Below are 121,896 nucleotides of genomic sequence, written 5' to 3'. Positions count from 1 at the left end.
GATTTGATTCTTAGCATTATTTCTCTTTTTCCCCACTAGCACTCCTATGTTAACGCTAAAAAGTGTTGGCTATCAGATGCATCTCAGCTCCAAAGTAGGAGGCACATTTATTGCACCATTTGCATATGTAGCTGATGATTACTTTCACTACCTGAACAGCAATGGCCAAGCAAACAGCTGCTGATTCTAAGACTTAAAAATCTGATCAAAAACATGAAAACAACATAAGTTTATTTCAATGAAAAACTCAAGTTTACAATCATTTAGTAAACAAGAAGTGAACACTTCATTCCTATCCCATGACATTTATGAAAACACCTTGTCAGTAAATAAATATCTGTGAACAGATTAAGGGTAAGGCAGACTGGATGATAAAATCACCTCTGCTGTTCACATCCCTGCATGAGACTCACACAAAATGAGTGAAAAACTGCACTGGGAAACAGACTAAACAGCTACTGAATATCATCCTAATCATTCAATGAGCCCAATGGCAATTACTTATTTTGTGCTCACTCAACAATGGGCAGCAAACCTACTAACAGACATCAACTGTAACTCCACCTTTTGCCGAAGAGGTTTTGATAGAAGCACTTATGAAATTTGTATTGTGCATCACAACTATAAAAAATGGCTTTAAGAATTCCATGGAACCACCATTTATAAAGTGCTACTATCAACATCGTGTTACTGCATTTTGTCCGGGCTGTGGCCACTGTCTATGGTGAAGGGACACGAGTACCCCCTCCTACTGCCAATCCCACCATTTCTAAATGTGAGAAAACTGTCCAGCATACAAAGAACCAATTTCACAAACCTACTGGTAAACAAATACATTTATATAAGTGGAACCTCAGGATGTCAGATTGATACCTTTGGTCTTTTTTTAAAAAGTCCACACTGCAACCTCCTAAACACTGGTGTGTGCATTTCACAATGAAGGACAGTGGCATCGCAGTGCTGAAGAATGAGGGCAGCATCACTGGTGAGAGAGGAGCATGCTAGCATTGGTTGAATGGGCTGCCTCCATCACAGCATTGGACTCTGTCCCTCAGGATCCATCTCATTGCTGCCAGGAGGAGGAGGAATAGGTAGAATATCCAGCTCATCCACTTGAGGCGTCGGGTGCATGACCACCAGCTGATCCTGGGGAATGTCTGCAGCAGCCGCTGCTAGGTTTGTGATGGACTTACTTTTCACACACTGAAAGTCCACATGCCGACTTTTTCCTTCCTCCTTCTCCCAGGACATACGAATAAATGGTCTTTGGACATAGTTGTAGATTACTTCTGGGCGCCCACCAGGCCTTTTCTTGACTTTCTCTTTGTAAGTGGGATACCCTGAAGGAAAGATTTTGCAAAAAATAATGACATCTTTGAATCTCAAGTTTTCTTCACCTCTAAAATCTCTTCTTGCTTTTATGTTTTATTATCTATACTTTTAACACAGGTCAGAATAGTAAATGCTTGACACACAAAGGCAGCTAGACGAATTCAGGAGACAAAAGTTCAAATACAGCCTCACACTCTAAGATTGTGGGAAAGCCTCAGTTTAATCACCTGTAAAATGAGGATGACAATACTTGCAATAGCTATGGTTGAGGAGAGGAAACGCATAGCAAACCTTAAAAACTGTAAACTAGTTGCTATTAACAGAAAATAGGAAGCATTTGTTTTGTAAACTAGCTAGTGTATAGTTTTCCTAGGGTTTTACTTAAAGGAGAAAAAAGAAAAACATGGAAGTTTACATTATAAATAGATGGCCACCTCTTCAATCAAAATCCTGACTTTTTAATGTAAAAGCATCTCCCTTGTCCCTAGGTTCACTGGCCTATTTATGCAGTAAACCAAGGCAAGAGGTGTCCTGGGGCTATTTATGTGATAAATGCCAAAGAAGTGGAAAAGAGTAATAAATAGAACCAGAGTTCAGAAGAGGTAACATTGAAAAAAATTTAAAGAGATGGGTGAGGATTCAGAAAGGTGGAATCTGTATTGTAGGCAGAGAAAGGTATGTACATAAGATTAAAGATCTAGAATGAGAAAGCATCTAGCCCAAACTTTTTTACCACAAATGAAGAGTCTCTAAGGTCACATGCAGTGACAAAAGCAGGGTATGAACTGGATACATGACATCCGATCTGGGCCTGTTCCCACATAACAGTGGAGTATGCTAGGCAACGAGAGTCAGAGCTTAGCTACAGCAAATGGTTTATGTTTAGGGCAATGGGAAAAGACTCATTCTTCATCAGGGTCAACTACATGTAGATGAAGCAAAAGTGCCCAGGTTTGGCTTGGCAAGGACCGTACATGAGTTGCAAATGAGAGTCAACAAATGAAAAGCTTCCTTTTCACAAGACTCGGGCTCCATAATAGTGTTACCCTCATAAGAAGTCTCTCCAAGTCTACCCAAAGATAGGCAAAACAAAGTGTTTCCAAAAACTGATTAAAGGGCACACAGCTCAAAATCATTTGTTTCAAAGCCACCACTCAGACCATATAAAAATGTACACTGGGCACAAAACTGGGCTTTCTTTAAATAGAACCATCTACATGTGCACAAATCTATAGCAAGAAAACCACACAAGTTTGTTTAAATTTCTGAGAAAGTTCCCTAGGACAAAAGGTCCTGTCTGTACTGCGGTATTTATCCACTAGATGGCATAGCAAACCCTCTCGATCCCATAAACCCTAGCTGAGGTCTCATCTTGATCCTTTCTGTTGACATTTAAATACCCCTGGTCTCTTGTCTCTTTACCCTTTAAAGCCCTTTAAAATGGGGCTTTTGGAGTGGATGGAAGGTCCCTTCCAGCTGTAATGCTAAGAGCCTAGAAAGTTGGGTGTAGTTCTGTCAGGTATGGGTGACTTCAAAATAAAAAATAAAAACTGGCCTCTTACAGTAAGAAGAGTGGAAAGAATAAATTTGCCATAATTCCTCGCTTATTTAAAAGGAAAAGAAAACCAGTTCCCAAAATATCATCTTCTCAACAAACACTACCTAGGTTTCTTGGAACTTGAAAAGCAAGAACTGACTTTAGAGTAGCAGGAAGCAACCCTGTTGCCTCAGTCTAAATTTCCTCCATGTTCCAAATGTCTGTCACACAGTCAATAAAGGCATCACTTTGATTACTCAGAAAAGAAGAATCACCTTCAGGAAAGAGGACTGGGGCTCTTCCCTGAGGCAATTTTCCGAGGGTTGTATCAAGGTATAATCTTTGTTACAAAGGCAGGTTAAACAAAATCCAAATATTTTGAGGAAGATTTTTTTCCTGGAGAAATCTCCAAACTCCTCTACCAAGCCATTTGGGGTTTATTCTTTAAGGGAAACTACAGAAACAAACCAGCAGACAAAATGTACCACTTTAGAATAGCAACTAGTCTCCCTCCCACCTCCAGAAACATGAACAGAAAAGTGAGTGATGAAGTAAGATTTCCCCTAAAGAGCCAATCCAACAAGAGCTCTCAGTATCCAATGAATTCATTTTCTACTAAAAAATAATCCTGAAAGAACTACTTCCTAACGCTAATAGGGATTATGGGGCACCAAAGTATGGAATGGCACTGCTATGCCATACACAAAATCCAGGACATGTGCAGGATCCCCTTCCTTACCTTCAGCCCAAAAAAGAAATGTTTATGAAAATAATTTGACAATAACAATTACAGAAAACGAATGTTTAAAAAATGCAAAGTGCCTTTAAAAACCCTTTATAGCTGCTGATCGGACAATACAGCACAAATGTGTCTCCATTGGATTTCAAAGATGCACCATAAGTAGTACAGAACAAAGGGTCAGTTCCAAAAGGAAATTTAAACCATCTGAGGTCAAGTGCTATGGGTCGGTTTTTTTATTTGGAAGAGAGCTCTAAGAAAAAAAATGGCTCCCACATCCCTGACACATGTTGACCCAGACACTGGGCAGATCACTTCCACTCTCATAAGTGCTCAAGGCAAAATTTTTAAGACTAGAGTTGCAGAGAAAGTGCTGATCTGCACTGGTAGAAGGCATTTCCCCAGGTAGGAATTCCCTATACTTACGTAATCACAGGTTCAGTTCCTATGGTATTTCCCTCCAACAAACTATACACTCCAGGAGAGCATGGACTTTCATTTGGGTCACTGCTTACCATACTGCCTTCCAAAGGGGCTCAAAATGAGTATTTTGTGAATTGTTACGTTAATAAAACTCCCCCAGTTCTGCTAGATCACTTCATCATTTTTACCTCCTCTGTATAATGAGGGAAATGATAATATTTTGAATACTAAATAATTGGTACAAATAGAAATATTGTCACATTATGTTTACTATCCTTTCATCAGTTATTATTATGGTAGAAAGAACAAGAAATCTGAAGTCAGAAGGCTATTTCTAAATCCTAGCTCCAATACATGCAATATGACTAGAGGCTCTCTGAACCTTAGCTTTCTCAGCTACGTAAAAGAGGTTTAATGCTTGTACTACCTTAAAAGTTTGTTGGGAGGAAATGTGATTTGTCAAATTAAAAAAGCATTACTAAATCCTACTACATATGGTTGGTGGCCATCTGTTTTTTTGGAAAATAGTCTTAATAACAGTAACATAACAGACTTTTTTCAAAAAGGCATGTGTATTAACCCCTTTTCCCTTACCAAAAAAAAAAAAGTTAGCGAGGACTCATTGAGAAAAAATAAGCATATCTTACCTTCTATACCCAATCGAATCTTCTTAAGACCTCGCTCCTTCAAAACAGATTTGGCCACATCTCTATTTTCAATGTATTTGAAAAATCTATACAACTTTGTGCTATAAATAACTGGGGACAAAAAGCAAGAGATTTTAAAAATTAGAACCAGAAATAAATCTACATATGTTTTTTACCTTAAATTCATCTTGCTCCACAATCAGCGGGGCCTGATCACCCTAAAACCCCACAATGGATGCAGTGATGCCAAAGGATGACTAGCCAACATGACAGAAAATAAGTTCAGTAGAGTTAATACACAAGCAAATCTCTATCAGGGTTGAAACCAGAGAAGCTTTGATAATCCATCAGGTCACTGCAGCTTAATACTGAAACCCAATCCATAGGAAAAATAATCCAATTCTAAAAAGACAATTTTATAGACCTGACCAAAAAAAGTGCATGTATCTTTAAAGACAATGGCCAACAGACACAGACTAAAGTCCTGCCAAACAGGCAGAGTGAAGGACATGTTACAAAGCCATTTAGATGATTACCATCTCCAAAGGGCAGAGACAAAACACTTCCTAGATTTCATGGATTAAACCACTATTATAATTCCCAAGAAGTGTACAGACCCCCAAACTGTTCTCCACCTAGGTGGCCATCCCACTCAATACTGATGTTAAAAGGCAGAATCAAGCAAGTTCTGCTCAGGTTAGTCTGTTTAGGTCAAACAGGCTTTTGCAAAGGACAGACACTCCACTGACAACATGATGAATCTTCCAAATGTGCTGGGGACTTCAGGGAGTTAGACAGATGGGCCCTCCTCGCCTTCTCTCTTTCAGGTGGAGTTATCTCCCTTAAAAGGTGAACTGCAAAGGTTTTTGCAAAAAAAGAAAGACACGCTCACAAACAAACACGCTGGTTTATAGGATCCAATTAAAAGGAAAATAATTCAATACTCACTTTCTCTGGAACAAGTTTTTATCTATTTCTATGTTCTTATAAATGCTAAAAATTCAAGATTTGTCATTTCCCAGAATGGATATCACAACCACTGTCATTTCATATACTTCCTAATTAGAAGCAAACAGCTGGCAGAACTATCTTAATCTATAAATAAATCCTTTTTGTTTAAAATATCTTCTGTCTCAGAGAAAAGAAAGAATTAAAAGTATCTGGTTGAACTATGGAGAAATGTTTTCAGTCTTTAAGTTTCAAAGTTTAACTTTCTAAAATCTTCTTTGAAAGGGGGAAAAAAAACTTCATAGTCAGTAGATAATTTCAAACTTTTATCCATCCTCTGCAAGTGAAAGTTTTGATTTTGAAAAATGAATTCCCCAAATTTTTTAAAGTACATTTTACTAAAATGACAGGTTTTTTAAAAATAATTTTGTATCATTTATGTCTTCCAGGTAATGCAGTATTTTGTCCAACTTATGTAGCATGGCATAAAAACGAGGTTAATCCAAGGACCAAGGTACATACAGCGATATCAGCTATCTAGTACTACTATTGTTTACAAGAAAGAACACAACACTCATCTGAGCACATCATGCAACAAAAATTCCTTTAGAAACACCATGGCAATTTGTAGTTATAAACAAAAAAAAATTTTTTTGAGAATCCCAAAAGGTTATATCAAACAATATCATAATGTATTTAAAATGAGGAAAAAAAAGAAACAAAACAAAAACAACCCTTTCCAAAACCCCAAGAGTTTTAGAATCTTTAAGCTTTCTGAAGCTTACATTCAATTTTATCCTGGTTCTGGAAAAAATTTGGCTTTTATAAATAAAGCTAAGTAATTTGAGTGCCTGATAGGCTCTTTCAAAAAGAACCAAATGAAGATGTTTATAAAAATGAAAATTTCATTGGAACTCTACCCTATTTTCTTCTGATTTAAGAGAAAACCTAAATCATTAGTAATTTGGCTATGAGAATATATACCTCATATGTAATTTATCAAAAGTATCAAAAGTTTCATTGGGAGGTGGGAGAGATTAAAAATATGATTAGAAATAAGAGTAGCTAAATGGGTTTTTTTTAAATGAATATATTGTCTTTGAAGGGCATAAAAAGCTTTTAAAAAGCATAAATACTGTGGTCCTTTAAAGGTATGTGTGGGTCACAATACAATACCATCTACACATGGATAGGCTGTCAAAATGAAGCTCCCTCAGACCAAAACTCACTTCCACAAGCCCAGTTCATTCAGACGTCTGGGTCAGAGGCCACCTATAATCTACAGTGACCAAAAAGCATTTTAGAAGCAAACCATTACTATCTTTACAAGCAATTTCTAAGAATTACTCATAGATAAAGAAAAGATAGCTGTAATGTGTGATAAAATTCCAAAATAAAAATGTATTATTTTATTAAATTGAAGTTAAAACCAATATACTAATGATAAGATGATAAATTAACAGCCCTGGTCCACCAGACAAAAAACATCTTTTAATACTTACTCTGTGAATATTCTTCTCCCATCTGTGGTGGGTATTCTTCATCCCAATCGACCACATCATCATCTGTGAGTACTACTATATGACACTCTCTTTCACCACTCTGGGCACTGGCCACCATAAGAGGGAGGATCATTTCCTCTAAATAAAACTCAAATTGCCTACGAGCACCATCATTTGATAATTCATGCATGAGTGCACCTGAAATCAAACCCATAAAAATGTCAAGATTTTTGGATGAGTCATAATGAATATATCAGCAATAAGAATAAAAAAAGACTTCTACTTGTCTCTGAAAGGCCAACCCCTCCAAGAAGCCTCCCCCTTCCTTCTGAGGTTCAGATTTTCCTTCAAAATAAAAAAACCCTCTAATCTTGACAACATTTCATGCTTCTTAATGTCAGCATGTAGTTGTGTCAGCTTTCCCTTGTTAATTATAAACTCAATGAGGGCACAAGCAGTTTTCTTTTACCTCTTTATCATCACAAACACCTAGGAGAGTACATTGTGCTTAATAAATGACTCCCAGTCAGTCTGATTGTTTATTAGAGACACTATTACTAGAGATTAGAATAGTGGAAAACTAGATGCAAAGCCAAGAAGGCCTGGGCTCAAGTCTTCAAGTCTCAAGTCTCACCTCTGTAACAAACTGGTTATGTGAACCTGGCCACATCACTTAACTTCTCAGTGCTAAGAAGCTAAGCTGGGGAATTGTCAAACAGTCCTGGGAGAGAGTTTCCTCCTCCAGAAGTTCCCTATACCTATATAAATGAATTTAATACCTATCTTCTTGATGCCTGTCAGCGAAATACTGGCTATTTTTCTGACAAAAACTTGACTAGGAAAAGAAGCTTTTGTATAAAAATAAACAGGGCAGCTGGGTAGCTCAGTGGATTGAGAGCCAGGCCTAGGGACAAGAGGTCCTGGGTTCAGATTTAGCCTCAGACACTTTCTTGCTGGGTAACCCTGGGGCAAGTCACTTAATCCCTATTGCCCAGCCCTTGCCAGTCTTCTGCCTTAGAACCAATATATGGTATTGATTCTAAGATGGAAGGTTATGGGTTTAAAAATAAAATAAAAATAAAACATGTCTCAATATGTACATTAACTCAAATTACTTATACTGGAAGGTGCTCAAGTTTTACATCATTATCACTCCTTTTCTACATCCTCAGGAATCCATCAGAAAAAGCATTAAAAAAAAAAACACTAGAAGAAGGGGGTGAGTTTGGGAATGGGAAAGTAAAAGACAGAATAAAACAAGACAATACGTTGTCAAAGTTCAAGAATAAGAAAAAAGTAAGCTTATTTATAGACAAAATAAACTGTTCAGCAAAGGGGATGACATGCATAACCCTACTTCATTAGTACAGTCATAACATACTGTAATGACTAGCAAGGGATGAAGTTTTTACTAGAAAACCAGAAAAGATTACAAAAATTAGGACTTGGCCATTCCAGCCTTTCAAAGAAATGAAGTAAAAGGAGGCCTAGAAATCATCTGGGTTGAGTCCCTCACCCACAGGAAACCAAAGGCCTAGGCAGACTTAAAGCGAGGACCTTTCTAAAACTCTCCTCCTTAGTAAATGGGGAACACAGAATAAAGAGAATATCCCACATTACAGGGAGATAAGGAAAGGTGTAATTCAGCAGAGAGCCTGCTTTACAGCCAAAGAGGAATCTAAGTTTCAAATATGAAAGATCAAGGACCAAAAGGAAGAGACCCTGGGGAAAGACTTTTATTAACTCTCTCCTTAGCTGCCAGCCTTCTAAAAATTGCCCCTTTTACATTTCTTTATTTTGCAAGTTCACAATAATGAGAATTCTGGAAAAGGAAAGTCTTTGTCAATAGGTTCAAAGCACTTTGTAAAAGTAGTAAGGAGCAGAAAGTAAGAGAAATGAATGTCAGATAAATGCCTGAAGTTTTGAGAAACTCATGGAAATCACCAACCTCTCTCTGACCTTTTTTACCAACCTTTAATCTCATAGTTAGCTGATGACATTATCAGGCTGGACCAACAAAGACAGCAAAGTTCTGTTAGAAAGGAAGTTTTTGACAAAAGCAAAGGATAAAGTAAGGTGAGTAGGAGGGAAATAAGGAAAAAACATAAAAGGAGGTTAGGCAACAAAAATCAATTATTAGCAAAATCAACAGTGTGCAGTGGGTGGGGAGTTGGTGGTATGGTGGGGACAGGTAAAAGTAGTCCTTAGACTGGACACAAATCAGTAGTCTGGTTTCTATATAGAATGACTTACTTTCAACAACTCCTTTCTCCATTCAAAGGGAACTTGCCCAGAAAGAAAACTAAAAGGTACTACTAGAAAAAAAAAGGGGGGGAGATTATTTACAAATTTCATAAATAAGAGAAAAGTTTGTTTGGTTTTTTATTTTTCTATTAATATATTTACTACTGTACAGAAGAACTAGAGAAGGATTCTAAAAGAAGTGACTATTTCTTCTAAACTACCTGCCAGTTAGTTTCAGATCACTATGCTGCAGTAGAAGAGAGAGAATATTTTGATAAGAAGTCTCCTGCATCCTCTATTACTATAAGGAAAACTAAATTAAGAATGAAATTGTGATTTGTAAATAAGATTTAGTGTCTAGAAATTTATTAACTGGAAAATAAATCCAGGTTTCTTTACCATAGAATTGATTTAGTAAGATCTGGTTTAATCTGAATTTGTTCCTAACGGCTTAGTAAAATCTAAGATATCTAAATTTTGGCATATACAAGAAAATTTAAAAGTGTAAAAATTAATAGCATAAAAATATTGATGAATGCAGTAACAGATATATCAAAAGAAAAAAAAAACACTTGTCAAAGAAGACAAGGAAAAGTGCATCCCAATTAAAGGCAGGTTATTGTAATAATAACCAGTCACTACACATTTGTATAGCAACTCTGTTTTACGAAACTCTCATGTACAAATAAAACTATTTTGCTTTAGAAGGCAAGGGCTGGGAATACTATTGTACTATATATAAGGAAAAGAATGGTTTCAGAAAGAACTAGAAAGACCTATGCGAAATGATGCAGTGAAACAAGCAGAACCAGGAGATCATTAGACATAGTAACTCCAATATTGTGGAATGATCAAATGTTTTAAACTTCGCTTCCTATAGCAATGCAATAACCCTGGACAATTCTGGGGGATTTATGACAAAAGAATGCTATCCATCTCCAGAGAAAGAACTGTGGGAGTAGAAATGCAGATAAAACATATGATTTATCACTTGTTTATTTGGGTATGATTTGGGGTTTTGGTTTTATAAGATTATTCACTTAGGAAAATGAATAATATTGAAATGTTTTTTGTGATAATACATGTATAATTCAGACTGAATTGTCAGCTCTGGGATAGGGGACGGAAGAAGGAAAGGGGACAACATGAATCATATGACTTTGGAAAACATGGAAATTTGTTAATAAAATAAAAAATGGTAAAAAAAAAAAGCTAGAATTAGAAGACAATAAAGAATTATTTAGATCTCGGTCTCCTTTGCTGGATTAACATCCAGGTGTGGCTCTAACCATAGGTGTGTCCCACTTGGTGATCTCCACTGTAAGAATTTAAATTTAGGTTTTATGCTAAATATGAGAATTCTAAAGTAACATTGTAGTCACTGATTTAGAAATATTACAGCTTAAGTCAAAATGACTTTTAGTAGCTTTATTTACAAATAGCACATCACTCTCCTCCTGTCCTTACCTGCTGATGTAAGCAGGATATAAATAATGTGTAGTTCCTCTCTCACTCTTCTCTTCCTGTGGTGGGAGCTGTGGACATGGGGTTTTTGAGCCAGTAGAAAAAGCTTGGGTATATGGTTTTATTTTGTTAGATAATTACCTTTTTATTCCTTTACTTCAAGTGATTATTAATAAATCTTATAAAATATAATACTTGAGTTATTGGATATTCCCTCCTTCACTGGAGAAGCAAGGAAGGAATCACTCCACCTCTGGAGATCCAAGGAAAGTCTTCTCCTCTAGTCTGGCTGACCTGTGCAGAATGAGTCTCACTGAATCCTTGAGCTGGCCATTTAAAACAATTTTCTCAGTCATATCCTGTCACTCCCCCACTTGATGGTAAACAATCTCAGTATTCCAAGGTGCCTAGCAGTGGCCTCTGCAGTTGTCACCCACTGTGATTAGTGAACTCTTATACTTAATGACTGGTAAGGTACTAAGTAGGGGTACTTGAGTTTTTGATTGATTAACTTAAAAGTTGCTGATTGATAAACAAAGAGTTTGATTCACTCTTCACACCATCAGCTCCCATGGATTTAATTACCATCTCTATGCTACTGATTCTCAAACCTACTAACCTGTCCTAACCTCCAGTCCTGCATCTCCAATTGCCTATCAGAAATTTCAAAGTAAATAGCCAGTAACAACTTAATATATCCAAAACAGGACTCATTATTTTCCCAAAAAAACTCTACCCACCCCCTAAATTTCATGCCACTGTCATAGGCACCAAGTCCTTCAGGCAAGATGTCCCTCCTCAACTACTTACTCTTTCTCACCCCATATCTAATTTACCAAGACCTACTCATTTCACCTTTGCAAGGTCTCTCAAATATGCCCCCTTATTTCTTCCAATGTTACCACTACACCAGTTTCAAGCCCTCACTACCTAACATTTAGACTATGGCAACAGTTTGCTAAAGGATTTGCCTTTCAGGTCCTGAAGACAGGGTTAATTCTCCCCTTGTCTATTTTTAGCTAATCAAATCAAGAACTTAAAAGTACCCCTAGTACCATTAAGTATGAGAGTTCAGAAGTCACTTACTGAGTTACAAAAGTGTGTGTGTGCAGGGAACATGAGCCCCGAGGGCCCGCTTGTGTCACGGGGCGTTTCTCCACCCCCAGGGTGGTGCTAGGCTGCCTTTGGTTTCTGTGAAGGAAGTGACAGGAAGTGATGTGGAAAAAGGGGGTATAAAAAGAGACCAACATGGTCTAGCATTTGTTCCCTTCCTGGCATTTGGAGAGATTCATTCTGGAGATCCCTGCCTTGTCTTGGAGGAGACCTTTTTCCCTGGATCCTGTGTCAGCTTGGCTGGGTGAGTGGAACTCAAGCTGAAGAGACCACCTGGACTTACAGAGAAATCCATGAGGGGACATGGGAAGCTCCTGCCAGGCTGAGCCACTCTTCACCAGAGACGGGCTAGTAGGCTTGTTCAAATCTATCTCTTTAGCTACATTTTTCCACTTTCACTCTTTCCACCTCCTTGTAAAAAAAGCTGCTAAAAGTAATTTTGACTTAAGCTATATTTTAAATTCAGTGACCACAATATTACTTTATAACTATCAAATTTAATATAAAACTGAAATTTAAACTCTTCCAAGGTCTCTCTCTACGCTAATTCATTCTCCATTCAACCACCAAAAATATTTTACTAAATTACTTGTGACAGGGTCATGCACTCACTAGACCCCTCCTATCTTTCCAGTCTTCCTACATTTTACTCCCCACCAGGTATTCTTCAGTTCAGTGACACTGGCCTTGAGGCTGTTCCACAAAAGGCATTTTTATCTGATTGTCTTCCATACCTGGAATTCTTTCCCTCCTCAAATCTACAAGTCCCATCTAAAATCTCATCTTCTATAGGAAGCTGCATTTCCCAACCCCTTTTCATTCTAATGCTTTCTCTCTCTCAATTATTTCCTCTTTATCCTGCATGGAGCACATCTGTGAATATTTGTTAGATCACTGTCTCTCATTTTATATTATGAGCTCCTAGAGGGTTAGTAACTATCTTTTGCTTCCTTTTGAATCCTTGGTGCTTAGCACATGGCAAGTACTTAACAAATGTTTACTGATCAATCTACTCATTTTATTAATGAAGAAATAAACTTCCAAATGGCAAGTGTCTTGTCCAAGATCATCAAAACAAGTCCGGTAACAAGTCTCAGGAACAAGAAAACATCACAGAGTTTTCAGTGTCTTTGGCTATAATTTAATTTTTATTTAAATGTAAAAGAGAAGCTATATTCAGCTGGATACTTATAAGGCTGCACTTATAAATACTGCACATGCAATATTTAAAAATAATTTTTGATAGGCATTGCACAGGAGAGAAGGGGGGAGAGAAAGAATTCAAGCATGTCATTTCTTTTATAGTTAGGAATTCCTTTCTTTTTAGGCACTGCAGACCCAGTGAGGCCTGCCTAACAACCCTAGAATATGGCTGACCAGAATTTGTGTCTTTTATTTTGCTTTCAGCAAAACAAACAAAAAGCTTTTTTAAATTTAATTTAAACTTGAATGAGTTTATAGGCCAACAGAGTCCAACTACCTGTAACTTCCGAATTTGCAAAAACAACTCTGGCTCACTGGATTTTTTTTTAAGATCCTTACCTTCCACCATAGAATCAATATTGTGTATTGGTCCCAAGGCAGAAGAGTAGTAAGGGCTAGCAATGGAGGTTAAGTGACTTCCCCAGGGTCACACAGCTAGGAAATGTCTGAGGCCAGATATGAACCCAGGACTTCCCATCTCTAGGTATGGCTCTCAATTTACTGAGCCACCCAGCTGAATCCCTCACTGGATTCTTTTAAAGTACATTTCCTTTTTATGAAAATAATGAAATCAAAGCTTAGAACAGTCATGAAGACTTGATTCAGAACCTAGATACACCTTCAATGATCTGGCAATTAAATACTAGTACTTTTATGGACCTTATCAAAATCTATTAATAACTGATACTAGACTTTCAGTTATGTATTTTTGTCAAATTAATGTTAATTTACACTGATTTTGATCACTTTTTTATTACATCTGGTTCTAAAACTAACAATCCCATTGTTTTCTACAAAAAAGTTCGATCTCCGAGTTTTAGTTTCCTCATCTGTAAAATATAAAGTGATCATCTCTAAGAGCACTTCCACTTCTAAATCTAAGGTTTTATGATTATTATGAAAAATCAAATTTTACATGTGATGCTAAATATAACTGCAATGTATTCTTAAAACAAATAGTAGAGATTATATTGAATCCTAAAATTGTACACACCCAAGTTGATCTGGCAGGCAGAAGGGCATTTAAGTTTTAGCCCCAGCGATTGTGAAAGACTGAATTATAATGAGATCCCATCTGGACAAGAGATCCCATTTGGTATAATCAAAGTCAGGAAGAGCTGTGTTTCAGACACATTTGTGACACCTACTGTCTATGTGATCCTGAGCAATGCTCTTACTCCCAAACTTTCCCATCTTCACCCCAAAGTGCTCTAACACACTTTCTTCTTAACTAAAAGCTGCATAAAAATGGCTGACTTGCATTGGCAGACCTTATCTGGTAGTCCCTCATACCAATGAAATCACAGGCCTAGCCCCTATCCTACACTCTATATTGACAAAATATGCATGTACAGCAAGAAAATTCTTGAAATATGAAAGAGTTTTGGTGGAACTTAGGGTTAGACATTCATATGCTATTAGCTTTCAAACAGCAATGTCACATGGCAGATAACAGCAATGATTGGCCTTTTAAAAATCTTCAGAAGATTATGTATATCATAGCCTATAATTAAGAATGTAACCTTTTTTTTTTTTTAATTCAAAAAAGGTTAAGTAACTTGTCCAGGGTCACACAAGCCAGTAAGTGGCTAAGACTGGATTTGAACCCAGATCTTTCTCACTCCAGGCCCAGGATTCTTATCTACTATGTCATAACTGCCCTAAGAATATATTAACTTTTATAAGTTTCAAAGTTCAAAAACTGCACAAAGACCCTGAAGACCCTAAGTTAGGGTTATTTAAATATTAAATATTCTGCCGAGTTAAGGAATGCTTTTCGTTCAAATATATTACAGCCCTTCTTAAAAACAATCACCACTTTCTATATAGATTTTTTTTTCAGAGATGTACTTACTGAGATCTCTACATTTTATAGTACTATATTCAAAAGAGATACAAAGATAGTCACACGCTTCTCTTAGCTCAGGAATAGAGATGCCATCAGGACAACGAATTATTCCAGTCTTGTAGTAATCCTGGAAGAAAAAATTACCAATAAAGAATAAGCAAAATATCTAGTAGCCAAAAACACAGCAGCCCTGAGTTAGTAATGTTATTTCTAGAAGTAAAAGTTTGGAGAAAGGGACATACAACTGGCATTCAACAAACGTTCATCAAAAACCTAGTATTACACTCATCTCAGAATCAAGCATTTATTAAATGCCTACTAAATACAGGATGCTATCGGTTCTTGAGATACAAAATGAACATTGACCTCAAGGAATTTGTAATCCAGTAAGATAGAAATGACATCCAGAAATACATATTACAAAACGAGACAAATTGCTCTGAGAAAACTTGAGGAAGCAAGAGCCCAATTTGTCTTTTGTATAATGCCTTAAATAAAGTGGTCTCAATTTCAAGATAACTGTTCCAAAGTTATAAAAGTAAAATCTATTCCTCAATTCATACATGGCAAATGAATCTGAAAAGGTACATTGAGGGAAGAAAAACTATCCATAGTCACAGATCATACATTTTCCCAGCAACATTTTTTTTTAAAAAGACCCAATTTATTATTAAAGAGAAATGAAAATTAAAGCAGATCTGACATCCTACATGACACTCATCATATGCTGGCAAAATTGACCCAAAAAAGAGACAAATGTTGAAGGAGCTGTAGGGAGGGAAATGGAATATTAATGAATGCATTCTTGGTAAAGCAATTCTGAGACATAATCTGGACATCTTTTCCAAGGGTTAAGTAAACTGAGCATACCCTTTAGATACAGTTTTACTATACTGGGTCTATACACCCCAAAAAGAATAAAGAGAGAGGTTTTATAGTCCTCCGCGATGTACAAAAACATTTATAGCAGGTTTTGTATTGGTTTTAAGAAAGACTTGGAAATGAAGGAAATGCCTATCAAAGAGGGAATGGCTGGACAAATTATGGCATGTGAATGTATTGGAACACTATAATGCTGTAAGAAATAAGGAGACAGTTTTGGAGAAATCTGGGAAGAATTCTATGAACTAATGAAGAGAGAAATAAGCAGGACTGGGTGAACAATTTATACTATGACATATTCAACGTTCAGGAAACAAAGACACAAAGAAAAAAGAAGGGAAATTATAGGACCTACCCAGGTTATCACCTATTGTAGCCTAAGCTTGGTTTTAGCATGGAACATATTGAGGGAAGAGTGTTATGATTAAAAATGTGTTTCTCTGCTAGAAGTATTGTATTTTTTAGAGGTTTATTTAAAAGATTAAGAAATAGAAAAAATACAAAATAAGAAAGCACATCCCTAGGAGGGCCTAAAGGCCCATTCACTTACACTACATCTTCGGAGACATGTGTCCCTAGAGGCAGAAGCTGAGAGACAGCAGGAGAGGCCGTACACTCCATATAAATACCCTTCTCGCTCTCGGCCCAGGTGAGACTTTTCAGGTGAGGTTACAAGGCATTTTGGGAATTGACCAAGGACTTCTAGGAATTGAAGTCTGGGGTTCAAATCTCCATTTTTACATTTCTCCATTTGATCGTTTAGGAAAAAGATTTTCCCCAAAGGATCATGAAAACACAAAGATTATAATACTTTGAGGATAAGAGGAAAAAAGGACAAAACCAAGAGTGAACTCCAGAGGTTGTTCTCTACCTCACTTCCTGCGCCTCACACATGCCAATGGTGGCTCAAGCTTGGCTTAGGACAGCCCAGGTGGGCAATTAGTTATTTCTGATTTGTCATTGACTAGCACATGCCCGTATAGTGTGGGTGTGCACAATTTTGGGTACTACACCAAGCAAGATGGAGGAGATTTAAAAATCACAAGAGGTATATGATAATAATTGGAAAATTAGAAACAAACTAGGTTTTTGCTAGGGAACAGATAAACAAAGTGGGGATAGTAATAAATTATATTATTAAGAAATGAATATAATGATTACAGAGACATATGGAAGGACTTATCAGATCTGAAACAGTGAAATAAGCAGATAAGAAAACAATATAAGTAAAACCTACAATAATTTAAATGGAAAGAACAACCATAAACAATAAAGAGAATGCTACAAAATTATAAAGAAAAAACATGACCCCCAAAAAAAGATGTAAGAAAAGTTATCTTCACTACACTTCTTTGCAGCAGATCCACAAGTATAACACTGCCTTTATATTCACACTTAATATTGATTTGTTAGGGTTGTAAATCTTGAAATTTCTCAAGACTTGTGAATATTAAAATTTTCCACATTGAGGAATCCTCCATTGGAACAAATTCCCTACTGGGAAACATTCCCCATTTTGATGTGAGAACTCGCCAGGATCAGAAATGGGAGGACCTCTACTCCACCCGTACTTAAGACTGCTTTAGGGGAGAAAACTCCTTGCTAAACAATGAAAGTACTTGGATCCATGCTTATGGTGGGGCAAGGAGTTCTTTGAGCCAGGCCTGTTTTTAGAATTGATACAATGAGATGCTAGGTACCTAAAAGGGTCGGGCAAGTTTTCTCTTGATGAGATTAGTTGACTCAGCTGTGTTTTCACTGGTTCAGATTTACTGAGGAGATTAGTCTACACAGCAGCATTTTTTCTGGTTCAGACTTACTGAGATTAGTCGACCCAGCAGTGTTTTTAGAATGGGTTGTCCTTTGGAAAACGTCTACAGTGATTGGTAGATGTAAGGACTTAGGGGAGGTGACATGGGAGAAAAACCCCTATATAAGAAAAAGCAGAATCTCTTGAAAAAAAAAAAATCCTTTTGGAGGATCTCTGATGAGGATCGCTTGGGAAGAATCTCTTGAGAGAGGCTCTGGAGAAGAGAAGCATTTGGAGGACAATCTCTAAGGAGGTCTCGCTGGAGCTCCTCTGAGGGGACTGTGTCCCTTTGGAGGCTCTGGAGAGAGGCCCTTTGAAACAGTCTCTGGCTGGAAGGCTCTTTGAGGAGGACTCTGGCTGAAACTCTCTCTGATGAAGTCAGCTGAGATGGAGCTGGCCTGGTGTCACTAGAATCCTTGCTTAGACAGACCTTGTGGTGAGTGATAAAAGACTGACTGACTGATCTCTCTCTCTTAAGACTCAGGTCTAGGCCATGTTGGCTTAAGGCCCTTCATACTCATTTCCTTTTTCTCTCTTTCTCCCTTTTCTTTAATTCCACATTTGTATTAATTAAAATCTCTATAAAACCCAGTTGACTTGGGTATTTGAATAATTGGGAATATTTCCCTGGCGACCACCTTATATTTGATTTAAAAACTAAGACACTATAGTGAAACATATTTTCTGCGGTCAAATTTACTCACCCTCTCTTATATCTATCACAATTTATATCTTCCACCATTTTAACTCACTACAGTTTACAACATCACTCTTTTAACTGTTACAGTTTAAGGTCTTCAACCATTTTAAATCTAACAGGGTTTTTTCTTCTTCCTCTTTTTCTTTCAAAAAATGTCATTTGTTATTTGGAATCGCTACCTGAGAAAGGGAAAAAGGGGGAAAAGAAATGGGAAAAACACTAGGAGAAATTGGGGTTGATGTGAAAAAAAAAAGAAAAAATCATTTTTAGAAAAATCAAAGTTTAAGAAAGGTAGGTAGATAACTAAGTTGTGGCAGGCCTTAAAAGACATTACAAAAGGGTTTTGAGAAGAAGGACATAATTAGATCTATGAGTAAGACTATTTTTCTAGAAGTAGGAGAAGCTATGTGGAAAGTTCAGTTAGGAGACTGCTATAAAAATCCAAGTAAGTGGTAATGAGAGTCTATGCTAGAATAAAGGCAACAGGGATAGAGACAGGGGAAGGACTTGAGTAATGCTGAGATGGGGAAAAAAATTGAGTCACTGGATATAAGGGGTGAAAAAGAAGGCATAGCCAAAGAAAAAGTCAAGATTTCAAATAAGAGAAGAGGATCACCCTCTTTAAGTGGTCCTAAATAAAACAAAAAAGCCTGTGGTGATGGTGAAGAAACAGGGAAAAATCAATAGTATATTGTCACAGAAGACAAGGAAAAGTATCATGAAGAATGATTTAGTGACCAGTGTTGGCAAACCTTTTCAAGTTCGTATGCCCAAACTGCAACTTCAAGCTGCCTTGAGCTCCCTGAATTACCCTAGACAGCAGAGAGAAGTACTCACATTGGGAAGCTGAGCAGACGGATGGAGGATGTGAACTTTGTCCTGGGGCACTGTGGAGGAGAGGAACAGAGGGAGAGCAGCCCCTTCTAGCACAACAGGGCACATTGCCACACCTTTGCCAATACAGATTTAGTCAACAGTGCAAAATGTCAAGGGCAATGAGGACTAGGGAATTAAAAAGACCACTAATTCAGTCACTAGGAAATCACTGGTAATGTTTAAGGCAATCATTTCAGTAGGAGCAGTGAAGGAAAAGGATTGAGAAGCATGTATGGTAGCAAAAAATATAGATATGGAGCATGGACAACTTTTTTCCAATTAATAACAAAATTTTTCCAATTAATGAAAACATGATGGAGAGGATAGCATAAGAGGTAACCAGGATAGAACAGTCAAGGGAAAACTTTCTTTTCAAGGCCTGGAGAATCCTAAATATATTTATAAACAAACAGAAAAAGTCATGAGAAGAGAGATTGAAAATTATGAGAAAAAAAGAGATGATGAAGTCAAGGGTATAATGAGTAAGGATTAGTCCAAGGAGTTATCTGAAACAACAAAAAGAGAATGAGTGATGAGTCCAAGGAATGAAGAGTTTGAGTAAAGAGAATTCAACCTCTTTATTCCTTGGACTCATCATTCAATCTTCTCCGTGAAATGAGAGGCTCAATCATGCTGCTAGGAACAAGTCTGGGAACTTTGGAATGGAGGAAATAGTTGCCATGTAAAAGGATAGCAGAGTTGGAAGGAAAAACCTTGTCTTCTAATTCCTAGTCCAAGATTTTTTGTATGTTAATTCTTCTCAAATCCTAATAGCTCATTTTCTTATGAAACCAATCCAAATTGTTGTTTTCATTCCCTTTTTAAATACTAAGAAAAACCAGGCAAATGAGTATCAGATCTTAAGAGTAAATGAATGTCCAGAAAGATGCCTATGGTGCAAAGGTAAACGCTATTTTAAAATAAAATTTTCCAAGTTATATTTCATTTCAAGAATATGAAATACAAAATATTCCATTTTAAATATCCTTTTTTTTTTTTTTTAAAGTATGAGGGGGCAGCTGGGTGGCTCAGTAGATTGAGAGCCAGGCCTAGAGACGGGAGGTCCTAGGTTCAAATCTGGCCTCAGACACTTCCCAGCTGTGTGACCCTGGGGCAAGTCACTTGACCCCCACTGCCTAGCCCTTACCACTCTTCTGCCTTGGAGCCAATACACAGTATTGACTCCAAGACATAAGGTAAGGGTTAAAAAAATATGATTCAAGAATAACCAAGGATACATTATGTTTTTACCTGTAACCTTAATCTTATGTCTGAGTATTTCCCTCTTGTCCCCATCCTTCAAGCATCTCAATTAAAAATAAAAGTGGCCAGAGAAGGGGGTGGAATTGGCCACATAAGCTTCAGTCTCCTGTATGACCACATAGTAGTACAATGGAAGGACAGAATGTTAATGATAAAAATAATACCAATTCACACTGATATAGAGATTTACAGTTACAAAGCACTTAAAATGCATTATATCTCATTTCTTCCTAATAGCTCTGTGAGAGAAACAATATCTGTATTATTATTCTCAAATATAGATAAGGAAATAGAGGTTTTCATGAAATATAAAATGGCTTGTGCTTAAATAGCAATGTTCTGATAGATCCAGTTCCTTTCATCCCTTGTGTCCCAAGACTCTTCCCACCATCTCCTGAAAATGCTGGCCTCCAGAACCACTATGCTCCCTTAATGGATTGGGGATTAACAGCTCATTTTAAAAAAAATTTAAAAAAAATTTTACAATTAAAAAAATTGTAAAATGTTGAAATGATTTAAAAAGCTGAATCATCCTGGAATTGAAATTATGAACAGGGAAATCAGTTAAACTAAATTGATTTTTTCTAACAAAATATACGTTGGCAAATGAATTTTGAAAGTTGAGTATAAAAACCTGACTCTCACTCCGTCCTTGTATCTGGCCTCACTTTACTCCAATGGGCAGCTGTTTCCTCATCTTAAAATAAGGATTTGGAGAGAGATGTCTATGGTCACCTTTTAACTATAAAATTCTTTAATTTCTCCATAACCTTCTATTTTCTTATCTCAAAGGAAGTTATACATAAATTATAGGAAATCTTCTGTTCATCCTTATGCAAAAATTTATTTGGGGAGAAAGTTGGAAATACACATAACCTCTAAATATGCTTAGTTGAATGAAGCAGTAAGGGACAAAAAATTATACATATTAGAATTTTCTCCCCACCCAAAACCAACCCTCCACCCAAACCAGGTCACCTTGCAATTTTTTAATGTTCTTTTTTCTTGTTAAGAAAAGATGGAGGGTGGGGGGGTGGGGGGTGCACCTGGGTAGCTCAATAGATTGAGAGCCAGGCCTAAAGACGGGAGGTCCTAGGTTCAAATGTGGCCTCAAACATTCCCCAGCTTTCTGACCCTAGACATGTCACTTAATCCCCATTGCCTAGCCCTTAACAACACTCTTCTACCTTGGAACCAATACACAGTATCGATTCCAAGACAGAAGTTAAGGGTTTTATTAAAAAAAAAATTAAAAATGGTACCCAAATATGATGATGCAACATCTAACTGTACTTGTAGTTCTATGGCCCCATTACTTATTCAATGAACCTGAAAACGTAACACTCACCAAGATAGCTCGAAATACAGTAGAACCAATTCCTTCTGCTACTTCATACTCTCCTTTTTCATTAGGACGTGTGAAGTTATGTTCTCTGCCAGATCCAAACATCCTATCATGTAAAATAATGTACACAAATCAAAACTTCCTCCCAGAGGAATAAAAAAAATTGAAAGTTAAAAAGATTTCTCTTTACTCTAAAATACAAATATTAAAATATCATTGAATTAGGTATGGAATTTTCTGTAGAATATTTTGACAAATAACTAATAAAGAACAAAAATAGGGAAATGAAAATATAATAATTTCATCTATTAGATAGTTTTTAGAAAATCAACTATGCAATTATAATACACATGTTCAAGAATTTCCTTCTAATTTTCATAGGCAAACTGTTGGATCTACATGAGGATGCAGAAAAGAATTTTAAATAAAATCCTAAAGCTGTTACCTCATATATTCAAGAGTTCCTTTTAATTATATAGATTGCTAAGGGCAGCTAGGTGGCTCAGTGGATTGAGACAGAATATCCTAGGTTCAAATCTGGCCTCATATACTTCCTGTGTGACTCTGGGCAAGTCACTTAGCCTCCATTGCCTAGCCCTTACCTCTTCTACCTTCATTGATTCTAAGATGGAAGGTAAGGGTTTATTTTATTATTTTAAAAATAATAATCATGATACAGATAATAATCCATCCATTAAACTTTGCAGAAATGGGAAGAAGCTCAGAAGAGTTGACTAGGAGCCATTTTTTAATAAATCACTTTCCATAACCTTCCTTTTAAAATGTTAGTCTTATAAAAGAATAAATAACAATAAACTGCATAATAGGAAAATAGGACTAGGGAAAAGTGAAAGATAAGGGAATTTTAAATAGACTAAACATCATAAACATAGAATTCCATTACCAAAAAACATGCAAAATAAAGGGTAGTAAAATTTTTGGAAATCACATACCAACTACTTGTTTATGATAACAATATTATTTAAAATCACTCGTCTTTATATCTAAGTGCCTTGCACATAGGGTGCACTCAGATACTAAGTGAAGGAATGCTTTGTGGCAATTTATTTTTTAAATTGTTCACTAAAAATTTAAAATGTATATTCCTCAAACCAAATTTAAAGGTTTGATCTGTATTAAACAAAGTTATACTTCTAAGTGAGCTGTGCCTGAAAATGGCCATGTATCAAAACAACTTGCTAATTCATGAGGTTTCTACTTTTACTGTTAACAATGAAACTCATTTAGAACCAAGCCTTTTTATTCAAAAGTTTCCAAAAGCTGAGTTCTTTAATAGTTCCCATGAATATTAATTTCCACCACAATCATATACTACAATGCTTTGAAATGAAAGGATTCCTTCACTTGTTTAAAAAAAAAAAAGACTGTCTTTGAGGAATTAAATGTCACACAATTCTTTTTAACTGGACCAAAAGGACAAACTAATATACTTCTGTTAGTTGAGATTTTTAACAAGTGTCTCAGGCAACTTTGAATTAAAATTTGGAATTACAATTCTGTATACAGTTTCAGATATTAGCTCCTTATGCCTTTTTAACATTTAGATAAACCATCGATGGTATTAATAGTAGTCCATCTTATTTCCAAAAAACTATTTTTCTATGTGTTTCTTTCTAAAGTAAGATGCATTAAAAATTAAGTAAATTCTTGTCTTTGTCTTTTAATGTGCTCATTATTTGAAATTTAGAGCACTTTGGTAGTTTGTCTCATGTCAATCACGTAACAGTACAAATCCTCCCCCCCCCCCAAAGAAAACATTCAAAGATAGTACAATCCATTTGAACACACCCAGATAGACATTTCTTTCACTAACATGCCCTTCAATTTTCATAATAGAATCAATGAAGTTAAAGCTTCCTGTTTTACACCATTCTTGAAGTTTTACTTTTAATTTTGGATATACTATACTTGTGATCAGATTAGCATAATGTAATCAAAGTAGTTATCATAATGTAGCCCTCAGTCAAAAATAAATTTAACATTCCACTTCCTACTCAGATTTTAGATACGAACTGCCATGAAAAACACAGAACATAAAGCTAAAATCTTCAAAGTAGAGTTAAGGGAAAATAACATTATAATACTAATAATTAATATTTCTATAATGCTTTACACTTTACAAAGCACTATAAATATGGTCTTATTTGATCCTCACCCCAACCCTTTGAAGTAGGTGCGGTTATCCTCATTTTACAGATGAGGAAACTTGAGACAGAGAGGTGAAGGTGGACAGTCTGAGTGTAGATCTAGTAACCATAATTAATGAAAGATCCAAAGGATCTTCTGGAAGAACATGGAAGAGAATCATGCTGAATGCTAACAGAAAGGTTGGGTTGTCACCTGTACTCCATGAAGGACATAGTCACATAGAAAAGACGACAGTGAGACCCCTTTCCCCAAATGCCTTCCAGTAAGGACTTAAGGACCATTTGTCTGAAATAACATAACCAAAACATTTCTGTTTGGGTACAAATTGAACTTACAATTATCTTTTGAGGTCCCCTTTAAGCCATGGAAGTATTGCTCCACTTTTAACTTCCTAGGTTATATCAAAGGTTATAATATTTCAGAATGCCTTCTTTCTCTTGAATTTATCAAATCAAAATATGGAAAGCATGCTACTAAGCTTTTTGTTTACTTTTTCAAAATTACTAAAGGAAAAGAGTAAAGAGAAAGTCTTCTTTAGCAGGTTTGAGGTGATACCAAGACGTAGAGTGGGCAAGAACTCAACCTTTATTGTTCTTCTTATGGATCCACTTGTTTGGCAGTTTGGTAAAGCTTAAGAAATCCCAGAATAGTATTTTTAAATAAATGAAGGAAAATATTAATTTTCTTTAAAACTGAGCGAAAATAAGTGGGATTTTTCCCCCATCTAAGTTCACTGATGTCCTTAAATACTACTCATAAAGGCCTAGGGGACGAATCCATGCATCCTAGGATAAGAATCCCTTTACTGGAGGAACCTAGGGAATTTTCTGTTGCATTATAAAATGGAAGGAGGGAAAAACCCAAAAATCTGCTATCCAAATGAAGGGAGTTGTTAAACATTACATGAGACAATCTTTAAAAATTCTTTTATTGGGGGCAGCTGGGTAGCTCAGTGGATTGAGAACCAGGCCTAGAGACGGGAGGTCCTAGGTTCAAATCCAGCCTCAGCCACTTCCTAGCTGTGTGACCCTGGGCAAGTCACTTGACCCCCATTGCCTAGCCCTTACCACTCTTCTGCCTTGGAGCCAATACACAGTATTGACTCCAAGATGGAAGGTAAGGGTTTTAAAAAAAAAAAATTCTTTTATTATCTGGAAGTAGATTGGAGGGAATCAATGACTGAAGTTGAATAAAGTTACAGAAAGGAACATTTAGGTTCAAAGAATTTTTTTAAGCATTTAAACTGTCAAACAAAGGAATGGGCAATGTTCAAAAGAAGTCTATCACTAAGTATTTAAGCAGGGGTTGGATGACAAGAGATTCCTGCCAAAGATTAGAAATGTCTTAAAAATAAGTCTATTTTTGGAAGGAAAAAAGGCAAAAAACGAACAAATTCTGGTGACCTTTTCAAAGTCACAAATATTATTTTTGGATACAAAAATATTTCAATTAACAAATCCTGTGAGACCAAAGCTCCTTAAAAGAGTTGGCCTGGGCATAGCTTAGGAAGAGATTAAAACAAATTCTACTCTGTTTAGCATCATATATTCAGTAGTATACAGCCCCAAATGAAAGGGTAAGACCAATCAAGGGAAAGGGAGGAGAGAAAGGAAGAATCCTGAAACCCATAGAACAAGAATCTATATTCTGTAATACTAACATACAATTATCAGCCTCTGGCAACAAAGTTTCTAACAACAAAATATACTACTGAAATATAAGTTTTTCATTAACACAAGGATCACTGTAGTTTGAAATTATAATTGATTTTAAAGTAAGTCTATTAAGTATTACTTATACCAACCTGCCCAACATTGTATTTGGCTGTGCAGTAAAAATAGATGGATCTACAACAAATCTAGTATTATCCACAATTAGTGTTACTCTTTCAGATGTTCTTATACTTCGAGCTCCCTCTTTTGCATTCTCATATACAAATATCATTTCCCCAGATGTCTTACAACCACCATCTGAACTTGACTGACTACTGTTTCGGCTGTTGTTCCCAACACTGCTACTGGAACCATTGGGGGAAGCTTTTTGAGGACGAGGACTGCTTGGGCGGGAAGAACTATGATCTTTTTCTCGTTCTGCAACAGAAAAAGAAAAACATACAATTTTCTACCTATACTTTTAGATTTTCATAATTTTTAAAAAATATAGCAATTTTGGTATGGGGGTAATTTAGCATTTGATTGTGATTTGATTTGAATTTGATTATAGGACTCAGATTCCTCAAGAGGCAAACTTGATTTTTTTCAGACCACAAATTTTTTTCATGCAAATAGACTTCTACTCTAACTGCATTGATAAGATCAATGCAAAATATATGAATTTGTTATTCCTCCAGGATAACGTGTGAGAGTGCTCTTTAAACCAGAGAAATAACAGAAAGGAACTATATTAATTTAGAATGCTACATGACCTGGCCAAATCTGTACCCAAAAGAATTGCATATTTTCACAGGGCAAGTAAATACAAACATACAAACGTTGAAAATTCAATGATAATTCTATAGTAAGAGTATCAATTTTAATCAAGCTGCTTCCTAAAAGATTTAAATTATTCAAGTCTTTAAAGAAATATACAAGTTTACAGGCTTATGAACCAAATCTATTCAAAGCCAGGAAGGGCAGCTTTGGCATTCACGAATTCTTTAACTAACACCTCTCAAAAAGCTTGAAATATTAACTTTGGCCTCATATGGAAGCAGCAACTCTTCTGGTTAACTCACTAGGGATATTAGAGCATGTTCATTTTTCAAAAATCTAAAGTGATTACCAAATACAATGGCTTATAAATGGTAGCATGCCACATCCTTCTTATAGATATTTCCCTCCAGAAAACCAATGCTGCAGGTTTCTGGGAATGATGTTTAATCAGTTCATATCTGAACAAGTAAAAAGTCTTTTCCTACCCTGAAAAGACTTAGTTTAGATGTTTTGTATACTCTTTAAAAAAAGGCATCTAGGCAGCTAGGTAGTATAGTTGATAAAGTACCAGCCTAGAGTCAGGAGGAACTGGGTTCAAATCTTGGCCTCAGACACTTTCTAGCTGTGTGACTCTGAAAAACTCACTTAACCCCAATGGTCAGCCCCTTGCTACTCATCTGGCTTAGAATTGATACTCAGTAAGTAAAGGAGTTTAAAAAAAAGAAAAAGGCGCTGAGATTTTTAAATAAGAAAATTAAGAGCACAGTGACCTGCAAATTTATCAACAACTGATCAGTTTCATAAGCCATAGCTAAATTTCTCTAATAGCCAAGTATTTAATAAAATCGCTCAGTACAATATCACCAATTACTAATTATGTATCATTAGGATTTTTTTACTGATGTGTTTGTAGTTTTATAATTGGATTTCATAGCTCCCAAAATAATTTTCTAATACTAGAAAAAAGTTCATTACCATCATTCTGGTAATGATCACAATAGCTTGAGGACTTCACATAATTATAAGATCAAGTTCAACAGCTACATATCCTCATCCTACTCTCCCTGTCCACAACCTGTATTTAAGAAAAATATTATACACAAATTACTGTCAATTCTTAGTCTTCTCTAAAATGATTATCTACTCATCATCAGCAAAGCTGACTTGAGCCCTACCACAATTATCTTTGTTTTACTTTTTGGTGCCATGTGATTTTTTTTAAAACTGTGGTCCATTAATGCATAACACACACATCTATGTACCTTTCCCTTCTCAATTCCTCACAAGTAGCTACCCACAAGTAAAATGTAAATAGAAACCACAGAGATCAAAGATAATCTACCTATGCATTGAATTGTTTTATATTGGTCTGGGAAATAACACTGTTCAACTAGAGTAGGCAGCAAGAAATAAGGAACATAACAAATGTGTCTGAGGCAGGCAGGATTTTTACTAATTTTGGAATCAGATCATCATATACTAACTTTATTTTTATTTGAAACATTATGACTACTACTTCAAACCAAAAAAAAAAATTCCTATCAGCCAATTCACTTCTTCCTGACATTGCTGAAAATTATATTGCTTTATATCGAGTATAAAAACTACTTTAAAATTTATTCAAATCTATAGTTAAGAATTAGGTTAAAAGGTATTTTTAAAATTCCATTATTACCAGTAGAGTTCCAGAATGTAAGGATTCTCTAGTTACAATGAGTTCACCAACAAGTTCATTTTAAATCTATCTCTTCCTAGAAACAACCACCACCCAGCTAAGCAAAAATGGACATAATAGGATAGATATAAGGAAGAAATAAACAGGTTCCATCCTTAAATACTAGGTCTAATGTACTTCAAGGGAGGAAAATTCAACCATTTAAAATATAGCTGAAATAGCTAAATCAAAAGTATCTATTTTCTAAGAATCAGAGAATGTTATTCTGACATACCAATGTGATGCTGCCGAGTAGGAGAAGTAACATTTCTAATACATGGAGTAAGCTGTGACTCTGCTCTTTCATGAGATGAGTCACGTGATCTGTCGCTTGACCTTCTTCTATCTCGGGATCTCTCATGTCCACCACTAGCACCATGTAAGCTCATTTTGGTGTGGTCCACTCCTCCTTTAGCAACACGAGAGGGAGTACTAAAAAAGAACATTATTCCCTTATTAAAAGATTTAAATTATTCAAGTCTTTAAAGAAAAAAATTTTAAACAAATATACAAGTTTACAGGCTTATGAACCAAATCTTTTCAAAGCCAGGAAGGGCAGCTTTGACATTCATGAATTCTTTAAACTATAGAGCACCTTCAAAAACATTTATCTATCCCAACCTTTTACTTTAAAAGATTATTTTGCTGAGGTCCAGAGAAACAGTACTCAGTCAAGGTTAAAACATCTAGTTAATAAATTATTCAGAATTAGAATAAGATTGAAATCAACCAGAGTGTCAAAGAAAATCTACCTATATGCAAATCTCTGATCCTACCATGCTTGCAGACTAGACAAGCTTAAGGGGTTAGAGGCTGATCAATTGAGAATTGACTGCTGAAGACCTACTACAACAAATAAAACATGTGAATAATACCTCTCCGCACCATTCAGGTTGAAAGCCTGACTGATGTATTTCATTCATTCAATAAATGTCAAAGCATATGGTGCGAGAGTCACAAAAAAAAAAATCCAAGAAATAATGCTCTCTCATGAAGATCAAAAATAATTACCTACACACTGTATAAAAACTAGATATTACAGAACAGCAAACATATAAAAAGTTCAGAGGACTTTAAGAGTAAAAATCACTTGGGGGGGGGGTGAATAGAGTGAATCAGTAAAAGGTTTCAGGGAAAAACTGGCATTTCTGCTGGGTTAAAGAATGGGTATCATCATTCAAAAAATGGATGAGTTATTAGGGCATTCCAAAATTGTAACAAGGGCATTTAGTATTCTTTTGGGAAAAGGTGACTAAATACATCATGACATGATGGCAAAAGCACTAGACCTGGATTCAGGATGATGAGTTAAAATCTTGTATATAACATTTAGATGCAGAGTAACTCTTATCAAGTCAAACTGACCTCTCAGTCTCCATTTCTTCATCTATAAAATGTGTGGGGCAGACCAAATGGCCTCAAATATCCCTTCCAACTCTAAATTTAGGACTCTATGAATACAACAGATCAAGAGAAATTGAATAAGGTTGGAAATATTAAGGGTCTTGAATGCCAGGCTCAAGAATTTAGACTTTGTTATGCAAAAGGAAGGCACTGAAGATCAACTGTAATTAAAGAAAATTAATCTGACAATAGTTTGAAGAAGTAGGAAACACCAAACACTCAAAATCAATTGTGGAAGCTACTGAAATAGTACTGTACAATTTTTTTTTTTTAATTATTAAGTGCCTACTATATTCTAGGGACTGTGGTGGAAGTAATGGATACAAAGAAAACAAAAACTATTCAACTCAAGGAAACTACATAATGGGGGAAGAACACATCATTTAAACAGGTATATACATTGTCAACATGGAATCTAGAAACCCCAAACTTGTGGCCTAGTGGGATCTAGTGAACCCCAAGTTCAGCAGACTAGCTTGTAGGTTGGAGACCCCAAAGTTTGTACTTGTTCCCTTTTCCCATGGGAATCTACCCTGAAGGGAATCTCAGGCTAGCAGTTTCAGACTGAGTGGGAGACCCTCAGGGGAATGACAATCCACTTCAGGTGGGAGCTAAACCCAATTGGAAGTCAAGTGACTCTTTGGTGCTATAGGCAGCCTGTCAGTCCCAATCCAGATGGAGTTCTATCCTCAGAAGGATGGTGTGATATACTGGGAAAAGGCTTCTGGAGACAGAAGAGTCACTTAACCCCAATTGTCTGGCCCTTCCCATTCTGCCTTAGAGTGGATTCTAAGGCAGACAGTAAGGTTGGTTAAACAACAACTTTTAAGTCTATTTAGGAAGATACTGAAGTAACGCAGACAATGATAAGTTAATGAGGACCTGATTCAAAGTGGTGTTCATGTTAGAAAGAAGTGAATATAAAGGTAGAATGACAGGATTTTGCAACTGAAAAGATATTGACATGGGCACTGAACCCCCAGAAACCCAGGTGATCTATTGTCAGGGAAACTCCCTTGTTTTGCCTCCTCCTGACTCTGAGCCTAAAAACACCCAGTGACCCCACCTAGGATCCTGAGATGGCTACCTTCCTTTGATCGTCCTCAAGATGGACAGAAAGATGCACCTTCAGGCCACACCTTGATCCTATCAGACATGTTTGTCCCCTAAAACTAAGGAATCTTTATGTCCCCAGGCAGACCCCAGTATGATCACCCCACCTCATGCCTGAGTGATTCTCTTGTAAAAAAAATGTATAAAATCCCTAGAAGTGATGTCCTCTGGAGGACAGCCTCTCCCATCCACGCTGTCCCCATGGAGGAACAGCCTTTCCTTTCATGCTGTCCTCCCAGGGAACTGCTCCCCACCTTGCTGTTCTACCTTGCTATCCTAGCCACTCTCAACATTACTTTCTAAATTAATAAATCTCTTTTTGTTTTTAAGCTAAGTTTTGGAGTCACTGCATGCTTGCAAAAGGCATCCTTCCTGAACCCCAAAAGGCTATCCTTCCGTGCCCATAACAATATGAGGAGAGAGGAAGAGTGAAGAATCATGGATGATTCCAAAGTTTGTGACCCTAGAGAACTAGAAAGATGCTAGCATCCAGGGCAGTTAGGAGGCTCAGTGGATTGAGAGCCAGGCCAATAGACAGGAGGGTCCTGGGTTCAAATGTGACCTCAGACACTTCCTAACTGTGTGACCCTGGACAAGTCACTTAACACCGACTGCCTAGCTCTTCTGCCTTGGAACCAGTACACAGTATTGATTCTAAGGTGGAAAGCAAGGATAAAAAAAAAAGATACTAGCATCCTCAATAGAACTTTTATTAGGAAATTCAGAGGCAGGATTTTAGGGGAGAAAGCCAATGAGGTCTGCTTTGGATATGTTGAGACTGAGTTACCTATGACGCAGTGAATAGGTCAAAGAAGGTCTAAGTCAATTATCAAATTTTCAGTGTGTGCATTTTTTATACCTTGAAAATCAGCAAACACTCTAAGTTAAGGATTGATTTATTGTGGGGGGTTTTCATTGTCCAGATTTGTTTAATAGAAAAATATTAATAATTCAGATTAAATTTAACATTGTCAAGTTTTTGTTTTGTTTTTCAGGAGCCTTAAACATTTTCTAGAATACTCTCCCAAGCAGGTCTTCCAGGTAATCAAGCAGACCAGCTGATGAGAAAAGAATGGAGCTCAAGAAAGATTCAGGCTAAATATATATGTATGTATACATGCATATATGTAATGTATGAGTCATCAACAGAGGTAATGAATCCTTTTAATTTGTAAGAGAAGGAATATAAATATTAAAGAGGTGTCTCAAACAAAACAGAACAAGATTTTCCTAAAACATACACATAATAATCCTATTACCTCTTACTCAAAAAAATTCCAGTGGTTCCTTATCCACTAGAAGATCAAATATAACTTCTCTTGCCTGGCCCTTAAAAGCTTTCATAACTTTGAAGTCATCTTACATTTCACTAACCTCTTCTTCTCCTTACACTTAGCAATTCAGTCATAAAAAGCTTCCTCAGTTTTTCTGCACACACCAAATTCCTCTGCACTAGCTGTATCCCATGCCTAGAGTATACAATCTCCAAAATTCAGTTTAAAGACCATCTTCTTTTTCTTTCTAGATCCTACAAGCTGCTTGAGAATCTCTGGTAAAATTTACCCCAAGACTCACAGTGTATATTCTATATACCCTCCTCCTTTGATTGCCCCCATAGAATTGAGAAAGACAGACACCTCATTCATTCATTCTCCAAATCTACCCCTAGGAATGGTTACCCCCTATGCCCTCAAGCTAACCCCCCCAACCCCTTGCTTCAGAGGCAAGTCCCCACAGCTGTAGAATATAAAAATCTCAGAATGAGGCATTCTGGGAGCAAGGGCCCAGGTTGCTCCACTCTTGCTGTCTTGCTGGCTGAAAATTCAACATTACTTACTAAATCTCTCCTCCCACTTCAGGTGGGGGGGGGGGGGGGGAGGCAGACCCCATCTGAAGTAAGTAGCTCTTTTGTCTCCAGAAGCCTTTCCCAGTATATCACACCCTTCTTTTGAGGATGGAACTCGGGACCTTCAGCTTGCTACAGCTCCAAAACTGAAGTGGATGTCTATTGTCTGGCGAAGTGGAACCTTTCCCTCAGGGTTCAAAACCCGGGGTTTCTACCTCCCAAGCTACAGGTCTAGGGACCTCTAGATTCCACATTGACAGTTTTAATCCTTTGAACTCTGCGTGGGCATGTGGTGCACAGCTCTGTGTAGAGGCCTAATATTGCACTGAACCCCTTTCCTTAATTAAAGAGTGGTTTTTCTGACTATTTAATAGTTCTGTGTTTTTTTTCCAAGTCAACAATCTACACAAATCGATGCAGTGAAATAAGGAAAACCAGGAAAACATCATACACAGTGACAAGACTGTGGAATGATCAAATGTGACAGACTTTACTACTAACAGCAATAGAATGGTCCAGATCAATTCTAAGGAACTTATGAAAAGAATGCTATTCAATTTAGGAAAGAACTGTGGAAACAAGAATGCAGAAGGAAACATATGATTTATCATTTATTTATTTGGGTATATATTTTAGGATTTAGTTTAAGATTATTTACCTTTCCCACCTCAGCTTCCCAGATTAGTGCCTTCCCTCGGTCAATGTGGAATCTAGAAGTCCCCAGTTTATTTAGTTGGGAGTTACCTTGTCACAAGAGTTTTCTCCCGGAGGGAAGGTTCTACTTCACTGGTCTCAAGGCCAACAACAGACATCCACCTAGTAGGGTGGAAATAGCTAATCCCATCAGATGTTAAGTATCTCTTTTGTCCCAATGGTTTCTCCCCCTAAAGTCCTTTACTGAGGTGGCCCAGCCCTGGGCTGGATCTTTCCCTTTTGTGTCCATGGCAAACCATCAGCCCCACTAGCTCAATAGATAGGGCTTGAGACTCAGGGTCCTGGGTTCAAACCCCATATTGTGTAGAATCGTCATTCTCTTACGTTTGTCATTCCCAGGGGTCAGTGATCAGAGCGGCCATAGTTCAATCCTTGGACACTGTGCAGTCATGTGTGGCGTGCAGCTCTGTGTCGAGGCCTACTACCACTGAATCCCTTTTTTGCCCTTGATTAAAGAGTGATTTGAACTATTTAATACTTCTGTGTTTTTTCCCAATGGACATCTCTAAGATTACTTTCCATTTATACTTGACAGGGCTTATATGTATAAAGTTGTTTGCATAGTATTTCTTCCCTTAGAACTTGAGTTTCTTAAGGGCAAGGTTTATATTTTTTTCTTTGTATCCCAAAGTTAGCTCTTAACTTACAGTATAAGCTTATGATTATGATGAATTCAGCATTTTATACACATAGGCAAAACTGATCACAAATTAGGAATTCATTATTTGTGTTTTCAGCAAAACAATCTGTCAACATGGAAATATAGATCCCCAGTTTATTTAGTTTTAGTGTAGAAACCCCAGGTTTTGACCTTGTCACCGGAAAGGTTTCCCCCTGAGGGAAGGTCCCTCTTCACCAGACAGTGAATTTACTGGTAGTTTGGGTGGGAACCACTAATCTCACCCAATATTAAGCATCCCTTTTGTCCCAGTGGTTTCTCCCCCTAGGCTAAGGTCCATTACCAAGGTGACCCAGGCCTGGGCTAAATCTCCCTTTTGTGTCCATTGTGAGGCATCAGCCCCTCACTGTCTGTCTGGAACTCCTCATTTTCCTTTCTTACCATTGTAGAATCAGTCAACTGTTCCTCTCCAAGCCCCCAGGTCATCTAGAGTGGTATATAAGTTCCCCAAGTTCTTTAGTTCCTTGGAGTCCATCCTGAGTCGGTGGCACTCCCAGGGAATGGTGACCAGGGCGTCTTGACTCTGTGCAGTCTTGGAAAGCAGCTCTGTTGTCGTATTAGTAGCACTAACCCCTTTTCCCTTGATTAAAGAGTGATGTTGACTATTTAATAGTTCTGTGTTTTTCCCTAGTTGACAATTTGTATAACTAAAAGACTAAAGCATCAAGTAACAGATTTTACTTGTTATATTTACAATCTTTCTCCTATTTGGGGGGACTATCAAGCACATGAAGTAATGCTTATTTTATTACTTGCCCCTCTAAAACTTCCAGGAACACTGATTTTTCCTCCAGGTGAGAGTGCAACAATCTGTAATAACCCAGCACAAACTCCGATCTCTAGGATATCCTGATGTCTCAAGTCTTTTCCTCCCAGATTTATTTTTAAAATATTAAGACTCTAATCAACAACTATTTTTATTAAGTTGAAAAATCTTATAATATGTATCCATAACTCCTTTGTTGATTTTTAGACTATTTTCTCTGTACATTTCTTAAAGTATGGCGAGTACCCAGGATATTAAAAAGTAGTGTTAATCTGAATGCTTTTTTAGCTACACAGAAAAATAGGCTATATATTATTCAAGAATCGAATCCCTTCTCCAAGTCATAAAACTGACCTCTCATTACGCAGTATATTCAAATATTTAATATCACCAAAATTCATCCAACACTAAGAAGTAAAAAGCTAGTTAAATAGTAACTGAGAATAGGACCTGAAATTCTTAATTATAGCTTAGAATTTATATACAATAAAACCATCCAGGAATAAGCTATTCTTTTTTTAACCCTTAAATTCTATCTTAGAACCAATGTGTACTGGTTCTAATGCAGAAGAGTAGTAATGACTTGGTAATGGGAGGTAATGGTCACATAGCTAGGAAGCATCTAAGGCTAGATTTGAACTCGGGATCTCCCATCTCTGGACTTAGCTCTAAATTCACTAAGCCATCTTGCTATCCCCAGAAATCGACTACTCTTAACAAAAGTCAATTAAGTCCTCTGATATAAAAGGAACTAACAGTCTGAATTCAGCCTAAATCATGTTATTTGTCACCATATTTCTTTCTTCTTTTACATGATGAATATGCCTACTGTGCCAAAGAGTCACTGGGGCTTGGGTTTAGTTCCCATCTTAAGAGAATTGTTAAGCCTGAGATTCCTCTTCAGGGTGGATTCTCACTGGAAAAGGGTCAAACCTGAGGGTTCTACCTCCCACACTAAAATAAAGGGGAATCACTAAATCTATCTAGGCCACAAGTTTAGAGGCTTCTAGATTCCATGTTGACACAGGAAATAATATTAATAATTTTTAAAGAATAAGTTATTTTGCAGAGAAAATCAAGAGTTAATTTTTATTTAATTTTCAGCAAATCTCTTAGAAGTCTCATATCCAAACTGCATCAAGGAACTAATGTAAATATAGGATGACAGTCATTCCTCAATAGAAACATGCTCAAAAGGAAAAAAAAACAAGACAATTCCTTAAAAAAAGGGAAGCATTCAAAAGCTATATATATTAAAAAAAAAAAAGTTTCAAGTCATCAACATTTAAAGAAATGCCTTCCCGGGGTTGATGTTGAACCTAGATGACCCCAAACTTGTAGAATAGAAAGCTTTAATGAACCCCAGTTTACTTAGCTTAAAGGTGAAAGTCTCCGTTTTGACCTAGTTACTGGAGAGTTCCTCCCTGAGGGAAAATCCAAACTCAGACTAACAATAGGTCTTAAAGGAGTTCTGAGAGGGGATGGCTAATCCCATCAAATGCCAGATATTTTTTGCCTTAGAAGTTTCTCCCTTAGTACCACACTCACACTCAAAACTTTCTAGTCTACAAGTTTGGGGGCTTCTAGATTCCATGTCAACACCTTTCTCAGTTCGTACATATTTGTTTGTTTATTGTCAACCCTATTAGATTATGAACTTCTTATGGGCAGGGATTGTCTTTTGCTTTTTTCTGTATCCCCAAGGTTTTAAACACAATGCCTAGCACACAGTTGGTAACATTTATTATGTGGACTATCAGATTGGCAAAGACAATAAAAGAAAATGGCAAACTTTTGGTAAAGCTGCAGGAAGACATGTGAAATGGTACATTCTTGGTGGAACTGTACATTGGTCCAGCCATTTTGGAAAGCAATCTAAAACCATGCAAATCCTTTTACCCAGAATTATCACTAGTAAACCTAAATCCAAAGAGTTCAAAGAAAAGGAACTTTTATGTACAAAAATAGTTACAAAAATTCTTTTTGTTGTAGGCAAAGAAATGGAAACAAAAGAGATGCCCATTAGCAGAGAAATGGCCAAACAAATTTATTGTTCCTTCTTAAAAAGGTGATCTATTGAGAAGAGATGGGAAGTGATGGCAGTCTTTTAAAAGCATTTTTAAAATTCATGTTAGTTTATATACATATCTATATACAACCTTAAAGTCTTAAAAATGAATAAAAATATATTTAAACTAAAAGGAAAGGAGGAAAAGAAAAATCTTTTATCTCCCAAGATAGTAACATGAGGAAATCCAGAACCAAAAGGAAGCACACTAAGAAAAGCATCTGGACAAAGATTAAGAGAGGCAGTTTACAAACTAAATTAAAATCTTTTTTTAAAAGTACGCTACAGACCATAAAGAAGAGAAAAGGGAAATGGGTGGCAAGAAAAAGATTACATTTCTAACAAAGCACTCAACATGCTCTTATAGGATAATCTATTCCAATTCCGGATCTCTAATTGTAAGAGTTCTTTATCAAAGCCAAAAATCTGCCTTCTTATATGTAACTCCTACTTGCTCAATCTAGCTCTACCTTTTTATAGGTACAGGAATAAGTCTGTTTTTCCTTCTAACTGAAGACTGTTAGAATATAAATGTGGCACCTAGAAGTAAATACTGTACATGGTTTTTTAATATAGCACAAGTCAAGTACATGTTAACCTTCAATGTCTTCATTATATACTTTAATTAACAATTTAATTAGTTGTAATAAATTATATAAATGATGATTAGCAAGATGGAGAACCTCTCCAAAATAGGAATTATGCACAAAAAGCAATCTCAACTGTCTCCATAGACCAAGAACCAAAATAAGATGAACATTGAAGAAAATTAATTCCTCTACACTCTCTCAGTACTCTCCTTCCTGTCCCCTCCACCAACCACACTTCCCAACAGTAGAACTGCACAAGCTAACCCACAACAGACTTACAATACAACTCATTTCTACTGCCATCCTCCATCCCAGTAATAGGAAGCCAAAAAGCAGAAGCTTACTCAGGTGAATGAGTATGAATGAACTCTGCTGAATGAAAACTCAGCCAAGAGAACTAAAGAACTAGAGGAGGACATGTGTGTTATGGCTATGTGGCACTCCATTAAGATGGGGGTCAATCCAGCATCCAGCTGAGGCCAACTTATTCCCCCAGAACACTCTTTAGAGAAAAATTAAGGGAAGTGAAACCTGAATTACCCAGCATGAGAGGAGGGTAAAACAGCTTTAAGGTCCAGGACCCAGAGGAAATTGCCATCAAAGAAGATAAGAAAATTAAGTGATAGAATAAAAAATATTTTTTTAAGACACTGAAAATACTCAAAATCTCAGGAGGAAAAATAAATCAAATGCCTTGCAAAGACATAAACTAACAAGAAAGATGTTAATGACAGAAGAGATTATGGTCTCCAAATCAGGTGAAAGAGTCCAGACATCTAGGAAAAAATATTTCAAAACAAAAAAGAGTATGAGACAACATCAGATGAGGCATAGGACCAAATATCCCCAAAAGAAGCATAGAACCACAACAGGATATTACAGAATGGTGTTAAAAGCATTTTAAAATACAAGCAATACAGCAGAAATAATGGACAAAAAAGGAAAAATTTGAGTCCCTGGTGACAAGCCTATAAGAAACAAAAAAGAGAAAAACTGATTGGGAAAGAAAAAATATGAAAGTGAAGGTTGATCTGTAAGAAAAACAAAATGCAATAATAACATTAAAAGAAAATTTGCCTCTATACAAGCAAAACTTATTTCAAAGAAACAATTGTAGAGAGGAAAGTTAGGGATTATAGGTCTCCAAGAAAAATACGAATTTTTAAAAATCTGCATGTCATAATGAAAAAACAACAACCAAAACCACCAGGAAGCCAGCCAGAACACACACACATTTGATTATCAAAAGAATCCAAAGAATGCCTCCAGATATAAGAAAATACTCTATTATGTTGCAAATCCCAATCAGGGATACTTAAATTTAATAATTATGGTAACAATCAAATATAAAGGAAAGAAAACTCAAATAAAAGAAGACAATTCTGCACCCACCAGAATCATAGGAGGAAATGGAATCTGTGTTTTGAGGAACTTAAGTTTTCAAGACACAACTCAAGGTGACATGTCCTGCAAACCTCAAACTAACTATTAATGTAAAAAGATGTACTTCAAAAAAGAGACAAACATTCTTGGAAACAAAGTGAGAACTGAAGTTATTTTATAAATATAATATAATCTTGGGGTTTTGAGTATCAAATTTACCACTTACTAGGAAGACATCTTAAGGCACATCTCTTAATATATTTGACCCTCAATGTCAACTTCTTTAAAATGGAGATAACTGATTAATTTCTATACAGGATTAATGATTAGATAATGCAGAAGAATGTAGGTAAAAATCCTTTGTATTAGATAAATATACAACATGGTTATCTTAAAAGGTGACATCTACATTCCAAGGTTCATTTAAATCTATTTTTTAACAAAATGCAATTTTATACAAGAATTTTCCCCTATAACAAAATAAACCTATAGAGATTTAATGGGGGAGGGGAGTGTAGGGATTGGAGAATAATAAATTTGTTTAATGGTCATATTATTGAGTCAATACTAGATTTTTTGTAAGTGTCAGGCCTCAAAGAAACTTTAGAATTAAACTAGTTAAACCAGGAAATTAAATTAAACTCTATCAATACAATCCAAGTCTTTATGAAAGAATTCTATTTTCTATTTCCCCCAATGATAACCTTTATCTTTTACAAATTATTTTCACCATGCATCTAATAATTCTACAGCAATATATCTCACCCTTAAAGAACAATTTAAGAGAACCATAACAGAGAACAAAAAGATGGGGTAGGTACAAAACACATTTTTCTCCCTTAGGGGTCTCTATCCCATTGGAATTTTGCCAAGCACCAAAGAATTAAAACAAAACACTAAATGCATTGTTTGGGTGGATAAAAAAGGATGAAAAAATTAGTATCATTTCCTTTCACTACCCAGAGTCAATATGAAGAATCATACTCAGACCAAGACTCTGAGAAAAGTAATCATGGAAAAGGAAAAGAACCATGCCCTCCTGGACCACAACTTCCACACAAACAAGTACAAGAACATCCTCAGTAAGAAGCTCTGCAATAAGATCACTGGATATGTTATTCATCTGATAAAGTGGATCCACAGAGGATCTGTGAGAGGTAGCTCCAACAAATTGGAAGAATGAGAAAGGAGGGGGTAACTGTGTCCCTGACAGCTCCACTCTGATCACTGAAGTGGACCCTAATACCAAAGAAATATTGAAACTTCTAGAGTTCAGAAGTCTGTCCAACCTGCAACTTATCAAGCCCACAGCTGAGATGAACTTTAAAACCCCCAGAGGAGCCGTTTAATACTTGCTTTTGCCATCTTTCTAATAAATTTGTAACCCCCACATTTCCACTTTTTGTTCTTTACCTAGCATAAAATCAGATAAATGAGTTTTCAAGAATATATAATTGCTTTAAATGAAGAGTTTAGAAAATGAAGACAAATTTATCTTTAGATATTATTTTAGTTATATTATTCTTAACAAAAGTTTGCAAATATACATAAGATCAGGTGACCCTAGAAGACTCAAGCCTCAACAGTTAATATGATACTGACAGATGCTTCCAAATTTGAGAATAGCCACTGATACTCTCTTCTATTACATGGAAGGCTATTTTTCATCCATTAGTCAAGTATACAAAATTTAAATAAAAACCAGATATTAAAGAAGCCCTTTCAACATTAATAACCAAGTAATATAGTAGTCCCTGAGACATGAGAGAGGAATGAGAGAAAACAAAGAGGTTAAATATGAACCAAAAAGTTTTTAATTATTTTAGTTTCTGAAATAAGAAATTTTCTCACTCTATTAAAACAAAAACATGACAGTAAAATAAATTGCTCCATTTGAAAATACTATATTTACAATCTTTGAAATAAACTTAATTTGTGCAAGCTCAAAAAAATGACATGTAGATTACTTTTTGTTTCATATTGACAATTACCAAACCACCTGATCAATAATTTCTATTCTTTAATTAAGCACAGCATTATTTTAACTAATAATTGGTTATACTGATTGAAAATGCTTAAAAGGACTTTTGCTCCTTAGAAATAATTTCATTTACTTTATTCTCACCAGTTTGATGTTTTAAAGATGCAGCAAAAACAAATTCTAAATGAATCTCTTTCTTAAATAATTTTGATGGTGTTCATACAGAAAGATTACCAAATCTAATATTCTCGAGTTACAGGAAGATTCCACTAAGATTTTTAAACAAAAAGCCACCCAAAACACATGAGAAAATAAAAATAAAAAAAAAAATACATGCCATTTATTTTAAAATCACCTGTCACTAAAGTGAAAGCAAGAATGGCCTTTGGCATTCAAAAATTTCTGTGAACAAAATAAAATTGGGGGGGAGGGGGGTGTCCCTGTTTATCTCTTACTAAGACCTAGAGATTATCATGTAATAAATAAATGAATACACACCTTCCGGTTGAACATGCCAAGGAAGACACACAAAAGCAAGGAAAAAATTTTGAAATCAGAGCACAAAGGAGCTCTGCTCTTTCAAACAATGCAGCAGTGAAAGCCAGGTCAGCATCCTTGAGCATTACTAGCAAAGTTTAGCACACTTGATATTTCCATTATCTTCTTAAGATTCCTTTGAATCATTCAAAATAATCTTATTCCTCTCACATACACTCAACTCCTCTAGCTTTTATTCCGTTTCTTTGCTTCCCAAGTGCAATAATCCTGTTTCAGTTATTTAGGCTGCCTAATGTTCAGAGACGCAACCTCCCTCTAGATATTAATTCAGTTCATTTTCTCACAGTCACTGACTCAGCCGTGGGTAGTGCAGCACTGACGTCTCTAACCTAACAGAATCGTATGAGCTGTGGTCGTTCCATTTCTCTATCTCTACACAGCCATTGGATATTGTAATTGACAGACAGGAAAAAGAAGCTAAGAGAAGAGAGCTTAGTGGTACACTGCCAAATGCCATCTGTAAAGCTAATTCTAGCCTTGCCAGCCTTCCAGGTTTCCGAAAAAGGGGGGAAAGCTAGTTGAAAATAATACAGCAAACTTCTTTTTTCATTAAGTTATCTACCTTTAATTTTTTGGTACACTTCAAGTCAGTAAAGATTCACTTGAATTTATGACCAAAGAATAAAGTTCAAGCAATGCTACTTGATTCTTCAAAGAAAAAACACGTTTTTATCTTCTAAACAATTCCTGAGGCTACAACCTATAATTTGCAAAGTAAATGGAAAGCTCAGTCTTCATTCAGGACCAGATAAAGAACAGAGCATGCGCTCCCCATGTGGCAGTGAAACCTTGCAGCAAAGTCTCATATTGAATATATGATGCATGTATCTTTGGTAACTTGAGGAGGCTGCAGATTCTGAGTTTGATACAGTGATTGTCCTTCAAAGTACCTTCAGTCTACAGTTGATTGCTTTAGGTATGTGATTTGTATAGAGAATGAAATACTGGTTTTTTTTAAAAGCCCTACTCTGACTATAAGTAACAACAATTTTGGCTACCTTCAGAAAAAGAATTAGGAGATTATTAGCAAAAGTACCAGTTAAAATGTGGGGCAAGATATCAAACCTCCATTTAAAATCAAAGATCTAGTCAAAATATTTGCTAAAATTTTACTACAGTCAAAGCTCTTTCCTAAGTATCATCAATTCTGCTTGTCATCAGAAAATGAGGCAAGAAAAAGAATCAGATCCAATACACAGCATTTATTATGTATATTTTACATTTCTAACAATGCATCACAATATCATATATACCTACTAAAAGAATCACATTTATTTATATATAAAGATATAGATATATAGATGATTTACAAAATATTTTATGTTTATTACTTCATTTTCTATCTTTGGACTTGTGTTATTCCACTTATACAAGTAGCTACTCAGATAATACTTGTATGCATATTATCCTCATTTTATAGATGAAGATAATTCACTCCAGTGAGATTACATAACTAGTATGTAATGGAGCTAGGAAGAAAAAATATATATACATATATATACACACATACATACATTGTTTCAAGACAAAGTGACTCTGGCGCAGTAGGCAGCACATCAGCAAGCTGAAGATCCATCCCTGGAAGTGTGATAATACTGGGAGAGGCTTCTGGAGACTAGAAAAGTCACTGGTCTTCGGATTGGGCTTAGCCCCCATCTGAAGTGGATTGTGGATTCTCACAGGAACAGGCTCAAACCCTGAGGCTTTCACCACCAAGCTAAATAAAACTGGGGAATAATCACTAAATCTTTCTAAGCTACAAGTTTTGGGGACTTTTAGATTCCACATTAACAATACATACATATACTCTCTCTCTCTCACACACACACACACACACACACACACACTTTTCTGAGTTTCTATAGTGATTGAATTATGTATGTATGTATGTATGTATATAGACCAACTTGAAATCTGGACACCCCAAGTTTACCCCTGCCCTTTGAGAAACCCTAGTACTAGGCACACCTGTTTTGGGCTGAACTATAGACCTTAAACTGTTTGGGGACCCTAGTTTGGGTGCCGAAGTAGACACAGTCAAATGTTGAGTACTGTTATTTGTTTTAAAAGCTTTTCCCATTGTATTACAGTCATCTCTCAGGAAATCCAGCTCTTAAGACTCTTTCCTTTGTATTTGTTGTAGCTGACTGCTCCCCCATACCCCAGCTGCTGGCTACAATACAAACCTCTTTGCAGCCTGCTTGCAGTTTGTCTAGGCAGGCTTGCTATACCAAGTTCTCCAGAAGGCATAGAACTTCCCCAAATTCTATTGTTCTTCAGGGGATAATCTAGAGTGGCTATCCTGTCAGAGATACTGATGAAGGCCAAATAGTGGACACTCTCTCTTTCCTGATGAAAGACTTGGTTTTTCTGACCATTTTAATTGTTCTGTGTTTTTTCCAAGTTAACATGTATAAGTCTTTAGATCAAACAGCATTTATTAAACACCTGCACTATATTAAACACCAGGTACTATAAGCATTGGGGATACAAAAAAACAAACAAACAAACTCACACACACACACAAAAGTCCTTGTTCTCAAGGAACTCAAAGTCTAAAGGAGAAGACAACATGAAAACAACTGTAAATAAACAAGCTAAATACAGGATAAATTGAGGGTAATCTCTGAGAAAAGGCACAATGACTAAGGAGATATGGGAAAAGATCTTGCAGGAGGGCTGGCCTTCAGTTGAGATTTAAAGGAAGCCATGAAATTTAAGATGCAGAAATGAGGAGAAAGAACACTGATCTAGTATGAAAGAACTAGAGCTAAGAGATGGAGGTCTTGCTCAAACAGCAAGTAGACCAATGTCCCTGGATTATGGAGTATGTAGAGGGGAGTACGGTGTACAAAGATGAGAAAGGTCAGAAGAAGCTGGGTTACAAAGGTCTTAGAAAGCCAAATAGAGGGCATGCCAATCTCCTTATCTTTGTATCTTCCTGAGGAAACTTTCACTTACTAGCCATCTGACCCAGGGCAAGTCAACAAGTAAGAGATACTTTTGTAAGTTGTTCATCCTTTAAAGAGGACCACAGCATCACAGGTTGTCTGGGCTCACTCTCACTCTCTCTTTCAAAAGTCATCAGAAGTCCAGTAGTAAGACAAAAGTAAAGGACAACTGGCAACTACCCAAGGTAAAGTGGACCTTGGTGTCTTTTTTGTCTGATCACACTCTTAAGCACTCCACAGCAGCTGCTTCAGCCACCTTCATGGCTATTAGAACAAATTATTCTCTCATTCTCTTCCACCCATTCCACCAAATAGTCTTCACGTGTTTGTTGGAAAATGAGGGGATGCCCTTCAATTGGGGAATGGCTGAACAAATTGTGGTATATGTTGGTGATGGAATACTATTGTGCTAAAAGGAATAATAAAGTGGAGGAGTTCCATGGAGACTGGAACAACCTCCAGGAGGTGATGCAGAGTGATAGGAGCAGAACCAGGAGAACATTATACACAGAGACTGATACACTGTGGTACAATCGAAGGTGATGGACTTCTCCATTAGTGTCAATGCAATGTTCCTGAACAATCTGCAGAGATCTAAAAAACACTATCCACAAGCAGAGGATCAACTGTGGGAGTAAAAACACAGATGAAAAGCAACTGTTTGACTACAGGGGTGGAGGGGATATGACTGAGGAGAGACTCTAAATGAACACTAATGCAAATACCAACAATATGGAAATGGGTTCGAATCAAGAACACATGTGATACCCAGTGGAATCACCCATTGGCTATGGGGGGGGGGGGGGGGGGGAATGATCTTTGTTTGCAATGAAAATGTTTGGAAATGACCAAATAAAATAATGTTTAAAAAAATAAAATAAAATAAAATAAAAAGAAAAAAAAGAAAGCAAACGGAAAATATGATTTCCTATAAGGATTACATGAGTATCTAAAAGAAATGAGGTAAGAAATAAAAAATGAAATAAAAGTCTGGGAGAAAAAAGTGGAAAATAGCTTCAAAGAAAAAACTTTAACCAAGACAGTCTCCCTGAAAACTAGATTAGTATCAGTAACTCAAAGTCAGCAAGAAATATTAGAACAAAATCAAAAGATTATAAAAATAAAATATAAACTACCAAATTTAAAGAATTTCTAAGCCTGAAAAGTAGATCAAGAGGATTTTTTTAAATTACCAAACTCTCTAAAAACCATAATGAAAAAACTGTCTATATACTATATATCAAGAAATCATAAATTAAAACTGCCCAGCCCTATTAGAAAAGTAGGCAAATAGAAGATCAAGAGAATTCACTGATTACTTCTTGAAAGATATTCTGAAAGTTAAAGTCCCAGAAATATAATAATGAAAATCCAGAGCTCCCACAAAGAAAAATACAATAATCCAAAAAGAAGTAGTTCAAATACCAAAAGAACTACAGTAAAGACTACATAAAGAAGGAAAGCAACGAAGTGGGGAAAATATTTAATATCAAAACTCTGACAAAGATCTAATTTCCCAAATATATAAGGAACTAAGTCAAATTTACCAAAAAAAACAAGCCGTTCCCTAATTGACAAATGGTCAAGAGATATGAATAGGTAGTTTTCAGATAAAGAAATTAAAACTGTCAAATAATCACATGAATGCAATGATCCAGAACAATCCCAAGGGACTTATGATTTATCACTTGTTTATATAGATATGATTGGTGGGTTTTTGTTTTAAAAGATCACTCTCCTACAAATATGAATAATTATGGAAATGGGTTTTAAGCAATAATACATGTATAACCCAGTGGAATTGCTTGTCAGCTCCGAGAGGGGAGAGAGAAGTGGGAAGGGAAAGAACATGAATCATGTAACCATGGAAAAATTTTCTTAATTTTTTTAAAGAAAGAAAAAGACTATATATGATATAATCTGGCAGTTTCTGCCATAAATGAGAGATCTTGAAATACATATTTCCAATGACAAAAAACATAGGCTTAAAATCACAAATAATAAAATTCTACAGGAAAAGACATGGATTCAGTGAAAAAAGAGAACTTTTGAAGTTTATCTGATGAAAAGACTAGGACTGAAACTCTGAAATATAAACACAGGAGGCCAGAGAAATCTAAAAAACTAAATTTGAAAAATTGAAAGGAGTTAGATAATGATATAGTGCTAAGGGGATAATAGCAAGTGCTTCATCAGAACCTTACAGTCTTCAAAAAATACTGAAGGAGAAAAACAGAGAACCTGTAGTCATTTTGAGGATTTAAATAGCAGAAAGAGAAAGGAAAACATATTAGTGGAGAAAGAAGGAAGCAGGGGATAGAATTTGTCATTTCTTATAGAGTACATAAGAGTATACAAATATTGAATATAAAGGGTGAGTAGAGAGGATATCAGATGAATCTCAGTCATCTCAAATGGACAGAGGACTGAAAATAAACACATAAAAAGAGTGGGATAGAACTATATCAAATTCAACGGGGGGAAAACGGAGAAATAAGGAAAGAGAGATAGCTGCAAACAACACAAATCTCCTGCCTGAAGAAAGGAGTGAAGAGGTACTGCAGAATGGCTGAAGAAATTATGGCATATTAAATACTACTGTTCTACAAACAATGATGAAAGAGATGATTTCAGAGAATCCTGGATAGTATGAACTGACACAAGAGCAAAGTGAGTAGAACTAGTAGACAAATTTATACCTAGACAGAAAAACTATAAAGAAAAATAACTTTAAAAGACGGTAGCTTCCCAAAGGTGTAAATCTAAAAAGGCAGCATAAGAGTCATCAGCTCTTCCCTCGAGTTCTTATAGACAGATTAGCACAGCCAACAATAAGGTAGAGAAGCTGAATTAATGCATCCCTGATGAATATCTTTTCTCTGCTATAACTAAGTAAACCTTTTTTAACTGTTAAATCTTCATTTCAATCTTAAAACTGAACAAGCAGATATGACCTACACCACCATGCCACCTCCTTTAGAAATCTTTCCTTCCTTCCTATTCCTATTTACCACCTCTCCTTTTCTACTGACTCCTCTCTTCATGCTTACATACTTATATCCCCTATCTTTGAAAACAAGGAGGTTCATTTGTCTGTGCCTCCACTCTAACTGCCCACTTATCTCTCCTTTTCACTGCTAAACTTCTAAGAAAAAAATGTCTGCACTTAAATTATCTCAGTACCACTAATTTCTTTTTTAAATTGTTTTTGGAATTTTCTCTATTATAAATTTAAATGCAAAACAAATATTTCAATAAACAGAAGGACCAGAAAAGAATATACACTATGAAGTAGTGAAAAGAGCGATGGATCTAGAATCATAAAGACCCAGGTCTTTAGACACTTACCTAGCTCTGTTACTGACTTGAGACTCAGCTTCCTTATGTATAAAGAAGGGGTGTCAAATTCAAACACCTGTAAAGTCTCTTGGCTAAGAAATACTAGATTTGTTATGTATAGTATGTTTTAACCACAGTAGTAATAATACTGTTATCTGTGCTTCCTTGTGAATTTTTGTATTTTAAAAAATATTTTATTGGTGCCATTTATTAAAGCTCTGTCAATATTTACTAACTCAAACCCACTATACCTCACTGAACCTCTTCCCCAAAAACAAATAAGCAAAACACTTCAATATAGTGGACATATCCCAAAACCTATCTCATTTTTGTCTATGTAATCCAAGAGTCAGCAAACCATAGAACAATTGCTCTGTTTTTATATAAGTCTACTAGCTTAACATATTTTTTTAAATCTTTTCAAATGAGGGTATGTTAAATTTATGGTTGGACAGAAAATATTTAATTGATTGCCAGGGATTTAGTTACTAAATCTCAAAAATGAATTACTGAAGTCAGAATGGAATCTATGGTAGTTTATTTTACAATAGAGGAAATATATTAAGGAAGAGAGAAAGAAAAAAAGGGGGAGAGAGCTCTGGCTTCATCTGAGCAGCATATTCAAGGGCCCCAGCTAGGGGAAAGGAGTCTCAAGATGACCTGCCTTTAGGGCCTTTACACTCACCACATATCAATTCAATCAGCAGATTCTTTAACAGCCTCAACTCCAGTAGAACTGCTTCCTACAGGAGACTCAACTCCAGGTGTGTCTCTTTCAAACTCCCAGAAGACCAACCAACAACTTTCAGGCCCTTGTCTCTTTCTTTTAAAGACCCTTTTTCTTGAGTCACTTCCCCTAATTCCACATCTACCAATCACAGCTGATACTCTGCTCTAGGACTGCCCAGAAGGCAGTTAGTCGATTCTAATTACCCTCTATGGCACAGGTGGGTCACAGATTTCCCACTTCATGATTAAGTGGGATATTTACACCTTTGGTGATTAGATCTAACATGGACAGAGCTTCCCACTCAACTTTAAGTACCGTGCTTACATGTTTGGGGATTAAATCTAAAAAATAGACAAGGGATTACAATTTAATCTTCACAATCAAGGAAGAGCTAAGTACCTACTTTGTTACAATCAGAGGAGAGCCAAATCCAATCAATCTTCACAGGTATTAGAAAAAGGATTTTTAGCTCTGGGGCTGTTTAAAAAAAGCAGCAGGCCACATCTAGCCTTCAAGAGCCCCTTGCCATTTCTTTAGCAAGACCTGGATGTGCTTCATTATCAGTCTTCTGAAATCATGATTGGTCATTAAATTGATCAGAGTTCTGTAGTCTTTCAAAGTTGTATTGATTTACATTATTTTAGGAATCCTGTAAAATTGTTATTTTGCTCACTTTACTCTGCATTGGTTCAAACAAGTTTTTTTTTTTCCTGTATTCTCTAAAGTCATCATTTCTTATAGTAAATTACATTCACATACCACAATTTGTTCATTCCACAATTCCCCAACTTTGTTTCCAGGTATTTGCATGATAAGTGCTGCTATAATAATCTTATACACATAGGTTTCATTCATTAGCCCTTTGACCTTGCCCTCTAGGGGTAGAATCCTAGTGAAAGTCAAAAGATATGCAGGGTTATTTTTGGAGAACAATTCCAAAATGCTTTCAAGAATAGTTGAACCAATTCACTAAACATTATTTATCAACCTGCTACAATCTAACTTCCAACCTCATTCTTTTTTTCAAACTATTCTCTCAAAAGGTTACTACTAATCAATGAGTATTAACTGAAAGATCTCAATCCTTATACAGCTGATCGTGACCATTCCAGGATACTTTTAATTTCCCATTGTTTCTATGACAGTGTGCTGTTGGTTCTCCTCCTGTCTGTTCCTAGAAGATAGTAGTAGAAATGAGGAGGGAATGTATTCTAAGCATGAAGAAAACGCTTTATGTATACAGGAGATAGAACACTGTATATGAATGAAGAAAAGCCAAGGCCACTTTGGCAGAACCACTTTGGCAGTTTAAATGACAAAATGTAAGACTGAAAAAGTAGGCTGAAGTCATGCTATGAGCTTTAAAATGTCTAACATAAAGGGAAGCTAGATGGCTCTGTAGGAAGAGCCAGGCCCAGAGATGGAAAGCCCTGGATTCAAAACTGATCGTAGATATTTCCTAGCTGTGTGAACTCCAAATGCTTTGCCCTGATCACTCTTCTGCCTTGGAAACAATATATTGATTCTGAGACGGTAAGGATTTTTTTTAAAGAAAATTAAAACTTCAAAAAAAATTTTAAGAAGTCTAATCCAAAAATAAGAGGGAATCATTGGAATATCAAGTAAAGATGTGATATGGAAAAAAAAAACTGTGGTTTTAAGAAAAATCATTTTGGCAGAATTGTAAAAGAGAAATTTTAAGGTAGGGAGTCCAAGTAGGAGGCAATTGTAATATTTTGGAATTACTTTGGCATCTAAGTGGAGAACAGACAGGAAAATAGCAATACTTAAGAAAGGAAGATCAATTAGGAAGTTTATGCTAGATGAATGCCTACTCCAGGACAGTGGCAGTATTAAGAGAGGAGACACACACACAAGAGGTATATTGTGAAAGTAAAACCAACAGATTGGGTGTAGAAGAGTCAAGGATGAATGACTGAGGCTGGGAGCTAGGTGACTGAGAGGATGGTGATAGAAGAAAGAAAGGTAGGATGAGAAGAGAATAATTTCAGTCCGAGACTTGTGGAGTTTAAGATGTCTGTGGGTAATCCAGTCTGATATGAACAAGAGGCAGTTGGAAATTCAAGATTATATCTCTATGTCGTACCAATTTCACTTTGAGTGGCTAGCTAGTACAGTGGTTCCCCCTCACACTAAGTGAGTTTGGCTGTAAAAGAAAAATTTAATACAACTTGTGAGGAAGTGAGGGGGAGATAATAAGGCCAATAGAGGGTTAAAGTTAGGGAAGATCTAGGCTGATTTGTAGACACTGGGAAAGGGACCAATAGACAGAAAAAGAATGAAGAATTGAAAAAGAAACCATTTCATGAAGGAGAATTGTTCACAGACAGAAAGATTGATCTTAGGCAAAACAGCCACAACTTCTGCCTTTATTTCATATTAATCCCCTACAAACTTGTAATATGGGGTTGTCCCAAAAGTCTTAGTGTAACTTTAAATTTTAATAATCTTAGAACTACAAAGTCTATATCCTTACCAAAAGTATTATTTTAATTTCTTTTACATTTAGTTTTATGAATCCTGAATAGCACATTTTTTTTTCATTTTTATTTTAACAAGAGGATACCCTAATATTAAACACTGCATGGTCAACAGTTTTGTATATCAGTAGAGGAGGTCCTCTTCCTCTGTCGCTTTGGTCACCTTCATATATCAACCTCTATTATACTTTTTCTTCTTCTGAAAGGGTGAAGGATCACATTAACACTGGTAAAGTGTAGGTATGCATCAAAACTTCCCCCTTTGGATGATCTTCAGGCTAGAATTATAGACATAATCCTTTCAGTCATTAACAGCTGATGACAAGTTTTTACAAAGTTTAGTGATTTAAAAGTGATATATTATAGCACCAGAGTGGTTACACTAAATTATAATATCAATATTTTTACATTTTAAATAGTCCTTCAAATATTGTTTTATTTTAACAAGTTTGTAATATTCATAATTCTGAAGTTATTACAGTTTAAAACTCCACTAAGACTTGTTATACCCTGGTTTTCTAACTTAACTAAACTATTCTCTGAGAATTCACTTAAGGGATCCCCATGAGGGACTGTACTCCTTTCTTCCTAATCTTAATCTTCAAAGCAGCTCCTCTTCAAAGTCCTCCCCCAAAGGATTTTTCCATAATATACAACTGCTTCCCTTCCTCACTCAAGAAGCTCAAAGTTCTCACATGCCTCAAATTTGTTTATAGCACTTTATGTGTATGTCTATTATCTAAGCATATATTACATATGTCCCAAAAGAATATAAATTCCCCAGGAAAAGGACTCCTGTTTTTCATGTTTGTAAACCTAGTGTCTATCAAAAATGTTTGTGGAATTGTGGAATACATTGTGGGTGAACAATGTATCAAGAGTTCAGGGAGAGGGATGAAATACTAAAGTAAATATATTAATGAAGGCAGAGTTCAGAACAAAAAAATGGGATAGTCCCAATGTTAGACCTCATGTTGAATACTACTACCCTTAGTCCTAGACACAGGAAAACTAAAACAAAATTGTTAAGAGGAATGGAAACCTTGTCATATTATAATCTGTTACTGAGTTCAAAGATAAACCTGGCTTAGAAGGAAATGAAAAGATGGGAAGGGTCAGCTGTCAGTCTTGAGGGCAAAAGAAAACTAATACTTCCATTCCAGTATTTGGAGAACTGAAATGTATTAATATCTCGCTTTTTCTTCTTACCCCTAAGCTAGCAGTGGCAGTTACATAAAAAAAGAATTCTGTTCCTTGAAGTAAAAGCTTCTAATCATCAGAACTTCTGAAAAGTGGAACAGGCTACTTCATGAGGTGAGGGTTCACTATCACTTGAGGTTTTTAAGCAGAGATTAAGTCAGACCACACTGGAGTACTACATTGAATTTTGAGCACCACATTTTATTAAGGACAATGATAAACTGGAGAGCATCCAAAAGAAGACAATCAATCAGGATGGGGTGGGGGCCTTGATTCCAAGTCATATGAAGATTGGTTAAAGGACAAAATTTCTGTCAGGGTACATGATACCACCACAGCTGCACAAAAGGCAGAACTAGAAATAATGGGTGAAAGTTACAGAAAACTCCAATCTAGACCTAAAAAACTCCTGACAGATTAGATGTAATTCACTCTTTCCTTGAGGTCTTTACGGCAAATATTACATACTCATGTAACTGAGATATTGTAAGGGAATCATGGTTAGATGTGAATTGGACAGAATGGACTCTAAGATTCCAACTGGATGATGCTACAATGTTGAAGAGAATTCCTATTGAATTAAGTTAGATTTCATGGCCTCTCAAGTAGTCTTCAACTCTAAAATGATGTAACTATTACATTTTCCTCAGTGACAACACTATCCTAAGTGCCTAAGATCCCCTTTTCCCCCACCCCCAAAAAAGCAGTGGCTATCAAAGATAAAGGGAAGGATTCATCTTTCTGACATGTTCCTTAAATTTCCCTAAATCATTATTACTACAAGCATTCTAGTCAGCTTATGTCTGAAAACAAGTCTCCTTACCCCCTAGGTTTTCCCATTTTCTAGCCCATAATTTAGTTATATCAGAGGTAAATGTTATTTTTAAAATACCATGTTAAAAAAAAACAATATTATATTTACATGAACAGGTGTTACTTGACTGCTCAAGAACCTATAACAGTGACATTTGTTTGAAATGCTAATATCTGTTCACTTCCCACTTCCTAGGTACAAATCTTCCTCTGATCTGTAGGTCATAAAACCTAATGCTAGAAGGAACCTTTAAGAACACCCAATACTCATTAATTTATACCTGAGAAAACTAAGATCTAGCTGGGCCAAACTCAGGCAGGTAATAAGTAGCAAATAGCAGCTGGGTGACCCAGTGGATAGAGTGCTGGGCCTAGAGTCTGGAGGACTCCTCTCTTCCTGAGTTCAAATCTCATCTCACTTACTTGCTGTGTGACCCAGGGAAAGTCACATAATCCTATTTGTTTCAGTTTCTTCTTCTGCAAAATGAGCTGGAGAACAAAATGACAAACAACTTCGGTATCTTAACCAAGAAAACCTCAAATAGGATCATGAAGACTCAGAGATGTGACTGAAAAATGACTAAATACCTGGCAAAACTGGCCAAGGAGTAGTCTTATATCATCAACTTGTAAAAGTCTGAGAGTAGTTAAAACATAACTAATGAAGTATCCATTTTCTATTAAAATTTGCTATTTTAATAAAAATTTAACACAACTGAATTCAATTGAACCTTGAACTAGAGAATTTTTCAGTAGTATATCCCTCAGAAGAGCCCAAAATAACAGTGATATGTTAACTCTCCACTATTGGTGCTAAACTCATAGAAGGCTGCACAAGAGCAGTTTTTAGTCAAACATTTGTCCATTTGAATTCCAATTTTTCCTCCATGCCTTTTTTAAGCAAGCAATCCAGTTTCTAAACCACTGGCCCTAGCCTGCCTAAAAACAAAAGAACATAAAAGTCTCTTGGCAGAGATGCTCACCATAGTTATTGTATATGATGATATTAATGTGAGACCAGCAACTAAAAAACATTCATAGTTTATGTTCCTTATATATACTAAGTCCTTATATATACTAATAAATACTTGCTGAATTATTTGTGAATATATTTTATAAGCCAAACAAATATAATTTTATTTTCATTGCTGTCATTATTGAGTTTAAGAGTACAATTCTATATAACAGAAAAAAGAGAGAAATTAGGAAGTTTGCCCAGTGGAAAAAAATAAATGAACAGAAGATGACACAAATACAAAAATATAATCCTAAACTTAGTGGAATATATTCAAGAAAGAAAGAAATGTCAATTACAGATTCCAGGATAAGAAAAGGAAGCAGTTATAACAGACACAAAAACTTGAAACCTAACATTCCTTTATACATTGATTACTAAGTTCCTCTGGTGCACTAATAAATTCTCCATCATTTTCAACTTTAGCCCAGCTTAAATTTACTGAAAAATAAAACCAAAAGCAAAACTACTTGTCACAAACTAATCATAACATTCTTAGTTTTATGAACAGATGTTTTATTTTAAATAATTCATTTTCTGCTGCATAAATTTCTTATTTTAAAAGTTACACATTAAGAAAACCTTTCCTTTTTAAATTGCTTTGATTTATTTTATATGTTTATAATTTGGTTTTCAAATATACCTATTTTATAAGAATACAAGAAAAAAAATCTCTCATAGTAGCATCCTTAAGATAAACAATCTCAAATGAACATAAAAGTATCACAATAATTTTAAGGATAAGAACCTCTTGGACATGGAAAGTGGCCCATTTCCTTCAAAGTAGTTATCACAGATTCAGAAAGGGGGATCCTCAAAATAACTTTTTTTTTTTTAACCCTTACCTTCCATCTTAGAATCAATACTGTATATTGGTTCTAAGGCAGAAAAGTGGTATGGGCTAGGCAATGGGGGTTAAGTCACTTGCCCAGGGTCACACAGTTGGGAAGTATCGGAAGCCACATTTGAACACAGGACTTCCCATCTCTGGCTCTGGCTCTGGCTCTGGCTCTGGATCCACTGAGCCACCTAGCTGCCCCTTCAAATAACTTTTTTAAACTATCTCTTATTAATGATGCTATTTGTCACAATTTAGTATGCCGGACTAAACAGTCTTTATTTTTACTAAGTCATACCAAAGCTCTATTTTAAATTTTAATTACCTTATTCAACACTTTTTTATGAAGACATTTTAACACTAATATTTAGCATTCTATTAGAAAAAGAAATTAAAGAAGTTAATCTTTTCCTTAACTTTCTACATATAATTTTTAATCAACCCTGATTTTGGGATGTTTGCCTCAGTTTCCTTATCCATAAAATGAGCTGAAGAAAACCACTCTAGTATCTTTGCCAAGAAAACCTCAATTAGGGTCACAGAGTCAATACAATGGGAGGGAAGGAAAGGGGGAGACAATTGATGTGTCTCCCCTGTGCCTAAACTTATGAATTAATTTAAAAGGATGTAAAATCTCTCAAATTAACTTACAATATGCTTTGTGTGCAAATACAAATATATTTGTATTAAATAAACAATATGGGATCATCTTTCTAAACAGGTTGCACTGTCTATATATAAATAGCACTAATCTTTCTATCTCTATAAAACAATTCAAATATAGGAATGGTAAACAGACATGAAAATGCATGCATATTTATTATCTAATTTATGGAGTACTTTTAAAGTTCAACAAAGTTCCTAACAATCTGTCAGGATATGGATAGAAAAAACCTGCACACAGGTCAAGGTAGCACAGCAGATAAGAGGGCCAGGCCTGGAACCAGGAGGACCTGGGTTCAAATCTAGCCTCAGACATTTCCTCCTTATGTGACTCTTAACAAGTCATTTAACTGCATTTATCTAAAGGGTTATAAAAAATAAAGTATTAAATAGCAGAGATGGTATTTCTTTAAACTGAGTCTTTTCACTATATCACAATATCTCTCAATTAAATTTCTGATTAAGGAAAGTCAAAGTATAATTCAGTTAAAATGATAATAGACTAAAGGCTATATGAGTCTGCAATAATATTGTAGTCACAAAAGCTCATACTCTCAAACTGCACTTTTTAGATTGTTAATGAAGAGGAGTACAGTGCAGCTCTAGGGAATCCAGTGCTCTCTCCAGCCTCTAATACAACTACCACAAAGGAATCTGTTTTGTTCTGGATACCACCTTTTATGAAGAATGGATAATTTATTGCTTGTTTTGGAAAGGAATATAAATCATTTGCGTATTTGAACATAAGCTTCCTGAAAAGATTGCTTTGCTTTTGCTTTGGATTCTTAACAAGTAACTAAATATATGGCAAGTGCTTCATAATCACTTGTTAACTGAACAGAAGAGAAGCCTTGGCTTAAAGACATACTTTCTATGGAAACATATACAAAAGGGGGGGAAAACCCAGAATTTTCAAATAGCATTTTTTAAAGCATCCCATTTTTAATTTAACAACAAACCATTCTCAAATACAAAAAAAAAAATCTTTTAGCATTAGAATCACAATTGTAATGTCACATAAACCAAAAAAGCAGACAAAAACTTAGTGTCATATACAAATTCAGATCCATAAATCATCACATAAAAGACTTATTTCTAATCTCAAATATCTCTATTATTTCAAAGCTTATTTTCTCACAATCACCACCCAGAGCTATACTTAGACCAAGTATTGTTATTTCTATTTAACAGATAAGGAACTGAGGGTTCCAGGTTAAGTGTGGTGCCCAGGCCCACATGGCTAGTGTGAATTAATGCAGAGCTTCAGCACAGAAACCTCTGAGGCCTGGGCTCTTTACACATTGGTTGCTGTAATTTAGCAGCTGTCTTAATTAGCTCAAGCACAACATTAAAAAGGGTGCAGAGTTCAGTGCTAAGGACAATGAAACAGAATTACAGAGCTTAAAGATCACCTGATCTAACTTACTTGCTTTATAACACTAAGGAAACAAGCCCTAAGAAATGCCCAACTCCTGACAATCAGCCCAGTGCTTTTTCTACACTTTTCAAACATGTAGCAGATTAACTAATTCCTAACATTACCTAGAGCTTTAAATTAAAAAAAAAACCCTAACAGAAATACTGAAATTATCTAAATGAAAATAATTATTTTTCCTTGTATTTGTAACACCCTATTCCTCCAAAAAGGATGCTACAACCAAATGGAGTCATTTTCATAATCATGTTTATCACAGCTTTGACATGGCAAGTATATATTTTCCACCTACCTTGAGTGTTTATAAAGCTTACGAGGTCTATTATGCAATTTCCGATCCCAATTCTCTGGATCACTGGAGTTACTGTCATAAGGATGAAGGCGTCCTGCCATCCCACTTCAAGCTTCCTCACACTACAGCTCTGAAAGCACACATGTAGCACCCACAACCTACATAAGAGAGTAGTGTGCACCTTTAAGTCTAATTCCATGAAGAGTAAAACAAGCAGAACTTTAAAATATCTTTTCAGCAATTTAGGTATATTTTTTAAAGACGTAAAGTCAAGATTATGAAAGCCAATATACACATTAATACTTAAGAATGACAAATATGCATCATAAGTCATTTAAGAAAGATTTTTCACTAAGCTTTCATTACTTAAGTTTTTCTTTTATTATTCATATTTAATGTGGTAACATTTAGTTAAGCATGCTCAAATTTTTAATGAACTCAACCTAATTATTTCTAGACTTTCAAATAGTAATATCAACATAGTAAAAACTTTTTTCAGAAGATGAGATTTCATATAAATATGTCACCTAACATGAAAATAGATATCCTGATTTGTAAAAGAAAAATACTTGCAATGTGTATGAGGCCATTTTATATTAAAAACAACATTTACGACTTTTAACTGTTTTGACTACAAAAAAAAAAACACATCTAAAAATACAGGGAGAAAAGAAGTTCTTGGGTTCCTCATTATAGGAACGTTCATGAAGATACATTTTGTTTTGGTCAGGATATATGATTTTATTCATATTGGGAAATTCCAATGGAAAAATTCCCTCTAGCAGGACAGATGCCACTTGATACTCTTATGAACACGGTGAGGGGCATTACACTGGGAGATTACTTGATATGTGTCAGAGGTAGAACAGGAATCCAGCTCTTAGTAAGTCAAGCTAGGGGTCAATTCCTCATCCACATCAAAGTTGTATAGGGAAGTAAAAGTCAACATAAGAAAAATTCACTAATGAACCACTTGTAAAATTAATTTCTAATCAAACTGCCATTCTTGCTTTATACTAGCTACTATTCTTGCCCATAAACACCAAAGCCTTCATTGTACATCAGTAGCTGACTGGTAGGAGTTTCAAAAAAAGAATGATTTGGATAATAAAGGACTAAGAGAATGACTAAAGAAAACTGATGGAGCTCTCAAATATTTTTCCCTAAAATGATCGTGCTTTCAGAGTCAAAAGAGGAGGATGTCATTTCACTATATCATGCATTATTATATATTAGAAAAACTACCAACAACAACAAAAAAATCAAATCGATTCCATTTGTTCTAACACAGAGGCAATTATAACCTAAATTTTGCCAAAGATAAATTTATTTTTCATAATTTTTAGTGATAAAAAGAATTCCAATAGAATCTTGAAGTTTTTTTCTTCCGTTATTTGGTATAAAATGTTGGTACTTCTTTTCAAATGTATTTACCCTATATGGACACTGAGTACCAATTATCTTCAGATAATAAAGATTTCCTGTATTTAATGTCAGCAAAGGCTAAATTGTAATAATAAGAATGAAGGGCTGTTTTCAAATAAGCTGAAGAAGTATACTCACTCCTTTCATAATTAACCCAAAAATATTTATTTAAATACTTCTCATATTCTCCATATTTCTATATTTTTATGAAGGTAGGAGGAATATATAAGTCCTGCATTTCTTACTGATAGCCTTTATTTTATAATTCTGTAAATCACACTAATTCATTTTATATAATGTGAAATCTCAAGACCAAATAATATTCAGACTGTAGACTATGATCTGTTAGGCAAAAGCATCTAAGTGACATTGTAGTTTGACTTTTACAAACCTGATAAAAGATTCATCCTGACTCTCGATTCTCCTCTTCCCAAAATCAACCTCCTTCCTATCCTAAAGAAATTTGTAATAGGTGGCAAATACTCCCAGAAACTGAGATCAAATCAGCTCTGTCACTGTTGCCAGGTTTATGCCAATCTGCTCCCCTAAAATCCTACGTAACTATCCCAGTTATGGCAAAATGTCCCTCTCCCTATCCACAACTTCTCTTGACTCTCTTTTTATAAGGTCTTTAAGAGCAGGAGTCTTTGCTTTTTTATTTATTATCTTCATATCTTAGCACAGTGATTGACAACATAATACTTAACTTGATTTTCATTCATAAATTCCTTCATCATAAATTTAGAGTTGAAAGGAATCTGTAAGTCTCTTCATTATATCTGAGTAAATTGAGACCAAGATAAGTAACATGCCCAATGACATGCTGGTGAAGAGAAAAATCATAGCCATATTTTTTATATTCTGGAACCCCTTTTAGAAGCTTAATTTTTTATATTCTGGAACCCCTTTTAGAAGCTTAATGGAACCCTTCTCAGAATGCTGTTGTTTTTACATGATTGAATGAATGCTAACTTTACTTAGCCTAGTGAAAAAAAATATCCTTTATTCCACATTCATGGACCCTAGAAATCTTGGGGGCAGTGGGTATAGAAATTAGGTTAAGAACCTCTGATGCAGAGCAGTGATGGCAAACCTATGGCACACAGAGCACTCTCTGTGGGCATGCAGCCAACCCCACCCCCCACCCCTCAACAGAGTTCATTACTAGAAAAGCAGGCTCACTCTCAAGTGGAGCTGGTCCCCTCCCCCTCTCTACCATGCCTGACAATTTTTCGCATGACCTGCCCCAATGAGAGAGCTTTTCTCCCTCCCATGTGGGGCAAAGGCGGGTGAGGGAAATGGGTGTACTGGGCACTCAATGGGGGGGATAAGGGGTAAGGCATATCATCTGTAGGGGGTACCACACTTGGTTTGGGTAAGGGTGCAGAACAGTACTCCATCTCTATACGGTTTGCCATCACTGATCTGGACCAACCACTTCAAGTTATATATGAGCAAAGTGAAGTCCAAAGAAGGGATTAAATATAACAAACTTAAATGATGACAGGTTGACAAGTAGAAGGAAGGTTTAAGTAGAAAAATTTCTTTAAGTAAGAACTCTATTGTCTTTTATTTTTTTTAATCCTTAAGTGCTATCTTGGAATTATATAAAGTATTGGTTTCTAAGGCATAAGGGGTTAAGTGACTTGTCCAGGGTCACAGTGCTAAGAAGTCTGAGGACATATTTAAAGCCATAGGACCTCCCATCTGGCATCTAGCAATCTATATATAACACGGCACTTGAGCCAAATACCAACTCCCAATGTAGGCCACTTCTCACTATATCATTCATTAGTATTGCACTAATACAACAGCAAAAAATAAACCTTAGAAGTCTGTCAAAAAAGTACATCTAATACAAACATGGGATCACAGATTTAAAGCTAGAAGAGAACTGTGAGGTCATTTAATTCAACACCTTCATTTTATAAATGAGTAAATAAAGTCCAGAGACTAGCTGATCAAATACAGTAAATATGCTTCTTTACCAAAAACCTTCAGCTTAGCATACTGAGGGATTGTTTTTCTATAGGAAAAATCTTTACGTGTATAACAGAAGTCAAAGGGAACATTATACATTCTTTATATGGGAATTTTCTCTACCTCAAATTGTCCTTTAAAATTATTCCACAATGCAAGCAAGAGCCACCTATACTTACAAGTCTATTTTTGTTTTCAATTTACATAGTGCCTTCTGTACCAAAAAGCCTCAAGTACATAGACACAGCGAATTCAAAATGAGGAATATTTAAATGTCATAGGTGCAAAAATAAAGTCAGCAGAGAAATAAAAATAGATGAACAGGAAAGAAAAAATAGGATAACAAAAGTTAATTCTTTGATATCTTAATTATAATTCAAACATATGTCCCTGTCACCCAGAGATAATTCATCAAATATTCTAATGTGAGGATGAGAAATCTTGTTTCTACTGAAAATATCTTTCAAATGGTCACATATGTTGAACAATAAATATAAAAACCATATGAGGAAGCAACTAGATGGCTTAGTGGACTGAGAGCCAGGCCTAGAGATGTGAGGTCGGTTCAAATCTGGCCTCAGACACTTCCTAACTGTGTGACCCTGGGCAAGTCACTTGACCCCCATTGCCTAGCCCTTAGCACTCTTCTGCCTTGGAACCAATACACAGTACTGATTCTAAGATGAAAGGTAAGGGTTAATATATATATATATTATATATATTATATAATATATATATATATAATATATATATATATATGAAAGGAGAAAGGTGTTCCCTTTATAGGTTACAATCAATTAAACAGAAAAAAAAGGAGAGTCCTTAAGTTTGTCAGTCATTAAATAACTGTAATTATACTTGCACTAGAAAAGTTCATTATCTAGCCTCTGATAAATCCAATAACATAAATTAAGAAAAACCCTTTGATAAGAATTGCTGTTACAACTATAAAACAGTTCAGTAGAAATTGAATTTATATTAGTTATAACATATACACTGTAAGCTCAAAATGGATATAAAACCATTATCATAAAAGGTCATGCTATAAAAAAAATTAGCAGAAAATTAAGTACCTTTCATAGTCATGATCAAATGGAGTTTTTAACCAAAGGATAGATAAATACAAAAGGTAAAAGATTTATTTCAATTACAGGAAATTTAAGCATTTGCATGAGCAAAATCAACGCAGTTAGCACAAAATGGGGTGTCTGATATACAAGACACATAGCTGACAGAAATACAAAAATAGGCCATTCTCTAACCAATAAATATGATATGAAGTTTTCATAACAATTTCAAACTACTAACAACCACATGGAAGACTACTAATAATAGGATACAAATCAAGAGCTGGATTTTTAACCTCATATTTGTAAAACTAGCAGATAAAAAAAACAGTAGCTAGTATTATAATAGAAATTTCAAAGGTTTTGCAAACTGCTTAACAAATACCTCATTTTATCCTCAAGGCACCTGGGAAATAGGTGCTATTAATATTTCCCATTTTACAAATGAGAACATTGAATTTGAGAAGGTAAGTGACTTGTCAGTGATCACACAGATAATAAGTATCTGGGTGAAAAACCTATGAATTGACCTAACCATTCTTGAAAACAAAAAAGAAACTTTATTTTTTCCTTTTTTTTAATTTAATCTATTTTTCCATGGTTACATGATTCATGATCCCCCACCCCCCACTCTTTCCTCCCCGCCTCCCGAAGCTGACAAGCAGTTTCACTGGGTTATACACCTATCATTGTTCAAAACCTATTTCCATGTTATTCATATCTGAAGTAGTGTGATCCTTTAACATCAAAGCCCCAATCACATCTATCACTCTACGTGATCAATCAAATATTTTTCTAATGTGTTTCTGTTCCCATAGTTCTTTCTCTGGATGTGGACAGTATTCTTTCTAATAAGTTCCTCCATGTTATCCTGGTCACTGCATTGCTGCTAGTAGAAGTCCATTACATTCAACTGTGCCATAATGTATCAGTCTGGGTGTACAACATTCTCCTGATTCTGCTCCTTTTGCTCTGCATCAATTCCTAGAGGTCATTCCAGTTCACATGGAATTCCTCCATTTCTTTATTCCTTTCAGCACAATAATATTCCATCACCATCAAATAACACAACTTATTGAGCCATTCCCCAACCAATGGTTAACCCCTCATTTTCCGGTTTTTTGCCACCACAAAGAGCACAGCTATAAATATTTTTGTACAAGTCTTTTTTTCCTTATTATTTCTTTGGGGTACAAACCCAGCAGTAGTATGTATGGCTGGATCAAAGGGTATACATTCTTTTAAAGACATTTGCACATAATTCAAAATTGCCCTTCAGAATGGTTGGACCAATTCACAACTCCACCAGAAGAGTATCAGTGTCCCAATTTTGCCACATTCCCTCCAACATTTATCACTTTCCTTTGCTGCCCTATTGGCCAGTGTACTAGGTGTAAGGTGGTTCCTCAGAGTTGTAAGAAAGAAACTTTTAACTATTACTTGTGTGTAAGAGATTTTAAAATACATTAAATTAGTGTAGTTTCAGATTTTATTCATTAGATACTTCAGTAAAAATAAAGGTAATTCTTTGAATTCTATAATCAAAACCCTAACATACATTTGAAAAAAATCTAATATTCATGAAGCCATTACAAAAGAATCCTTGATTTCTATATTTAGGAAAATGTTTATAAGCTAAAATTAAACTGACAAATAAATGTTCCTTAAAGTAAGCTTTAAAATGCTATTAAATAAATTTATTGTCATTCCCACATGTCATGTCATTCCCACAAGTATTGAAACTACCTACAAGGAAAATTCAAAACTTCATTAGCTAATAAAGAGAAATAGATTTGAAGTAAAATTTTAGGCTAAAATACCAATTTTGTCACATTCTGACTTGAAATTTATCAGTTCTATGGCTTTTTTTTATTTTATACTTTTAAAATGTGTGTGTGTATATATATGCCACATTCTAGCCCAACAAGCCAATGAGGATGCTTAATTAATGCTTATATATATATATATATATATATATATATATATCAGTTAAGACATCATAGCAATATTATCTTTCTTGATCCTATATGAAATTCATGATACTCTTAACATCATTGAAATTCAATTCAAGTATTTATGAAGCATCTATTTTACTAAGCATGGTGATGTGTGCTAGTTACAAAAATTAAAAAATGACCTGCTACCCAACTCCAAGATCAATCTAACAAAGAGCTGGGAGAATATATAAGATATAGAAACAAGTATTCCACATGTTGGGCTTTGATAGAGACAAAGGAGAGATTTGGTCAAAGAAAATTCAAGAATGTAGAGATCACTTCTAGGTTGTGAATAAAAAGGAAAAAAATGGAACTTGAAGTCAAGTCTTACAGGGAAGATCCAACTTTCAATATGAAGAAATATGGTCCAAGAAATGGAAGAGAATATGAAAGAATATGTTCCAAGCATCCAGAGGTTTTCTATGAATATACAGGAAGCAGAGGCATGACTGCATTAGAGAAGTTTATTCTAATGTCAGTGGACAGGCAGTAACAATTTCTGAATATCAAGGAAAAATATATATGCATTTGGAAAATTATCTTGATTGCTCTGTGATTGATGGATTAGAGTGGAAAGAAACTAGAGGGAAAATAAGAGTTAAGAGGCTTATAAAAAGCAACTGACATCATTATGGTGCTCTAAAGTTTGGCAAATCACTTTAAAAACATTTTTCTCTTTTAATGCTCACAACAACCTTTTACAGATGAAGAAACTGAGGATCTGAGAGGTTAAGTGGCTTGTCAAAGATAGTAAAAGCTGAATCTGACTCCAAGGTAAGTACTCTTGCTATTACAAATACTGCCTCAATATTATAAAGCAAGAAGTGATGAAGGAAAGGAAAACAAACATGCCCAATCAACCTCCTATAATTCTGGTTTTCCACAATTTAGCAACTGTATTTCTATCCCAGTAAAATTTCTCTAACAAAGTCTTTATATAAATTGATGGTTACGTCTACTTACATATATTTACAAATTATCTCTCCAAGAACAGGACAGCCACAGAAGACATTTCATAGTCCATTTCATGACCAATGATTTCATCAAAATCCTTTACCCCACAAATAGGCCCTATCTAGCCCAATAGTGAATATAATAAATTTCCTAGTGACCACATGAAGTCAGAGCCCAATATACAAACCCAAAGGAGTCAGTGTTTAATTCAACATACATTCATTGTTCTTTCTCAATAGCTTCAGGCAAAATATAAAGGCAAAACTGTTTTCCTACAATAGTTATTATAATAAATTAACTTTATAAACATAGAAATTATTTTTATTGGATCAAAAGAAAACATAATTGCTCTGCCAGAGCAGAGCTAAGTGGCTCAACTGGTAAATCTGAATTCGAATTCTGTCAAAGATATTATAAACTGTTTATCACTCTGGGCAAATCATTTCACTTTTCTAAGTTTCAGTTTCCTTATCTGTAAAATTAGAATAATAATAGCACCTACACCACACTGGGTTGCAGTGAGGGTCTAATAAGCTAAAAGACTTAATTCCTTTGTAACTTAAAGGATTGTGCCAATGTTTATTATTTTTGTTGCAGTTATATACACAATGGGGAAGGAACACAAGGCTTTTGAAAATTCAAAGTCCTATATTCTACTCCCAACTCTGCCATTAATTTGCTCTGTGACTTTGTGTATATATCACATTATGTCTGGTCTTTCAATACTTTCTGTAGACATAATTACTATATTTCTTTTTATTAGACTATAGGTCATTATTAAAGATTAATGGATTAATTACTTAATAGAACACATGGGCCTTTGACAGATAAAAATAAAATGAAAATGTGTCATTTCTCACAACTGTCATTGGTACTTGCTCTTAGATAGCTAAGTCTATTAAAAATTATGGTCTTAACATAAGTAATCAAGGATTGATTGTATTGATGCTGGTGGTGTAATTTGGTCCAGATACTATGCAAAGCAATTTGGAACCATGCCCCCAAATTCATTAAACTGTTTATGAACTTTGACTCAGTTATATCAATACCAGACTTATACCTCCAAAGAGATGAAAGAGTAAAAATCCCCAGATATACATTTGTTGCAGCTCTTTTTCTTAGTGACAAACAACTAGAAATTAACAGGGTTGTCCATAAATTGAGAAAAAACTGAACAAGTTACGGCTATATGAATAATAGATTATTGGGATCTAAGAAATGGATAAAAAAATATACTTCAGAGATACCAGAGAAGATCTATCTAAAAGTAATCCAGAGTAGACTGAGGAACATAGAACCAGGAGAACAATATATGTTAACAAAAATACTGCTGAAAACAACTTTTAAAGACCAAAGTACCTTGGGATGCCTTAAGATTTATGATGTACACCATCTACTTTCTGACAAAAAGGTGCTGAATTCAGGGTATAGAATGACACATATAGAAAAACACACGTTTTTGTTTTTGTTTTTAAACCCTTATCTTCCGTCTTGAAGTCAATACTGTGTATTGGCTCCAAGGCAGAAGGTAAGGGCTAGGCAATGGGGGTCAAGTGACTTGCCCAGGGTCACACAGCTGGGAAGTGTCTGAGGCCAGATTTGAACCTAGAACTTCCCATCTCTAGGCTTGGCTCTCAATCCACTGAGCTACGCAGCTGCCCCCACACATGTTTTTTAAACACAGCTGGCATGGGACCATATAATATATGTTACAAGGTTTTGGGTTTTTTTATTATTTTCTCAAACTCAAAGGATGGAGAAGAGAAGCAGAGAAAGAAAATAATATTTGCTAATTAAAATTAATTTAATTTTTAAATTTTTAAATGAGTATGCATATACACACATAAGAATTTTAAAAACTGATAGTCTACAGTAATGACTTTAGTGCTAGAGTTTTAGGATAGTTATTTCAAATGCTCAGAAGCCCTTTACTTCCTTTCTTAGTCATATTCCAGAAAGAAGAAATTGAAAAAAAGTGAGATGTTACTGTATTTTTTTAAAGTTTTTTACATAATCTGTATAAATAATAGCTATAGCTTTCATCTTTACAAAAAATCTTAGAAATTTTTAATTTTAAAGAAACTTCAGAAAGCAAATATTATATTCAAAATTAACACACAAAACAGGAATTGATGAAGGTTCCAAGAAGGAGACTATCAAATTCAAGAGATAAAATAGAAATTTAAGCAATTATGTTTAGTCATTTGGAATTTTAGAAACTAAAGGCTAAAAAGGCAATAAAGGCCTTTTAAAGACTATTTACTATTAAAGACCTCTGCTGTCTCAAGGACAAAATAATCAGAGGATAGGGCTCATGGACTTATTGAAGTCAAGCAATTAAGAGACCATGATAAATCCTCAATTTTTTCTCTATACTACTACCACACCTTCATTTTAATTATACTTATTATGCCTTCTTTATTTTAATAAAGAACTGAGTGTCACTGAAGTAAAAGGACTTATATTAGGACCATTCTTTTAAACTAACTGATATTTGTATAGGATATTCCAAAAGTCTTAGTGCATTTTTATGTGATTAATGCTTAACACTTTTGAGACTTTGAAGACACTCTATATTATTTCATTTAAACATAAAGAACAATAAAAATCACTGAATGATGGATGAAGAGCTGGAGCCTTGGAAATCAAGAAGACATACATGGTTTAACCCATCCCTCCACTTAATTTTCCAGCACACATTCCTATGCAACTCTAAAGACAATAGAAGCAAAGGAGGACCTATACTAGTAGTTTTCACAACCGGGGGTTCAGGGGTTACTATATAAATGAAATCCTGGGCCCAGCCCCCAACTACACAGAGCCAATTTAGCTGAATATTTTTCCTCAAAATATATGTAACTTTATTAAAACAAACAATACATTTACAAGATTTCAGAGTTTAAGGGACATAGAGACCATCTATTCCAACATGTACTTGAATAAGAATCTTTTCTACAATACAAATAAATCTCTATCTGAAGATATGCAGTAGCCCATTCCAATTTGAGAGAACTCTAATGGGAAGTTTCTCTTGACATCAATTCCAACTCTAGCTCTAATTTCCACATGATACTCCTACTTCTGCCTTGTGAGCCCAAGCAAAACAAGGGTTATTTACCATTCTTCCACATGACAGCTCATCAAATACCTGAAAACTAATCACTCTCCCTCACCCTAAGATCAATCAACCAACAAGCACTTATTTCTGGCCTATTAGGCCCTAGTCCTTTAAGGAGTTTATTTTATATTTGGGGAAAAGAAGTAGACATTAGTAATTGGGGGGTGGAGGGGTGAGGAAAGTACTCAGGCAAAAGAGAGTGTAAACCTTAAAATTTCTTAGACTTATAAATGTTGGAAATTTCACCATTGGGAAATTTCATACTTGAAAAATTTCCTATTGATAGTGGGAACTCTATTGGAATGTGAACCCCATTGGCATGGGAGGTTCCTCCTCCTCCCTTCTTAAGATTACTTTAGGACAGAAACCTTTTGCTGAACAATGGAAAGGGCTTTGACCTATGCTTAAGCATAGAACAGGAAGTTCTTTGAGTCATGATTGATTTTAGAATTGATACAATAGAGATACTTGGAATGACAGAACCAGGTCTTGGAAAATACAATTTCCACCCCTCTCAGTCCTAACAGGATTTAGGAAGGGCTGCAGCATAGATCAAGATTTAATTATTGAGAATATGACCTTCAACAGACATGTGCAAAGCCACAGACCTCTGGGCGGTCCTGGATTAAGCTAGAGCCAACATTGGCACAGGGAAGACATGGACAGTGATTGGTAGATGTGAGAACTGAGGGGAGGGAACTTGGATGGTTTCCTTAAAGAGAGAGGGGTCTGAGGACTGAGGGGGGTGGGTTGGAGAGGTTTTTGGTCTGAGAGGTGGTGCTTTGAGAGTTGGCTCTGAAGGAAGCTGGAGGTGGAGGCCCCTGAGACTGTTTCTCCATTTTGGTCACGTGAGTAATAGGGACTGATCTCCTTTCTTTGCCTCAGCTATCTAAGGGCTTGGGCCTTTTGGCCCAGCCTAAACAGAGGGGGTATTTAAGCCCTATTCCCTTCTCTCCCCTTTCTCTCTCTCTCCCTCTCTCTCTCTATCTCTAATTCCTTTCTTCCTCCTGTTTGTAATTAAACTCTATAAAAGGTTGACTGCTGACTTGAGTTTTCATTTAGGAATTACATAGCTGAATTCCTTGGCGACCTTAAATTAATATATATCAGTCTTTTAAAGTGATTTCCTTGTCACAAGAGCAATGAACTAAGCTTCTTGTAGGAAGAGAGAGAAATGGAGAGGGACTAAGGAAAAGAAAGAACTTGGGATCTCCACATTATACATTCTAGTTCAACCAATCTTCACATTACATAATTCTGAGACACTTTGCCATTCTGGTTGCCCTCCTGTCCCTTTCAAGGTTGCAATTACAAACAAGCTTTTGGAGCCCTTAAGCAAATACAGCACACACTACAGATGAAGTCTGAGCAAGGAAGAATACAACATGAAAGGGAGGAAAAGAGGACTAGCCAGAGGAGGATGGGGAGGGGAAAGGAAAGTTAGGGTAAATGATATCACATAATCAGGGTAAACGGCTATAGAAACATGGGACTTAAACCTAACTCTCATCTAAACAGGTCAAAGAAAGGGAGACTATTTATACACACTTTATTTAACTTTATTAAAACACACAGTTGGGTATAGAAATGCATTTCATTCAACAGAAAAACAAGAGGGAAAAGAGAAAAGGGGAAAGGGAAACTGAGAGGGAAGGTGAATTGATTAAGGAAGGGATTAGTCCTCAGCAATCTAAGGCCATACAAAAATATCTGTAGTTTTTTGAGGAGGTAAAGAACTGGAATCTGAGAAGTGTGTCCATCAACTGGGCAATGGCTTAAATAAGTTATAAATGTAATGGAATACATTACATTGGAATGGAATGGAATATGGAATATTCTAATATATTCCAAAAATGGAATAAGCAGGAAGAAAAGATACAAGGAGATGGTTTCATAGAATCTAGGAAAATATATAAATTGATGCAGAATGAAGTGAGCAGGGCCAGGAAAACAAAGTGCAGTGACCTGTGAATTTAATATAAATTGTACTCCCTACATTTTGTTTGAAAATCCATTTTGATCAGGCTAATCCCCACCCTTTCACTGGACAACAGGCCACCAGAGTTCTCCTGACTCCCAGGTTCTTGGAAGAGCCTGGCCCCAAGAGTGACTTCTAGTATCCACAAGCAGAGCCCAGTCCAACCAGAAAGACACAGAAGTGGTATCTTATAAGTAAGGGACAGAGGATAAGCCAAGTCTTTTGGGGGCTCAAGGGAGTTGGAGATTCTTGCTAACTGAAAGTGTGAGAAACTAAAATTAATCAGGCTCAGCCAGGTGATCCATGAGATTTTCTCTCTCTGTTTTACTAATAATCATAAATTAATATACATATCTCTAGAGAATTTTAATCATAAACACCATTATAAAAATGAACTATGAAAATTGAGAATTTAAGAACTCTGATCAATGTAATCACCAATCTTGATTCCAAAGACTAAGAAACATGCTACCACCTCCTAATAGCCAATATAGACATTTTATTAAGCTTTTACTATGTGCCAGTTTCATATGCTAACCACTGAGGATACCAAAAAAAGTACAAAACAGTCCCTGCCTTCAGGGAGCCCACAATGTAGTAAGGAGCTTACAAGCTAATACAGAAGTGAAGGACTCACAATACAGAATGAGACACCTATATGTGTACATACACACCCACACACATATATAGGACAAGGCCTATGCAGTAATTTTGTTTTGCTCAACTATACATGTTTGTAATAGGGATTATTCTTTTCTTTCATTCTCAATTGGGGAGACAGATGCAAATTTTTGCTGATTGAAAAAATAAAATTTAATTTTTAAAATACCCGATTTAATTTTAAGTTAAAAGCCTATTTTTTTTAAACCCTTACTGTGTATTGGCTCCAAGGCAGAGAGTGGTAAGGGCTAGGCAATGGGGGTCAAGTGACTTGCCCAGGGTCACACAGCTGAGAAGTGTCTAAGGCCAGATTTGAACCTAGGACCTCCCGCCTCTAGGCCTATCTCTCAATACATTGAGCTACCCAGCTGCCACCTTAAAAGCCTATTTTTAAATTTCACAGTAAAGATTTTTTTTCCAAGGTAGGTCCATTTGAAACTATACAAAAATTCCTTAAGCACTTTCAAGGTCCTTTTTTGGAAATCATTCTTTTCAAAACTACATTGGCATGGTTTTGGTTTCACAAGAAATTAAAATGTATATTTTTTTAATTGGCTACTTTTTCATATTCACTACCTACACGAAAAAATATAACTATAGGGGGTGGCTCAGTGGATTAAGAGTCAGGCCTACTTCAAAACCAAGCAAGAATTAGAAAGAATTACAAAATGCAAAATAAATAATCTGGATTACATCAAATTAAAAAGTTTTTGTACAAACAAAACCAATGTAACCAAAATCAGAAGGGTAGCAACAAATTGGGAAACAATCTTCATAAAAACCTCTGACAAGGGTTTAATTACTAAAATTTATAAAGAACTAAATCAATTGTACAAAAAATCAAGCCATTCTCCAATTGACAAATGGGCAAGGGACATGAACAGGCAATTCTCAGCCAAAGAAATCAAAACTATTAATAAGCACATGAAAAAGTGCTCTACATCTCTTATAATCAGAGAGATGCAAATCAAAACAACTCTGAGGTATCACCTCACACCTAGCAGATTGGCTAACATAACAGCTATGCAAAGTAATGAATGCTGGAGGGGATGTGGCAAAGTGGGGACATTAATTCATTGCTGGTGGAGTTGTGAATTGATCCAACCATTCTGGAGGGCAATTTGGAACTATGTCCAAAGGGCGATAAAAGACTGTCTGCCCTTTGATCCAGCCATAGCACTGCTGGGCTTGTACCCCAAAGAGATAATGGACACAAAGACTTGTACAAAAATATTCATAGCTGCGCTCTTTGTGGTGGCCAAAAATTGGAAAATGAGGGGATGCCCCTCAATTGGGGAATGGCTGAACAAATTGTGGTATATGTTGGTGATGGAATACTATTGTGCTAAAAGGAATAATAAAGTGGAGAAGTTCCATGGAGACTGGAACAACCTCCAGGAAGTAATGCAGAGCGAGAGGAGCAGAACCAGGAGAACATTGTACACAGAGACTGATACATTGTGGTACAATCGAAGGTGATGGACTTCTCCATTAGTATCAATGCAATCCCTGAACAATCTGCAGGGATCTAAAAAAAAATACTACCCACAAGCAGAGGATAAACTGTGGGAGTAAAAACACCGCTGAAAAGCAACTGCTTGACTACAGGGTTGGAGGAGATAAGACTGAGAAGAGACTCTAAATGAACACTATAATGCAAACTCCAACAACAGGGAAATGGGTTCGAGTCAAGAACACATGTGATAACCAGTGGAATCATGCGTCGGCTATGGGAGAGGGAAAGGCGGGGGGGGGGGGGGGGGGGGGGGGGGGGGGGGGGGGGGAAGAAAACGATCTTTGTTTCCAGTGAATAATGTATGAAAACGACCAAATAAAATAATATTAAAATTAAAAAAAAAAAAGAAAAAAAAAGAGTCAGGCCTAGAGATGGGAAGTCCTAGATTCAAATCTGACCTCAGACATTTCCCAACTGTGTGACCCTGGACAAGTCACTTGACCCCCACTGCCTAGCCCTTATCACTCTTCTGCCTTGGAACCAATACATAGCACTGATTCCAAGATGGAAGGTAAGGGTTTTAAATATATATATATATATATATATATATATATATATATAACTATATTCTAGCAAAGGAAAAAAGACATGAAAGTGGTATTTTCCAAAAATCAATCCTGTTGTAGATGCATAAAGAAAAAAATGAGGCTGCTATTAGTCACCACTTCCTAGCAACAGCATTCAACTTCAGAAAATGTCTGAAAATAGCAATGAAACAAATGATGGTTTAGGGTGGCAGGATTTCTCAAGTCAAGAGATCTTGGTTCTTTTCAGTACCAATTCTGTTCTAGTTGTCCATGCCACACCATCCATTCTCTTTTTCAGAGCTCCACAGATGCCTCAGGCTATCAAATGCCAACTGCCCCCATTGCTGGTGAATGACTTTACTCAATTTTGCCTCCTATTCCCAACAAATGTTTCCTCACTTTCTTCAAAACTCATCAATTCCTATCCCATATCATGGTTCTCTGCCTTCATCTGACAATCTAAGGAGGAACAAGCAACATGATATGTAAGAAGTTGAACTAGGCAGGAGACCATGAAAGTAATTTCCCCTCTCTGTTTTGTTTCTTCAAGGGATAGGCCTAGATAGGTTCTTAATTTTATTTGTGTTATGGAAAACCCTTCTCAGAATAACATTTATAAATGCACGCAATTAATTAAAGGCACAGGTTTACAAAATTAACTAAATTACATTGAGAGACAAGTTATCAAAATATTAAAATCAAGTTATTTGGTCTAGACCAGCACTGGCAAACATTTTAGAGATTATGTGCCCAAACTGCACCTTCAAATTGCCTGTGAGCTACCTGCATTACCCCAGACAGCAGAGGGAGGAAGTGCTCACATTGGGCTGTTGGGTAGAAGGACAGAGCATGTGAAAATTGTCTTCAGGAGGAGTGGAGAGGGAGAACGGAGCAGTCCCCTCTGACAGCAGAGGGAGGAAGTGCTCACATTGGGCTGTTGGGTAGAAGGACAGAGCATGTGAAAATTGTCTTCAGGAGGAGTGGAGAGGGAGAACGGAGCAGTCCCCTCTGGCACACTGGCACACACACGCCATGCCTTAGCCAACATGGGCTCTAGAAGGTCTCTATAGACCCTTTTCAGATATCGAATATGTCTCTGAAGTTCTCCAAACACTGTGTAGCACCAATGTAATAAAATAAGCTAAACAAGAACTCTTTCAATTTACTACCCTTGTGTTTGATTGTAAAAATTTTCTGTATGCTTAAAATTTTAACTGAGGAAAATCCAAGTTTTTAGGTTCAATTTCCTTAAATGTTAAGAAATTTTTAATATCCAGTCCATCAAAAAAGAATCTTAAAAGGGCTCAGCATGCTTGTAGAAGCTGTAATCTCCATCAATAACATGAGGCCTATTATGGAAACACATAATAAAAATATTTACTTAAAAAGGAGAGCTATTTTTGAAGAAAAAACAAGAGATTTTTGTGGCTAGATAAGTAGAAAGATACAAAGGACAACATTTGGCTGTAGGATAAATAAAATGAGGAGTCAAGAATGACACTGAAGTTGAAAGGATGATAGCACCCTTGACAGGAATAGCTTGGAAAAAAGAAGTTTGTGGAGGGTAAAGATGAGTTATGATGTTTTGGATAGGATGACTTTGTAATGCCTATGGGAACATCAGGTGAAAATGTATAATAGTGATGTGGGGCTGACCAATATATACATGTGGGAATCATTTACATAGAGATGATAAGTGAACCCATGTTTATTGATGAAGTCACCAAGTAAAGAGTATAGGAGGGAAACAGAAGAAAACCTGGGAGAGAATCCACACTAAATATTTTAAATGTAGTGGAAATAGTCAGAGACTCTCACTCCCTTTTCTAGGCATTTACCAACCAGCACCTTCCTTAGTGATTCGTGCTCTAGAATTCTGACAGGAATCAAAGTCAAGGTCACTGGGCTAGAGTTTCCAAAATCTCTTTTTTAAAAATCAAGGCATTTACCCATATCAAGTCCCATTTTCCAACATCTTTCAAGTATCACTGACAGTGGCACAGCAATTACACCCACTAGCCCGTTCAGAAAACAAGTTCATCTTTGTCCCAGGTATGAGACATCATCATGTGTACTTTCAAGAACTATTCCAAGTAACCTTTTTTTTTTCTTTTTAAAAAAGCCTTACCTTTCGTCTTGGAGTCAATACTGTGTATTGGCTCCAAGGCAGAAGAGTGGTAAGGGCTAGGCAATGGGGGTCAAGTGACTTGCCCAGGGTCACACAGTTGGGAAGTGTCTGAGGTCAAATTTGAACCTAGGACCTCCCTCTCTAAACCTGACTCTCAAATCCACTGAGCCACCCAGCTGCCCCACCCACCCAAGTAACCTTCTTAATGAATAACTTTAAACCAAATTCTGAACTGCCACTATCAAAGAAATAGAAATAATGCTCAACTAAACCATCACTAAGGAAATAATGCTTCTTCCAAAAATACACTTTTGGACTCTTTTCTCAGTATTTTTTATATTCCATTAGAACATAAAATCAAACTATACACACACACACATATACATATATGTGGCATAAACTATTTTGGAAATCAAAAGTTCTGGGTTCCAATTCCCACCCTACCACTTATTCTACTTACTATATGGCCTTAAAAAGTTACTTCCCTTTGATGCAGAGTGAAAGGAGCAGAACCAGGAGAACATTGTACACAGACTGATACACTGTGGTACAACTGAATGTAATGGACTTCTTCATTAATGGCTTTACAATGTCCCTGAACAATCTGCAGGGATCCATGAGTAAAAAAACAAACTATCCTCAAGCAGAGGACAAACTGTGGGAGTAAAAACACCGAGGAAAAGCAACTGCCTGACTACAGAGGTTGAGGGGACATGATTAAGGAGAGACGCTAAATGAGCACCCTAATGCAAATACCAACAACAAGGAAATGGGTTCGGAGCAAGGACACATGTGATAACCAGTGGAATCCTGCATGTTGGCTAGGGGAGGGGTGATGGGGGGGGGGGAAGGAAAAGAAAATGAACTTTGTTTCCAATGAATAATGTATGAAAATGACCAAATAAAATAATGTTAAAAAAAAGTTACTTCCCTTAATATCAACCTTAGCTACCTACCTCAAGAACACAAAATACTTAATGCAATTTCACAGGAGTTATGTAAAGCACAGATAAGGTTATGTTAAATCAGGTGACAAACACAGGTGCAAGCTTCAAGAACTGTGAGATCCAAATAATCTAACTGGGGTGGAAGGAGTAGGACCTAGATGTCTCAGTGGATTGAAAGACAGGTTTAGAGATGGAAGGTCACTTAATCCCCATTGCCTAGCCTTAACTGCTCTTTTGCCATGGAACCAATATACAATATTGATTCAAAGATCTAAATTAAGGGTTTTTAATCTTTTTTTTTTTTAATCTAATTGGGGACTCAGTAAAGAGAGAGCCAGGCCTGGTGACTAAGAGGTCCTAGGTTCAAATATGGCCTCAGAACACTTCCTAGCTATGTGACCTTGGGCAAGTCACTTAACCCCCACTGCCTAGCGCTTATGAAATAGCTACTTAGTATCAATTCTAAGAGGGAAGGTATTTTTTTTATTTAATTAGGAAATGTTTAATAAATTAAATAAAATACAATGAACAATAATGTTACATTTTAAAACCAAGTCAATATGCTGCCAACTACCCAGCTACCCACCCACCCAGGGTTCCTTATGTACAGTGTAGTGGCTTGTATTTGAGTTTGACAACATTCATAAGTACTTTGTAAATTTAGTTACAAAAGGCAAATTTGAAGCTAAAAGGAAAAAGTTGAACTAAATTAATTTTGGAGTTCCTTTTTTAAGCTCTATGATTCTAAGATTCATTTTTAAAAGTATTCTCTTTTAAGTAAGAAAATGAAATGCTTTCTTTAAAAAACAAAATGAGTGCCCCCAAAATCCATCTTTCATGCTGTACTCATCTTTCACTTTAAAATAATATTAAATGAATCAACCAAATGACTAAGCAGGTTTTATTGTTTGCTTCTTAAAATGTAAGGAAAACTATATCTAACCCTATAGGAATACATTATAAAAGCATTCCATTTTCTATAAAATTAGAAATCAGTAAGCTTTTTCAAGCATTGAGCTTAAAAATGTATATTAAACTGGCATTTAATATAGCACATAACTAAGGGGAAATATTCTTTAATTCAAAATCTGATTCTAATCAATTGTTTCTATAAAAATTTTTAAATTTACATAACTATTATTTCTTTCCTACAATAGTTAACAGTCTTAGTTACTGGTAAGAAAAAAGGGGGAAGGGGATGCTTTTCTGAAAAAGGCAGAAAAGCACTTTAGATAAGCACAAGAGAAACTTTAAAGCACAAGGATCACCCATTTACCTGACAGCCACTAGTAGATAAAAATATTTTCCTGATTCCAAGAATACAATTTACTATCTTATATCAGCTTGCATCAAGTATTTTTGTCCCTAAATTATTAAACATTTTAGTAGTAATAGTAGATAACATTAACTTACCAATAAGATATCCCAACAGGAATGTATCCATATTTAACTGACCTTAGAAAAAGTATGATTTAATCATGCACTTCAATGATTCACAATGGCACATTTACAATGCAGCCAGAATAAAGGGGATAGCTTTTCCAAATAAATCACTAAAGCTGTGAATATGAAAATAAGTGCCAAGACAAAAATTATATTTTAAAAATACTCAAAATATTAGCCTAGCAACTTAGTGATGAATTATTTGTCCATGGTGACCCATAAAAGATACAATTTCAAATTAACAATTTAGAACAAAAAGAAAAGCTATCTCTACTGCCCAAAATCCCTATGGTATCTTAATCAGTAATCAGTAGGGAAGCTATGTGGCACAATGATAAGTACCCTGGAACTTGGGAGTCAAAAGACTTGAGTTCAAATACTGCCTCTGGCACTTGCTAGCATGGGTAACATGGGCAAACCACTTAAATTTTTTGTCTCACTTCCTAGCTATATGACCGTGGGCAAGTCACTTAATCCCCATTGCCTAACCCTTACTGATATTCTTAAAACCAATACACAATATTGATTCTGAGATGAAAGGCAAGGGTTTAAAAAAAATTTTTTTCAGTCTAAGTTTCCTCATCTGTAAAATGAGGGGATAGCACCTACCTCACAGATTTGTTGAATACATAAAACAGAGGACAAAGCACCAAATAAATGCGAGCTATTATCATCACAGATCCTTTCCATTTTTATGCTCAAGTTCCTACTCCTCTTGGTTCCATAAACATGCTGTTTTGTTTTGTTTTCTCACTTATCCACAGGTTTCTCTTCTTACAAGCTACTCTCTGTACTGACTCTCTCTTGGTGCAGCTAAAAGAATGGAATTCACATGCAAGAACACCAAAAGAACCTTGCCATCCACAGAGTAAAATGAACAGAAATACACAAACAGGTATGAACAGAACCACAAAATTAAGAGTTAGAAGGGACCTCAACAATGTTCTAATCCAATTTATATATGAAATAGATTCCCACAATTAACATATCCAACAAATGGTTATCCAGTTTCTGCTTGAAGACCACCTTCAAGACAAAAGACCCTCTCCACCTCTACCTCTTGAGGAAGTCCATTCCATTTCTGGACAGTTCAAATAGTTAGGAAGCTTTTCATTATATTATACTAAATTTGTCTCTATAGCTTCCACCCATTCACTGCTCCCAGTTCTCTCTTCTGGGGTCAAAAAAAAGGTATCAGATCACTCCTCCACATGACGGATCTTCAAATATTTGTTGATAGCTAACATATCCACCCCTCCCTGCCAACTCCAAATCTTCTCAGACTGCAACATATATAAGCAATGGAGAAGAGAGCCTGAGCTGATCACAGGGCGAAAGTAATAGATAATAGGTAAGAGAGTACTTTTCCAACAGCACCTTCACTAAGAGACTGAAAAAGATCCTCCAGTGACAAACTTAAGGGAGGGTCAAATATGAATCTGTCAGTCAATCAACAATCAACAAAGAAAGTCTCTGACCTTGAGGAGCTTAAATTCTAATGGGAGAAAACTACACATAAATGGGGAGTTGGGGGGAAGGGGGAGATGTGGAATGTAGTGGTGGCAGAGCCCAGGGAATGAGGGATGGCTGAACCAGGACCCTTCCCAAAAACGGGGATTTCTAGAACAACTCACCAGTGGAAGAATTCCACAAGAGTGGAGTCTGGAAGCACCCAAGGTTTAGTGGCATATGGAACAAGTCCCAGTGTCATCTACGATGTCAATGGCATTCTGGGGACCTCCAGGAAGCTCATTCCACCTCTCTGGTCTATAGTTTCCTTATCTGTAAAAATGGTATTGGGTCTAGATGGCACCTTGGGAGCCTTCAAATACCTAAAACTATGATTTTATGATCTAATGTAGGTCTTGATCATGAAAGAGTATATAATTAGACTCTGAAAAGAATAGCAAAAGAATAAAGCAGTTTTAAATAATATTCAATTTAATGAGAAAAAAAATGACAAGTAGAGTTATAAGGAAACAAAGAGGCAGGTAAAAAGCACCAAAAGGTCTCAAAAATAACATTCTAAAAAAGACTCCTATTTTTTAAAGAAAAAACGTAAAGATGTCATGTTACCAATCCCATGTCTCTGTGGATTGTCCAGTCAGTAAAAAAAATAATAATAATTAATATTTGTATGCTAGAAACTATAGTAGGCATTTAACAATTATCTCATTTTATATCCACAACTCTGAGAGGGAGAGGTTATTTTTTTTTAACCCTTACTTACTTAAGGCAGAGAAGCAGTAAGGGCTGGGAAAACTGGAGTTAAATGACTTGGCTAGGTAACCCAAGACCTGTCTCTAGGTCTGGCTTTCTAATCACTGAGCCACCTACCTGTCCAAGAGGTATTATAAACTCTATTTTACAGTTGAGGAAACTGAGGCAAAGAGGTTAATGACTTGACATGAGTAACAGCATCTGAGGTCCAATTTAAACTCAGTTCTTTCTAACTGTAGGCCCAGAACACTTCACCAGGTAGCTGCCCCATTTATTAAGCACCTATTATGTGCCAGACACTGTGCTAAGCACTGGAGAGCTAAAAAGAGGAAAAACATGATCCATATTCTTCTGTAGGAGCTCAATCAAATGGAGGAGACAACAAATGAACAAATATGTGCAAACAAGTTACTAGATGTAGGAATTAATTAAAAAAGAAAAAAAGCACTAAAACTAAAAGAGGCAGGAAAAGCTTTCTATAAAAAAAGAGATTTTAAATAGGACGTGAAAGAAGCCAAAGAAATCCAGAAACAGAGACGAGGCGGGAGAGCAGAGGCTGGGCATCTTGTTTGCAGAATAGCAAGGATTCAGTTAGTATCACTAGATCAAAGAGTATGTGGGTGAAAGTAAGATTTAAGAAAGGTGAAGGGGCTATAACAGTGATGGCAAACCTTTTAGAGAGGGAGTACCAGGTCCCAACCCAATCCCAACCCCCCTTATCCCAGACTGGGAGGAAGTGCTCCCATTGGGCTACTGGGCAGAGGGGGAGGGGGAGGGAATGTGAGAAAATGTCATCAGGTAAGATGGAGAGGGGGAGGAGAGCAGCTCCACCAGCAATCCCCTGGGAGGGGAAGGGGGTGTCTGTGCCCACAAAGAGTGTGCCAAGTCACCATCTTTATAGAATATGAAGGGTTTTTGTTTTTGACTCTAGAGGCAAAAAGGAGCAACTGGAGTTTAACAAGTAGGGGAATAACTGTCAGACCTAAGATTAAGGAAAATCATTTTTGCAACTGGAGGACAGACTGGAATAAGGAGAGACTTAAGGCAGGCAGAGTCATCATCAGGCTATTACAAAAGTCCAAATGTGAGGTACTGAGCACCGGTATCAATTTTGATCAAGATAAATCAAGATAAAGAAGATAAAGATCAAGAGATATTGCAATGATGAATTCATTACTACTCACTTGAAGAGTATGACCTAGTCAGATCTATTCAATTAGCAAGTATTCATTAAAGCACCTGCCAAGCCTGGGGGTCCAAGTATAAACAATGAAATAATTTCTACTCTCAAGTAGCTTACATTATAATAGAGAAGACAAATACATGTACACACACATCTGTATATGTTTAAGCTAGAATAACAACAATAATAGCATTTACATGGTGAATACTATAGGCCAGACACATAGGAAGTATTATATAGTTATATAAATTCCATAATTATTATTACTATATAGTTAATAAATACAAAGTAGTTAAATACAAATTATTTTGGGTGAGAAGGCATTAGCAAATCCAAAGGACTGAGGGCTCAAAAAAGGATGCTTCCATAAGTTGCCTGATCTATGACTTAAGAGAAGAATTCTAAAAGCAGGTAGGCATTAAAGGAATGTGGGATGGCTAGTGCCAAGACACAGAGATAGGAGATGGATTATTCTAGATAAGGAGAAAAAAGAATGCTAGTTTGGCTGGATTGCAGAATATGGGAAAGGGGAGTAATATCCAAAGAATAGTCAGTCAATAAACAATTAATAAGGACTTTGTGCCAGGAACTGTGATAAAACACTGGAGATAATAAAGAAAGGCAAAAGAGAGTCCTTCTGCTCTGAAGAAAGTCCCAGTCTAACTAGGAGTGACAAAATTGGAACAATTATGTATATACAAGTTATATTTAAGATAAATTGTAAATAATCATGGGAGAAAGTAGAATTAATGGAGATCAGAAAAGGTTTCTTGTAGAAGGAGGATTTTGAATGGGTCTTTAAGGAAACAGGAGGAAGAGATAAGGAAGAAGAGTATCCTAGACATAAGGAATAACTAGTGAAAAATACCCAGACAAGATGGAATGTCTGGTTCAAGTCAAATCAACAACATTTAACACCAAATAAAGTAAAAAGATGTGTGTTGAACCCTAGGGATACAAAAAAATGCAAAACAAAAACAAAACAAAAAAGGTCTTAGATCTAAAGGAGTCTATAGTCTTAAGAGAGGCAACATACAAACAAGCATATCTAAAAATAAGATATGAGCAAAATAAACTAGAGAAAATCTCAGAAAGATTATGCTAAGATAGAGGAGATCCAGAAAAAAATGTCTTGTAGAACAGAAGACCCTTGAAAAAAGCCTATGAAGGCAAAAGGTAAAAATAAGGAGGGAAAAGCACTCTAAGCATAGGAGACAGCCAGTGAAAATGTCTAGAGATAGGAGATGGAGTGTCATTTAAGGAGTCAGAAGGTCAGTGTCACTAGATTGAAAAGTACATTTCAAGGACTGGGAAGTGAAGGGTGGCAAGGGTATAGAGAAAGAAAACTATAAAGTTAATAGAAAGTCCTTAGAGTTCACCAAATAGGGAGGAGGAAGAGTAGGGCACAAGATGAGATCTAAGCTTTAGTGAAAGTAATATGACAATTGAGTGGAGGATAGATTGAAATGAGGAGAGCCTAGAGGCCAGATCAGATCCCTCCCTCCTTATCAACTACCCACTTGTTTCATGGGTTTTCATCAACTGCAATTCTGCTGCTGCAATAATCCAAGTGTGAGGTGAGGAGGACATGCTAAGAGATGTCATAAAGGCAGAATCAACAGAAGTTGACAGTTGATTAGATATGGGAAGAGAAAAGTAAAGGTGGCACCCTTGACAGTAACAGGGAAGTTTCTCAAGAAAAAATTAGTAACAATAAAGAGATTCCCCACAATAACGTTCAAGTAATAGCAAAGAGGCCAATGTCATTGGATCTAAGAATACATTATGGAAGAGGGCAGGTTATGGCCAGAGGTTACCATGCCAGGAAAGCTCTCCCTCTTCTCCTGGCTTCCATGACTTCCTTTAAATCCCATCTCCTAAAAGAAGCCTTTCCTAAATCTTAATTCTAACACCTGCCTTCTCTTAATTATTTCCCATTCATCCGGTATACAAGCTTTGTTTATTGATGGAAGAGTATATGGAAGGTCTCAGAGTAAGAGGTATAAAGAAGACTGAAGGGAAGAGGTCATAAAAAACTTATAAAAACTATATTAAAAAAATTTTTTTTTCTATTTGCTGCCAAAGGGATAGGATAGACACTGGAATTTCTGTGGATATGGTCACTTTAAATCATATGCCTATATCCCACTTTCTGTCTTGCAGGCGAATATATTTCAATTCATGGTATTGGAAATTTATCACTACCATCCTAATTTAAGTCTATATCCTTTATCCCCCCCTCCTGGAGGTCAGGGACTATATTTGCCTTTTTTTGTCTCCCCAATGATTATCACATGACCATGTTGTTGTTTTGGGGTTTAAGTGGTTTGCCATTTTCTTCTTCAGCCCCTTTTAAAAAAAACCTTACTCATGTTAGAATCAATGTTGGTTCCAAGGTAAAAGAGCAATAAGAGCTAAGTAATTGGGGCTAAGAGGCTTGCCAAGGATCATACAGTTAATTAAAGTGTCTAGGAACAAATTTGAACCCAGAACCTCCTTATTCCAAACCTGGTTCCCTTTCCACTGAACTACCTAGCAAGCCCCCCTTCAGCCCATTTTAAAGATGAGGAAACTGAGACAAACAAGGTTAAGTGACTTGCCCAGGATTATACAAGCTAATACTTATGAGGCCAGATTTGAATTCATGAACAATTTTTCATGACTCCAAATCTAACAATCTATCCACTGCACAACCTATCTACCCTAATTATCACACAGTAAGAGTTTAATGTTTGATAGATAATATCACTTAAATCCCCTAATTGGCCCCCTGCCTTAAGTCTCTCCCATTCATCCTCTAGAGAGCTTCCAAAGAGATAGTTCTAAGATGGTTCTGACCATGTTACTGCCCTTCAAATGCCAACAGTTCCCTAATAACTAGAGATATACAAGATCACAGGCTCAGAGATTTAGAGCTGGAATAGAATTAATGAGGCCAATGAATCCAAAGCCCTCATTTCATAGATAAGAAAACCTGAACACAGGAATGTTAAATGCCTTTCATAGGATCACAGAGAGAATGAGGGTCTGAGGCAGGATTTTGACTAGTACCTTTATAGCCTTATATTACATTTATACATGGAACCCTTCTTCTACCTAAACTTTATGAGCCAGTCAAAGTGACCTCTTAGTGCCCCTCATACATGCTGTTCCATCTCCGTCTCTGGGCTTGAAAGCATTCCCTCTTAATGCTTCCTCTCAGAATTCCAAGTTTCCTACAGCTCAGATGATACCCTCCACATGAAGCCTTTCTTTTCTAATCCTCAGCTAAGTTTTCTGTACCCTTCCTACCAAAAAGAAAAAATTACTCTAAATCTATCCTGAATATATTGATCTGTGTTTATGTTACCTCTTCTTGGATATTATCTTCTCATCAGATTTTTAGAATACCACTCTTTCCTGGTTCTCTTCTTACCTATATTACTATTCTTCAGGATCCTGTGCAAAGTTCACACCTGGATCCTAACCCAGGTTACACCTCTAACTGGTAGGTATCCCTCAAGTTTCTGCCCTGAACTTCCTTTGTCTTATTCAGTGACTCCCATCAATTCCCACAATTTAATTACCATTTCTATCATTATGAATCACATATTTATCTATCTTGCCCTGATTTCCAACCTCATATCTCCAGTTGCCTTTCAAAATAGAGAACTGGACTTCCAGTAGAAATCTTAAACAACTCCAAAACTGAACTCATTATCATTCCCACTAAACCTAAATATACCTACTGTCAAGGGAAACTGCCTCCTTAAATCCCTCAGGCTCATAACCCTAGGTGGAATGTCTGACTCCTCACTTTCTCATCCCTCATATCCAGTCTATGGCCAAGGTCTGTCAAACTGACCTTTACAACACCTTGAATATAGTCCCTTTTCTCTCCTCTGACATTGTCCCCACTCTGGTGCAGGCTACTCATCAACTTCATCACTACTTTAATACAACTACCAAAGTGATTTTTAAAGCCTAGGTCCAACCATGTCATCCCCTTACTCAATAAACTTCATTAGTTCCCTATCACCTCCAAGATCAAATACAAAATCCTATGGCATCCAAAGCCCATCACAGCTTTGCCTTCTCCTATCCTTCCAGTCTTTTTAAACCTACCTTACTTCCATCACACACTCCTCTATCTGGTGATGCAGATCTATTATACAAACAAGATATTCTATCTCTTGGCTCCAGGTGTTCTCTCTGGCTGTCCCTCATGCCTGAAATGTTCTCCTTATCTCTTGCTTGCCTACTGGCTTCCCAGGGATTTTTAAGTCTAAAGTAAAATTTCATCTTCTCCCAGTCCCTCTCTTATTTCCTACTAATCCTGTAGTTTGCTTTATACATTTGTTTGCTTGTTGCCACCCTCATTAGATTGTGAGCTCTTTGAGAGCAAGTATTGTCTTTTGTCTTTTTTATACTCAGTTGCTTATAGCACAATGCCTGTCACCTAGCAGGCACTTAAAGGTCTATTTTTTTACTTTTGATTTTTCACCTTCAGTGCCTAGATTAGTGATGGGCAAACTTTTGAGCTTGGTGTGTCAAAATTCACCCAAAAAATGAGCATAACTCAGGTGGTGTGTCACTTCTAGGGAAAAAAGCTTCCTTCTCAGCATGCAGCCCCACACTCCAAACTTTTCTGTATGAGGCCACATGGGGCCGTTGTCATGGAAAATGGCTAGGCGAGTCAGTGCTGACATGTGTGTCATAGGTGCGCCATCAGAGGCCTAGATAGTGTCTGGTACTTCATAAAGGTTTGGTAACTAAACCATGTTAACACCTTCAAAAATCATCCACTTTATGACAGTTTTATTCCTCCAAAAAAGTCTTTCATGGTCATTTTTTAAGTTATAGTAATAGTGCTGATCTTGGAGACACAATACTTTGTATTCTGACTCTTAACACCTATCAGCTATATGACCTTAGGCAGATCATAAATCTTGTTGCTGAAAACTTTCCAGCAACAAGCATTTATTAAATGCTTACCTACTTAAAAGGTAGGGCACAGGGCAAAGTACTAGAGATAAAAAGAAAGAAAAAACCTGGTTAGTCCCTGGGCTCATTTATAAAATGGAAATGATAAGTATAGTATTTTACTGTTAAAAGTCTGTTGTGCAACTCAATGAAATAACATACCTAAAACATGTTGCTAACCTTGAGGTAATAATGAACAAATCTAATTATATATTTAGAAAAATCCTCCTTTCTTTCTAAGAGTGGGGCCCATGTAAACAAATTATCGCATGTGCGTGCTTCATTTTTTTGGTTTTGTTGAACACTTTTCCCCCACACTTATTCTTTGTTTCAAAGGAATAGGCAGGGAAGAACAGAGGGATAGTTTTGGAAATGAGTGATAAAAAACAAAACCTTTCAAAAATAAGATTAAAAATAACTTTAAAAAGAGGTCTTCCTTGCTTTAGACTGAAAGCTATCTACCTCTTTCGATCTACCCATTACTGGATTGGTCAAAAGCTCTTAAAAGCCTATTGATAAGTGCTAGGGTTCCTTTAGAGGGAATAAATTCGATCTCCCTTTTTCCACATCATTGCTCTTCGAATCTTACAAGAGAGCTATCATGCTTCTCATTGTCCTCCACCTTCCACCAACTCCAAACATCCTAGACCCTTCCCAATATTCATATGTAATTTCTAGACACCTCCCCACCAACCTTTTTCTGGACATATATCTCAAGGTCCTCTCTTAACTATCAAATCAGTCACACAAACACTAAATAACTCTGTGCCCAAAACTATGAACTACCTCCTAATTTGGGGAACAATACTTCTATGAACCCAACCTAAAATCAAAATAGCTTTTCTGGCAACGCCTTCAAACTCTGCGGATTCTCAAACAACTCAACAGCCTGCCCATTAACTAAATAAAAGACCTTAATCTCTTTCATGTGAACCCTAGTTAAAAGCCAAGCTTGCCTCTCTTTTAATATTTAGCACAGCTAAATTTTTAACCTACAAGGGAAATATCTTTATACAAGGTGTCCTCAAGTCTTAGGATGTTTTGGGGGATACTCTTGTATTTCTCCTTCTGTTAAATCTCATCCTATCAAACTGGCCCTTAGTGATAGAGGGAACAGACATCAGCTAACTCTGACTATAGATAGATAAGATAGGTAAATAGATATTCATATCCATATAGAAAAATAGATACATAAATTTTACATACTGTATAGCAGGTTATGTGTGACATATACACATACATATTTGTGTATAGATACACAAATTTGTGTATCTATACACACGGATTGGGGGAGAGGGAGGGCATCTAAAAGTCAGGAATCTAGCTCAGAGATCCCTGGACAAGTCACTAATTTCTGTTTGCCTCATTTTCCTCATCCGTAAAATGAGCTAGAAAAAGAAAAAGCACACCATTTCAGTAACTTTGCCAAGAAAATCCGAATAAGGAAATGACATGACCATTTATACACAGCTCTGTGCATATCTACAGACATATTCATGTATCTATGCACACATCCGTCTTTATCTCAGTCTTTTTCTGGGGACGGAGGGGGTGTTTCAACAAAAGCCACCCCTCTCCCCAAATAAAAAGAGAAATCAAAGAGAGGAGACCTCAGGAAGGTAGTGAGGTAGGCAGCACTACAGCTGCTGCATCCATCAGGTACTTCCAGGGAGACGGTCCACACACACCCCACCCCACCAACGTTTCAAGGGGGTGAGCAGACTCGGTGCTGGGAGAGGGTGCGAAAAGAATGAAAAGAGGCGCTGGAGGACTCGAGGGAGAAAGGAAGGCTGGGGAGACACTTGAGGCGCTGTCACTGAACCAAACAAGGCGGCCGGTTAACTGGTCTCCGATGCCCAAGTTTCCGAGGAACCCTTCCCCCTCCCCGAGCCGCGCCCCCATTGTGATGCCAGTCAGATCTTCTCCCAGCCGACTAGAGAAAGACCGCCGAGGGGGCGGGGCGTGGAGGAGGAACATGAGTGAATCTGTCTGGGGAGAACTCGGTTAGTCCGAGTCCCGGGAGCCGCCCAACCCGGGGTTAGTGGTAGGGGGCTAGGGACCTGGGGCCGCTGGCCCTCCCAACCCCCAGCGACCCGGTCCAGCCAGAGGCACCGCCCCACTACCCACCCCCGCCCGATCCGCCCTCCCTTGCTCTCCTACCTGCAGGTGGCCCTGACACGTCCGCCGGAGCCAGGGGATCGCGGACCGGCGGCGGGAGCGGGAGCGGTGCCTCCTACTTCGAAACCCAGGCAATGGCCCCTCCTCAGCCGGCGCGGCCGCGGCGGCCACTGCTGAGGCAGTAGCTGCCAGGGCCAGCCCCCGAGATTGCAGGCCGGCTCCGCTTCCTCCTCTCGCGAGAGCCTGTGGGCCTAAAAAAGCGAGGCCCGCCGCGCTCTCGCGAGAGAGCCTCGTCTCCTGAGCCGTCGCGAGGCGGAGTGGCGGGAGGGATGCCGTTGCTGAGGGGCGGGGCCCATGGGCGGAGTCTGTCCTTAAACGACGCCGCCCCGCCCTCCTCCCAACCCCCTCTCAACTGGCCCAGTGACGCCCTCCTGGGCCTGTGCTGTCCGATCACAGTTGAATTTCCGGGGTGGGCTTCCCCCTCCTCCCAGGTTCCGCTTTTCCCCCCTCTATATTAGGAAAACGCCGGGAAACCAACAGTATTTTAAAGTCCATGGACCCACGCATGGAGGCCATAGTGGCTCTGATTGAGCTCGTGCGCAGACTTGGCGTGGGCCATGGCCCCACAAAAGGAGAGCTAGACAACCTCTGCGGGGGAGAAGGAGACCTCCGGGGAAAGTCCGCCGATGGCAAGGCCCTTATGGACCATACCAGGAGGCCTGCGCCGCGGGCCAGGTCCCCGAGCGCCCGCTCCCCGACATCGTTAGTACGAGACCTCGGTGCCCTCGACGGCGCTGTGCGGACCCAGGAAGCGAAGCTTCGCCCGCAGAGCAACCCGGGCCACGACTCCGACCCTAGGAGCGCCGGGCGCGAGCCTCCCCCCAGGAGCCCATTAGCCGGCGCCCCGACTCTCCGAGACCACATCGAAAAACTGGCCAAGAACCAGTGTGCCCTACATGAGGCTCAGAAATCCCTACAACAAGCAGTCAGGGACCTCTCCAGGAAAGTTGATACCCTGGCCAGGACGATCCCGACCGCGCTGCACGGCGTCACCAGCAGCCAGACCGACTTAGGCAAGAACCTGAACCACCACGGAAGTCAGCTGTCCTCCGTTGAGTACAGCCTGGATCGGTTTCAGGCCAGGACAAACACTGCTGGCCAGCCTGACATCGGCCCAGTTCTTCCTGGTCTCTCCCTGGATGGTGCTGACCTCTATCCTTCTAAAGAGGTTCCCAGAGACTTTATCTTTGAATAATGCATTAAAGTTTTAACTTAAAAAAGGAAAACCTGGGAAGGACTCCATACCTCTGCCCTAAGTTCAGCCAACCTCTGGGGGTGGGTTTGAGAGCCTCTCTCTGGAGCCCCACATTCCAGATTTACTGCAACCATTAGCCCCCAGCAGAATCCTTCCCTGTCCCCATCACCTTCACCTAGGACCTCAGCTCATTGGTTGACTCCAGCCTAAGGCAGAAGGGGTTGCTCACACAGTGTCTTTCCAAAAAAGTCAGACTCAAACCATCCAGGGATAATGAGGGCATAATAGGGTTGGTGGTGTTAGACCCACCCCCCAGCATTGATGAAAAAAAGTCTAAGATGGTTGGGGGAAATCAGGCTTAGGATAGATAGGAAAGATGAGAGTAGGGACAGATGAGCGTGAAGTGCTGAGGGTCTAGGCCATATCATAGTGGATGATCTAAGAAATATGTCCTCAAGAAAACAAAGATGGGAAGAATAAACGGTTGGGCCAGAACTAGAGTGGCAAATATAAAGAGTTTTGAGGGACCAAGTCTGGTCCTTTTCTTGTCTTAAAGCAGAAGCTATTCTTGGGGGTTTTCTATTATCAAACCCTGGATTTGTTATTGAAAGAGGGCAAATATGTGCCTCCAGCAGAAGACATACATGTAAAATAAATAACTAAAGCATGATTGCCTAGGAGGTAAACCCAGGAGCTCCCTTGGCAAACAACTAAGGATACCTCAGCCTTCTGAGACGAAACAATCCCCTTACTGGCTACTAAAAGAAGAATCATTGACTTAGTAGACCTTCTAAAGGGAGTACTACCCCTTTTGCTTTGGCTCTCTGGCCTGTTAAGTGAATGAACTCTTCCTAGAGAAGTGGATAAAAGAGTAGATACCACTCCCCTTTGTGGCAAGCTATAAAGATTTGGTAGTTAAAGCATATTTATTTAGCTAAGCAAAACTAAGCTGAACTAGCATTTGAGATTGCCACTTCTGGTTTTGTTTTTTTGTTTTTTTCTTAAATGTAGAGTTACTGAGCAGGGATCCTGAAAATGGTTTCCAGCCTTAGAAGTAACCTTGTGAATTGCAGCACTAGAAATACTGGATCCCTCAGAGCCAACTGGCAGCAAGAAGATTATTCTATAACTACTTTGGAGAAGATGATCACCAATGAGAGGGAAAGTGCAAGCTCTGGCCTGGCTTGACAGAAGAAGAACATGGAACTGGAGGAAATGGTTCAAAAATCCAAGGAAAAATGCTTATTTAGCAGTCTTATGAACTGCTTTGTGTTTGTTTGCTTCATCCTCCAGAAGTGTAGAATAGTAGTTATGATCTTGCTGCTTTTTTGTTGTTGTTGTTGTTATTGTTGTTAATGCATGCTTGCAAGTCTCTTAGGTTAAGTATTTCTTTTGTATGGAGGAAATAAATAGCTGTCTTATACCTTATATTGAATACCTTATTTTTCTCCCACTTTGGAAGAACCTCTAGACATAAACCAAAATCTAAACTTTAAGTAATTTTCACTGGGGTTCTGCTTCTGTGAAGCAGAATCAAAAGTGAAAAAAAGGATCCTATCCCTCTATGGACCAGTCTCCCCAAGACTGACCCAGTTCACATTCTTGGTTCCAAAGTTAAGAAGTACCCTCTTAAATGGGGAAAGGGATCCTACATGGCAGAATTAAAGAGAGAATGCATTTTGAGTGTTAACTTGGAAAAAACGACTCTCAAAATAGTTATAATAGTCTTTAATGGTGGTCAAAAGGATTGTAATCTGGGTTTCCCACAACACCTTCTATCCTGGCACTTGGAGTCTCCATTGAGATAGAAATTTTTAAATAGTCTGAAGGGCTAGGGGTGGAAAGGGCAAAAAAGAACCTGGTTAATAAGATCTTTAAAATGGGCTAGGTGACAATAACCAGAAGCTTAAGGTGGTGGGAAGTAGGTTTCTTGTTCTATAGATTTGGTAGTCTTTTAAATTCAGTATTCCTGGCCTGCCTGGGTAATAATTTCTGGGAACTAGGCAAAACTAATTCAGTCATCCATCTTGATTTCTTTGTTATAATCCTCTGGGAAAGAGGAAGTCTGAAGATTTTCAACCTTTAAAATTCACCAAGGCATGTGGGGATTAGGGGATGAAGTAGATGGCTAAATTAAAGGCATAAAAGATCCATAAGCACTTACTAAGTACCTACTGTGTGCCTGGCACTATACTAAGTAAGCAATTGAGTAAAAAAAAAAGGAAAAACAGTGTCTTCTAATTTATATAAAGACCAAAGTACCAAGAACAATGTAAATACATGATGTATACAGGTAAATAGGAGGTAATATAAGAAGGCATATTCAACCTATACTTCACCCAAGTATTACGACATGCTGTGATGGATCTAGACCTGGGCGTCTACATCAAATACCAACTGGATGGCTCACTATTTGACCTTTGCCGCCTGACTGCAAAAACAAAGACAACAGAGAGACTCATCCTGGACACTCTCTTCGCAGATGACTGTGCTCTCATGGCCCACCAAAAAAATCATCTCCAAACCATTGTGGACAGGTTCTCTACAGCAACAAAACTGTTTGGCCTGACTATCAGCCTCAGCAAAACAGAGGTGCTGTTCCAACCTGCACCAGGAAGGCCAACGAACCAGCCGTGCATTACAATCGATGGCACACAACTTTCCAACATCAACACGTTCAAGTACCTGGGCAGCACCATCGCCAATGACGAGTCCCTAGACCATGAGATTAATGCCAGGATCCAAAAGGCCAGCCAGGTGCTCGGGCGGCTGCTCTCCAAAGTCCTCCAACACAGCGGTGTAAGCACTGCAACGAAGCTCAAAGTGTACAACGCAGTGGTCCTCAGCTCGCTCCTGTATGGTTGCGAGACATGGACACTGTACCGGAAGCACATGAAACAGCTGGAGCAATTCCACCAACGCTCCCTCCGGTCAATCATGAGGATCCAATGGCAGGACCGAATCACCAACCAGGAAGTCCTCGACAGAGCCAACTCCACCAGCATCGAAGTCCTGGTCCTCCAAACCCAGCTACCAGCAACGATGGTCTGGACACGCCCTCCGCATGGACCCACAGCGAATACCAAGACAGGTATTCTATGGTGAACTGTCAGCTGGACTCGGGAAACAAGGCCGACCAAAGAAAAGATTCAAGGATCAGCTAAAGTCCAACTTGAAGTGGGCTGGCATGACGCCAAAGTAACTAGAACTCGCTGCCTCTGACAGAAGCAGCTGGCGAACCCACATTCACCATGCCGCCACCCCCTTTGAAGATGAGCAACGTCGATGTCTCGCCACTGCGCATGAACGCCGACACCAAGCCACAACCACACCTCCCGTAACAACTGGCGTCCCATGCCCCATGTGTCACAAACTCTGTGCCTCAGCCTTTAGACTTCAAAGCCACATGAGGGTACATCAATAGATGATAATGCACAAAGACAATTGTCATTCTCAGTAACTGAGAGACTACCACTTAACCATAGGGGGGGAGATCTAGAAGGACTTGATAAAGTAGGATTTGAGATGAGTCTTGAACCCAGATTGCAATCTTTCTGACCAAAATTAAAGACCCTTATTAAAACTATTTTAGCACTTGGTTTTATTGGGTCAACACTTTAAAGAAGAATGTAACACATCTAGACCCTACTTCTCTGGAAAGGTAAAAGGTACACCAGTGTGATACATTTCCTTTTTCAGTCTTTTTTCCATTTATTTATTGCTCTTGCTAATTTTTTTTTATCTTTTTCTTTTTAAAATAATTTGTTACATGGGAAGATTCATTCTGGGAGAGGTAAAGAAGAGGAATACCTGAAGGAATTCTTGTAATATTTAAAAAAATGATATCAGTAAAAAAAATTAAAATATTAAATTATTATGCTGAAAGAAATAATGAACAGGATGAATTCCATGTGAACTGGAAAGACCTCCAGGAATTGATGCAGAGTGAGAGGAGCAGAACCAGGAGAATATTGTACACAGAGACTGATACATTATGGCACAATCAAATGTAATGGACTTCTCTACTAGCAGCAATGCAATGATCCAGGACAATCCAGAGGAACTTATGAGAAAGAACGCTATCCACATCCAGAGGAAGAACAGTGGAAACAGAAATGCAGAAGAAAAATATAAGATCAATCATGTAATTCAATATGGATATGATTTGGGTTTTTATGTTAAAAGATCACTCTACTGCAAATAAGAGTAACATGGAAATAGGCTTTGAACAAAGATGCATCTATAACCCAGGGGAACTGCTTGTCAGCTCCAGGAGTGGGGAGAGAGGGGAGCGGGGGATAATGAAATATGGAAACATGAAAAACTATTCTAAAGAAAAAAAATTTAGTGGTCATATAGTTCTAGATGTCCAGTAGGCAAATGATGTGCAATTGGCATTCAGGAAAGGAGTTTGAGCTAGTAGATCTGACAGTCTTTTGTATAATTTTAAGATAGATAATTTAACCCCTGGGAATTGATGAAATGAATGAATGAAATACTATAGAGGAAGAAGAGAAGAATGCCAAGGACAGACTTTTGGAAAATACTCATGGCTAGAGGGCATAATTTGGGTGCCACAAAGTCTCACAGTCAACTAGGAGGAGATCCAGAAGAGAACAATGTCATGAAGCCCAGAGAGAAAAGAGTAATCAGGAGAAACGGATGATCAAAAAAGAATGATGTTAAAAAAAAGTCATTTAGATTTAGCAATTAAGAGGTCACTGATTACTGAAGAGAGTGGTATAGAATGAATGATGGGTTTTGAAGCCAAACCCATAGAGTTTAGAAGAGAGTAAAAGGAAAGGAAGTAGAGGCAATTACTATAACCACCTTTGTCAAAGATTTTAGCCACAAAAAGAAGATATGTAGAGCAATAGTCAGTTGGGCTTGGTGAGATCAAATGAGAGCTTTTTCAAAGACAAGGAGAGTCATGATCATATTTTATACACAGCAGAGAAGCAAGCAGGAGATAGGGAGACACTGAAGATTAAAAAGAGAGTGGGGATAAAAGGATAATCTTTTAGAGAAGACATAATACAATGAGATTTCTTGTGCATACAGAGTTTTGCCTTGGCAAAGAAAAGGGCCCCATTTCTATAGAAGACCAGTGAAGAAGGGGATAATGACAGAAGGGAATACAAGTTGCATATAAAAAGGAAGCGAGAAGGAGCTCTTTGCAAATTCAATTTTTTTCAATGAAGTTCTTAGAAGAGAAGGCGTTTTAGCTAAGGAATGGTGGGGGAAAGGATACATGGGAGGTTGAAGGAGTTGAAATGTTTTGTAATAATACATTGGTGATTAGGATGGTGAATTGATTAACCAAAACAAGTAGGTTGGGATGAGGTGACCAAGAAAAGATTAAATAATTACAAAGCCATAGTTTGTCTATCTCTACAAAAGTTTTTTGTTTTTGTTTTTAGAATAATCACATATTGAAAATATTCTCAATGAATGTTTGGAAAGAGAATAGATAGGGTCTCACAAACAATATTTGACTACGAACAATATTTTTAAAGTTGAATAATCTGATTGAAAGGTATATTAAATACAAGATTCACTATGTGAATATCCATCAAGTTGTCTCTCATATTTATGTCAAAGCCAAAATTCCTTGAAGGATAAAACAACACAGATAACTTGTCAATAGTAGGAAAGCATAACATGGAACATATATTATTATCAAAGACATTTGTAACTGTCATAGAACATCATAGCTCTAAATTAAGAAGAAACATTAGAGGCCTTCTAGTTTGTTAGGGTTTTTTTACACCTTTACCTTTTGTCTTGGACTCTATATTGAATATAGCATATTCAGTATCAGTTCCAAGGCAAAAGAGTGGTATGGGCAAGTAACTGAGGTTAAGTGATTTGCTCAGGGTTTTACAGTTAGGAAGTATCTGAGGTAGTATTGGATCCCAGGACCTTCCCATCTATGACCTGGCTCTCTATTCACTGAACCACCTAGGTGTTCCAAAGGATATATTAGTTTCTCCCTTATTTAAAAGAAAAGTAACAGACCTAGAGCAGTTAATTAACTTGTCAAAGGTCACATAAGTATTAAGTGACACTTCACAGTGTGAACATGGAATTATCCTCCCTTTGTTTTTTTAACTTAATCAATCAGGAACTTGAAGATCCTTTATTGCAAGGAAGTTCACACCCTCAGAGATAGGAAGTTGATCCCACAGACACTGCTCCCTGGGCAGTGCAAGACAAATTAAGGAACTATAACTGGTTCCTGAGATGTGACATGGGATGGGAGAGAGCTGATGGGTGGAGAAAACTATGTATAAGCAGGACCCAGGGATTGCTCAGCCTCTTTTGCATTGGTGACTCACTTGGGTTGGTAACACTTTGACTGGAGACACTCTCTCTTGGATTGGTTATGTTCATGCTGACAATTCACAACCCCAGACACCTGGTTGGAGATTGGGACCTGAGGGAGCCTTTGGTGGTGATGAGCTGGATTTGATTGGGTCAGCATTTAGGGTAGGCTAAGCAACTCCCTATTTCTTTCCTACATTTCTCTCTGGATTTTAAAAACTGTACTTCAGAATATTTGATTTAGCTATTTCCTTATTGTAACAATGGAGATGCTTGGTCTAACAGAATCAGGAATGGATTGTGAACTTGGAAATTACTCCACCCTAATTAGTCATACTTTAGGGGAAGATAAAATTGTAAACTCCTGATTGAACAATGAAGGTACTTAACTCATAGTGAAGCTAGAAACTTAAGCTAAGTCTATTTTTAGATCTAATACAAAAAGGTGTTAAGTACCTATAAAGGTTAAATTAATCACAAAAAGGTCAAGTAACTCACAAAAGATAAGCTTAACAAAGAAGTGTGAAGTACCTCAGAAGATATAATCTAACCAGAGAAGGTGAGAACTAAAGAGTGGATAGTCCTGGAGAAAATCTAATCAAAGAGAACTAAAGGCATAGACAGTCCTGGAAAAAGCTTCCACTGTGATTGGTAGATGTGAAAATTTAGGGGAGGTGACATAAGAGAAAATTTCTTTAAAAGGAGGCTAAAAAAGTCAGTTCAGGTAATTGAATTGAGTTCGGGATTGAATTCAGTTCAGAGTGCAATTGGATTCAGAGTTCAGTTCAGGATGAACTCAGCCTGGAGGATCTCACTCAGACAGCTTCCTTGGAGATGGTCTCATGGTGAGTGATAAGACTGACTCCCTTTCCCTTAGGCTCAAGGAGGCCACTTTGGCCAAGGCCTTTAACTAATGCCTGGCTCAGCCTGAGCCAGAGCAGTTTAAATTAATTCTCTCTCTCTCTCTCTCTCTCTCTTCCTTAATTCATTCTCTCTATATTAATTAAAATCACCATCATTCCCAGCTGACTTGGGCATTTTATTCTTTGGGAATTTTCCCTGGCGACCAATTATTTAGATTTCAAGTAACAAAGCTAAAATTATCTTTATACCTCTCATTGCTATCTCTACTTTGATTAAACTAAATTGTTAAAGCTACTAACAGCCTCATAATTTAATTGTAATTATTACAATTGGTGACCACAACACCCTTTTTAACTCTTACAATTGAATCCAAATAGAAGAATTCTTTATGGATGTTGGGGTCTTCCAATGCCCCTGTTTGTGGGCCATTGTGCTGATCACATAAAGACTGGGAACATGGCAAAGTCTATTAAATAAGAACTATAGTGGGAAGCTGGGTGGCTCAGTGGATTGAGAGCCAGGCCTAGAGACTGGAGGTACTAGGTCCAAATCTGGCCTCAGATACTTCCTAGCTGCGTGACCCTGGGCAAGTCACTTAACCACCATTGGCTAGCGTTTACCACTCTTCTTCCTGGAACCAATACACAGTATTGATTCCAAGGTGGAAGGTAAGGGTTTTTTTTTTTTAATTAAAAAAAAAAAGAACTAAAATTGCTTGAAAGAGTTTGATCTCACTATATCTATAAGGAAACCAAGTGGATGAAAAATGCCTATTGCCTAAACTATGAGATGCAGTTGGATTGACAACTCATAGAGCTGGTATCTTGGGCAAATACAGAATAGAGCAGGAGGCAACTTTTGATGTACCTAAAACTTTCCCTGAAACATCTATCTTTATCATCAACAACATGCTGACGATTCTATATGACTGTGAGTCATATAATAAAACCATAGTCTGCAAAGAATTAGAGTGTATGGTCACCTAAAAGTCAATGAAGAGATCCATGGATGAATGTAAGTAGGCTGAAATGTGCCACCAATAAAAAAATAAATACATAAACATCATTAAGCATGTGATTGGAAAAAGAGGAGAGCTGGTCATATAACAAAAATGAGAAATAAAACTTCAATGCCCTCCCAATCAAATTATAATTATAGTAACCTGTATTTGACAAAAGTATTAAGCCACGCTATTGGTATATGAAAACAGCATTTGGTACAAATTTCTGGAGCAAATAGGAAAAAGTTTGGCATAATCTAGGTAAATGTCAATATTTTACACCATTCACTAAGATTTCAAAATGGATACATGATCTAGGCATAAAAGGAGATATCATAAGCAAATTAGGAGAGCAGGGAACATATTAACTATCAGATTTATGGATAAGATTTATGAGTCAACAAGAGATGGAGAACATTGTAAGATTATAAAATGGATCATTTTGAGAACATTAAATTGAAAAGGTTTTGTGCAAATTTTAAAATGTTGCCATAAAAAAATGTTGCCAAAATTAGAGAGAAAGCAGAATAGTGGGGAAATTTTTTCATAGACAGTCTCCTAGTTAGAGGTCTTATATATAAAATAGAGAACTTTGTCAAATTTATAAGAATAAGAGCCATCCCTTACTTGGTAAATGGGAAATGCTTTCCAGAGAAAGGAGTGCTAAGATCCCCAGTGCATCTGGGTAATATTTCCTCTTATGTCCTGTCATCTGGCAGATAGTCAAGGTTAAGTATCTCCACCTTCAAACTCTTATCAAAACTTAAAAAATTATAATGATCTACAAGTTAGCCTCAGTGCTTCTTTTCCCTTAATGAGACAAATTCTTCAGCTGGGAACAACTGGGGGAGCTGTAAAGATTAAAATTTAGGGGAGATGGGGAGACTGAGGCAGGTAGAAATTAGTTTCTCTTTGCAAGGAGTATTATATTTTTTTAGAGGTTTATTGAAGATTAAGGATTAAAGAAAATACAAGATGAGAAACACGTGTCCAGGCCATAGAGTGGCCTAGACACAACCTCACCTACATTATGAAAAAAAGCCAGGCCTGCCCCAAAACGGAAGTCCAAGCGTAGAGAGAGAGAAAAGAGCCCCTCAAAAGCCTTTGAATCAGCTTAAATACCTTCTCGATCTCAGCCCAGGTGAGATTACAAGGCATTCTGGGGAAGTGGAGCAAAGGCTCGTGGGGATTGTAGTCCTGTATTCAAGTCTATTTTTTACAAAGCAGAGAGATTCTAATATCTGCTAATTAGTAAAAAATAAGATTTAAAAACACTAATATGGAAAAAGGATTTCAAAGCACTCCTGGGATTTTAAAGCATTTCCCACTGCAAACCTTCATCACATGGGTGATGTGAATATTAGATTTACTCCACCCTGCTTAGTCTTTAGAATTATAGCAACCAGGAATGTATACACCCCCACTTAAGGATTAAGTATTGGGGAGGAAGGCCTATGACCGGCATGTGCTATCAAGTAACAAATCAGAAAAAACGGATAGCTCCTGGGCTGTCTGAAGCCAAGTTTAAGTCACTATTGGTACATTTGAGACTCAGGAAGTGATGTAAAGAGCTATCTATATATTTCACATCACTTCCTGTGATCACTCTCTAGGCAGCATTGGGAGCTCTCGGCAGTGTTTTGGCGTGCTTGTGGTATTTGGCTCTGTAGCATGTTTTATGTGAGGCATCTTCCCTGAGCAACCTTGGCGAGTGGTAAGGTTGATTCCTCCTTTATTTGACCTCCTGAAAAGCACTATCCTCCTAGGAGGCCGCTCATCTTGGAGGAGGCCTCATGGCTGGAAGTGGAGCTAGATTTAATCTTCTGAGAAGGCCCCTTGGCTGAGGCCTCTGAACTCCCTTTGACTTACTCCAGGCCAGAAAAAAATCTCCTACCCTTACCCTCTTCTCCTTCTTCTTAATTTCTTCCTTCTATTGTAATTAAACCACTATAAAAATCCCAAACTGACTTGAGCATTTTATTGGGATTGAATTTATTGGGACTGCTGGGGGCCAACAGTCCACAATACCTTGACAGAGTCACGGGTGGTAGCTGGGGAGACCACAGAGTGGTCCTTGGTGAGATGTGACTGCCCAATCTATCCCCCTTTCATGACCTCTTTCATCAATGCCCTTACCTATAAATTGAGATGATTATTATTCCCGCTAGTCTCAAGAGAAATAATGAAAGAGCAAAACACCTGTACTCTAATTATCCAAAACATCACCAAAAGATCAGACCCTTAAACCCAATCCCAAAATGACTATCATGGGTTAACTTTTACTTAGGTACATAATTCCCAGCAAAACTGCAGCTACAGGCCAAGCCAAAAACTTCCCCACATACAGAAGCCTATTCTCCTGAAGTCAGCACACAAATCAATCATAGAGGCCCACGTGATAAGTACAAGTACATCAAGCTTCAGTATGCCTCAGTGACTCAGGAACTCTCTAGCCAGTCTAAATTTGAATTGTGTTCCCAGACCCCTCAGCCTCAATGATATGATTGTTGAATTATCTTCTAAGAACTACTGATTAATTATTCCATTTTATTAAAAGCAATATGTAATTTTCCTTTATTGTTTATAAGCTCAAAACATCTCACATGGTAATGAGAAAATTAAGCCACCTGTGACAAAATCATTTATCTTGTGTGCAACCTTCATTCTGTCTGTAATCACAATACAAAAATATAGATGTTAATCAAATGATTTGTTAAAAGTTAATGTATCACTTTTCTAATTATCTCTCTTTGATTTTGTGTATCTGCATGCCAAGGGAATGGGTATAAAAATAAAGATCAGACATCAGGAAAGTGAAGTAGCTGTGATGCAAAGCAATCCCATGGCCGTAATGATTAAGCTGTTTTCCATTTGTTATTTATTTTATTTTATTTATTTTGACTGATCGTTTGCCACCAGTCTGGAACCCTGGACTCGCAATAGAGGCTGGAACCTGACTGCGGAAAAATCCCTGGTGACTACTAATATAATATATTCAGTCATTCCTTTAAACACAATAGTATTCCAACACCAACATATACCACAATTTGTTCAGTCATTCCCCAATTAAAGGGCATCCCCTCATTTTCCAATTTTTTGCCACCACAAAGAGTGCAGCTATGAATATTCTTGTACAAGTCTTTTTCCTTATTATCTCTTTGGGGTACAAACCCAGCAGTGCTATGGCTGGATCAAAGTGGAAGAATTCCATGTGAACTGGAACAACCTCCAGGAATTGATGCAGAGTGATAGGAGCAGAACCAGGAGAACATTATACACAGAGACTGACACACTGTGGTACAATCGAATGTAATGGACTTCTCCATTACTGTCAGTGCAATGTCCCTGAACAACTCAGATGAACCTACAAGAAAAACCACTATCCACATCCAGAAGAAACACTGCAGGAGTAAAAACACCGAGGAAAAACAACTGCTTGAATGCATGGGTAGAAGGGATATGGTTGGGGATGTAGACTCTGAATGAACATCCTAGTGCAAACATCAACATGGAAATAGGTCCTGATGAAGGACACAAGTAATACCCCATGAAATTGCACATAGGCTATGGGAAGGGTGGATAAAAGGGAGGGAGGGAAATAATGTGATTATTGTAACCATGGAATAATGTTCTAAATTGACTAAATAAACTTATTCAAATTAAAAATAATAATAATATACTCAGTCAACAACACTCATTTTACCCTTAACAGCTAGTCATTTAACTCCAATTGCCTAATGTTTACTCTTCTGCCTTAGAACTGTTACTCAGTATAAATTCCAAGACAGGAGGAAAGGGTTGTGTGAATGTTTTTTGTTTTTTTTTTAATCAAGTACTTCATATTGCTCACCATCTCTGAGAGGGATTAGGCGTGGGAAGGAATGCAAAGATATTGGAGGGTGGAGGGAGAGAATTTGGAATGCAAGAAAAAATTTTTTTAAAGAAATGTTTAAAAAATGGTTTTTACATGTATTTGGGTGAAAATAAAATGTTTTTCTTTTTTTTCTAAAACCCTTACAAAAGAGTGGTTGCCTTAAACTGTGACCGCGAAAATATGGTTTCAAATTAAAAATATAGTGGCTGCCATGGGAAAATTCCCAAATATTAAATATAACCAAGTCAGCTGGGTTTTATAGAGATTTTAATTAATACAAATTAAGGAATTAATGAAAGGAAGAGAGAGAGTAAGAGGAAATAATGAGAAAAGGGCTAGGCCAGCCTAGGCTGAAGCCTTAAGAGAGAGATCAGTCAGTCTTTAATCCACTCACCACAAGATTTGTCCCAAGCAAGATTCTATTGTTCAGAGAGACCCACCAGTTCAGCTCCTCAGCTCAACTAAGTTCAGCCACTGAGCCCTTCAATTCAGCTTTGGCAAGCTGCCCCCTTTTAAAGAGAATTTTCTCCTATGTCACCTCCCCTAAGTTTTCACATCTACCAATCAGAGTAGACATTTTCACAGGACTGACCATTCTTAATTCACACCTTGTTATCATCTTCTCTGGGTAGACTAAAACTTCTGAGTAAGTTCACACCTCTTTGCCCCTTGCAAGTTTGCAAGTTGCCTGACCTTTATAGGTACTTACCACCTTTTTGTATTAGATCTAAAAATAAGCTTAGCTTAAGGCTTTTGCCTCACTATAAGTATGAGTTAAGTACTTTTTCATTGTTCATTAAGGAGTGTACAACTTTATCTTCCCCTAAAGTATGCTTAAGTATGGGTGGAGTAAAGTTAGAGTTCTCACATTCCTGATCAAGTACCTTCATTGTTTAAAATGGGGAATGGACTTATGGATAGACAGTTCTCAGATAAAGAAATCAAAACTATTAACAAGCACATGAAGAAGTGTTCTAAATCTCTTATAATCAGAGAGATGCAAGTAAAAACAACTCTGAGGTATCACCTCACACCTAGCAGATTGGCTAACATAACAGCAAAGGAAAGTAATGAATGCTAGAGGGGATGTGGCAAAGCAGGGACATTAATTCATTGCTGGTGGAGTTGTGAACTGATCCAACCATTCTGGAGGGCAATTTGGAACTATGGCCAAAGGGCGACAAAAGAATATCTACCCTTTGACCCAGCCATAGCACTGCTGGGTCTGTACCCCAAAGAGATAATGGACACAAAGACTTGTACAAAAATATTCATAGCTGCGCTCTTTGTGGTGGCCAAAAACTGGAAAACGAGGGGATGCCCATCAATTGGGGAATGGCTGAACAAACTGTGGTATATGTTGGTGATGGAGTACTATTGTGCTAAAAGGAATAATAAAGTGGAGGAGTTCCATGAAGACTGGAACAACCTCCAGGAAGTGATGCAGAGCGAGAGGAGCAGAACCAGGAGAACATTGTACACAGAGACTAATACACTGTGGTATAATCGAACGTAATGGATGTCTCCATTAATGGCGGTGTAATGTCCCTGAACAATATGCAGGGATCCAGGAGAAAAAAACACTATTCATAAGCAAAGGATAAACTATGGGAGTGGAAACACCGAGGAAAAGCAACTGCCTGAATACAGAGGTTGAGGGGACATGACAGAGGATAGACTCTAAATGAACACTCTAATGCAAATACTATCAACAAAGCAATGGGTTCAAATCAAGAAAACATCTAATGCCCAGTGGATTTACGCGTCGGCTATGGGGGGTGGGGAGGAGGAAAAGAAAATGATCTATGTCTTTAACGAATAATGCTTGGAAATGATCAAATAAAATATATTTTAAAAAATGGGGAATGGTCTTAACCAAATGTTCTAAGGTAGAGTCTGAGAATTCTTAACATTCACAAGTCTGAGAAATTTTTAAGGTTCACATTACCTCCCATCTTAGAAACAATACTATGTATTGGTTCCAAGGCAGAAGATAAGGGCCAGGTAATAGGGGTTAAATGACTTGCCCAGAGTCACACAGGTAGAGAGTGTCTGAGGCCAGATTTGAAACCAGGACCTTCATGTCTCTAGGCTTGACTCTCAATCCACTGAGCCACCTAGCTGCCCCTAAAATAAAATGTTTTTAAAAGTAGGGCTTCAATACATGTACCAACATGGGGAAAAAATGAAAATTTTCACTTCTATTCAACTGAGGACCTAGTATTTTAAAGTTTATTAACATTACTACCAAATGTCACTGATCCTGACACAGATTATCATTTTAGACTGAGAGCAAGGATCTCTTGAGAGCAAGGATCCTCTTTTGCCTTTGTATCCCCAGTGCTTATCACAGTGCCTAGAAGCTTGATGGCTACGTGTTCTATGTCCAAAGATGCAACCTCACCACCCAAAATGGCACACAGAGAATCAATGAAGGACTCTGGTCCCCAGAACTGCACAGGACTGCCTCCAAGTTAAATGATGTGGTTTTCATGTTATTTTATTGATGTGGGGGTACAGACTTCCCCTAGATACCCCCAAACCCCAGATTGTGTCCCATTCCTTTTTCCTTGCATTCCTGCAGGGCTAAGAAAAAGTGACTGAGCTAAGAGAAAGATTCCCTCTGGCCTCTCTCCTCATTCTTGAAGAGCACAGATAGGCACCCCCCAGCTAGCTCCTGATAAACATCTATTTGATATTTCAGATATCTGATAACCCCCTAAACCGAACAGTTCACCCCCTTTTGACTTTGAGGCATAGAATATAATCCCGTAACCCAGTAACATGGCATCATCATTTTATCTCTAGTCACATAAGCCCTGTTGTTGAAAGGTATAGAAAGCCCAGAACACATCTCCTCTAGGAAGTGTAAAAAATAGACTCGAACTCTGGACTTCAATCCCCATAAGCCTTTGCTCCACTTCCTCAGAATGCTTTGTAATCTCACGGAATTCTGAGGTGGGCGAGATTGAGAAGGGATTTAAGCTGATTGGAGCAGACGTGGCTCTTTCCATAATGTAGGTGAGGTCTTGTCTAGGCCTCTGGCCTGGGCACGTGTTTTTTTCTTATTCTGTATTTTCTTTAATCTTTAACCTTTAATAAACCTCTAAAAATATAATACTCCTTGCAGAGAGAAACTAATTTCTACCTGCCTCAGTCTCCCCTAAATTTTAATCTTTACAGAAGCAATATCCCACCTGCTCTGCTTCCCTCTGCCATCCTATTGGTCTTAACCATTTGATTTACATTCAAATGAATACATAAGCTAGATAATGGAGTCTGTCATTATTGTAAAGGGCAACCTGTCCAGATCCAGGGCTTACCTTAAAAACTCTCCCACAATAGTATCACCACTAAAAAAAAAATGAAAAAGGCTAAAATAGAAACCCAAAGACAGTCTTACCTTGCTTGTATCTATTGCTTTCAGGCATCTAACAGTAGGGGAAAAGATAGGGTTTTCATTGGGATTCCTGGCAGAAGTTGCTATCTTCCAATCTCACAGCCCAGTTGCCCTGTCTTCCTGACTGGTAATACACTGACTCTCAATAGAGAGATGTAGCGAGCTGACCAGCAGCCGCTGCATAAAAGGGAATATTACCTGATTATGATTTGAGGAGAACAGAAGCTGGAGGGATGTTTAAAGAAACTGAGGCAGACACTTACACAGATCAGACAATAGGGAGAAACTGCACAGAAGAGCTCCTTTTATCTTTCTTTGTAGGGATACAATGCAGAAAGATAAAAATAATCAACAATACCTGAACCAGGAATGAGGATAGAGATCAGTTAAAAGAATAACCTCTGATAGATTGAGAACTTACTCTCCAAGTATAGATTGCATTGCCTTGAGGTCAGGTGAGAAGGAAGGAAAGATTAAAGGAAAAAGATCTTTATAGAGAACAAAGGGGCTCCATCGAGGGAGCTATTCCTGGGGTGGGGCCAAGGCTCAGGTAAGAGAAAAGAAAGGTAAGAAGGGGTGTTTTCTGGAGGCTCCTCTGTATTTATTAGGATAATGATGTAAGAGGTACATGATGCATATGCAACAGTGCACAGTGGATTGACATTGGTTCAAATGTAAATTACAACAAGTTCAAGGTGTGGATTACCTTAACTAGGTGAAGACAAAGAAACCTGGATTCGTGCCAGAATGTTTAAGAGGGCTGAGATCAAAGGTCAATACCTTTACTGCCATGCGCAGGTCTCAATACAATTCCACAGATCAAACAGCTACCTTATACATACACCTGTGTGGACTGTTACAAGAGAAGATAATATTATTGAGAAAGCAGATAGATACCAAGAAGACAGCAGTCAACCTGAAAAAAAAAACAAAACAAAAAAACAAAACACCAAAATAGTTACACTAAAGGGACTTTCTTTAAGGGCAGCAAAAATATTGCTATCTTGGTTTTACCACAGTACCACGTATCTTGGTACTGGAGGTCTTCCACTAGATACATTAAGAAGCCATTAAATAGTCTGATGGGAAAGTAGGAGGTTCCTGATTACCTGAGTAGGACAAGACACAATAGCCAGAGGCTAGAGTGTTTGGGAGTGAGTTTCATATTTAGATTTGCTTTTAAGTGCAGTCCTCAACTTAGTCCATCCAGAATATTTTCCTGCCTTTTGATTTGATTGTTCTAGGACTCTGGGAAAGAGGCCTAAATTTACTCTGCTAAAACTAATAGTCTTCCAAAATTCCTTATGTTAGATCACAGCTACAGATCCTTTCCTTTCCTTTCCTCTAGAAAAATCTGTCCCCTCTCAATTTTCATTATTCTCTCTCTTGGTTTTCTTCCAACCTGTCTTACCACAGCTCTGTCTCCTCTGTTGGTGTATCACCCAAATCACAACTCCTAACTGGATGTTCCCAAGACTACATCATTTACTCTTCCTTTGGTGACCTCATCAAATTCCCTAAATTTATCATTTCTCTGACAGTGATTCTCAGAAATATACATCCAGCCACAGTCTTTCTTCTGAGCTGCAGTCTGGCCTTGCCTATTCTCTTAGCAGACAATTCAAACTAGATGTCCTAGAGTATCTCAAATGTACCATATCTAAATCAGAGCTTTCTTTCTGTCAACTTGGAAAAACACAGAACTATTAAAGTAGTCATAAAACCACATTTTTAATCAGGAAAGAGATAGGTCCTTGAATATTCAGCCACTACACAGAGTCAATCTTTAAAAGCCACACAGAGCCAAAGGCTCTGTGACTCTGGGAAGAGTATTTCTGAGAGAATCACCGCCAAAGATGATTCTCCAAAGAATAATAGAACATACCTTTTGGGGAACTAAAGACAGAGAAATATGATTAATTGACTTTACAATGGCTACACAGAAAATGAGAAGTCCTAGACAGGATTATCAGGGAGAGGCTGATGCTTTACAATGGATACTAAAGAAAGGGTCCAGCCAAGGGCTGGATAACCTAGGAGAGGACTTTGATACAATGGGAGAAACTTCTAAAACAAAAAGGGTACTTAAAATTTATTTATATCTACTAGTCCCACCTAAACTGGGAACAGTAAGTACTTGAAAGTTTATTATTTAGCCAGAGGTAAGGTTGGTCTGGGACTTTCCTCAAGGCAAGTTCCCAAGGGATAGGGGTACCCTTGAAGTTCCAGAAACCCAGTTGACACTTATACATTTTCCTATTTCTGGTGAAGACACCACCATCTTTCTAGGCCCTCAGGTTTATAACTACAGAGTTATCCCTGACTCCTCACTCTCACCCCACATATCCAATGGGCGGCCAGATCTTGCCATTTTGACCTCTACAACATTCTTTGAATATATCAGCCTGAAAAAAAGTCACCAAAGCGGTTATAAAAGAACAGTCTTTCAAGGGAGACAATATTCTAAATACAACCTTTTCTCAATATATATAGCCTCATTGCTTCTCACTTAGACTATCAAAATAGCCTCCGAATTGACTGTCCTGCCTCAAATATCAGGTCTTTCTCCTTTTTGCTCCATCTTTAACACAGATTCCAAACTGGTTTTCTTCTAAGTATAATTTACCTACTCTATAAACTCTTTATTGCCTTTTGGATCAAATATAAACTTCTTTCTTTGGCTTTTAAAGAGCTTCACAGCAGTTCAGGGACAACTTATTCCTGGTCCCTGTGACCCTAGGGTCAAATAAGATAATATTTATAAAATAATTTAGCACATCAAAGGAATAATAAACTGGAGGAATTCCATATGAACTAGAACAACCTCCAGGAATTGATGCAGAGTGAAAAGAGCAGAACCAGGAAAACATTATACACAGAGATGGATACACTGTGGGATCATCAAACGTAATGGACCTCTCTACTTGTAGCAATGCAATGATCCAGGACAATTTTGAGGGACTTATTGTGAATTTTAAAATCTCCATCTTGGTCTAGCACCCAAAATTGTGCACACCCACACTACACAGGCATGTGCTAGTCAATGACAAATCAGAAATAACTAACTGCCCACCTGGGCTGTCCTAAGCCAAGCTTGAGCCACCATTGGCACTTGTGAGGCACAGGAAGTGACGGAGAAAGCAGCCTGGGGAATTCACTCACTTCCTGTGGACAGGGCTAGACACGAGTTCGTGTTAGGAGCTTGAACAGGAAGGAGGCCCGCAGACAGCTTCCCTTCAGACCGGTCACGTGAGTCAAGGACTGATTCCTTTCCACCTTGGCTCTTTGGGCCTAATCTCCCTCTGCCTTGGTCAGAGGTTGAGTAACCCCTTTCCTTTTTCTCCTCTCTCCTTCTCTCCCTCTCCTTTTTTACTCCCATTGTGATTAAACCCACGATAAATTCCATCCTGACTTGAGTGTTTCATTTTAGGAATTTCATAAGTAAATTTCTTGGAGGCCAGTTTTTAATATAACAATCTTAAAGGTGAAAACTTTCACTACAACACTTATGAGAAAGAACTCTATCCACATTCAGAGGAAGAACTGTGAGAGCAGAAGAAACACAGAAGAAAAACAACTGCTTGATCACATGGTTTGATGGAGATATTATTGGGAATGTAGACTCTAAATGATCACCCTAGTACAAATATCAATAATATGGAAATAGGTCTTGATCAATGACTGTAAAAATGGAGATTTGAACCCTGGACTTCAATTCCTAGAAGTCCTTGGTAGTTCCCAGAATTCCCTAAAATCTCACCGGAGATACCCACCTGGGCTGAAAACAAAAAGGGTATTCAAACTGACTGTACCACCTACTTGGTCTCTCCCTGCTTCTGCTTCTAAGCACAGGCAGCTCTCTACCTAGCAGGCAAGATGTAGAGTAAGTGGTTGTGCCTAGGCACGTGCTTTCTTATTTTGTATTTTCTTTATTTCTTAATCTTTAATAAACCTCATAAAAATATAATACTTTTAGCAGAGAAACTAATTTTAACTGTTACATGACACATGTAAAACCCAATGGAATTGTGTGTTGGCTATGAGAGGAGGAAGGGGAGGGAAAGAACATGAATCTTTTAATTTCCAAATAAATAAAAAAATAATTTAGCACAGAGCCAGAAGCCTGGCACTTAGAAGGAACTTAATACTTTGTCCCTTCCTCTAACCTCTACCTTTCCTTAACATTAGCTCCTGCATTCAGTTTTTTCAGCTAGCCAAATTGTCCCTTTCTGTTACTTGATTATACTCCATCTCCTATTCCCATTTTGTATTTCACTAGCTGTCTCCCATGTCATTTCCTCTTTACCTCTATATCATAGAACCCCTCTTTTCTTTCAAGACTTGCCTTAAGCACCAACTTTTTTTCTATATGAAATCTTTCTTGATTCCTGTTCCCTATCTGCTAATATCTTTTTTCCTTTAAATAATTTGGTTGATTGTTTTTTTTAACCATCTTGTATTTATTCCCAAGAGATTTTTTTCTGAAGATATTTGTACTATTGTTTATTATTTGAATATAAGATGGTTAAGAGCAAGAATTGATTCTTTTTATCTCCATTCTAACACAATTCCTGGAAGATAGTAAGTACTTAATTCTTGTTGATTAGTTGATTGATAGATATAATCTTATAGAGAATAGGTAAGTTTCTGAATCTGTGGTTCTATGGTAGGTAAGTATGGCCCCAAAGAGCTGTTTATGCCTCTCCTCCCTTGAATGCTGGCTCCATGGAAATGTTACCTATAACAGCCTGACACAGGATTTTGCATGTGATAGAACCCTAATAAATAATTTTTTGAATTGAACTGAAATGCCATCTCTTACCTCGAGGTATCATATTAGAAGGCAAAAGTGGTGGCAAAACTCTAGTGCTTCTCCAACCTGGTTAAAATGTAATTGAGAATCATTTGTTGTGATTGAGAGAAATGGACACAGTGCTAAACCAGGCTCCACACAGAGCTGGGTGCTACCCATCCATGAAGGATTCTAAGGATTAAAACTCTGGATGCTCTGGCCACTGACCCCTGGGAGAACCTGGGGCTTTCACCTTCAAGCTAACTAAACTGGGGGTCAAGGAAGGAATCTTACTAGGCTACAAGTTTGGGGGCTTCTGGATTCCAGGTTGACACATTCAAAGGTTTACCTGCCATGTGAAGGTGGGGCTTGTCAACCTGAAAGACACAGAACTACTGAAGCAGTTATAATAGGGTTTTAAAAAAATTTTATTTGATTAGAGTATTTTTCCAGGATTACAGAAATCATGTTCTTTCCCTCCCCTTCCCCCAACCCCCTCCCATAGCTGAGGCACAATTCCACTGGGTTTTACATGTGTATTTCCATATTATTGATATTTGTATAATCAGGTTTTTAATGGAGGTAGACAGATTTATTTGGGAAGATGCCCAGAACCTCAGTCTTGGGACTTCCTAAGAACTACATGATGCGATGTACTCATGGATTTTAAGGGAGAAAACAACGGGAATGAATTTATAAATGCTTGAGAACAGAGGGATACCCACAGTTACAGATTCTTGGGAAAGAAGCCTTAGCCCAACCTTGGGTGTTTGGGGTTATTGAGAGGTAAATGCAGGTGTTTATTCTTTTAAATTTAGCCCTTGGGAGAGAAATAAGACCAATTCACAGTCTTTGTCCATCCTGAGAAGCTGTTGGCAGAAGATCTTTGGTTTTCAGTTTGGATTTTCCTCTTTCAGCTTCTGTCCTCCAGTTTCTGGGAAGTAGGCGAGACTGATTCTGAATCAATTTACTCAAATGAGTTCTTTGTTTCAACTTTTGGTAAAGTCAGAAATGAGAATAGCCAAAATAAGGCCATTCTCTGGATTCCTAAAGGCTGTCCTCTAACAGTGCCAGTTAAACTTTGGAAGCTAGGAAAGCCATCTTAAGTCCCTTCCAGCTCTAAATTTGTGGTCTTAAGAAGGACGGACGGATGACCAGCTATGACATTGTGAAGAACCAGCTAAGCTAGCATTTATGATACAGAGACAGGAATTAAACCATTTCCTGCTCTCAAAGAGAATAGATTTTACCAGAGGAGACAGCACCTGCACATATAAGTCTGCACAAGGAATCCAAAATTAAGCCCGTCAACATGGAATCTAGAAGGCCCCAAACTTGTAACCTAGTAAGAGTTAATGACCCTGGGGGCAGCTGGGTAGCTCAGTGGACTGAAAGCCAGGCCTAAAGACGGGAGGTCCTAGGTTCATATTTGGCCTCAGTCACTTCCTAGCTGTGTGATCCTGAGCAAGTCACTTGACCCCCATTGCCTAACCCTTACCACTCTTCTGCCTTGGAGACAATATTGACTCCAAGACGGAAGGTAAGTACATTGACATCGCAGCATTAAGCGAAACATGTTTACCAGAAGAGGGATCACTCAGCGAACCCACCACTGGATACACCTTCTTCTGGAAAGGTAGAGCCACAAATGAAGACAGAATCCACGGTGTTGGCCTGGCTATCAAGACCAGTTTGCTCAAACAGCTGCCAGACTTGCCTGTGGGCATCAGCGAGAGGCTCATGAAGATCTGTTTGCCTCTCAGCAAAGACCGGTATGCCACAATCATCAGCGCATATGCCCCAACACTGACCAGCACAGAGGAGACCATCGAGCAGTTCTACTCTGACCTGAGTGCTGTCCTGCACTCAGTGCCCACCAATGACAAGCTGATACTACTGAGAGACTTCAATGCCCGCGTTGGCCAGGACCATGAAAGATGGAAAGGAGTGCTCGGCAAACACGGCATGGGCAAAATGAACAACAACGGCCTACTGCTACTCAGCAACCGAACTCACCATCATAAACAGTGTTCAGAATGGCGAACAAATATAAAACAACGTGGATGCACCCACAATCAAAACAGTGGCATCTCATTGACTACATCATTGTACGCCGGCAAGACATCCAGGATGTACAGATCACCAGAGCCATGAGAGGAGCTGAATGCTGGACAGAGCACTGATTGGTTAGAGTGACTCTTCAAATGCGCATTGCGCCTTGCCATCCAAAACACGCCCAGACAGTTCACGCATTTTACAACTTGAGTTGTCTTAGAGATCCATCTTATTTGCAAACATTCCTATCCTGCCTGGATGACAAGCTGTCTGCCAAGGGACCACTCACTGGAAGCTCTACCGAGAAATGGAACCAGTTCAGAGACTCAGTGAAGGAAACATCAAAGTCAGTCCTAGGCCCCAAACAACGCAACCACCAGGACTGGTTCGACAAGAACAACACTGCTATTGAAGACCTATTGAGCAAAAAGAACAAAGCCTTTATGGAGTGGCAAAATAACCCAAACTCTGCTCCTAAAAAGGACAGATTCAAGTCTCTCCAAGCCACGGTGCAGTGTGAGATCAGGAAGATGCAAGACCGATGGTGGGAAAAAAAGGCAGTAGAAATCCAGGGCTTTGCTGATACTAAAAACTACAAACAATTTTTCAGTGCCCTCAAGACTGTCTATGGGCCATTAAAACCCACCACCACTCCCTTGCTATCCTCTGACAGTGACACTCTCATAAAAGATAAAAAAGGCATCAGCAACAGGTGGAAAGAACACTTCAGTCAGCTTCTCAACCGACCCTCTGCAGTCGACCAAAGCGCCCTTGACCAGATCCCCCAAAACCGCACCATTGAACAACTTGACATCCCTCCTTCAATAAAAAAAGCCATTAAACAAATGAGTGCAGGCAAGGCACTCGGTAAAGACGGGATCCCAACTGAGGTGTACAAGGCCTTAAATGGAAAGGCGCTCCAGGCATTCCACATAGTGCTGACCAGCATATGGGAAGAGGAAGACATGCCCCCAGAACTCAGAGATGGCTCCATCGTAGCCCTATACAAGAACAAAAGTGCACGAGCAGCCTGTGACAACTACAAAGGCATCTCACTACTCTCCATGGCTGGAAAGATCCTCGCCCGTGTTATACTCAACAGACTCCTGTCATCTGTTTCAGAGCAGAACCTGCCTGAATCACAATGTGGCTTCCGACCAGATCGCAGCACCATCGACATGGTCTTCATGGTGAGGCAAATGCAGGAAAAATGCCTTGAGCAGAACCTGAGTCTCTACATTGTCTTCATAGACCTGACAAAGGCGTTCAACACAGTGAACAAGGACGCATTGTGGGTGATCCTCAGCAAGCTCTGTTGCCCAGCAAAATTCATCAAACTGATCCAGTTCTTTCATGTCGACATGACAGGGGAAGTCCTATCTGGTGGCGAGACTTCTGATCGCTTCAACATCTCCAATGGCATGAAACAAGGCTGTGTCCTCGCTCTGGTACTATTCAACCTATACTTCTCCCAAGTATTATGACATGCTGTGATGGATCTAGACCTGGGCGTCTACATCAAATACCTGCTGGATGGCTCACTATTTGACCTTCGCCGCCTGACTGCAAAAACAAAGACAACAGAGAGACTCATCCTGGAAGCTCTCTTTGCAGATGACTGTGCTCTCATGGCCCACCAAAAAAATCATCTCCAAACCATTGTGGACAGGTTCTCCACCGCAACAAATCTGTTTGGCCTGACCATCAGCCTCAGCAAAACAGAGGTGCTGTTCCAGCCTGCACCAGGGAGGTCAACGAACCAGCTGTGCATTACAATCGATGGCACTCAGCTTTCTAACGTCAACACTTTCAAGCACCTGGGCAGCACCATCGCCAACGACGGGTCCCTAGACCACGAGATTAATGCCAGGATCCAAAAGGCCAGCCAGGCACATGGACGGCTGCGCTGCAAAGTCCTCCAACACAGAGGTGTAAGCACTGTGACGAATCTCAAAGTGTACAACGCAGTGGTCCTCAGCTCGCTCCTGTACGGTTGTGAGACATGGACACTGTACCAGAAGCACATGAAACAGCTGGAGCAATTCCACCAACGCTCCCTCCGGTCAATTATGAGGATCCAATGGCAGGACCGAATCACCAAACAGGAAGTCCTCGACAGAGCCAACTCCACCAGCATCGAAGTCCTGGTCCTCTGAACCCAGCTACGATGGTCTGGACACGTCATCCGCATGGACCCACAGCAAATACCAAGACAGGTATTCTATGGTGAACTGTCAGCTGGACTCAGGAAACAAGGCCGACCAAAGAGAAGATTCAAGGATCAGCTCAAGTCCAACTTGAAGTGGGCTGGCATGACACCAAAGCAACTAGAACTCGCTGCCTCTGACAGAAGCAGCTGGTGAGCCCACATTCATCATGCCGCCGCCACCTTTGAAGATGAGCGACGTCGACGTCTCGCCGCTGCGCGTGAACACCGACACCAGGCCACAACCGCACCTCCCGTAACAACGGGCGTCCCAGGCCCCATGTGCCACAAACTGTGCGCCTCAGCCTTTGGACTCCAGAGCCACATGAGGGTACACTGTAGATGAAACTGCACAAAGACAATAGTCATTCTCGGTCATCGAGAGACTACCACTACTACTACCACTCTTCTGCCTTGGAGCCAATACACAGTATTGACTCCAAGACACAGTATTGACTCCAAGACGGAAGGTAAGTATTTAAAAAAAAAAAAAGAGTTAATGACCCCCAGTTTACTTAGCTTGAAGGTGAAAGTCCCAGGTTCAACCTTGTCACATAAGAGTTTCTTCCAGAGAGAAAATTCAACTTCCCTAGTCTCAGACTGACAATAGACCTTAAAGGAGTTTAGGTGGGGATGGCTAATCCCATCAGATGTTGAGTATCTCTTTTGTCCCAATGGTTTCTCCCCTTAAACCTTTACCTTTACCTATGCAGCCCAGTCCTTGACTGGATCTTTCTCTTTTGTGTCCATCATAAAGCATCAGCCCCGCACTGTGATTCCTGTCTGGGAAAGGTATTTAAGCTTCCCACTTTAAAATTGGCCAATGTAGAGCAGTTGCCTCGGAGGGGTCAGTGACCGGAGCATCCAGAGTTCCAATTCTTCAGAACTCTTCCAGGCATTGTGGATCCCTAGTTTAGCACTGAACCCCTTTTCTTAATTAAAGAGTGGTTTTCCTGGCTATTTAATAGTCCCGTGTTTCTCCTAGTTAATGAGCTAAATATAATATCTAAATCCAGATCGACCACAGCCCAGAGGGTCCGAGACCTTTTCCTGTGGAGACGACACCCCTTCTCCCCCCATCACATATCCTTGAAGACGCATTTTGCCTAATATTGACACAAGGGCTCTATCTGGTGGCCAAAAGAGTGTATAAGTTTTGGAACTGAAAAGCACCTGGGAAGGATCGGCATTTCGCCATTCTATTTCAGAGCCTGATTTCCAAGAACATTGAAGTGACAGCTAAAACTGGCTCAAACCCCCCCTTCCCCCCCCCCCCCCCCCCCGCCCCAAGAGAAGCCTTAAATAGTTTCTAGTAGAGGAAAAACCAATACAATTGAAACTAATGCTTTCTCCAGATAACAACCTCATCCCTCTTTCCCTCAGACTGACCGACTGTAGTTCCCTTAACTACTATTTCAGCAAAAACCAGCTCATCGGTGTAGATTAATCTGCAGCCCTTCTGTAAAGCGGCAGGGAAATCTGAAAAGCTAAAGCCTAGAATGCCTAAACACTAGCCTTTTTTTTTTTTAATTTTACCTCTTTAAGAACTCAACAAACTATTAAGTCCCTACTACCCATCTATCCTGCTGCACTTTGGCAATGCCCTGACTCACAAGCACCTTATTTACATAACCAGATTAGTCTAACTAAGACCTCAAATGCCATTGATTCTTCCTGTTGTGATGTACAAAAGCATACAGTGTTTAAAAAAAAAAAATCAGGGGGCAGCTGGGTGGCTCAGTGGATTGAGAGCCAGGCCTAGAGATGGGAGGTCCTGGGTTCAAATTTGACCTCAGTATTGATTCCAAGACCGAAGGCAAGGGTTTGAAGAAAAAATTCCAGATCTCAGAAATGGAAGGGATCTCAGAGCTCATCAAACTAATCCTATGGCTAAGCAGAAATCCCCTCTACAACATCCCAGCAAGTTGCTAGGAAGCTTCTACTTGAACACCTCCAATGATGGTAAGTTCACTCCCTCTAGAGCAGCCAATTGCACTATTAGCTCTAATGACATTAACAACAGCTAACATTTAGGTAGCACTTAACCAGATGTCAGGCACTATAGAAAGCACTTTGATAATTGATTTCAATTGATTTCATTCAATCCTCCTAATGACCCTGGGAGGCACATACTACTATTGTTTTTTTTTTCTTTTACAGATGAGGAAACTGAGACAAACAGAAATTAAGTAACATGGCTGGAGAATATGTGTCTGAGTGTCTGGGACTGGATTTGAACTCAAATTTCTCTGACATCAGGCTTAGTGCTCTATCCATTGGACTACTTAGCCTAGCTGTCTCAAAGTTCTAATTGTTAATCCAATTGAGCAAGCATTTATTAAGGGTTTATTATGCACCAGGATGCTGGGCTAGGCACTGAAATTTGGCTACTCAACTATCAACTACTTAACTATTGAGTTAAGCAGAATGACCATGTAACAGTAGCAACTCACATTTCTACACTGCTTCCTAGTTTACAAAGTAGTTGTCCTTAGCACTCAGAGAGGACCAAAATGGTATCTTTTTTTTTTTAACCCTTACCTTCCGTCTTGGAGTCAATACTGTGTGTTGGTTCCAAGGCAGAAGAGTGGTAAGGGCTAGGCAATGGGGGTTAAGTGACTTGCCCAGGGTCACACAGCTGGGCAATGTCTGAGGCCAGATTTGAACCTAGGACCTCCCATCTCTGGGCCTGACTCTCAATCCACTGAGCTGCCCCCCAAAATGATATTGTTTGACTTAAGCATAAATTGGATTTAAGTGAGGCAGTTTCTCAAAGCCATTGGTCTCACTCTCTCTTCCAAAGTCATTGAAGTACAATGGCAAGGCAAAAGTAAAGATTGGCAATGATGGTTTACAAAGTACTTTTCTTTCAATAGCCTTGATGGAGTAAATACCCATTTTACAGAGCAAGCAATTGAGGAAAGTGACACCCAAGATCTGAAATTTTGCAAGTGGCAGAGTTCAGATTTCAACCAAGGTCATATAATTCAAAATCCAGTGTCCTGTCCATTAAACGTCACACTCCCTAGTCAAATGCCTCTTTCAAAACACAACCTTCCAAATATGAAGATAGTGATAATGTTCCCCCAAATGTTCTCTTTTGCAAAGTAAGTGTCCAGATTTCTTTCAACCAATCCCACCTAATATGAGATAATTTCAGAGCTTCATTTCATCATCTTGTAGGTCCCTCATTTGACTCTGTGCTTTAGCCAGTCCCCAAATACATACTGGATTAACTTCTGGATCATTTTGTCCCTTCAGTTACCCCATAGGCTCAGGATGCTTCTTTCTTCCTTTGAGAAGACTAAGAGGTTAACAGGTATGTATTCCATCTTTCAACTTTCTCAAGAATGAAGAAATTTCCTTCTTTAAAACATTTGAATCCAGGACAAGAGGCATGGTCAATAGAAAAATAACTAACCTAAAGTGAGTGGGAAGGGACCTCAAACACTATCTAATATATATATATATATATATATATATATATATATATATATATATATATATATATATATACATATTTACCTCATTTTATAGATGAGGACTCTCAGATCCTGAGATGTCAAGGGGGCCAGTCCAGACAGATCTGGGGATGAAAATGTGCCAATAGCGTCAGACAGCTCCTTTGTCCTCTGGGTGACTATTTCTCTGTAAAATGGGCATATAATTCCTACCTCTCTAGGATTGGACCTTCAAGCCCTGACTTCCTACCTCTAAGGTCCTGCCCAAGTCATTCCATCTCCCTAGACCTCTCAGTTTCCTCAGGAAATGAGAATAATAATGATATTTGAGGTTCTGAGGAAAGCATTTCAACAAATTTTAAAGCGTTATGGAAATGCATGATTTTTTAAAACCCTTTTTAAATGCATGATTTTTAAAAAACCCTTTTAAACCCTTACTTTCCATCTAAGTGACAACCCTTAAGACAGAAGAGCTATAAGGGCTGGACAATGAGATTTGAGTGACTTGCTCAGTCATACAGCTAGATCAGATTTGACCCCAGGTCCAACTGACTCCAGGTCTGGCTCTCTATCTACTCTGCCACCTTTTTGTCCCTAAATGTGTGATTTCTGAGAGAATAAACTCTTAGGAAACATGAAGAGGATGAAGCAAAATGTTTTTTTTTTTTTTTTAATGAGAACTTTGGTTTCCTAGATCCAAGGAAAAAGGAGCTCCCTCTATCCATGTAGATTGGCACCAGATCACCAGCCTTTAGTCCCAGAGAGTTACCCAGGCACTGAAGAGTTTAAGTCCTTTGTTCAGAGTCACACAATCAGCAAGAACCCAGAGTGCCCTAATATGAGGCCAGTTTTCTATGGGCTACCACCACCCTGCCTCCTGATGTAGGGCATAAAAACATGGCCAAGGACAGAACTTGGGATTTCACTGGTATAGGGAACTTTCAGATGGGGAAACCCACTATGTCAAACACATAATTAAAAAAAAATCTCTTACCTTTTCTCTTTGTATCAATTCTAAGACAGAAGAGAGGCAAGGGCTAGGCCAGTGATGGGAAACCTTTTGAGCTTAGTGTGTCAAAATTTGTCAAAAAACCAAGCATAACTTGGGTGGTGTGTCACTTTGAGAAAAAAACTATAATTTCACAATATTTATAGTTTAAATAACAAAAATGTATAATTGTCATATATAACTATTTAATAAACCAAAAACTATTTAACTTACCTGCTTAGTGACTTCTTTGTTCATCTGTCAGTGGGTTTCTTATGTTGGTCCTGATATTATTTTACTTGTTTGGGGTGCCATAAACTGAGATAATTGGGGGGGGGGCAGGGATTCTTTAACTAGCCTGCCTATTAGTGACTTTTTTGTTGCTGAATTGCATTGGCTAAATCTTCAATTGAAGGTTAATATTTTAGCAAGTGCTACTAACTTCATCTGTCAAGCTGTTTCTTTTGTTGGTTTTGATATTATTTAATGCTGAGAATATGGTCTCACAAAAGTACTTAGAAGGAAAAATTGTGAGTAAAGCCATTGCTATATTTTTCAGGATGTTAAAAAAGTGTCTGGTAATCAGTTCCAGGCACTCCTCCATTGCAGGTGGGTTGGAGCCCCACCTAGTCTTGTACTGCACCCACCCCTCCCCTGGCCAGGCTGGGGCATGGCCATAGCCAGGGCTTTGGATGAATGTCTCCTTGGGCAGCTCCTGGGCCCTGAGGCATGCTGAGCCTGCATGGGGTCATGTGTCATCAAAAATGACTACGTGTGTCACTGCTGACACATGTGTCATAGGTTCACCATCACAGGGCTAGGCAATAGCAGTTAAGCAACTTGCCCAAAGTCACATAGCAAGGCAGTGTCTGAGGCCACATTTGAACCCAGGACCTTCTGTCTCCAGGTCTGGCTCTTCATCTACTGTGCTACCTAGTTGCCCCTTCCAACACATATTAGCACCTGCTCTGGAACTTACAGTCTTAGAGAGTTGAACAGAATACTGAGATAAAGTCTAAATGACCCATCCAACATCATCTAGTCAGTATGGGTCAAAGGCAAAGCTTGAATCCTACTGGCTTTGAGCCTTACTATCATTCCACTATGCCCTGCACTTTCTCTTAATATAAATATAAACTAGAAACATATATTTATAATATATATACAAAATTTATTAAAAAAATATAAATATAAAATGCCTTAATTTTAGTATGTTGCCACCACAGCTAAAACATGTTTTAAGATAATCTTAGAATTTAAAATATATTAATTTATAGTTTATATGTTTCCATTTTAATGGTCAGTTTAAAGTGAGGCAGATTAGGAGCAGGTAGGTGACTCAGTGGCAAGAGAGTCAGGCCTGAGTTCAAATTCAGCCTTGGATATCCTAGCTGTGTGACTCTGGGCAAGTCATTTAAACCCAGTTGCCTAGTCCTTGCCATTCTTCTGCCTTGGAACCAATAAATACATAGTTATCAATTGTAAGACCTAAGGAAAGTGGTGTGTGTTTTTGTTGTTGTCTTTGTTCTTGTTTTTTGTTGTTGTTGTTTGCTTTTTGTTTTAAATGAGGCAGATAGGTATGGTAGAAAGGGAACTACATCGGGGTTTCAGTCTTTGTCTCAGACACTTAAGATGTGATCCTAAGGAAGTCACTTAACTCCAATTACTTAGCTCTTGCTTTTCTGTCTTGGAATTGATACTAAAACAGAAGGTAAAGGCTTGAAGAGAGAAAGAGACAAAGAGAGAGAGACAAGAAGTGGAGCAGAGGGGAAGACAGGGAGGAGAGGGAGAGATAGAGACAGACAGGCAGAGAGAGTGATAGAGAGGCAGAGACAGAGGGGGGAAGAGAGAGAGAGATAGAGAGGAAGAAACAGACAGAGGGAGAGAGAGATAGAGATAGAGGGAAAAGTGAGAGAGATACAGAGAGAGGGACAGAGAGAAAAAGAGGAAGACAAAGAGACAGAGAGATGGGGGGGTGGAGAAAGAGAGACACACACAGAGGTAGAAACAGAGATAGAGAGAGGGAGAGAAGGAGGGAGAAACAGAGACAGAGGGAGATACAGAGACAGACAGAGAGAGAGAGGAGAGAGGGAGAGAGGGACAGAGAGGAAGGGAGAGAAAGATAGAAAGTGAGGGAGACAGGAAGACAAAGAGACAGAGGGGAGGAGAAAGAGAGATACACAGGGAGAAACAGAGGGAGAGAGACAGCAAGAGAGAGTGATAGAGAGACAGAGACAGAGGCGGGAGAGAGAGAGAGAGAGACAGAGACAGAGAAATAGAGAGAGAGAAATAGAGAGAGGGAGAGAGACAGATAGAGAGGGAAAAGTAAGAGAGATACAGAGAGAGGGAGGGAGAGAAAAAGAGGAAGACAAAGAGACAGAGATGGAGGCAGAGAAAGAGAGACACACATAGATGTAGGAACAGAGAGGCAGATAGAGAGAGGGAGAGAGAGAGGGAGAAACAGACAGGGAGAGAGAGAGAGAGAGAGAGAGAGAGAGAGAGAGAGAGAGAGAGAGAGAGAGAGAGAGAGAGAGAGAGAGAGGAGAAAGAGATACAGAAAGAGGGACAGAGAGAAGAAGGGAGAGAAAGCGAGGAGACAGGAAGACAAAGATAGAGCAGGGGAGAAAGACACACACAGACAAAACAGAGACAGAGGGAGAGAGAGACAGCAAGAGAGAGGGAGAGAGAGGGAGAAACAGATACAGAGGGAGAGAGAGACAGATAGAGAGGAGAGAGATACAGAGAGAGGGAGAGAGGGACAGAGAGAGGGAGGGAGAGAAAGAAAGAGGGAGACAAGAAGACAGAGACAGACAGAGGGGGGCAGAAAGAGACACAGAGGGAGAAACAGACAGAGGGAGAGAGAGACAGAGAGAGGGAGGAAGGAAGGAAGGAAGGAAAAGAGGGAGGAAGGAAGGGAGAGAAGAAGGATGGGAAGAAGGAAGGAGGGAGGGAGGGAATTACAGTAGGAGGCAGGAGACCGGGGTTCTAGTTCCAGCTTTGCCACTAACTTGTGTGACCTTGAAGAAACCACTCAGATTCCCTGGGCCTCAGTTTTCTCTAGTATACAGGGAGCTGACTGGACTAGGTGACCTCTAGGGGCCTTTTGAACCCTGTCATTTTATGACATCAGTCATAACTCAACATGCTCGTGAATGATGACAGATACAAGGTATCATTTGTTTGACATTATTCTTGTATGATTTTATTTGGCATTGTGAAGTGGAAGAGAGGTTTGAAAGTGCAATTTTATTCCGTTATAAGTTGTGCACAAACATACATTCAAAAGAATTATTAATAGAAATAGGATAATCAAAAGTGCTCTTCAAATGAATAAAGATAAGGTTTAAACAATGCAGTAAAATAAACCAATTGCAAGGATCATCATTTGCAGATGGTTAGGGGCTGGGACAACCAATGGATCTTGGTAATTTCAACAAAGCCTGGACAATCAGCAGCATGGACAGCTGTGACACCGGGTCCTGTGCCACAGTGACCCAGCCTCTCACTGATTCTCTTCTCTCTAGGGATTGACTTTGGACAGTATGTCCACATCAGCCTTGTCCTTCTCCCCAAGTGTCTTCTCTCCTGGAGCTAGCTGGTGATCCTCGTTGGCATCCAGGATGCTATCTGCTCTCTTTCGGAGCTGGACTTCTGCGGGAGCCACAAGGGCTCTGAGGATCCCATGGTGGGCAGTATGCACATCCTCAAGCTTCTTTCTCAGCCATTCCAATCTGTTTTCCAGGACCATGTTCTCTCCTCGGTCATGCATCAGCTGTATTTCACTCACCACTCTCTTCCTGGGGAGGAAGGGAATGGGGGAAGAATAAATGGGTGAAGAGCAAAGAAAAAGATAGAAGAAGAGAGAGCATAAACCACTGGTTCACTCACACCTTTCCATTTCCCAAACTAAAGTGAATGACAACTCATGCCAATGACCAACAGGGCAAACCAGGCTATAATACTTACTTAACTGATTTTCCATCAGCATTTGTAAAGAAGCCAATTACATATAAGACCACAATGGCTCTTGCCACATCTCTTGCAGAAACCATCTTCACTAAGAGGAAAAGAAGAAAAGCATCATTTAAAACTGAAGCACTTCCAAGTCATTAAAAAAAAATCTAATCTAAACAGGGGGCAGCTGGGTGGCTCAGTGGATTGAGAGCCAGACCTAGAGATGGGAAGTCCTGGGTTCAAATCTGAATTCAGACACTTCCTAACTGTATGACCATGGATACTGGAGTGGTTTGCCATTTCATTCTCTAGCTCAGCGGTTCTCGACCTTTCTAATGCCGTGACCCCGCAATACACTTCCTCATGTTGTGGTGACCCCAAACCAAAAAATTATTTTGGTGGCTACTTCAAAACTGTAATTTTGCTACA

The 121,896-nt window shown here is 37.9% G+C and overlaps 3 protein-coding genes across 17 annotated transcripts in view; 1 reads left to right on the top strand and 2 right to left on the bottom strand.

The window, feature by feature from the left end:
• Positions 1-214: 214 nt before the first annotated feature.
• Positions 215-88,753, bottom strand: BTBD10 (BTB domain containing 10). Of its 10 annotated transcripts, none has more exons than XM_056802047.1 (9): positions 88,600-88,753; positions 78,446-78,593; positions 28,428-28,624; positions 25,851-26,136; positions 21,881-21,983; positions 15,008-15,128; positions 7,129-7,326; positions 4,679-4,789; positions 215-1,340 (listed from the first exon to the last, which is right to left on the bottom strand). In XM_056802047.1, exons 2-9 carry the CDS (start codon positions 78,520-78,522, stop codon positions 1,030-1,032), a joined length of 1,404 nt encoding a protein of 467 aa, XP_056658025.1. In that variant the 5' UTR covers positions 78,523-78,593; positions 88,600-88,753; the 3' UTR covers positions 215-1,029. The 10 variants fall into 10 exon arrangements, with proteins under 10 accessions (XP_056658025.1, XP_016278934.1, XP_016278936.1 ...); XM_016423448.2 differs by lacking the exon at positions 78,446-78,593 and adding an exon at positions 57,072-57,229 and having other exon boundaries at positions 88,600-88,746; XM_016423450.2 differs by lacking the exon at positions 88,600-88,753 and adding an exon at positions 87,337-87,474.
• LOC103097845 (uncharacterized) lies at positions 86,732-94,144 on the top strand. Of its 5 annotated transcripts, none has more exons than XM_056802049.1 (2): positions 86,732-87,213; positions 89,561-94,144. In XM_056802049.1, exon 2 carries the CDS (start codon positions 90,911-90,913, stop codon positions 91,652-91,654), a length of 744 nt encoding a protein of 247 aa, XP_056658027.1. In that variant the 5' UTR covers positions 86,732-87,213; positions 89,561-90,910; the 3' UTR covers positions 91,655-94,144. The 5 variants fall into 5 exon arrangements, with proteins under 5 accessions (XP_056658027.1, XP_056658028.1, XP_007497176.1 ...); XM_056802050.1 differs by having other exon boundaries at positions 86,733-87,179; XM_007497114.3 differs by lacking the exon at positions 86,732-87,213 and adding an exon at positions 87,848-88,522 and having other exon boundaries at positions 89,561-89,977.
• Positions 94,145-120,692: 26,548 nt separating this feature from the next.
• PTH (parathyroid hormone) overlaps positions 120,693-121,896 on the bottom strand; it is a 3,821-nt gene continuing 2,617 nt past the window's right edge. Inside the window, exons 1-2 of one of the 2 annotated variants that reach the window (XM_056802038.1) lie at positions 121,480-121,896; positions 120,693-121,310 (exon numbers count right to left, since the gene is read on the bottom strand). The exon at positions 121,480-121,896 is cut by the window's right edge and continues 2,617 nt beyond it. In XM_056802038.1, the coding sequence (XP_056658016.1) occupies positions 121,034-121,310; positions 121,480-121,565 (363 nt within the window). In that variant the 5' untranslated portion in view covers positions 121,566-121,896 and the 3' untranslated portion in view covers positions 120,693-121,033. The remainder of the gene's footprint in view (positions 121,311-121,479) is intronic. The other variant, XM_007497132.3, reaches the window with a different exon arrangement.

The sequence above is a fragment of the Monodelphis domestica genome, chromosome 6 (genome assembly GCF_027887165.1).
Source record: "Monodelphis domestica isolate mMonDom1 chromosome 6, mMonDom1.pri, whole genome shotgun sequence".
Taxonomy (NCBI): domain Eukaryota; kingdom Metazoa; phylum Chordata; class Mammalia; order Didelphimorphia; family Didelphidae; genus Monodelphis; species Monodelphis domestica.
The sequence above is the reverse complement of the archived record's forward strand: the minus strand, read 5'-3'. Positions and strand labels throughout refer to the sequence as shown.

Coding starts and splice junctions, on each gene's coding strand:
- BTBD10 (XM_007497119.3), bottom strand. CDS start 41,359: ATGCTCAAGGATGCTGACCTGGCTTTCACTGCTGCATTGTTTGAAAGA. Junction 7,327..15,007: donor TATAAAATGTAGAGATCTCA/GTAAGTACATCT, acceptor GTTTGATTTCAG/GTGCACTCATGCATGAATTA. Junction 4,790..7,128: donor GGGAGAAGAATATTCACAGA/GTAAGTATTAAA, acceptor TTTTGTCCCCAG/TTATTTATAGCACAAAGTTG.
- LOC103097845 (XM_056802049.1), top strand. CDS start 90,911: ATGGATCTAGACCTGGGCGTCTACATCAAATACCAACTGGATGGCTCA.